The 144179-nt window shown below is 46.0% G+C and overlaps 3 protein-coding genes and 1 pseudogene across 8 annotated transcripts; 1 reads left to right on the forward strand and 3 right to left on the reverse strand.

The window, feature by feature from the left end:
• Positions 1 to 22134: 22134 nt before the first annotated feature.
• On the reverse strand, positions 22135 to 45763 carry ZNF75D (zinc finger protein 75D). Of its 5 annotated transcripts, XM_059680396.1 has the most exons (6): positions 45472 to 45763; positions 43204 to 43730; positions 41788 to 41980; positions 41012 to 41103; positions 40567 to 40693; positions 22135 to 23068 (listed from the first exon to the last, which is right to left on the reverse strand). In XM_059680396.1, exons 2-6 carry the CDS (start codon positions 43648 to 43650, stop codon positions 22359 to 22361), a joined length of 1569 nt encoding a protein of 522 aa, XP_059536379.1. In that variant the 5' UTR covers positions 43651 to 43730; positions 45472 to 45763; the 3' UTR covers positions 22135 to 22358. The 5 variants fall into 5 exon arrangements, with proteins under 5 accessions (XP_059536379.1, XP_059536380.1, XP_059536381.1 ...); XM_059680397.1 differs by lacking the exons at positions 41012 to 41103; positions 41788 to 41980 and having other exon boundaries at positions 45472 to 45762; XM_059680398.1 differs by lacking the exons at positions 41012 to 41103; positions 45472 to 45763 and having other exon boundaries at positions 43204 to 43341.
• A 10736-nt stretch (positions 45764 to 56499) lies between these two features.
• Positions 56500 to 73219, reverse strand: LOC132225131 (zinc finger protein 449-like). Of its 2 annotated transcripts, none has more exons than XM_059680381.1 (4): positions 73108 to 73219; positions 60781 to 60976; positions 58490 to 58588; positions 56500 to 58219 (listed from the first exon to the last, which is right to left on the reverse strand). In XM_059680381.1, the coding sequence occupies exons 2-4, from the start codon at positions 60920 to 60922 to the stop codon at positions 57504 to 57506; spliced, it is 957 nt and encodes a 318-aa protein (XP_059536364.1). In that variant the 5' UTR covers positions 60923 to 60976; positions 73108 to 73219; the 3' UTR covers positions 56500 to 57503. The 2 variants fall into 2 exon arrangements, with proteins under 2 accessions (XP_059536364.1, XP_059536363.1); XM_059680380.1 differs by lacking the exon at positions 73108 to 73219 and adding an exon at positions 71313 to 71444.
• Positions 73220 to 79086: 5867 nt separating this feature from the next.
• On the forward strand, positions 79087 to 82763 carry LOC132223792 (small integral membrane protein 10-like protein 2A). The gene is made up of 3 exons (XM_059678812.1): positions 79087 to 79898; positions 80741 to 80898; positions 81530 to 82763. The coding sequence occupies exon 1, from the start codon at positions 79275 to 79277 to the stop codon at positions 79509 to 79511; it is 237 nt and encodes a 78-aa protein (XP_059534795.1). The 5' UTR covers positions 79087 to 79274; the 3' UTR covers positions 79512 to 79898; positions 80741 to 80898; positions 81530 to 82763.
• A 52182-nt stretch (positions 82764 to 134945) lies between these two features.
• On the reverse strand, positions 134946 to 135845 carry LOC132223306 (probable RNA-binding protein 18; annotated as a pseudogene).
• Positions 135846 to 144179: the final 8334 nt, after the last annotated feature.

Genomic DNA, 144179 nt, shown 5'->3' on the forward strand with positions numbered 1-144179 from the left:
GAAATTCAGCAAATGTAGCAGCATGAATGAACCTTGAAGGCATAATGCTAAGTGAAATATGTCAGTCACAGAAGGACAACTACTGCATCTTTCCACTTACATGAGGAATCAAAAATAGTCACACTGTTTAGAATCAGGGTAGAATGGTGGTTACTAAGGGAGGGGAAAATGGGAAGTTGCTAGTCTGTGGGATTAAAGTTTCAATTATGCAAGCGCAATAAGTTCAGGAGATCTGCTCTACACACTGGGCCTATCTGAACAATACTGCATGCTGCACTTAAAATTTTTAGGAGGGTAGATCATGGTCAGTGTTCCAACCATCATATCATAACTTTGTGTTAATCCTCACCTGAGGTTATTTTTTCCATTAATTTTAGGGAGAGTGAAACAGAGGTGTGTGTGTGTGTGTGTGTGTGTGTGTGTGTGTGTGAGAGAGAGAGAGAGAGAGAGAGAGAGAGAGAGAGAGAGAGAGAGACATTGATTGGTTGCCTCTGCACGTGCCTATACTGGTGTGGGGGATCAAACCTGCAACACAGGCCTATCCCCTTGACCTGAAATCAAACCTTCTGTGAGCAACACCAGACAGGGCAATCCTATTTTTTAAAAATAGAAAATTACCCAAGATTCACATTTACTGAAATAAAATGACATCAAACAAAGAATTATTCTATAAAATAGCATGCCAAACTGTGTTTAAGGAGGGTGGTTGATTGGCTTTTTAAACTTTTTTCATTCTTAATGTGTAATTTTTAAGAATGTCATTCTTCATGGGTAATCAGAACTTCAATTAAACTTAAGACACCCAAGAAAGGTTGCTGTTATTCTGAACACAAGCTACAGTAAAAAGTGTCATGTCAGATCACTGAGGAGAAAGCAGTCTGCTATATGCCAGACGCTATGTCAGGTGGGTGAAAGAGATGTTACATAGATGAGTGAGAGGTAGAGTGGGGCCTTGATTTACGAGTTTAATTCGTTCCGTGACGGAGCTCATAAGTCAAATTACTCATATGTCAAACCATAAAGTGAATGAGTGAGACATGTGATGCTGGGCTGATGTTGTGGCGTTCACTGTGATGTTCGCTGTGCCAACCAGCGGTAGGGTATCTGAAGCTGGCTCGTAACCCGAATTTTAGCTCACAACTCGAAGCAAAATGTCGGCTGAGAGATGGCTTGGCTCCTATCTCGAAAAACTCGTTAGTCAGGACACTCATAAGTCAAGGCCCCACTGTATTCTCTTCCCTCTGGCTGGCTGCAGGGGACATGAAGGGCTGAGGCAAGACTTGATGGGTGGGAACAGGTTTTATCCTTCTGGTGCCTCGAAACGTGGAGTCTAAGGCCCATCCTGACATCAAGATCGCCACACTGCTCTAACAACTGGCACGGAAGTCTGTCTTGCTCTCTACACTTGAAGATCAAACCCTGGCGCAGGGCCTGACATATATGGACACATGTTAAATTGTGTGGCCAACGAAAATACATTGAATGTGGGCAGTTAATACTGCCCAATAATCACACTCTGTTTCTGTAACACACAAACTTTCCCACAATTTGAGACTATATCTCAAAATTATGACTATAACAGTTAATGTTTTAATTACACAGATTTGTGTATCCATTAATTCAAAAATTAATAGGAAACGCTGACAAGCAGGCCAGGCCTCTTATTTCTCTGAGAAAATAAACACCACTGGACAGGAGCTCCTGTGTGAACCCCCTGGCACCTGTCCTGGCTTTCCCTGCCTTTCCTCCTAAAACAATAGAGGGACATCCAAGCCCTCAGCCAAGGCAGACACCTCTGCTGGGCACATGGTACCATTCCCATGAGGACTTTGCTCCTACAGTATTGTTCCTCTTCCTCCTACATCAACAATTTATTTCTCTCTCTCTCTCTCTCTCTCTCTCTCTCTCTCTCTCTCTCTCCAAAAACAAGCACACACCCTGACCTCCCATCTTCTGAAAAAACAACGATTAATAAATCACCCTTGACCTATCTCCCCTTTTTTTCTCATTTCTTCAATACCACAACAGGAAAAAATATTGAAAGAATATTGAAAGAATAACCTACATTCACTTTCTTATCTGTCATTCTATCCTCAACCTTCTCTGCTCAGGCTTTTAACCACAACATCCTCCCGAAATGGCTTTCAGGATTACTCTTAACCACCAGGTCACCAGATACACTGGGCAATTGTCTATGCTCTCGCCACCCAACCTCTTAGCACTCGGCCCACTTGAATTGCTCCATGCTTCTTGACATACTTCCTTGCTTGTCCTCTGTGTGGCCATGTTCTCCTGGAAAGGCTCCTCAGCCTGCTGTGCCAGAGATTCCCCATTGGCTACACACCAGAGTGCTCCCTGGCTCAGTCCCTCAACTTCTTCTCTACTGACACATCAGTCCTGAGTCTGTACAATTCCTATAAATGCTAATGACTCCCATTTTGATAAATAGAATGAGCTACACACATGGATGTCCCATAGGTATCCCGAGCCTAACATTTCTAAAATTTAACATGTCCTGAATTTTCTGCAAACATCTGCTCACTCCCCCAGTCTTCTCCATCTCAGGAAATTGCAACTTTGTTCATCCGATGGCTCAACACAAAACCCCTGTCAGAATGCTTAACTCCCTAATTTTCCACCACATCTTTCATCCAGTCCTTCAGAAAATCTTATCAGTACCTTCAAAACACCCCTGCAATCCCATCATGTCTCACTATCTCCAGTCCCACCACTGCAGCCCAAACCACTTTCATTTAATGCCTTCAATATTACAAAAGTGGTGTAGCTCGCCTGGTTCCTTCCCTCTTTGCTCGCCAGCATCCATCCTCCAAATAGCAGTCATTTTTAAAGTACACGCCATTTGTCTCTCTCTTGCTTAAAACCTAACGTTTTTTCTCGGCACCTCAGAGAGATCCAAACGCCTTGCCCTAGTCTACAAGGCTATCAAACAAAATGTCTTCCTCTGTGCCTTCATCATCTGCTACTCTTCCTGTGTCTCTCCAAGCTCCCACATCTCAGATTTCTTTCTGTCCCTCAAGCACACATTCTCCTCGAGACCCCCTAAAATCTAACTCTGATGTCAAAACTACACCCTGCCTGGATCCAAGAGCACTTCCTACCGTGAGACACTCAGACACAGGGAAGACACCATCCATAAGCACTGAGAAGCAGCAGACCTCTGGGTAGGCAGCTGCAGTGGGACAAACACAGGGAAAGCCTGGGGTAAACTTTCACATTTCTTTTTGTTGCTGTTAACAATCCTCTTGGGAGAATATTGTTTGCCTCGATATTTAAAGAGAGTGGAAGGGCTGGAGGGAGGGAGAGAGAGAGAAACATTTATGTGAGAGGGACACATCCATTGGTTTCCTCCCACTCGGTCCACAACTGGGACCGGGGTTTGAACCTGGAACCCAGGTACATGCCCTTGACCAGGAATGGAACCCTTGATTACTTTGGTATGTGGTCTAATGCTCTAACCACTGAGAATACCGGCCAAGGCAACTTTCACATTTTTTGACATGTGATTTCCAAATACCGGAGCAATCATAGCTTGGGGTTCATGTTGGATAGATGATGGAAAATCAGATGTCAGCAAGATGACAACACATTATTGGAACGGAAGGCAATGGAGACAGATAACTCTTCCCAGATGCTTGCCTTCAGAAGTAAAGAGGGCAACTGAAGGAAAAAGCAATCCTTTCGGTTACAAGTTGTTTACTCTGGGCTAAGATTTGGGGCAATTAAAATACTGATCTATATTAGCCCTTTAATAGAGAGAATCTAAACACATTGGAAGAGAAGAGACAATCAACAGTGTGAAAAAATTTCTGAGAAACAAGGGGCATGGAATCTGAAATACAGGTGTGAAGGGTTGGCCTTAGGAAAAGGCCACTTTCATTCTAAGGAAAGGGGAGGAGAACATGATAGGTGAGGATCTGATATATTTGCAGGTTTTGTTGTTAAAACAAACAAACAAAACCCACAACGTTAATAACAGCTTTGGAAAGAAATGAAAAGCCACCCCACCCATCCAACCTCACCTTCCAAAGAGAGACAGGTCTAAAATGGTTTTTAAGAATTTATAATCTTCATGGAATATATAATTTTCATTTTTTCCATTGATATGTATAGAGCGTGGAAGGGAGGGAGGGGAGAGAGAGAGAGAGAGAGAGAGAGAGAGAGAGAGAGAGAGAGAGAGAGAGAGAAACATCGATGTGAGAGAGACACTTGGATTGGTTGCCTCCCACATGCACTGTGATCTGAACTGGGGATCAAACCTGTAACCGAGGTACTTGCCCTTGACCAGAAATTTAACCCTTGACCCTTCAGTTTATAGGCCAATGCTCTAACCATTGAGCAACTGGCTAGAGCTATAATTCTCATTTTTTTAAAAATACACTTATTGCCCAGTTGGCGTGGCTCAGTGGTTGAGCATCAACCTATGGACCACGCGGTCATGGTTGGATTCCCGGTGGGGGCACATGCCCGGGTGTGGGCTCCATCCTCAGTGTGGCGTGTGCAGGAGGCAACTGATCAATGATTCTCTCTAATCATTGTTTCTCTCTCTCCCTTCCTCTCTGAAATCAATAAAAATATATTTAAAATTAAATAAATAAAAATACACTTTATTTTTTAGAGCAGGTTTAGGTTTATAGCAAAACGGAGCATGGCCCGCACATGCACAGCCTCCCCTGTTGTCAACATCCCCCACCCAAGTGGTACATTTGTTACAACTGAAGAACCTACATTGACATATCATTATCACTCAGATCCCATAGTTTCCATTACTGTTCACTCTTGGTGTTGTAAATCCCATGAGTTTAGACAAAAGTATGACAACACTTATCCACCATTATAGTATCATAAAGAGTAGATTCACAGCCCTGAAAATCCTCCGTGCTCTATAATTATTCTTATTTTAAATTGTGTAGGAGCACAACAAATTAAACTTTCCCAACTCCTTATATAAAGCCAAAGGAAAAGTGATTCCAAAAACTGACAAAATAAGCATAAAGAGAGACAACTGAAGACCAATTCCACTTTTGAAGATGCAAAAAAAATCTGAATAAAAAATCAACAAATCCAGCAATATATTAGAAGAATTATACATCATTTCCTCAAAGTAATAATAGCTCAATATTAAAAAATCAATTTATATTTTCTCCATTTTCATAATTCAAATGCATAAAACGATATAAGAATATTGAGGGTGTTGAAGAAACCCCTGAAAAATCTATCATAGCTTAATTTTTAAAAATCACTTTTTTACCAATCAGCTATTTTAAAACAAATATCAGGGTCATGCATTCCCAATAAAATAAGAACCAAATAAGGACTACAACGAGTCTTTTTATATTTTAAGATGCTCATCTTTTTTACATTTTAGTATTTATGAAATAAAAATTATAAGCACGCATGCTTGAGATTTTCATTATTAAATTAATGGTGTGCACTAAAGTTGATGTTAGTCTTAGAATTGAGGAGATTTTGTTCTGAAAGTGTCAATCAGTGTGAGATAGGCAGAAATACTGTGTTTTGTAGGTTTTAAAATCTGCTTTTAAGATTCTGAAATATTTCTTATTATACCTGTCAAAATTGACCAAAAAGAAGTTGTGGAACATATATGCAATGGAATATTACCCAGCCACAAAAATTAATGAAACCTAACTGCTCTCCTGCCGGTCTGATTGCCCCCAATTGCCCTCCCCTGCAGGCCTGGTTGCCCCAACTACCCTCCCCTGCCAACCCAGTTGCCCCAACTGCCCTCCCCTGCAGGTCCGGTCACCCCCAACTTCCCTCCCCTGGTGGCCTGATCACCCACAACTGCCCTCCCCTGCAGACCAGATCACCCACAACTGCCCTCCCCTGCTGGCCATCTTGTGGCAGCCATATTGTGATGACGTGGGGGTGGCCATCTTGTGATGACATGAGGGCATGACTGTCACCTAGGCTTTTATTAGTATAGATAATTGTCTAACTCTAACAACTGTGCTGTACACCTGAAAATAATACAAAATACTACTGATTGTAAACTGTAATTGAAAATAAATGTTTTAAAAAGATTCTGAAATCATAATATTTCTTATACCTATCAAACTTGAAATTTGTTTATTTTGAAGTTATAAAGAAAATCTATATAAGAATTAAAAATTTATGCTTATACATTAGCACAATCCTGATAAAAGGAAAAGGAAGATAATGCAATTTCACCAAATTCCACATCTTTCATGATGCAAAATCAAGAAATACTTGCTAATATTGCTAAGTCAAGAAGGTGTAAGTATATTATACATGTTGTCCAGGTGTCTATGAGAAGAATTAGAAATAGAAAACATGAAAAGAAACATGACTGAGGAATGTAAATTGGCATGGAAGGTATGAGGGAGATTTTACTTTTTATTTTATATCCTTGTAGAATTTGAATTATTTACATATAATTTTATATATATATATATATATATATATATATATATATAAAGCTCATTAAATGTAAAGAAAGTTGATATTAACTATTTCATTTTCAGTTCATTAATATCTAAATAATATTAATTAAGCACATCTGAACCATTTAAGAAATCCAGCAAGTAGAGTTCAGTAGGTTTGCTATCTACTAAATTAATAAAACAAAAATGAAGTTTTATTATACCGGAAGAAAAACTTGCTTGAAAATGCAGATAAAATTCTGGAAAATTCTTATACAAACTTAGCAAAATGTGCACAGGACCTCTTGTAAGTATACTATGAAACTGTTCAGAAGCACATAAAAGGAGAGACATGCTTTGGGAAAAGACTACCATCAGCATATCAATTTTCCCTAACGGAAATCTATAAAACTAACATCATCCCAATAGAAACAGTTTTTGTTGTTGTTGCTGTTTTTGAGAAGGTGGAGAGGACTTAATGGTGACTCTAAAATCAATCCAGAAAAAAAGCAACATGCTTGCATTCCAAAAATAAATTCAATAACTAACTAAATAACTAAATAAATAATTTTGACAGTAAAACTAAGCTACCAAACACTGAAATAAACTACCATGCTTCAGTAATTCAAACATTTGATCATCTCACCAAGGTAAAATACACAATCAATAGGACACAATCAGAAGTCCCATTTGATTCAAATGCTCATGGTGATACCATTTTAACTAACTAGGGAAAAACTTGATTACTCATTTAATGGTATGGAAACTACTAGATGGCTGTTAGCAAGGTAAGATCTGTATCCTTCTCTCAGTCTTTTCACCTAAGTTAATTCCATGCAGGCCGAATAATCAGCCATAAATAAATAAATATCTTTCTGAGGAAAATCTATGTGCATACTTGTGAAAATTATAAAGGAAAAGAAGCCTCTCTAAGGAATATTATTAAAACCAAAGGCCATATAGACAAGGTGAACATATGTAAAGTTATATAAAAATCACACTCCATAAAACAACTGCCTTGGAGAAAATGTTTACAAAATCTTTATATGATAATTTTCCTAATAAAATTCTAATTAATCTATCAAATAGTTATAATGTCCCTTAAATAGAAGTAGTTCTAAGAAAGGAAAAGTTGCTTTATTTTCAGTAACTTTTAAAGAAATACAAAATAATGTAAGGACGTTTAGGGAGTGTAAAAACAAAACAATAAAAACAAAACAAAAGGTGTATTTAGTACAAAAAAATAATGAAATGCAAAATAAAGTTATGAGACTGCTTTTCACTTCTCAGGCTGGCAAAGATTTCAGATGGATAGTAATCCAGTCCTTGCAAATATTGGTGAACAGTCAGTCCACAGTCTGCTGCTCAGAGTGTCAACTACTACAATATAAATAAAGAATAATTTGATGATACCCATTAAAATGGTATCCCTCTGGGCTGTGGTGATGGTTGCAGGACTCGGTAGACTTATTTAAAAAGTCATTAAATAGTACTCTTAAAATGGGAGGATTTTGTTACATGCCCATATACCTCAATAAAGTTGTTTTAAAAAGTGTTTAAAAGGAACATGCTTTGACCTAGCAATTTCACTTCTGGGAATACAGTCTATAGAATTTAATTTCTTATGTGAGAAAATAACTTTGCAGGATAATAGAATACAGTAATTATCACTGTTAGCCATATTTTTTAAATGATAGAAGAACTGATTCACAATTTATAGTTTTATTAATGGAAAAGACTACAAAATAAGGACAGAAGTGCCCATACTATCAGGCAAGTAGGACTTCAAATACCACTCTATGTTCACTACACTAGATCACATTAAAAAAACAAGCCACAACAAACAAAATGAAGACAAAAAAAGCGAGCCCATAAAGAATAGAAACTGTCCCCAAATTCAAGCAACTCTCTCTTTGATTGATATTAATCTATGTGATGTTTTATCTTCTTCTACAACTATGGTGTCTTTTTGTCCAACTTTCAGAAGCACATTGCCAGACAAAACATCACTGCTTGATAGATTAACTCATTAATCAAGCCATAATTATTACATCATCCTGTCACATGTCCCTGCAATTTTCAACTTAGTGTCACCCATGAGATGGTTAAACAAAAATTTATATTAAGTAACCTCAAAGCAAACACACACTAAAAATAAAAACTCTAAAAGTAGACACTATGCTAGACAAGGATGTGAACCTAGAAATACAATAGTCTGGATTTGAGATACAGATGACACTGACAGTAGAGCTTGGTATTTAAATGCACAGGATTATGGAGGCAGAATGTTCAGGTTCAAATGCTGGTTTGACTATGCCCAAGGCTGTTCAGTTCCAGAAATAATGTGGATCTGTCAAAGTGGCTGTGGATGTTGACAAGATCCACACCTGGGTGGAGATGTCCTTTGTCAAAACATCATGGGACTTACCTGTTTATGACTACCTGTGATTTTTGAAAATGCAGGAAAAAAATGATTTCAAATAACAGACTCCTCCTTTGATCAGCTGTTGAAATAAAACTACATTTCACTCCTTTTAATTTGATGTATTTTTATGCCATACAGCTTTCTTGATTTACACTGAAGGGGAGTCCATTCATTCTCATACTAAGCAACAGCTCTTAGACACTGGGGATGGTGAGATCATGCTGCATGTCAGAGTTCTTCCACCTTTAATGTGAAAAAGCAAGGGAATAGTGATGTTGTACCAGGTCATTCCAGGACCCAGGACTCTTCTCCCTGGGCATTTTATACTTATACAATATCCCAATTTGGACTCGCCACACTTCTAGTACTCAAGACCCACCTTTGGCTGTTGCCTACTATACTGATAATGCAGGATTAGACCACGGGAAGAAAATAGTCTCTTGTAGAAAGCCAAACAAAGAGATACAGAAAGGAAGGGAAACCATAGAGGCAGTTAGGGGCAATCAGGCAGGCAGGCAGAGAGGTTAGGGGTGATCAGGCAGGCAGGAAAGTGAGTGGTTAGGAGTCAGCGGTCCCAGATTGTGAGAGGGGTGTCCAACTGCCGATTTAGGCCCGATCCCCTGAGGGATCCCCGATTAGAGTGGGTGCAGGCTGGACTGAGGGAATGCCCCCTCCATGCATGAATTTCGTGCACTAGGCCCCTAGTCTATACTAATAAAAGAGTAGTATGCTAATTAGACTGGAGAAATTCCGGGAGACTGGACGTCCTTCTGGACAAAGCCATGGTGGCAGGGCTGAGGCAGAGGTGGTTAGGTGTGGGTAGGCCGGCGGCGGGGACAGTTGGGGGTGAGCAGGCTGGCTGGGGGGCAGTTGTGGGCAAGAAGGCCAGCAGAGGGGGGCAGTTGGTGGCGAGCAGGCTGGCAAGGGGGCAGTGGGGACGATCAGGCCAACAAGGGGGGGCAGTTAGGGGCAATCAGGCTGGCAGGCAGAGTTGTTAGGGGCAATCATGCAGTTAGGCAGATGAGTGGTTAGGAGAAAGCAGTTCTGGATTGCAAGAGGGATGTCAGACTGCTGGTTTAGGCCCGGTCCCACAGGGATTAGGCAATAACCGGCAGTCAGACATTCCCTGAGTGGTCCCAGATTGGAGAGGGTGCAGGCTGGACTGAGGGACACCCCCCCCTGCATGAATTTTGTGCACTGGGCCACTAGTTTACTATGTTCTGCTACCCATTTCCCCCTATCCCCATACCTCCTTCCTTCTGGTTACCATTCTTTTCATCTTTGTTTCTATGAGTCTGCTTTTGTTTTGTTTTATTTGTTTTGTTTCCTGACTTATTTCACTTAGCATAGTACCCTCTAGGTCAGTGATGGCAAACCTATGACACGCATGTCAGAGGTGACACACGAACTCACTTTTTTGGTTGATTTTTCTTTGTTAAATGGCATTTAAATATCCTATCTAATAATAGAGAAACATGGTAATTAACCATAACTTCGCTACCCTTCCCATTGGCTAATCAGCGGAATATGCAAATTAATCGCCAACCAAGATGGCGGCTAATTTGCATATGTCAGCACCAAGCGATGGAGCAAAGCCTGTTGGCCCGGGGCAGGAGCAGAGAGCGAAGGCGGGCATGGGGAGCGAGGAGAGCAAAGCCAGCGCGCTGGATCCGCCCCCGGGGGCGAGTGGGGTGGGGGGAGCGGAGAACGAAGTCCGCTGCGAGGGTCCCTATCAGGCTATCAGGCGAAGAGCAAAGGCCTGGGTTCCTGCTGCTGGAGGAAAACTGGTGCCAGCAGCCAGGGGAAGGGCTCCCCCCCCCCCCACTGCAAGAAGGCACAAGTTGGGCTGAGGCGGCCACTTCCCTGCCCCTGCACTTGGCTTCTGCGGTGATCAATCGGTGACCGCAGAAGGCCAGTGTGGTGGCAGGGAAGCGGCCTCCGCCAGCGTCCCTGGCCGGCGCTTCCCTGACCCGCACCCGGCTTCTGAGATGGGTGACGCCTATGTTTGCATGACACATAACTGATTGCCCTCCCTGGAAGCACAGAAGAAGAAGCCGCCAGAAGAAGAAGCTGCCGACCTTTGGTCCAGGCGCCAGCGCCTGCGGCTGGCTGCAGCCCAGGAGATGGACAAGCCACCCGCCCAAGGTCCCAGGCTGCAGCCACCCGGAGAAGCTGCCAGCCCTATGGTCCAGGGCGCCAGTGCCTGTGGCCAGGGAAATAGGTTCCCTCTTCTCCGACTGCAGTCATTACTTCAATATTCCCCTTCAGAATTTCTCTCCTGTGCTGCAACCCAACTCCACTTTTTATCGGAAGGATACGGAACAGAGAGAGCAGTGTTAAAAGCTTACATTTTTAAGCCAGTAAGGTTGGTGCTTAAACATATAAATGGAAAACTAGAGTCCTTAAGGTCACAAAGGCTACAAAGGACTGGGACAGCGCATGACCTATTATATCCAGCAATCCATATGGGGACTGAAAACTTTGCAATGATGACAATTACTGAAGATATGAATCAACTAAAATAGTTGACAGGGACAATTCTTCCATCTTTGAAAATATCTACATCAAATCTGTTTAAATAGATTTTCATCTGCATAATACAAGACCACCACCACCGCCACCAATGTGGTCAGTCAGTGTTGTGCGGATAAATGTTTAATAACTGAGGGGACCCCCCCCCAGTGCACAAATTTTGTGCACTGGGCTACTAGTATAAAATAAGTATAAAAAATATAAATCTTTTTCTTACTATGGTTGCAAATATCAAAAAATTTCTATATGTGACAGGGCACCAGAGTTAAGTTAGGGTTTTTCAAAATGCTGACACACCGAGCTCAAAAGGTTCGTCATCACTGCTCTAGGTCCATCCATATGTTGCAAATGGCAATATTTCATTCTCTTTATTGCTGCACAATATTCCAGTGTGTGTGTGTGTGTGTGTGTGTGTGTGTGTGTGTGTGAGAGAGAGAGAGAGAGAGAGAGAGAGAGAGAGAGAGATTTTCTTCATCCATACATCTATTGATGGACACCTAGGCTGCTTCCATACATTAGCTATTGCAAATAATGCTGCAATGAACATAGAAATATCAAGGGGAGGAATTGCTGGATTGTATGGTATATATATATTTAGATTTTTGAAGAATCTTCATACTGTTTTTCCATAAAGGCTATACAAGTTTGCAGTCACAACAACAGTGCACAAGGGTTTCCTGTGGTGAGCAGCTACAGTGTTTGGACAGGTTCAAGCCTGGGACTAATGAGAAGGCATGATCCTCTCGTGGCAAAGCCACGTGCAAGTCCCAGCACAATTATAGCCAAAGGCTATAGTAAGCTTGACCTTATGGTCTGTACCTGTGGTCCCACGTGGCTGAGCGATATGGGCTGCGGGAGGTGCAGCAAGTAAACAAAGCTTGATCATGTGCATGTAATTGAGTAGATTCAAAACCCGTGAGAACGTTGTAACCATGCCCTTACTTTGCCTCATAGAATCTGGCTATAAAATAAAGACTCGGCTTACAGGCCATGGAGCTGTCTCTCCATCAGAGAGTGCAGTGTCCCACCTAGACCCAGCTTTATTCTATTGTCTGTCTTTTCAAAATCCTTCACCGCCACCCCCCCCACCCCCACCCCCCGCTCAGGTTCACCCATGGCCATGCTGGCTCGGCACAGTTTCCTTTTCTTCATATCCTCAACAGAACATGTCATTTTTTGACTTTTTTATAATAGCCATTCTGACTGGTGTGGGGTGATATCTCATTGTGGTTTGATTTTCATTTTTTTGATGATGAGTTATGCTGAGCATCTTTTCATATGTCTGTTAGCCATCTGTATGTCCTCTTTGGGAATATGTCTTTTTGTGTCTTCTGACCATTTTTTTATTGGAGTGTTTATTTTTGTTATTGAGTTATATTTGCTCCTTATGTATTTTGTATTTCAACCCTTTATTGGATATAACGTTTGTGAATATATTCAGCATGTTGTCTTTTTCTTTTATTGAAGGTTTCTTTCGCAGTCCCATTTGTTTATTTTTGCTTTTGTTTTCCTTATTCGAGGGAACTTACCAAAAAAGTTATTACTCAGACATATGTCAAAGAGTTTATTTCCTATATTTTCCTCTAGAAGTTTAATGGTTTCAGGCCTTACATTTGTCTTTAACCCATTTTGAGTTTGTTTTGGTATATAGTATAATAAATTGGGCCAGTTTCTTTTTTCTTTCTTTCTTCCTTTCTTTCTTTCTTTCTTTCTTTCTTTCTTTCTTTCTTTCTTTCTTTCTTTCTTTCTTCTCTCTCTCTCTCTCTCTCTCTCTCTCTCTCTCTCTCTCTCTCTCTCTCTCTCTTTCTTTCTTTCTTTCTTCTTCTTTCTTTTTTGTATATATCTATCCAGTTTTTCCAACACCACTTGTGGGAGAGGCTGTTGTTAATCCAGTGTACATTTTTATCTCCTTTGTCATAGATTAGTTGACCAGATAGGTGTTGGTTTATTTCTGGGATCTCTATTCTGTTCCATTTATCTATGTGTTTTGATTATTATAACTTTGTAGTAAAGTTTGAGATCAGGGAGTGTGATACTTCCAACTTTGTTCTTTGTCAAGATTGCTTTGGGTATTCAGGTTCTTTTTTAGTTCCAGATAAATTTTAGGATTATTTGTTCTACATCTCAGAAGAATAGCATTCATATTTTTATAGGAATTGCTTTGAACCTGTAAATTACTTTGTGTAGTATGGTCATTACAACAATATTAATCCTTCAAATCCCTGAGCACAGCATATCCTTTTACTTACTTGTGCCCTCTTGAATTTCTTTCTTCAATGTCTATAGTTTTTAGAGTACAGGTCTTTCATCTTCTTGGTTAAGTTTATCCCTGAGTAATTTACTCTTTTTGATGCAATTGCCAACATATCCTGCTTTGACTGGAAAATTCCACTTTCCTCCTGATCATCTCAGATTAATTTATAGGTGCTTTAGATTCTGCTCAGAAGACTTCTCTGGCCTGTTATTAGGAAGTCAGCAGCTTGAAGAGTCCAGTTTTCTGTGTGTAACTTTCATCACATAGTCCTTTGCTCCATATTTTCATTTGCCTCAGGCACCAGAGGTTGGCTGTGAGGCAGCTGCCTTCAGGATCCTTACAGTGCCTGCTGGTCTGCTGAGAGCCCAGTAAAAAATTTCTGATTCAACTTGAGAACTTCACATATCTGCTATTTGTGCTATCAATATGCTTAGGGGCTGATCCATTTTGAGGGAATATACCGGGCTTTGGTGTTATTGTATTAATACAATCCAAGGAACTCGGTATTGAAGTAAATGACAAAAACACAAAAAGATCGTGTCCTCAGTGAAATATAAAATACCTGTGCTATGTTAACAGTAGATAATTCAACCAACGGGAACTCATAGAAAACTTTGATTCCTGCCCAGTCACACACAGGTCTTTGTGTCCATCCAGGCATCAGAACTTTGTAACTGATCAGTAAGAATCCCTGGTAATTAAATAATCAGCATGGCCCATTTTGAGATTTATATATCAGCAGAAAAAAATGACATCCATAGTTATTGACTAATAAAATAATGTTACTTTTCCAGGGAGAAAATATGGATTAATTGTGAACAGAAAAATGGCGCAGGAACGTGATTGACCTGACTTTGAATTCTGGCTCCGCTCAAGTGACTCAATTTTTCTACTCAGGTGTCTGACTGCAATATGGGGATGATAACCTTTTCCTTGCAAGGGAACCACAGAAGTGTTAGGAAGATAACATATACCATGCAAACAGTGCCTGGCATAAGCACTCATGAAAGAGTAGTTGAAAGTTTCAACAACATGTGTAAGATATTCTTGTGCCATGCTGGTTGGGTGGTTTGCAGGGGCGGGGATGAGGGGAATTGAGCCTGTGGGGGAAGTTAGGTGAGGCATGCTAGAGGACCTAGGGCTCTTCAGCTGTGGGCCATAAACTAGCCCTGAGTGAAAAGTCTAATGCACTCTGACTGCAGCTGTGGTATCCAGTTAGGATGCAGTCTGGAGCCAATCTAGCTACTGGAATCCCTGGTAATTAAAGTGAAATGCTCAAGGCTCTTCAGCACAGAGCATGGCTACACCAACCTTGAGTTTAAGAAAAGCCCTTCTAACATCATCAAATTGAAGTTTTTGCAAAGAAAACCATCAACAAAACAAAAAGACTACCTACTGAATGGAAGATATTCCCCAATGATATATCCAATAAGAGGTTAATATCAAAAATCTATTTTTAAAAAACCTCATTAACTGAACAACAACAAAAAGCAAATATTCCATTTTAAAAATATACAGAGGACCTGAATAGACACTTCTCCAAATTCTGCTCTGACCCCCCCGCCCTTGCCAGTTGGCTGATTATATACACATGAGGGAGAAGATAGCTAGCTATGTGCAGCTGTGAACTGCAGGTAACATGGAAAGGGGAGGGTAAAGTCTGCAGTCCGGCCTCCAGGAGCTCAAGTCTAATAACAAGTTGCTAATCTTCTATGATGTTACAAACAGCTCAGCCCATTCCTGGAACCGGAGAATGGTCAGTGTTCCTGAGAAAAACTCCCGAGGGGGTCATGGTCTGGGCACAGCAACCAAATCAAGGCATGTTTTGTCCTTGATCTGTTCTCAAAATGTATTTCTTTTCTGAGTAATGGACCCATCAAGGCATCTTATCTTTTTACAGCCTTGTTTCATCCTCCAGTTTCCCAGGTTCTGTAATAAAACTTATCTATAATTATTAAGGTGAATAATTATTAGACAACTGTGGCTCTATTCTTATTACACGCCTTTCCCTATTATCAAAACCACATTAAAGGAATCCAATTGCCTCCACTGTCTTCAGCAGCAGAAAGAACAGAAACATGGTTGTCTTCTGCCTCACTCCCACTTCACCTCTTGTGAAGTAAACCCACCTCCAGTCCCCATCCCAAGCTTGGAATTTGCATTTCTGGCCTTAGCAATTTACTTTTGGGCATGAAGCCTAACAGTCTGTGTGTTGCTTCTCCTCCCTTTTTCCTCTGTCATTTGGATCCTCTATTCATCCATGGATATAGTTATCTCACTTTTAGGTGGGGATATATCTGTGTTACTTCTTTATAAAATATAACTCCCCTATCATTGCTGTGGACTTTGGGGAGATAGAGTATTTTTTTCCCCATGAAAGATTACCATGCTAATATGCATTGACTTCTTCTTTACTCATGTAACATATCTGAAATTGGGATTTGTATTATGATTGATGACATTTTAGAGAAAATGTGGTATAGACTTATACAATTTAATATTTGCTTTATACTATTACATGAAAAAATTATTGGCCAGATTTGTAATATTCTATCTATTTATAATCTCTTTTGTCTGTTTCAAAGGCAGGAAAATCAGAATTATTGAACAAAGCATTAATCTGATGATACAAAGGTCGGATGGGTAGATGAGTTTCACGAACAAAAATATGTGGCTATCATCATTTCAACTATATGCAACCCTAGTTTTAGTGGGGATAAGCACAGGGTTTTGAAGTCATTTGAATTTTATTGATTGTGTTGTCATTAATTTCAAATATATAAAATAGAGAGTAAATGTAAAATAATAGAAAAAATATATATTGAATTCTGCTCCCAGTTCCTGGCACAAAGCTCCTAAAACCTTTGTAATGTCCTAAGTGATAACACTAGAAGCATCTTTTGTTGTAATAGTTGGTCTTTGGCACCAGGTTTTTGTTTGTTTGTTTGTAATCCTCATCCAAGGAGTGCCGGGAGCCGGTCCATCCTTGCTGTTTCAAGGGACCTGGCATATATGGCATACTTTTCTTAATATGTTTGCTCACCTTCTTGGCACTGTGTTTTATTTTTTATTTTTATTTTTTTAATATATTTTATTGATTTTTTTACAGAGAGGAAGGGAGAAGGATAGAAAGTTAGAAACATCGATGAGAGAGAAACATCGATCAGCTGCCTCCTGCACACCCCCTACTGGGGATGTGCCTGCAACCAAGGTACATGCCCTTGACGGGAATCGAACCTGGGACCTTTCAGTCTGCAGGCCGACGCTCTATCCACTGAGCCAAACCGGTTACGGCGGCACTGTGTTTTAACCAAGGTCACCTCTCCGAGAAAGGTTGAATCCCCAAGGTAGGGATTTTCCCCTGAAGTTAGGGAGGGAATAAAACCCCTTAACTAAGTGCCAGGCGGGTAATTAATCCCTTTAACTACGAACAATCATGCTTAAACTACATAATCTTTTCTCCCTGGAATGGAGATAAGAAACGCCCTAACCTTTGTAATAGAGATTGATAGGATTGAATCAACTGGTATAAATACAGTTGTAACAAGACAGAAACACACAGAACTTCAGACACAGAACTGAGAACACAGGGCTTGGAAGACAGGACCAAGAGAGACAGAGCCTAGGCACAGAACCTACACAGAACGTTCCCTAGGGACAGAAGAACTTCGCTGGCGAGAGCATGCCAGAGGATCCTGGACAGGGACTGGCCTCGGAGCCTGGAGGCGGAGCCTGGCGAGAGAGCATGGCAGGGGATCCTGGACTGAACCTAACTGCAGAGGTTGGCAAGAGAGCCTGACTAGAACCTGGTGACTGAACCTGGCTGGAGAACCTAGCAAGAGAACATGGACACAGAACCTGGCTGGAGATCCAAACCAGAACTTGGCTGGAGATCCTGGCTAGAGATCCTGGCTAGGCTGCTGATCAACTGAACACTGTCTCCGTGTCATTCCTTCTTCGCCGACTCCGTCCACACCTTTGGGGACCCCTGGACCCGCTGGGGTTGGACCCCGGCAAAGGAGGGTATTTTTCCACTGATTTTTAGAGTGGAAGAAAGAGGGAAATACAGAAATATTGATGTGAGAGAAACACATCGATTGGTTGCCTCCTGTACACACCCTGACCAGGGCGCGAGCTGGGGAGGAGCCTGCAACCAAGGTATGAGCCCTTGACCAGAATTGAACCCAGGACTCTTCGGTCCACAGGTTGACGCTCTATCCACTGAGCCAAACCACCTAGGGTGGGACCAGTTTTTGAAACAGAGTTCCTAAATCCCTTGGAATTTCCTGGGTAATAAGAGTGTCTTTTGTTCTATTGAGGTGATTCTAGCTGTGCTTCTGAGTAGCTTCACACTACCTGAAGAGATAACTCCCTCAGACATGAGATCTTGTGCTACCAAATCTGAGTTCTTCTGAGGTGTCTGCAGCCCTTGTGTTGGGAGTCAGTTCCTTCTTGCCACTCCAAGTCTTGCTTAGACAAATCGAGCCTGAGAAGGTGCATGGGAAATCTTTCTTGGTGTTTCCTAGCTCTTCCTTTCTACTTCATCACTAAATCCTAGCCCTAGAGCAGAACTGCTTCCCAAAGGTAGCCTGGCCTCCTTTCCTCCCTCCCTTCGCTGGTTTGTCCAGAAGAGCTGAGATTATATGGAACTCACCATGCTCCACTCAACCATGGCCACTGCCCTCTCCCCTCAAACGTTCATGATTGCTGGTCTGCGGGAATTTCCCTGACTCCTTGACCCTTTTTCCATAGCTGTGTCCCTTGCCTAAATCCACAGAGTAGTAAGGAACAGGCAACAGAGAGAAGGCAAAGACAAGAATAAAAATGGAAGGGCTTAGCAGCAACTGTGTACAGCTGTCCAGCCAGGAACAGGACTTTTTAAGAGAATACCCTCCTTTAAATTAAAAAACTCTCCCCACCCTCAGCCATTCTTGGTTATTGTGTCCATTCCTCTTGGAACAGAGGAACACAATTACCATTATGGGCTCATGTCCCTGGGCACCTTTCCTGTGCTGTGGGAAAGGAATAGGTAGTGTCAGGGAACAGAGCTCACCTGTGGTAGGGGGAGTAAGTCAGTGAAAAGGGACCTGAACAGGATTTGGGTTAGAAGCCATGTCATTTGCTTGGGGGCAGAATGTAAAGACATGGGTCCTGCATGAAATGGCCTGGTGTCAATGGCATGCTCTTGTGCCTCAACCACAGCAAGCAGATTTCTGCTTGCTGAGCCCATGACTTCCTACCACAGGCCTTACAAATGCAGACCTGAGTGGGAAAGGACTGCTGTCCTCTGCTATACCAGCTCCGTTCTCATGCTCTTTGTCCAGCTGATCTTTTCCCTGATGTTGTTCACTTTCTGAGGATAGGAGCTCAGAGACTGGGATGTAAACTCACACCTGGCTCAGGTCAAGCTTTTGTCTCTTGTTGGATCTGAAGTTGGAATACTCCGCCACTTCAGTTCCCTGAAAAAATAATTGGCCTGCTTCTCCAGTCCCTGGGTTTTCATATGCTGTCTTCCTGTTGTCTTTAGAAAGGCAGTGGAGTTCACATCTCTTAGCCATATATTGTGGAGGTAATGGGCAAGTAAAAAGCAGTGACAGCTCTCCCCTTTATTCCATTCTGCCACTTTTCTTAGTGCTCATGTCTTTTTATGGTGAGTGTTGATACAAATGGTCAGGATGCATGGGAAATGGGGCCCTACAAGGCTGTGTCAGAGGGATGAAAGAATAGGTACTGATGTGTCAGCGAAGAACTCCCAACTTCTAGTGTTCCACACCATGAGAACAAGACTGTCCTTTTATCCTGTAGCCATTGTAGTCAAAGAGCAATGCAGTTTGAACTTGGAATCAAGAATCCTCACTTCCCTTCCTGTTTCTGCCCATTCATATCTAAAGGCCTTCCTGACACCTTAAATAACTGATTTCTATAACAGGACCCATATTCCCTGTTGTTTTTTACCTCTCCTGGGAATGCTAGATGAGAATCTGCAAAATGAGTTTTCAAGCTAACAGGTGTTGTATCAGGGATTGGCAGTTATGTGGAAATGGAGTGCCCTTTTGCTCACCTGTTAGGAACTCTGCTGAATCTCTCGAGTAGATAGTAACTGCTGGCTCCATTGATGCAGTACTTCCTTCCATTTTTGAGTCACTGTTCTAAATGTTATACGAAGTGATAATGATAGCAGCTATCCAGGGTGCTACTAAACATGGATTCATGCAGAGAGTACCCTCTGCAAGACGTTTAATGTCCCCTTAGTTCCAAGGACACAATCTCATTAAATTCTGGAAAGGATGGGGGGGGGCAGTCAGCCTCCAAGTTTTAGGAATATAGTGGGATCTTTTCCTTCCAGGCAACTTCTTCCTCTGGGCTTAGCACTTTCATTCTTTTTAGTTACCACTGTACACTCACCTTTTCCTTCTTTCATTAGTTTGAGTATGCACCTAACGGTGTAAATACTATCCACAAAAATTCCAATCCAGCCATCACCTCCCCCTTCCTTTTCCAGGCATCTAGTATATTTTGGTTCTGTCCCTCATTTAAAGTGTAAATAGCTGAATAGGGACACTAGCTAATTGTTTAAAAGCCTAGAGAGAAGCACCTCAGAAAATGTTATACCAGGCTACCATTCAGACCATCACGAACAGGCTTAAACATCCCATTAATTAGGGATGCTTAAAATCTGAACTAAAGTTTATTTTAAAAAAAATAACTGCCCTGACTGGTTTGGCTCAGTGGATAGAGCGTCTGCCTGCGGGCTGGGGGGTCCTGGGTTTGGTTCCGATCACAGGCATGTGCCTTGGTTGTGGGCACATCCCCGGTGGGGGGTGTGCAGGAAGCAGCTGATTAGATGTTTCTAACTCTCCCTCTTCCTTCCTTTCTGTAAAAAAATCAATAAAATATATTTAAAAAAAAATAACTAGTGCCCTGGCTGGGTGGCTCAGTTGGTTAGAGCACTGTCTCATATACCAAAAGGTTGCATGTTCTATTCCTAGTCAGGGCACATATTTAGACTTTGGGCTTGATCCCTGCATGGATGTTTCTTTCTCTTTCTTTCATTCCCTTCCTCTCTATAAAAAAAAATCAATTAAAAAAACCATATACTCAGGTGAGGAATAAAACATCTGAAACTGATACAAAATAATTTAGAATGTAAACTGTAACTGAAAAAAATCAAATAAAATTTTTAAAAATTAAAAAACAACTAGGTGAAAGATGAATGCTCCAAATATTTATGGAACAGTTATGTGACCCATCAGTGTTAGGCATGCTCACATGTCTCATTTAATCCTCACAGCAGCCCTGAGAAGAAGGGATTATCTCCATTTTACAAAACTGAAAATAGGCTTAAAGAAGTTTCTTGATGGAAAAAAAAATCTGGTGAAAAGATATTTACATCAAATATCAAATATCTTGATGAAAAAAATATATATGTATTTCAAAAAAGTGAACATTGGCCATCTCTACATAATTTGGTAACAGTGTTTTGTTTAATGTTCAAATTTAATATGAAACAACATGCCACTTTCATAAAAAGGTACAATTTTATGAATCAATATATAGAAGCCTTGGTCAACATCTTAAACTAGGATTGGACGAAGATATAAATCCATGTCTTCCAACTTCCCTTGACATCACATTACTTTTCAGAAGATAATCACTGAGGCCATTGGGAAGGAAGAGAAACCGCCAATGTCAAAAACCAGTTTCCATCTGACCAAGCTCTCACTGAGGCCATAATTCTAAGCCACAGGCCTTACTTTGCTCTGACACTTCTGGATGTTTTCTCCTGATATGTGCATTGAGGTTAGGTCACAGGGCTCTCCTTGCATTTCACAGTAAAGTAGTTTACAAAATCTCAAGATTTTCATCAGAGCACCCAGGTGTATGGGGTTGTGTTGAACAGCTATAATAATGGGCCTCCCTTTAGGCCCTGGAGCAGTGTGGCACCAATTTGAAAGCCTCCAGTCCACAAACTTAAAGTAAATAAAGACCATTAACCACTGCTTTGTGCTTTCGAAGATAACTGAATGAAGGCCCAGACTGCCTCCTTCACCATTACACTATATACCTCAGTGTTGAAAGGATCAGCAGGAGGAGATATATCAAGTGCTTACAAGGTCAAAAGTTCTGTGTTGATATCAGGCCTTCACATGTGACTTGAAATTCCTTGACAGAAAACATTGCAGTAGTGTTCATGGGAGAAGCAACTAGAATGGATGTACTTCTCCCAGGGCAAACAGTGAATCCTCTCTTACTGTTCCAGAATAAAGTTCCCTGAGCCATGGGCTTGGTTGTTCATCCACAAAGAATAATAGCCCTAGGAAGTCTAACGTAGTAATACTCTCTGAGCTCCCTTCAGAGAACCTGAATATTCTTACTTTCCACCTCTCCTGAGAATGATACATTAGCTGAGGACCTGATACCTACCTGAAGAATTTAAATCACATAGGGTTGGGAAGGTGATAGATAGATAGATAGATAGATAGATAACTATAGACATATGATTGCTATATTTTCATTCTTTTATTTAAAAAGTACCCATTATGTTATCAGTTTTGTGCTAGGCACTAAAGACACAATGCTGAATAAGAGAGACAACTTAGATTCCTTTATGTGAAGCATGACATGTACCCCTCCCAAATTTTCTGTTAATGATAGAATCCTAGGTGCCTCATGACTTTGTAATCTTTTATTGCCTCTAGAGTCGAGCTCCATATGGTGACTTTCTTCAGACTGGAGATTCTGGACATGATTCCCTTCTCCCATGGAGCTTTTGGTGTCTAAGAAGGCTTGACCGCCTGCTGAAGTTTCTCCTACATATGCTACAGGAATAAGGCTGCTCACCTGTGTGGGTTCTTTGGTGTTTAATAAGGTGTGAGTTCTGAATGAATCTCTTTCCACATTCATGACATTTAAAGGGCTTCTCTCCTGTGTGAATTCTTAGGTGTGTGTGTAGATTTGTGTTATGGCTAAAGCTTTTCCCACACCATGAGCATCTATATGGTTTTATTCCTTGATGTGCCATTAAGTGCTTATTTAAATCTGAACTCCATCTAAACCTCTTATCACACTGTTGACATTTATAGGGTTTCTCTTCAGTGTGAATTCTCTGATGCTTAATTAGGTCAGAGCTGACTCTGAAGCCTTTCCCACATTCCTGACATTTAAAAGGTTTCTCTCCTGCATGGCCTTTCCCGTGAAGATCCATATGTTTTGGAAGCTCTTGTTTACAAGTTGAAAGTTTCTTTCTCTTCTTCACCAGACAAGCTCGAGGCCGTTTCCGTACCTTATGTGTACCACCATGATTTTCTTTGTCTGTTGTTTTCTGGGCAACTTTCATTCTGGCCTTTCTTAATACTTTGCATCCTGATGTTTGTATTTCTAATGTAGAAGTAGATATAGGTGGGTCATTTCCAGTGTCATCTTTGAGCTTTAACCCTGTTGGAATAAACAGAAGGATCAGCCATCTGTGTCCCAGAACAACAAAACTAGGAATGGAGCTTAAATAAAATCAATGATTTAAAAAAATACAGGAACAAGTGGTTTTTAGTCCAATCCAGACAATACTGCATAGACCTATTTCTCCCTGATCCTCCCTGCTAGGCCCAACAACAAACCAATTAAAGAATCTAAGACAGAACTGACAGAGAATTTTAATAACATTTAAAAAAGATTTTAAAAAATTGATTTTGAGAGACAAGAAGGAGAGAGAAACACAGATGTGAGAGCTGAACATCAACTGGCTGCCGCCTGCATGCCCCCTACTTGGATTGAGCGTGTAACCAGGGCATGTGCCCTGACCAGGAATCAAACTGGCAACATTTAGTGCATGGGATGACACCCAAACAACTGAGCCATGCCAGCCAGGGACCAACAGAGAATTTTAAAAAGTGGTAAAAAGAAGGGAAAATACTTTGGGACCCCAGGACTAGGAGAATAACATAGCAAGGTTTCTTACATGCCCACACCCAACAGAAGGAAACCCAGATCTAATGTTTTTTAACTCTCAACCTACAAACAGAAGGCTTCCTGAACAGGCTTCTTCCTTCCCCAGTCTTAATGGAAAACCTTCTGACAACATAAGAATCCATTACAAAACATCAAATCGGCAGGCAGAACTAGCAAGATGCCTAGGCACAAGTGGCCTGGCCCAGGAAGCCTATTCATCCCTGTGGATCTGAGACTCCCAATTCCCAATGAGAGATACTCTGGCCTAGGTAAATACCTTCCTTACCCTCAGGGAGCACCAGGAGGGACACATGGGAGCCCTATCAGTGCCACATAAACCAAGGAAATGACAAACAGTCTCTGAAAATTAAAATTGTCACTGGAGCATATCCCATAAAAGTAGGAAAGAACCTATGTGATAAACTAAAACATGGTGACTGCCATTAAATTATTTAAATAGGACCCAGACTCACCTAACATAATAGATAAAATGAGGACACAATAAAAATCACCCATCAGACTGAGAACAAAAAAATTCATAACTTAACAAAAGGCAATATGCCAAAACCGGTTTGGCTCAGTGGATAGAGCGTCGGCCTGCAGACTGAAAGGTCCCAGGTTCGATTCCGGTCAAAGGCATGTACCTGGGTTGCGGGCACATCCCCAGTAGGAGATGTGCAGGAGGGAGCTGATCGATGTTTCTCTCTCATCGATGTTTCTAACTCTCTATCTCTCTCCCTTCCTCTCTGTAAAAAATCAATAAAATATATTAAAAAAAAAGAAAAAAAAAGAAAAGGCAATCTGATAAAAATGAAATCAGACAAGAATTCAAAAAACAAAATCTAAGACCACAAATCTAAAAAATAAATGAAATTAAACAATACTTCTAAATAGTCCATAGTTTAAAGAGAAAGTCTCGAAAGAAATGTAAAAATACATATTTGAGCCCTGGCCAGTATGGTTCAGTGGTTGGAGCATTGGTCCGCACACCGAAGGATCTCAGGTTCGATTCCTGGTCAAGGGTATGTACCTGGGCTGCAGGTTCTATCCCTGGCCTCGTGCAGAAGGCAGCCAATCTATGTGTCTCTCTCACATCAATGTTCTCTTTCTTTTTCTCTCTCTCTTTCTCCCTCTCCCTCTCTCTCTGCCCCCCCCCCCCATTCCACTCTCTCTAGAAAATCAATGGAAAAAATATACTTGGGTGAGGAATAAAAAAAAATACATAGTTGAATGAAAATGAAATTACAACTTATCAAAATATGTGGAATGAAGCTAAAGAAGTGCTTGGAGGAAAATGTACAGCCAAAATGCTTACAATAGAAAAGGGAAAAGGTCTCAAATCAATAATCTAATTTTCTTCCCCAAGAAACTAAAAAAAAAAGCAAAATAAACCCAAATCAAGTTGAAGAAAGCAAATAATAAATATCAGAGCAGAAATCACAATCAAACAAAGTTCTTTCATCATTAAAATGACCATACTACTCAAAGCAATCTATAGATTTAATGCAATCCCCATTAAGATACCAATGGAATATTTCACAGACCAAGAACAAACACTCCAAACATTCATCTGGAATAAAAAAAGACCCCGAATAGCTACAGCAATCTTGAAAAAGAATAACAAAATTGGAGGGATCACAATACCAGAAAGCAAGCTATATTACAAAGCCACTGTCTTCAAAATTGCCTGGTACTGGCACAAGGACAGACATATAGACCAATGGAACAGAACAGAACCCAGAAATTGACCCAGGCCAATATGCTCAATTAATATTTGACAAAGGAGGCAAGAGTATACAATGGAGTCAAGATAGTCTCAAATAAATGGTGTTGGGAAAATTGGACAGATAAATGCAAAAAAAAAAAAATGAAACTAGACCACCAACTTACACCATACACAAAAATAAACTCAATATGGATAAAGGACTTAAACATAAGATGGGAAACCATAAAAATCTTACAAGAAGCAATATCTATACTGATACAACGCCTAAGGCAGTGGTCGGCAAACTGCGGCTCATGAGCCACATGCAGCTCTTTGGCCCATTGAGTGTGGCTCTTCCACAAAATACCACATGCGGGCGCGCACGTACAGTGCGATTGAAACTTCATGGCCCATGCACAGAAGTCGGTTTTCGGCCTGGGCGAGTCTATTTTGAAAAAGTGGCGTTAGAAGAAGTGGAGGGTGTCGGTTGGTTGGGCGACAGGAGACCTGGCGCAGGCGGGCCACAGGATATGCAGCGCGGGGGAGGTGAACGCGATTCATGCATGAGTTGAGTGAGCCAGTCAGTCAGCAGCCTCATTGTGCAGTGGTTAGTGCTGGTCGCGTCCGCAAATCGCGTGCGGGTGACCAAAGTATCTACTCGAAGCATAAAGTTACCTGTATTTTTCCAACCAGCTGCAAATCCTACAGGTATTTTTGTCATCAATTTAAGAATTGTAATTCTTTTGTGTTGGTGGCTTTATTATTATTTTAGCAAAGGCCAGCTTAGGAGTACCCTAATTAAGTTAATAACAATGTACCAAACTATATAGTTTAAGTTTAAAAAATTTGGCTCTCAAAAGAAATTTCAATCGTTGTACTGTTGATATTTGGCTCTGCTGACTAATGACTTTGCCGACCACTCGCCTAAGGCAATGGAAACTAAACTAAGGAGAAAATAGACAAATGGGACTACATCAAAATAAAAAGCTTCTGCACAGCAAAAGAAACCATCAACAAAACAACAAGAAAGCCCACTGCATGGGAGAACCTATTTGCCAATGTTATCTCCAATAAGGGTTTAATCTCTAAAATTTACAGGGAACTCATACAACTTAACAAAAGATAAACAATCCAATCAAAAAATGAGCACAGGAACTCAATACACACTTTTATAAAAAATATATATTTTATTGATTTTTTACAGAGAAGAAGGGAGAGGGGTAGAGAGTTAGAAACATCGATGAGAGAGAAACATCAATCAGCTGCCTCCTGCACACCCCCCACGGGGGATGTGCCCGCAACCAAGGTACATGCCCTTGACCAGAATCGAACCTGGGACCCTTCAATCCGCAGGCCGATATTCTATCCACTGAGCCAAACCGGCAATACATACTTTCTGAAAGAGGACCTACAGAAGGGCAAGAGACATATGAAAACACTACTGGCCTGGTGCAAGAATTTGTGCACATTGAAAGGAAATTAATTAGAAGAAATATTTTAATATTGCTATTTGCTCATTCTCTAAAATAGAAGTGTCAACCAAATTCACAATCATCAATGACAGATCAAAATAAAATACATATAATAAATTAAAAAAAATAAAAATAAGGCCAGTATTACCCTGATAGAAAAATCATATAAGAACAGTACACTAAAAAAAGACTATAGACTAACTAAATCTCCCATGAACTTAAATGCAATATTTGGTGAGGACCAAAATATTGGTAGACTGAATATAACAATATTTAAGCATTATATACTATAATCAAGCCAGATTTACTGCAGCTATGCTAAGCTGGTTCAATATATGAAATTGATCAATACAACTCACCAAATCAATGAGCTTTGAAAGATCATAACCCTATCAACTTACACAGAAAAGTATTTGATAAATTCCACATCCATTCTATATAATAAAGAGGTAATATGCAAATTCACACCCCCACACAAGATGGCCACCACAAGATGGCCGGCAGGGGAGGACAGTTGGAGGCAACCAGGCCTGCAGGGGGGGGGACCAGGCCAGTAGGGGAGGGCAGTTGGGGGGGGACCAGGCCTGCAGGGGAGGGCAATTAGGGGCAACCAGGCCAGCACAGGAGGGCAGTTGGGGGCGACTGGGCTGGCAGGGGAGGGTAGTTGGGGGGGACCAGGCCGGCAAAGGAGGGCATTTGGGAGCATCCAGGATGGCAGGGGAGGGCAGTTAGGGGTGACCAGGCCAGCAGGAGAGGGAAGTTGGGGGCAACCAGACCAGCAAGGGAGGGCACTTGGGGGGGGGGGAACCAGGCCTGTAGGGGAGGGCAGTTGGGGGCGATCAGGTCAGCAGAGGAGCAGTTAGGCATCAATCAGGCTGGCAGGGAGAAGTGGTTAGGGGCAGTCAGGCAGGTGAGCGGTTGGGAGCCAGCAGTCCCGGACTGTGAGAGGGATGTCTGACTGCCGGCAGTCGGACATCCCCTTGCCGGCAGTCGGACATCCCCTGAGAGGTCCCAGAGTGGAGGGGGTGCAGGCTGGGCTGAGGGATACCACCCCAGTGCATGAATTTCGTGCACCGGGCTTCTAGTTTATTATAAAATAGTAAGAAACATAGAAGTTATACTGGTATAGACTTGATAAAGACTATCACCAAATATCCCTATACTAACACATTGTTTGCGGGTAGTTTTTATCGCGCACTAACAGGTGGCGCGGGCCATTTTTGCTAATTTTTTGCACAAATGGCAACGTTCAGTAAAATTACGATAACTTTATTTTACGTATGTATACATTACCCGCATTCTACCGCTAGTCTATAAAAAACGTATTAATACATGTCCCGCGCTCTACTACCAGTCAACCTAAAACGTATAAGTAAAACGTATAAATACGTTTCCCACATACAATGTGCTAACTTCAAAGATAATGGTGAAAGACAATGTTTTCATGGAGATTGGAAACAAGGCAAGGATGTGTACTCTTATCACTCTTATTCAGCATAGTATTGGAAGTTGGGACTACTACAATAAGAATAAAAGGTGACTTCTGGGCAAGATGGCCTTTAGGTAAATGCAGTACTCGCCTCATCGCACAAACACATAAAAGATATAACTAAACTACAGAACAACCATCATTCATCACCACCAAACAAGCATTATATGAAATTAGAGGCCTGGTGCACGAAATTGGTGCACAGGTAGGGTCTGTAGGCCTGGCCAGTGATCAGGGTTGATCAGGTTCCCCAATTCCTCCTTCCCTCACCACCCACACGTCGCCACCGCATGGTTCCCTCGCCTCCCTGCCTCCTTCCCTCGCCACCCGCACGGTTCCCTCGCCTCCCTGCCTCCTTCCCTCGCCACCTGCACGCCGCCACTGGGCAGTTCCCCCCACCTCCCTGCCTCCTCCTTCCTTCACTCCTCCAGTGCCCCGCTGCTGCCCCCTGGTGGTCAGCACATAGTGAATGATCAAACTCCCGGTCGCACAGTTAAACTCCCGAGGGGACACTTTGCATATTACACACACACACACACACACACACACACACACACACACACACACACACACACACTAGAGGCCTGGACATGACATTCATACACTGGGGAGGGGGGGAGTCTCTCAGCCTGGCCTGTGCCGTCTTGCAGTCGGGGATCCCTTGGGGGATGTCTGACTGCCGGCTTAGGCCCACTCACCACAGAACAGGCCTAAGCTGGTAGTCAGACATCTCCCAAGGGTCCTTAGTGCTGCCACGGAGGCAAGAGAGGCTGCTGCGCTCGCCAGCTATGAGCCCGGCTTCTGGCTAAGCGGCGCTCCTGCTGTGGGAGTGCACTGACCACAAGGGGGCAACTCCTGCATTGAGCGTCCGCCCCCTGGTGGTGAGTGTGCATCATAGCGACTGGTCATTCCACTGTTTGGTCGATTTGCATATTAGCCTTTTATTATATAGGATAGATGGTAAAGGATCTTCTTTAAGAATAAGAAAGAAAGAAAAAATATGAACAATAAAACGGCAATATGTATCTATGATGAATCTAAAAAACAAAATAAATGAAGAAACAGAACAGAAACAGACTCATAGATAGAGAACATTTTGATGGTTGTCAGATGGGAGGAGGGTTGAGAGATGGGTAAAAAAGGTGAAGGGATTAAGAAGTACAAATTGGGTCCTAACCAGTTTGGCTCAGTGGATAAAGCATCAGCCTGAAGACTGAAAGGTCCCAGGTTCAATTCCGGTCAAGGGCACATGCCCAGGTTGAGGGCTTGATCCCCAGTGGAGGGCATGCAGGAGGCAACTGATCAATGATTCTCTCTCATCATTGATGTTTCTATCTCTCTCCCTCTCCCTTCCTCTTTGAAACCAATCCTATCTAATAAAAGAGAAACATGGTAATTAGCGTACATCCGCTACCCTTCCCATTGGCTAATCAGCGAGATATGCAAATTAACTGCCAGCCAAGATGGCGGCCGGCAGCCAGGCAGCTTGAAACTAACATGAGGCTTGCTTGCTTCAGTGACGGAGGAAACCAACGTTCCCCACATGCCTTGCCGGCCTCTGAGCTTGCAGTTTGAAACATTGTTACAAATATAGAAGCTAAACAAAACCCCAGAAACCTGCTTTCAGCTGGCCGGGACCTCAGAGCTGGAGTTGATACAGAGTTTCGATTATAGAACCCAAACAAACCAGATACCAGCTTTCAGCAGCAGAGGCCAAAGAGCTGGAGCCAGAGCTAAAGCTGGCCCAGAATAAAAAAAAGAAAAAAAGGAGCAGTTGGGAGCTTCAGTCACCCGCCAGCCTGAAAACAGCCCTCAGCCCCTCACCCAGCCTGGCCAGGCACCCCAGTGGGGACCCCCACCCTGAAGGGTGTGTGACCAGCTACAAACAGCCATCATCCCCTCACCCAGGCTGGCCAGGCACCCCAGTGGGGACCCCCACCCTGATACAGGACACCCTTCAGGGCAAACCAGCCGGCCCCCACCCGTGCAACAGGCCTCTATCCTATATAGTAAAAGGGTAATATGCCTCCCAGCACCAGGATCAGCGGAGCTGAGAGGCCTCCCGGCACCGGGATCAGTGTGACAGGGGGCAGCGCCCAAACCCCCTGATTGCCCTGTGGCTCTGTGTGTGACAGGGGGCGGGGCCACAACCTCCCTATCCGCCCTGCTCTGTTTGTGACTGGGGAAGGCGCCCCAACCCCCTGATCAGCCCTGCTCTGTGCCTGATAGGGGGGAGCTCCCCAACCCCCTGATCGGCCCTGCTCTGTGTGTGACAGGGTGCGGCGCCCCAACCCCCCCACCCCACGGGCCCTGCTCTGTGTGTGACGGTGTAGAGCCATAACCTCCCCATCGGCCCTGCCCTGAGTGTGAGAGTGGCGGCACCCCAAACCCCCCTCCACGGGCCCTGCTCTGTGTGTGATAGGGTAGAGCCATAACCTCCCCATCGGCCCTGCCCTGAGTGTGACAGTGGCAGCACCTCAACCCCCTGATCCGCCCTGCTCTGTGCATGACAGGGGGCAGCGCCTCAACTCCCCAATCGGCCCTGCTCTGAGACCGACCAGGGGCTGCACCTAGAGATTGGGCCTGCCCTCTGCCACCCGGGAGCAGGCCTAAGCCAGCAGGTTGTTATCTCCCGAGGGGTCCCAGACTGCGAGAGGGCACAGGCTGGGCTGAGGTACCCCCCCGAGTGCACAAATTTTTGTGCACCGGGCCTCTAGTAAAAATATATTTAAAAAATAAAGTAGTACAAATTGGTTGTTACGGAATAGTCATGGAGATGTAAAGTACAGCACAGGGAATATAGTCAATAATCTATACTAATAATAGAGGAATATGCAAACTGTCCAGGACGCCGTCACAGTAACAGTAACGACCATCAAGTTGCCTGGGGCAACAAGGCCAGCAGGGGGGTTAGTGAGGGACGACCAAACAACTGAACAGCAGGATGCTTGGAACAACCAGGCCAGCACGGGGGTTAGTGAGGGACGACCAAATGACTGAACAGCAGGTTGAATGGGGCAACCAGGCCGGCAGGGGAATTAGTGAGGGTTGACCAAATGACTGAACAGCAGGCTGTGTGGGGCGACCAGGCCAGTGGGGGGGGGGAGGGTAGTTGGGGGTGACCAGCCTGGCAGGGGAACCCAGTTGGGGGCAACCAGGCTGTCGAGGGGGGGCAGTTGGGGGCAACCAGGCCAGCAGGGGGGACAGGGAGGGGTGACCAGGCCGGCAGGGAGGGGACAGTGAGGGACAACCAGGCTGGCAGTGGGGGGAAGTTGGGGGTGACCAGGCCAGCGGGGGGGGGGGAGGGGCAGTAAGGGGCAACTAGGCCAGCAGAGGGGGCAGTTAGGGGTGATCAGGATGGCAGTTGGGGGCAACCAGGCCTGCAGAGGGGGCAGTTAGGGGCAACAAGGCTAGCAGAGGGGGGCAGTTGGGGGTGACCAGCCTGGCAAGGGGGTCAGTAAGGGACAACTAGGCCGGCAGGGGGTGCAGTTGGGGGCAACCAGGCCAGCAGGGGGACAGTAAGGGGCAAACAGGCTGGCGGGGGGGGGGGGGCAGTTGGCAGCGACCAGGCCACCGGGGGGGTGCAGTTAGGGGTGACAAGGCCAGCAGAGGGGGCAGTTAGGGGCAATCAGGACATCAAGCAGAGGCAGTTAGGGGTGATCAGGCTGGCAGGGGGGCAGTTAGGGGCGATCAGGCAGGCAGGCGAGCAGTTAGAAGCCAGTGGTCTCAGATTGTGAGAGGGTTATCTCACTGCCGGTTTAGGCCCAATCCCTGGGATTGGGCCTAAACCAGCAGTTGGACATTCCCTGAGGGGTCACTGACTGGAGAGGGTGCAGGCTTGGCTAAGGGGAGCCTCCCCACTTTCACAAATGTTGTGTACCAGGCCTCTAGTCCTATCTAATAATAGACAAACATGGTAATTGACCATACCTTCACTATGCCTCCCATTGGCTAATCAGCATGATATGCAAATTAACTGCCAACAAAGATGGCGGCTAATTTGCATACTGCAGGCAGGCGGGGAAGCGCCATCCCGCCTGCCCTGCCACCATCCGGGCCTGCTATCTGCAACCCGGGGTGGCGGGCATCTGTGTGTGACCCAACCGAGGGCAGCCAGGTGGGGCAGCAGTGATCCGATGGCCCACCCAGGGGTCCCGTGTGCAACCCGACCTGGGGTGGCGCCCCAATTCCCGGATCAGCCCTGCTGTGTGTGTGACCCGGGGAGGCAGGGCAGACACCGAGGGATCGGGCCTGCCATCTGCCACCCAGGGAGTGGGCCTAAACCAGTAGGTGGTTATCTCCCGAGGGGCCCAAGACTGTGAGAGGGCACAAGTGGGGCTGAGGGACACCCCCCTACACCCTTCTCCCACCAGTGCACAAATTTTTGTGCACCGGGCCTCTAGTCTATATTAATAATAGCAGAATATGGAAATTGTCCGGGATGCTGTCACAGTAACAGTAATGACCGAACAGCAGGCTGCTTGGTGTGACCTGGCCGGCAGGGGGCTTAGGGAGGGACAACCAAATGACTGAACAGCAGGCTGCATGGGGCAACTAGGCCAGCAGGGGGGGCAATTGGGGGCGACTAGGTTGGCATGGGAGTGCAGTTAGGGGCGATCAGGCAGGCGAGCAGTTAGGAACCATGGTCCCAGATTGTGAAAGGGATCTCTGACTGCTGGTTTAGTCCCGATCTGGGATCGGGCCAAAATTGGCTGTTGGACATCCCCCGAGGGGTCCTGGATTGGAGAGGGTACAGGCTGGGCTGAGGGGAGCCCCGCACCGCCACCCCACCCCCTGTGCCTGAATTTTGTGCACTGGGCCTCTAGTATTCTAATAAAAATGCATGGTAACAGATTGGTACTATATTTATTGGGATGATCACTTAGTTAGTTATGTAATGTCTAATCCCTGAGGAGTATACCTGAAACTAATATAACAATGTATGTCAATTGTAATTGAAAAATAAAAATTATCAAAAAATGGAAAAGACAAGAAAGTAATAAAAGGAATTGCATATTATGTGATTGTCTACATGGAAAAATCTCAAGGAATCAAAATCTCTCTCCCTTCCTCTCTGTGAAAAATCAATAAAATATATTTAAAAAACAAAACAAAACAAAAAAAAACCAAACAAACAAACCCCTCCTAGAACTAGGAAGTGATTTCAGTAGGGTCACAGGATACATGACCAAAACAAAATCAATGGCATTATTAAATAAAAACATTGACCATGTTGAAGCCAAAATTAAAAGTATTACCATTTATAATTGCTCCAATGAAAATGAAATGCTTTCACATATACTTAACAAAACATGTAGAGGATATTTATAGTGAAAATTACAAAAAGTTGAAAGAAATCACAGAAGACCTATATAGAAAGACATACTTTGTTGGCTGATTGGAAAGATCACCATAGTAAAGATATCTATCTTCTTCAAAGTAATATATAAGTTTAATGTGATTTCTAGCAAAATCTCAACATAGTTTCTTATAGACATAGAGCCTCAGTGCACAAAATTCATGCATTGGTAGGGTCCCCAGGCCTGGCCAGAGCCTTCCTTCCTAGGTTGCCAGCTGCCTGCCGGGGCCTTCCTTCATTCTGTGCCACCCCCCATGGTGGTTAGCGCACATCATAGGAAGTGGTCGAACTCCCAAGGGGACAATTTGCATATTAGCCTTTTATATATATAGACTAGAGGCCCGGTGCACAAAAATTTGTGCATTGGGGGGGGGGAGGGTCCCTCAGCCCAGCCCATGCCTTCTTGCAGTCTGGGACCCCTCAGAGGATGTCCACCTGCTGGCTTAGGCCCACTCCCTAGGGGATCAGGCCCATGCTGGCAGTCAGACATCCCTTTGGCAGCCTGGAAGCCCTCGGGGGATGTCCACTTGTCAGTGGGGAGCAGGCCTAAGCTGCAGTTGGACATCCTTAGCGCTGCTGAGGAGGCGGGAGAAGCTCACGCCACCACCGCTGTACTGGAAGCCATCAGCCTGGCTTGTGGCTGAGCAGAGCTCCCCCTGTGGAAGCACACTGACCACCAGGGGGCAGCTCCTGCATTGAGCGTCTGCCCCCTGGTGGTCAGTGTGTGTCATAACGACCAGTCATTCCCAGTTGTTCTGCTGTTAGGGTCAGTTTTCATATTACCCTTTTATTATATAGGATAGAGACCTGGTGCATGGTGGGGGCCGGCTGGCTTGCCCTGAAGGGTGTCCCGGATCAGGGTGGGGGTCCCCACTGGGGTGCCTGGCCAGCCTGGGTGAGGGGATGATGGCTGTTTGCAGGCTGGTCATACCACCTTCAGGGTGGGGGTCTCCACTAGGGTGCCTGGCCAGCCTGGGTGAGGGGCTGATGGCTATTTGCAGACTGGTCAAGCCCCCCCCCCCGTGGGGACCCTCACTCCATGGAGGTTTGGCCAGCCTGGGTGACTGGCTGATGGCTGTTTTCAGGCTGGTCACACGCCCTTTAGGGTGGGGTGTCCCCACTGGGGTTCCTGGCCAGTCTGGGTGAGGGGCTGAGGGCCGTTTTCAGGCTGGCCAAGCCCTGTGATGAAAGCTCCCAGCCTCTCCTTCTTCTTCTTTTTTTTTAATTCTGGGATTTATTTACCTTCTATAATTAAAACTTTGTAGATTTGAGAGGAGCTCAGAGCAGGCCAGGGCGGGCGGGAGGGAAACCTCCTGCTTGCTCCAGCTCCGTGGCCATGGCCGGCTAAAAGTAGGTATCTGGGATTTATTTATCTTCTATAATTGAAACTGTGTTGCTTTGAGTGAAGCTCAGAGCCAGGCCGCGGCAAGCAGGAAGCTTGGCTTCCTCCATCATTGGGGCAACCAAGCCTCCTGCTTGCTCCAGCACTGTGGCTGCCAGCTGCCATCTTGGTTGGGTTAATTTGCATATAGTCGCTCTGATTGGCTGGGGGTGTGGCTTAAGGCGTAGCAAAGGTACAGTAAATTTGCATGTTTGTCTTTTATTAGTGTAGATAAGCTTACTCCAAAATTTATGTGGAAAGGCACAGGTCCTAGAATATCTAAAATAAAATTTTATCTTGACAAAAAAGTATAAAGTGGGAAGAATCACTTATACTTGATAGATATTAAGGCTTATATAGTATACTAGAGGCCCGGTGCAAAAAATTTGTGCACCCAGGGGGAATGGGGGGTCCCTCAGCCCGGCCTGTGCCCTCTCGCAGTCTGGGACCCCTCAGGGGATGACCACCTGCTGGCTTAGGCCCGCTCCCCAGGGGATTGGGCCTAAGCTGGCAATCAGACATCCCTCTGGCATCCCGGCAGCCCTTGGGGGATGTCCACTTGCCAGCGGGGAGCAGGCCTAAACTGCAGTCGGACATCCTTAGCGCTGCTGAGGAGGCAGGAGAGGCTCCCACCACCACTGCTGTACTGGCAGCCATCAGCCTGGCTTGTGGCTGAGCAGAACTCCTCCCACATGAGAGCACCCTGACCACCAGAGGGCAGCTTCTGCATTGAGCGTCTGCCCCCTGGTGGTCAGTGTGTGTCATAGTGATCAGTCATTCCCAGTCCTTCTGCTGTTAGGGTCAGTTTCCATATTACCTGTTTACTATATAGGATAGAGGCCTGGTGCATGTGTGGGGGCCGGCTGGTTTGCCCTGAAGGGTGTCCCGGATCAGGGTGAGGGTCCCGCTTGGGTGTCTGGCCAGTCTGGATGAGGGGATGATGGCTGTTTGCAGCTGGTCACACCCCCTTCAGGGTGGGGGTCCCCACTGGGGTGCCTGGCCAGCCTGGATGATGGGATGATGGCTGTTTGCAGCTGGTCACACCCCCTTCAGGGTGGGGGTCCCCACTGGGGTGCCTGGCCAGTCTGAGTGAGGGGCTGAGGGCTGTTTTCAGGCTGGTGGGCGACTGAAGCTCCCAGCCTCTCCTTTTTTCTTTTTTCTTTTTTATTCTGGGATTTATTTACCTTCTATAGCTGTCACTGGAGCTGAGAGCCCGCTCCAGCTCTGAGGCCGTTGCCAGCTGAAAGCAGGGACCTGGGTTTGTTTAGATTCTATAATTGAAACTCTGTTGCCATCACTGGCCGCTCTAAGCTCTGAGGCCTTGCTGGCTGAAAGCAGGTTTCTGGGGTTTGTTTAGGTTCTATAATTGCAACATTGTTTCATCCGGAGCTCAGAGCTGAGCTGCAGCAGGCGGGGAACGTTGGCTTCCTCCATCACTGGAGTAAGCAATCCTCATGTTCATGTTCACTTCAGCTGCCTGGCTGCCAGCCGCCATCTTGGCCGACAGTTAATTTGCATATCTTGCTGATTAGCCAATGGGAAGGGTAGCGAAGTTACGGTTAATTACCATGTTTCTCTATTATTAGATAGGATAGCTCCTAGAGGCCCAGTGCATGAAAATTCACATAGCTCAATGGAACAGAACAGATGCATAAAAATATGCCCAACTGATCTTTGCCAAAAGTACAAAATCAATTCAATGGTAAAGGATAGCCTTTTCAACAAATGGGGCTGCATCAATTAGACCACCAAAGGAAAAAAAATGAGCCTTGACCTAAAAGTCACACTTTATATAGTAACTAAAAATGGATCATGGTCTTGAGTCTAAAAATCATAAAACTTTTAAGAAAAAACATAAGAGAAAATTTTAGGGATCTAGGGTTATTCAGAGTTCTAGCCTTGATACCAAAAACACAATCTATTAAAGCAGCGGTTCTCAACCTGTGGGTCGCAACCCCTTTGGGGGTCGAACGACCCTTTCACAGGGGTCGCCTAGGACCATTGGAAAACACATATATAATTACATATTGTTTTTGTGATTAATCACTATGCTTTAATTATGTTCAATTTGTAGCAATGAAATTGGGGGTCACCACAACATGAGGAACTGTATTAAAGGGTCGTGGCATTAGGAAGGTTGAGAACCACTGTATTAAAGGAAAAATGGGAGCCGGCTGCAGAGGGCCCAGGGCCCGGGCCCCGCATGAGGTCTGGCAGCGGCAACATGGGGTTCCTAGTTATGGAGTGTGCTGCGTGGTCCACGGTGCCAACCCGATGAACAAGTGAACTAGCGCCCTAACTGGTTTGGCTCAGTGGATAGAGCGTCGGCCTGCAGACAAAAGGGTCCCAAGTTCGATTCCAGTCAAGGGCATGTACCTTGGTTGCAGGCACATACCCAGTAGGGGGTGTGCAGGAGGCAGCTGATCAATGTTTCTCTCTCATTGATGTTTCTGGCTCTCTATCCCTATCTCTTCCTCTCTGTAAAAAAATCAATAAAATATATATATTTTTTTAAAAGTGGACTAGCAAGTGGGGCCCTGTGCACCTTCTACAAGAGCCACATTCAAAGAGCACCGGCTGGTCAAGGAGAAAGTGCCCGAGCTGGCCAGCTTCAAGCTCAAGCCCTATGTGAACTACCTCACCCCAGTGGGCACCGGGCACTCACAGGCCCCTGACGGCTGGCAGAGCAGCTCTTTCATGAGGTGGTGGCCGCCATCGAGAAGGACTTTAGGGACAATACCTAGTGCCTGGAGAAGCACAGCTTCGAGCCCACGCAGGAGGCCAAGCTCTTCCAGCTGTATCCCACAAGAACTTCCTATGCTAGCCGCCAGTGATGCAAGTCTGGACCGCACATTGCCCCCTGCACGACCCCAGCATCTCTGTCCCTTTACCTGGCTTCTATTAAAGACCATGGCTACCTTAAACAAATGAAAAACAATTGGTTCTCATCAAAATTAAAAGGTTTCACTCTGTGGAAGCCCATGGGAAGAGGATGAAGACAATATAGAGACGTGAAGAAACCATTTACCAACCATATTATCTGACAAAGCACTAGAATCTACAACATATACAGAACTCTCAAAACTCAACAGTTGAAAACAATTAAGTTAAAATATGTGCAAAAGACATTTCACTAAAGAAAATATAGAGATGGCAAATCAGCACATGAAAAAGATAAAACATCATTAGCCATTAGGGAAATGCAAATCCAAACCACAAGGAGATAACACTACATGCCTAACAGAATGGCAAAAAATAAATTAAAAAGATGTCAATACTAAACACTGGCAAGGATGTGGGGAAGCTGAATCACTCACCCATTGCTGGTGAGAAGGTAAAATTTTACAGCCATTATGAAAAACAATTTGGTAAGTTCTTATAAAATTAAACATGCAATTACCAAATGAACCAGCAAATGCACTCTTAAGGCATTTATCCCAGAGAAAAGAAAATTTATCTCTACATAAAATCACATACATAAATGTTCATGGCAGCTTTATTTCCAATAGCCAAAAACTGAAGACAGCAAAGATATCTTTCAGTAGGTGAATGGTTAAACAAAGCATTCACCTAGTACTATGGTTGGCAAACTGCGGCTCACGAGCCACATGCGGCTCTTTGGCCCCTTGAGTGTGGCTCTTCCTAAGCCTTAGGAGTACCCTAATTAAGTTAGTAACAGTGTACCTACCTATATAGTTTAAATTTAAAAAATTTGGCTCTCAAAAGAAATTTCAATCGTTGTACTGTTGATATTTGGCTCTGTTGACTAATGAGTTTGCTGACCACTGACTAGTATATCAATGTTATGGAATATAATTCAGCAGTAAAAAGTAGTAAACTGTTGAAACATGCAACAACTTGATGAACTTCCAGAAAATAATTCTGAATAGAATAATTCTGAATGAAAAAGTGAATCCCAAAAGTTTACACAGTTTGCATTCCATTCATATATTATTGAAATTGCAAAATTTTAGAAATGTAGAACAGGTTAGTGGTTGGCGTGGGTTGGTGATGGGGTGGGGTGTGGGAGGGACGTGTGTGTGGTTATAAAGGGGTAACAGGAGGAATCCTTGTGTTAATACAACTGTTTAGTATCTTGATTGTGGTAGTAAATACACAAACCTATACATATAATAAACCTCTGAAGAACTAAATATACACACATAAACAAATACAAGTAAAACAGGAAATATGAATAAGGTCAGTGAATTATATCAGCATCAATATTCTAGTTGTGATATGATACTTTTGCAAAAGGTATCACTGAGGGAAACTGGGAAAAGTGTACATGGATATCCTCTGTATTACATTCTAAATCTGCATGTGAATCTATAATAATCTCAATAAAAAGTTCAATAAAAAATACAGGAGCATAATCTTAAAAATCCCTGTAAAGGCTCCTATCAAGGAACATTTCTCCTCTTTCCATGTATATAGTTATCTGTAGAAAACTGTCCTTGAACTATAGGGGCCTTAGATCTATGGTTCTTCCACTTGTTCCACTTTAAATTTAGAATGCAATAATGTTCTGAAAATAAAACCTTGAGATCACGAACTACCATCTTAATTCTAGATTACTGTCAGGAAGAGTGAAGGATTCTTTTATACTTTCATGTACTTCAAATGTTTAAATGGGCAGAATCTTAAATTCAATATCTTCTTTATACTCTACTGTGGTTAAGGATGAATATGCAATGAGGAAGCTAAGAACTAAACCTAAGGAGGTTCGATCAAAACAATATGGGGAATGAGAACTCAGTGCTATTGAAGTAGACTTGGTTAGAGATGATGGTGGCTTACACTAGGATGATAAGAGTGGAAGAGGGTTGAGAATATCATACTAAGTGAAATATGTAAGTCAGAGAAAGCTAAGAACCATATGATTTCACTCATATGTTGATATAAAACTGAAACTCACAGACAACAGGTTACCAGAGGGAAGAGGGTGGGGTGGGTAGTAAAAGGTAAAGGGGGCCAAATATATGATGCCCTTTCCTGACATGGAAAAGATATGAGAGTAACAGATTTGCAGAGTGGGGCGGAAGTATGATATGATGGGTTAAGATTTCTATTTAGAATAAAGAAGTGGGATCTGTATTTGTAAAAAGTTCTCTAGGTCAGCAATTTTCAACAGGTGTGCCACAGGAGGCATACTAGTGTGCCACAAAAATTTTTTAAAACATTCAGTACCTGACTATGTAGTCAGGAGCACTGACCTCTTTTCCCTTAGATTTTCAAATTAAAAAAAAAAATACAACAGCCAACACAACAATAGCTGTCCGGTGTGAGTGAATCAAACTTAAACCTATTTTTTTTGTCAGATTGGCAAAAAATATAATAGATATTTTTGGTGTACCGAAGAATTTTAGTAATTAATTAGTTTATGTGTGCCATGAGATGAAAAAGATTGAAAACCGCTGCTCTAGGTGATTTGGATATGCCTTTCTTTTTCCCCACATCACCAAATTGAGAACCAACCATCTATTGGAACATAGGGACTCTCTCATAGGAATGCATTTTCCATAAACTGAGGACATAACAGATTATTCAACTTCTATACAAAGGAAAGGAAGAATTTTTACCTAGAGAGATGACAGTCTCATAATTTTCCTGCATTACTTCATTGTAGAGGGTCTTCTGAGTAGGGGCCAGTAATTTCCACTCTTCTTCAGAAAAATGCACAGCCACATCTTCAAATGTCAACAAACTCTAAAGAAGAGAATGGGTTTTAGTTCAGTATTTGCCACTACAGAAGTTGTACTCTCACTTATTTCTGAATTCAGTCACTGAAATTAAGTGTATAAAATTTAGGGAGGAAAAGTGAGTGGCAGAAAAGAAAGAAAAGAGATCAGTAAACAAGCTTGGGAGGTGCCCAATTCCCACTGTCCCAAGCCTAGCTGTGTAAAGGACATCTGAGGCTAACTAGGCTCAGGGTACCTGCTGGGCACTGTGGGTCTTGGGCAGCAGAGAAAAGCATAGATAAGGTCACATTCAGGCTGCCTGAAAAATCTGGAATGCACAGCTCACCTGGGATTCAGACAAGACGAGCTCAGTTGCCATCTTCCAGTTTGGGGTGCTTTTCTGCTCAGAAAAGGCTAGAATCTGTTGAGCAGGCACGGCTGTGGGTGGAAAGGAGCCAGAAAATTTCTCTTTTCTGTTTATGAATATCCTGAGCTGATTTGTAAAATATAGAATATCAGGACACCTTCAGTAAAGATAGTTCACCTTCATGTGTATGACTGTGTGTGTCATGCCAAAAGTGGCCTTTTCATGGTAAATAAGAAACAAATATCCACCACTCCATAGAACCGGTTCCCCAGATTTCACGAGATAAATTATTAAAGGAAATTCACTATTTTTTCCTGTCATAAAATAGTTTGTTCATTGGGCCAGGCAAGAATTAGAGGTGTTTGAAAATGAAGGACTCAAGTCCTCCAGTGTATGGCAGGAAATGTGAAATGTTTTTGTCTATTAGTATTTTTTCCTTGTGCACAATTCTCTTCCTCTTTTGCTCATTTCTGATCTAATTTCTCCTCTAACTTACAAGGGTCAGATGACCCCACCAATCCCTATTCCATATTCTCTCAAATTTCTCAGGAACAAGGTCCATGATATGAATACCAGGGTTCCATGGATTGGATATTACTGCTCCTCACCTTCACCCACCATTGACCTATTATAGTCCCATATGAGAGACATCCTAACTGCTAGCATGGCTGGGCATCTGGAAAATTCCCATGATATTCTAGCTGAATCGATTACTATCACAGCTCCCAGAAGAGAATTTTTATGAAGCTCCTCACCTCTTTCATATACAGGCTGTGTTTCTGTGTGAGTTTTCGAGCCCAGCTGTTCTTGTAGTACCTGGTATGCATTCCAACATTCTTTCTGGAACACACCCATTGCTTGGGGCTCGGCTGGCTTCCACTTAAAGCCTGGGACCTCTGCTGTTCCTCCCAAGAGCACTGCCTCCTTTCCCAGGTCATGGACTGTGACCTAGAAATAATCCCCATCCTCATTAGCACAGAACTTACTTGCAGTTTTAGGGTGTGGTGGAGGGATGAACAAGAATAGAGCCCAGATTTAGGGAGTGTGTGACATCAAAGGACGTACTAAAAAACTGTAAAGGGATTGTGCTACCCTTTTCTCACAAAGAACTATATACATCACCTGGGAAATAAAAAAAGCTGTGGCTGCTGCTAACCTCCACCCCTCCACATACAGCCACAGCTCAGGCTACTAGCAGACTGGGTGCAGGCTGCCTGTTCTCATGCTGCCTTCACTGGCTTGTTTCCTAGACTTAAAGCCTTGCCTGAGTGGATTTCTATATTTTAGTCTTATCTAAGGCATTAAATAAAAAAGGGGTTTCCTCTTTGTCAGATTTTCTAATCCCCTCGTGGCTAGGAAAGGATTTTGTGGAGAAAGGGGATGGAATGGGGGGGGGGGAACTGGGGAAAGTTCAACTCTAACCTCCCTCTTCAGGATTCAGTTGTAGTAAGACACAATAATATATCCTGCCCTGTGTTCCTCAAGGTGGGCTCCTGAGGAAAGGAAGTGTGCTGCCATCTCCCCAGGGCATACCTTGGTCCTCCACTCACCAGCAAAGCCAAGGCTAGATCACTAAGGCAGGGTACCGGGGGCTCTTTTCCTAGCCCAGAGATGTGTATTCCCACTACAGAGGGCCTACCCTTCAGCATCTTGATTCTCTCCATTCCTCTTTTGGCATTTTTCTTCTTTCCATGTCCTTGCTTCCCATTTATTCTACTTTTTTCTCCTCCTCTGCAGTCTCCCTAGAGTTGTTTGATTTATACTTCTGTTTGCTACCCTCGCTCTCCTTTGATCTGTAAGTTCTGTCTGCTCCTCCCCCGCCCCCCGATTTGCTCTCCTTTCCCAATTTGTTCTTGCCTTTTATTTCTGTTTCTAGGAAATCAAGTCCTATCTCCTTCGCCATGCCAGACTAGGCTCACCACACTCAATTTGCACTGGCCCTAAATAGGGCAAAATGCATTTCTTTTTGCTAAGGCCAGCAAAGACTGCCAGGAGCTCTGAAACCTGTAGACTATTGCTGCATATATGTGATTTCAGATCTCACCTAATTGTCCTAAAGGAACAACGGAAGAGTGACCTAACCAAAATCATTCCCCCATTAATCTCCCAACCCATAAACATACCCACTCTTATCCTATTTCATTGTATGTGTGAGGAATCTTTTTTCTCACCTCATTACTTATTCCACCAGGTTCTCTCTGAAAGCGTTCCACTAGGGCCACAGCCTCTTTGATGCTCTGTGGATGATACTTCTGTACCCAGTTCTGAATATCTCTGGGCAGAATGATTAGGAACTGCTCTAGCACCAGCAGTTCCAAGATCTGTTCTTTTGAGTGGATCTCTGGCTTTAGCCACTGATGGCATAATTCCTGAAGTTGGTTGACAGCCTCGAGGGGTCCAGGTGCTTCATGGTAACCGAAACTCCGGAATTTCTGGCGAGCACTCTCAAGACCAAGACTGTCCATGTGTGGGCTGAATTTCTTACTCTGACTGGAGCTCTCTTTCACAGACTCCTTAGTCTCCCACAAAGACTCCACGTGTGGGTATGAGCATGCGTTCACTTTCAGATGTCTCATCATCATTTGCTCTTGGAACAGTTTTTCTCCTATTTGTGACATCCTCCTGGTGCCACCTTTGACAACTGAGGCCTTGTCAGGTTTGGTACAAAACCAATGAATGGATCTTCTCCCCAAGGACACTGAGGGAGGAGAGGAAAAAGTGGAAGTCAAGATAAAAGCCACATGATATATATTTATTTGCTATTTATAATTATCTGAGAAGAATGAACAGAAAAGTTCTGTCCTGCTTCCTCCTTAAAATCAACTGCCAAGAATTAGGACACTCATGATGGCAGATTACTTCAGAGTAACATGTTTCTGTCCTTTTCTGTTACTCAACTTTGAAACAAAGAACAGCTCAGAGGATACAGATGTCAATTGAAAACCTTTTGCTCAAAGGAACAAATTGGTAGGTGAATAAAACTGGCACCCACTTGCTAAAAGGAGCTTTAAGACTATTGAATACTTAATATGTGTGCTTCCTATCCCATCTTCACAAATAGGGCATATTTGAGTTTTTCTAAATTTTAACAGATCATTCCAATCTTTTGTCTTTAGTCAGGGGGAAAATAACTTCTATGCCCCTTCATTCTCTTATGAACACTGAAATCTTTACTTCATGAAACATTTGATAGTCTTCTTTCCATTACATTAACACTGGCAGGAGAACTGAGACAGGAAGATAAGAAAGTATTCAGGAAAAAAGTAACCTTATTCCTCTCAGCAAATATCCCTCGACTAAGCAACCAGATGCCCGCAACATTTTTTGTGGGTACTTTTGGGGAAAACTTATAAAGGACTCTGTGCAAATTGTGTACCTGTGTACTCAATATCTTGTTTACTTACTGGAAAAACTTCCATTTGTTTATAAGATATCTAAATGGCAGATGTTAAAGAAGGAAAGAAATGGTGATGGTTAAATTTCTTGAGACAGGAAGGGTCTGGTAAAGGTACCCCTTCTCCTGACTTTCCATTTCCTTAGGGTCATTACAGATCTCTAAAAAAGGCTGAGGATAGCCTGGAAAGTCTGATTTTCCCTGACGTGATCCAGCAAAAAGAGCAACAAATTTATTTCAAGGATACCACCGGTATTCAAAGAAATGGTTGGGTCTTTGCTGCCTATACAGGCTGAGGAGGTACAGGGACACCTCCTATATATTTCATTTGTTTGTGGATTTTTTGGGTTTTTACATTTATGTATGTATGTATTAAATTTTATTGGGGTGACATTAGTCAACATGAACATATAGGTTTCATGTGTCAATTACTAAGTTACAAAATCTGTATATAGGACCATATGCCCACCACCCAAAGTCAAATCTCCTGTCACCTTATAATAGGACCCCTCTCCCCCCCCACTTCCTCCTTCTGGCAACCTCCTATATTTTTTAGCAGCAGAAGCTGTAATGACCCTTCTTCCAGGGATATGACCATAAGCCAGCAGAAACCTGAAAGTTTCGCTGGGTGCAGTGGTAGACATCACTGCCCCATCCCCCACCACTAATTCACTACACCTTCCGCGTCGACCACTAGGGTGACAATAAGCCCTGTGCACGTGGGCAGCCTCCGAGTGTGCTCCAGCAGCACCCCGGGGTGATATTTGCACATAGAGTACAAAGAGATCGCTTCCGGAGGTTAGATGTGGAAATAGGAGCCTGAATATGGGCTTCACAGAGAAAAGGTCCCGCCTGAACTCAGGTTGATCGCCGCTTGGCAAAGATGCCACCACGAACTGGGGGCGGCTACATCCCCCATCCCCCACCTCACCACTCCGCACCCCCCACCCCCTCACCACCATGCAGGCTGCAACTGGCACGTGCGGCCCTTATCTCTCGAGCTGTCTAGACCGAATACAAAGGGAAAATCGGGCTTCTCGATTACCTTCACGCGGCTCTGGCCTCCGCGGACACCACTTCCCTCTTCCTCACTAGACTCAGAAGTCGCCACGCCTCCGGGCTACTCTGGGAAGAAAGCTCTCCGCGCCTGCGCCACTGCAGAGGCCGGGTCCGGAGTGTGTGACGCCTGGCGAGAGGAGCGCCAAGACTCAGAAGCGCTGGGAACTTGGAAGATCAGTCTCCCATCCGATGCCTCTATCTCCCGGAGACTGTACCCCGACTCGCCATTTTAAGGTCGCGGTATGTGGACCGGGCCCCAACCGGAAAAGGAAGACTCATTTCCGGTGGCTTTGTGACAACCACGCCCAGCCATCTATCTTCCTTCCTTCACCTGTGCAATCTCAACCCAGCCTGCTAGAAACAATCCCTGGGATCCTTTCCAACCTCCAACCTTGAGGGATGGCCTTTCTGTTCCTGTTCAGCCCCTGATGCAAAAACAAGTTAATGCCATCGAGTCTCCAGACCAGCTGACAAAGGGTGCCACAATCTCTCTCTCTCTCTCTCTCTCTCTCTCTCTCTCTCTCTCTCTCTCCCCCCAAGAATATTTTTTTCATTTTTAATGCATTTTATTTTATTTTAAATTTTTATTGTTGAAAGTATTACATATGTCCCTTTCCGCCCCATTGACCCCTTTTAGCCCGCAACACCCCCCACCACCACCCTATTGTCTATGTCCATAGGTTATGTATATATGCATACAAGTTCTTTGGTTGATCTCTTCTCACCCCACCCCCCTGCCTTCCCTCAGATTCAACAGTCTGTTCCATGCTTCCATGTCTCTGGATCTGTTTTGTTCATCAGTTTATTTTGTTCATTAGATTCCACATATGAGTGAGATCATATGGTATTTGTCTTTCTCTTCCTGGCTTATTTCACTTAACATAATACTCTCCAGGTCCCTCCATGCTGTCTCAAAGGGTGAGAGTTCCTTTTTTACTGCTGCATAGTATTCCATGGTATAAATGTACCACAGTTTTTTAATCCACTCATCTACTGATGGGCACTTGGGCTGTTTCCAGATCTTAGCTGTTGTAACTTGTATTGCTATGAACATAGGGGTGCATACATTCTTTCTTATTGGTGTTTTGGGTTTCTTAGGGTATGTTCCTAGGAGTGGGATCACTGGGTCATATTTAATTTTGTGAAGAAACTCCATACTGTTTTCCATAATGGCTGCACTAGTCCATTGATTATAAAAAGAGTTGAAGGGAGGATGGGGGAGCGGGAGGGAGGGAGAGGGGGGGGCATCAATTGGTTGCCTCCCAAATGCAGCCCTGGTCTGGGGCCTGGATCAACCTGCAACCCAGGTACATGCCCTTTCCCGGGAATGAACCCGAGACCAGTGCACAGGCTAACGCTTTAACTACTGTCCAGGGCTCAGTCTCTCTATGACTTGAGTGAAGTGTTGCTAGTCCAGATTATTCCTACATTGCTTTCCAGCTGCTGGCTGCTCTTTCTACAGGGAACCTCCCCCAGTGAGGGCCACCACCCCAAAAGTTGTCACTAGGCTTGTCCAGAGCATCCTTTAGTAAGAGGCAGTTTGGTTCTGGTCAGGCTCCTCCCTAGATTAGGAACCACAGTCCTTTATGGGGTTTTTTGTTTGTTTGTTTTTTGTCCATTATGTTTTTAAAAACCTTTTCTGGTTCACTGGCACGTTCTTCTCAACTATTATTACTTTTATTATTGTTAGGTAGGTTTTAACCTCATGATATAAGTTCCTTTTATATTTCTCTTTGGCATGTAAAGACTGTGTATGAGATGTAAGACGTGACTTCATGAGGGTCACATAGATTACCAGTGGCAAATGTTGTTGTTGTTGTTAATTCTCACCCAAGGATATGTTTCCATTGAATTTTAGATAGAGTGGAAGGAAAGGAGAGAGACAGAGAGAGAAACATTGATGTGTCGCCTCCTGTACATGCCCCAGGAGCCTGTAACCAAGGTATGTTGCCTTGACCGGAATCAAAGTCAAGACCCTTCAGTCCTCGGGCCAATGCTTTATCTACTGAGTCAAACTGGCTAGGGTACTAGTAGAAGGTTTTAGACAGGAATTTAGGTCTCCTGATGTCATACCCTGTGCTGTGTTTCTATTACATTATGCTTCCCTGGAGGACAAGGCCCTTCTTTCATCTTATATCTCCTGTAATGGTTAGCATAATCCTCTGGATAAGTTATCTTTCTAAGAACTTGAGTACCTCCAGTTGTCAGTGTCTCCAAATTATCAGTGTTTACCTAGTGTTGAGCCATTTGGTCAAAAATTGTTTATATTGTTGTGTATAGGTTTAGTATTATTTCTAACTCACTTGTTTATGACTTGAACTAGTTTAAATCTACTTGTTTAAGACAAAGAAAGAAAGCTGCTTTCCTAAAGCATGAAGTAAGTAATGTTGGATATCAATGAGAAGCAGTCAGCAGCCCAGCAGCTGAGAGGCCCTGCTGGGGGCTCATCAGTAAGAACATGTGGAGAAGTGACTATAGCAATGGGACATTTAAATTGTAAATACTGAGAGTGTGTGAGGACTATTCGAGAATTTCAGTTTGGGCAGCAACTCTCAATAACCTAAAAATTCTTCTAAAACCCCAGAAATTTATTTAGCACAAATTTGCTGTGGGAATTTCACAAGCCAAAAGCATAGAGGATAATATTGCTTAAAAAGACAAATAAAGATTATAGCAGCACAATTTACAATAGCTAAGATTTGGAAACAGCCTAAGTGCCCATCAGCAGATGAGTGGATTAAAAAACTGTGGTACATCAACACAATGAAATACTACACTATAAAAAAGAAGGAACTTTTACCGCTTGCAACAGCATAGATGGACCTGGAGAGCATTATGCTAAGTGAAATAAGCCAGTCAGAGAAAGATAAATTTCACATGATCTCACTCATTTGTGGAATAAAATGAAAAACATAAACTGATCAACTAAAATAGATCCAGAGACAGAGAAACATCGAACAGACCATCAGACCTCAGAGGGAATGCAGGGGAGGGTTGAGGGGAGGAGGAGAGATCAACCAATGAACTCATATGCATATATGCATAACCCATAGACACAGACAATAGGGTGGTGAAGGTTTGGGGGGTAAAGGGGGTTGGAGAGGGCAATATACAGAGAAAGGGAAATATGTAATAATTTCAACAATAAAGATTTTTTTAACTGAATGTTGTCCTGTTTGGTTTTTTTCAGTGGTTAGGGCATTGGACTGCATAACAAAGTATCAAGGGTTCCATTCCTGGTCAAGGGCATGTACCTGGGTTCCAGGTTCAAACCCCGGTCCCAGTTGTGGACCGAGTGGGAGGAAACCAATGGATGTGTCCCTCTCACATAAATGTTTCTCTCTCTCTCCCTCCCTCCAGCCCTTCCACTCTCTTTAAATATCGAGGCAAACAATATTCTCCCAAGAGGATTGTTAACAGCAACAAAAAGAAATGTGAAAGTTTACCCCAGGCTTTCCCTGTGTTTGTCCCACTGCAGCTGCCTACCCAGAGGTCTGCTGCTTCTCAGTGCTTATGGATGGTGTCTTCCCTGTGTCTGAGTGTCTCACGGTAGGAAGTGCTCTTGGATCCAGGCAGGGTGTAGTTTTGACATCAGAGTTAGATTTTAGGGGGTCTCGAGGAGAATGTGTGCTTGAGGGACAGAAAGAAATCTGAGATGTGGGAGCTTGGAGAGACACAGGAAGAGTAGCAGATGATGAAGGCACAGAGGAAGACATTTTGTTTGATAGCCTTGTAGACTAGGGCAAGGCGTTTGGATCTCTCTGAGGTGCCGAGAAAAAACGTTAGGTTTTAAGCAAGAGAGAGACAAATGGCGTGTACTTTAAAAATGACTGCTATTTGGAGGATGGATGCTGGCGAGCAAAGAGGGAAGGAACCAGGCGAGCTACATCACTTTTGTAATATTGAAGGCATTAAATGAAAGTGGTTTGGGCTGCAGTGGTGGGACTGGAGATAGTGAGACATGATGGGATTGCAGGGGTGTTTTGAAGGTACTGATAAGATTTTCTGAAGGACAGGATGAAAGATGTGGTGGAAAATTAGGGAGTTAAGCATTCTGACAGGGGTTTTGTGTTGAGCCATCGGATGAACAAAGTTGCAATTTCCTGAGATGGAGAAGACTGGGGGAGTGAGCAGATGTTTGCAGAAAATTCAGGACATGTTAAATTTTAGAAATGTTAGGCTCGGGATACCTATGGGACATCCATGTGTGTAGCTCATTCTATTTATCAAAATGGGAGTCATTAGCATTTATAGGAATTGTACAGACTCAGGACTGATGTGTCAGTAGAGAAGAAGTTGAGGGACTGAGCCAGGGAGCACTCTGGTGTGTAGCCAATGGGGAATCTCTGGCACAGCAGGCTGAGGAGCCTTTCCAGGAGAACATGGCCACACAGAGGACAAGCAAGGAAGTATGTCAAGAAGCATGGAGCAATTCAAGTGGGCCGAGTGCTAAGAGGTTGGGTGGCGAGAGCATAGACAATTGCCCAGTGTATCTGGTGACCTGGTGGTTAAGAGTAATCCTGAAAGCCATTTCGGGAGGATGTTGTGGTTAAAAGCCTGAGCAGAGAAGGTTGAGGATAGAATGACAGATAAGAAAGTGAATGTAGGTTATTCTTTCAATATTCTTTCAATATTTTTTCCTGTTGTGGTATTGAAGAAATGAGAAAAAAAGGGGAGATAGGTCAAGGGTGATTTATTAATCGTTGTTTTTTCAGAAGATGGGAGGTCAGGGTGTGTGCTTGTTTTTGGAGAGAGAGAGAGAGAGAGAGAGAGAGAGAGAGAGAGAGAGAGAGAGAAATAAATTGTTGATGTAGGAGGAAGAGGAACAATACTGTAGGAGCAAAGTCCTCATGGGAATGGTACCATGTGCCCAGCAGAGGTGTCTGCCTTGGCTGAGGGCTTGGATGTCCCTCTATTGTTTTAGGAGGAAAGGCAGGGAAAGCCAGGACAGGTGCCAGGGGGTTCACACAGGAGCTCCTGTCCAGTGGTGTTTATTTTCTCAGAGAAATAAGAGGCCTGGCCTGCTTGTCAGCGTTTCCTATTAATTTTTGAATTAATGGATACACAAATCTGTGTAATTAAAACATTAACTGTTATAGTCATAATTTTGAGATATAGTCTCAAATTGTGGGAAAGTTTGTGTGTTACAGAAACAGAGTGTGATTATTGGGCAGTATTAACTGCCCACATTCAATGTATTTTCGTTGGCCACACAATTTAACATGTGTCCATATATGTCAGGCCCTGCGCCAGGGTTTGATCTTCAAGTGTAGAGAGCAAGACAGACTTCCGTGCCAGTTGTTAGAGCAGTGTGGCGATCTTGATGTCAGGATGGGCCTTAGACTCCACGTTTCGAGGCACCAGAAGGATAAAACCTGTTCCCACCCATCAAGTCTTGCCTCAGCCCTTCATGTCCCCTGCAGCCAGCCAGAGGGAAGAGAATACAGTGGGGCCTTGACTTATGAGTGTCCTGACTAACGAGTTTTTCGAGATAGGAGCCAAGCCATCTCTCAGCCGACATTTTGCTTCGAGTTGTGAGCTAAAATTCGGGTTACGAGCCAGCTTCAGATACCCTACCGCTGGTTGGCACAGCGAACATCACAGTGAACGCCACAACATCAGCCCAGCATCACATGTCTCACTCATTCACTTTATGGTTTGACATATGAGTAATTTGACTTATGAGCTCCGTCACGGAACGAATTAAACTCGTAAATCAAGGCCCCACTCTACCTCTCACTCATCTATGTAACATCTCTTTCACCCACCTGACATAGCGTCTGGCATATAGCAGACTGCTTTCTCCTCAGTGATCTGACATGACACTTTTTACTGTAGCTTGTGTTCAGAATAACAGCAACCTTTCTTGGGTGTCTTAAGTTTAATTGAAGTTCTGATTACCCATGAAGAATGACATTCTTAAAAATTACACATTAAGAATGAAAAAAGTTTAAAAAGCCAATCAACCACCCTCCTTAAACACAGTTTGGCATGCTATTTTATAGAATAATTCTTTGTTTGATGTCATTTTATTTCAGTAAATGTGAATCTTGGGTAATTTTCTATTTTTAAAAAATAGGATTGCCCTGTCTGGTGTTGCTCACAGAAGGTTTGATTTCAGGTCAAGGGGATAGGCCTGTGTTGCAGGTTTGATCCCCCACACCAGTATAGGCACGTGCAGAGGCAACCAATCAATGTCTCTCTCTCTCTCTCTCTCTCTCTCTCTCTCTCTCTCTCTCTCTCACACACACACACACACACACACACACACACACACACACACCTCTGTTTCACTCTCCCTAAAATTAATGGAAAAAATAACCTCAGGTGAGGATTAACACAAAGTTATGATATGATGGTTGGAACACTGACCATGATCTACCCTCCTAAAAATTTTAAGTGCAGCGTGCAGTATTGTTCAGATAGGCCCAGTGTGTAGAGCAGATCTCCTGAACTTATTGCGCTTGCATAATTGAAACTTTAATCCCACAGACTAGCAACTTCCCATTTTCCCCTCCCTTAGTAACCACCATTCTACCCTGATTCTAAACAGTGTGACTATTTTTGATTCCTCATGTAAGTGGAAAGATGCAGTAGTTGTCCTTCTGTGACTGACATATTTCACTTAGCATTATGCCTTCAAGGTTCATTCATGCTGCTACATTTGCTGAATTTCCTTGTCTTTTAAGGCTGAATAATATCCCATTGACAGAACACCCTGCGTTTTCTTTATTCATTCATCTGTTGAGCTTTCTAAAATGCACATCTCACCAGTACTTCTCAACTGGTGGTTTCCACATCTCGCTTCTTGTGAATCGTGCTACCATGAACATTGTGGTGCTAATATCTCCTGAAGATGCTGTTTTCAATTCTTCTGGATAACTAGCTAGAGGGGGCACTCCTGTACCACAGGGCAATGAGTAATTTAAAACATTTTAAGTTTCTCTTGCTTTCTATTTTCCAGTTTTATTGAGAAATAATTGACATACGTCACTGTCTAAGTTTAAGGTGTACAGGATGATGGTTTGATTTACATATATTGTGAAATGATTACCACAATAGGTTCAGCTAACATCCATTCTCTCATATAGATACAATGAAAAGAAAGAAGATAAGGAAAAGAAAAAGGTTTTTCTTGCGATGACAACTCTGAGGATATACTCTTTCAACAACTTTCCTATACATCACACAGCAGTGTTAACTATGGCCATCATGTTGTACATTACCTCCCTAGTACTTAGTTATCTTACAACTGGACATTTGTACCTTTCTCCAATATTAACTTATACATATTAGTTTATTACTGGACTTACTACCTTGATGAAGAATTTTCTGCTTGCCGAAACCGGTTTGGCTCAGTGGATAGAGCATCGGCCTGCAGACTGAGGGGTCCCAGGTTCGATTCCGGTTAAGGGCATGTACCTGGGTTGCAGGCACTTCCCCAGTGGGGGATGTGCAGGAGGCAGCTGATCGATGTTTCTCTCTCATCGATGTTTCTGGCTCTCTATCTCTCTCCCTTCCTCTCTGTAAAAAAAAAAAAAAAAAAAAAAAAAAAAAAAAAAAAAAAAAGAATTTTCTGCTTAACTTTTAGTCTTGTCTTCCTAACCTGTGACTTTCCTGAAGCCTGATACCCTGCCATCCTCAGTACCTATGATGTTATCTAGAACATACTGGGCACCCAAAGACTGTTAAAGGAATGAAACACTGTGGGCAGGAGACAGTCTCCAAGAGAGCAAACAGGGTGACAGGATTGAAACGTCTATGAGTTTAAATGGGTGCCCTTGGTCTTATAGGCTAAGAGGGCCCTCATTCCCTTTTTCCTGAGCTGTTCCTCCAGTCTCCCAACTCCAGATGCTCAGGACACAGAGCTGGCTGTCACACACCTCCCCACCCCATATACCGTCAATCATCAGAGACTGTGGATTCAGCCTCTTAATTCCTCCGGAATTCTTACCTTCTGTTTCATCTGCACACCACTGCCCTCAGCTCAGCCCACTTTCTCATCTGCAGCAGCCTCCTCACTAGTCTTTCTGTCTCCTATCTTGTCTCTCCTACTCCCCATCCAGGAGCCAGAGTGAGCTTTCTAAAATGCGCATGTCACCAGTACTTCTCAACTGGAGTCCATGATTTTTTCTGGACTGCCGGATGAGGTTCCAAATGCATCAGGTAGATTACTAGACCCTCCATTACCTGGCCTCTGCCTAGCACTCTAGCTTTCCCTCCAGCCACTCTGTGCTCTTCTCGTCAGGTCTTTGTATGAGACATCCCTTCACCTGGACTGCTGTTCATAACACACTTGCTCAAATCCATGTACAGGCTGGTAAAAGCATTCTCTTAGCATCTCAATTTTTGCTAAGGCCCAAAGGCCGAGGACAAAATCTCAAGTGGTAAGGACCTTCCATTCTGAAGTTATCTTGAACCTTACCTCACAACATTTGTAAAAGAAACCAACTCCAGGTAAAATGCAATCTCAATGTGTAAGGTAAACAAATACAACTTCAAAATGAAAATGTAGAAACAGCCGAAACCGGTTTGGCTCAGTGGATAGAGCGTTGGCCTGCGGACTGAAAGGTCCCAGGTTCGATTCCGGTCATGGGCATGTACCTGGGTTGCGGGCACAATCCCCAGTGGGAGATGTGCAGGAGGCAGCTGATCGATGTTTCTCTCTCATCGATGTTTCTGACTCTCTGTCTCTCTCCCTTCCTCTCTGCGGAAAATCAGTGAAATATATTAAAAAAAAATGTAGGAGAACCAAGATGGCAGCATAGGTTAACGCTGGAGTTTGCTGCCTTGAACAACTACTTCAAAAGTGAAACTAAAAAACGGAACAGACATCACCCAGAACCACAGGAATGCTGGCTGAGTGGAAGTCCTACAACTAGGAGGAAAGAGAAACACATACAGACACTCAGAGGAGGCGCAGTGCTGAAGTCAAATTCTGAGGTGCGGAGTGCGCGGAGCAGGCTGGCGGAGGAGGGCGCGGTTGGCATTTTCAATCGGGAGGGAGTCGCAGACTCTGAGCTCCAGATACAGGCGAGTCTTTAGGGACCCAGACTCAAACGAGAGAAGCGGGACTGTCTGGCTTCGGTCAGAGCGAGTGCAGCTTTCTCTCCGAGCTTTGCAGCGGGTGCTGGGACTCAGAGAGGCAGAGCCCCTGGGGACAGGACTGAGAGCCGCCATAACTGCTCTCTCCGGCCCACCCTGTTGATCCTGTGCGACCCGCCCCGCCCAAGCCCTGCACAGAGGCATTTGCTGGATAGCTTCAGGCAAAGGCTAGATTAGCACCTCCCTAGAGTACAGAAGTTCTCTCTCTGCAGACACAGCTGATTCTCATAGCCACTTGGCCTGGAGGTCAAACCCTCCCTGGTATTAGCTACAACAATCAAGGTTTAACTATAAGACTGCCCACAAAGACCACTAGGGGGTGCACCAAGGAAACATAACAAAATGCGGAGACAAAGAAACAGGACAAAATTGTCAATGGAAGATATAGAGTTTAGAACCACACTTTTAAGGTCTCTCAAGAACTGTTTAGAAGCAGCTGATAGACTTAATGAGGTCTACAAGAAAACTAATGAGACCCTCGATGTTATATTGGGGAACCAACTAGAAATTAAGCGTACACGGACTGAAATAACGAATATTATACAGACTTCCAACAGCAGACCAGAGGAGCACAAGAATCAAGTCAATGATTTGAAATGCGAGGAAGCAAAAAACACCCAACCGGAAAAGCAAAATGAAAAAAGAATCCAAAAATGCGAGGATAGTGTAAGGAGCCTCTGGGACAGCTTCAAGCGTACCAACATCAGAATTATAGGGGTGCCAGAAGAAGAGAGACAGCAAGATATTGAAAACCTATTTGAAGAAATAATGACAGAAAACTTCCCCCACCTGGTGAAAGAAATGGACTTACAGGTCCAAGAAGCGCGGAGAACCCCAAACAAAAGGAATCCAAAGAGGACCACACCAAGACACATCATAATTAAAATGCCAAGAGCAAAAGATAAAGAGAGAATCTTAAAAACAGCAAGAGAAAGAAACTCAGTTACCTACAAGGGAATACCCATACGACTGTCAGCTGATTTCTCAACAGAAACTTTGCAGGCCAGAAGGGAGTGGCAAGAAATATTCAAAGTGATGAATACCAAGAACCTACAACCAAGATTACTTTATCCAGCAAAGCTATCATTCAGAATTGAAGGTCAGATAAAGAGCTTCACAGATAAGGAAAAGCTAAAGGAGTTCATCACCACCAAACCAGTATTATATGAAATGCTGAAAGGTATCCTTTAAGAAGAGGAAGAGGAAGAAAAAGGTAAAGATACAAATTATGAACAACAAATATGCATCTATCAACAAGTGAATCTAAGAACCAAGTGAATAAATAATCTGACGAACAGAATGAACTGGTTATTATAATAGAATCAGGGACATAGAAAGGGAATGGACTGACTATTCTCGGGGGGGAAAGGGGTGTGGGAGATGCGGGAAGAGACTGGTCAAAAATCGTGCAACTATGGATGAGGACAGTGGGTGGGGAGTGCGGGTGGAGGGTGGGGCGGGAACTGGGAGGAGGGGAGTTATGGGGGGGAAAAAGAGGAACAAATGTAATAATCTGAACAATAAAGATTTAATTAAAAAAATGTAGAAATAGGTTGATGATCTTGGGGTAGACAAAAGGTTTCTTCACCAGAATTCAAACAGCACTAATAATAAAGGGGCAAAATATTAAGTTGAACTATGTAACACTTGGGCTAGTATCTTCATCAAGGGACACCAGTAGGTGAGTGAAACCAGAAGCCAAGGAGTGGGAAGGGATATGTGTTGTACATTTTGGCAGTATTTAGAGAAGGTGAATAGCTATACACCAATGGCACAACCATTCCTCTCCTAGGAAGTACCCTACAAATGGAGCCCTTAATCTCTGCAGTCATGAGACACGCGTCTTCAAGAAAACCTAATAAACTTTAAAACAGAAGTAGAATGAACCAAGTTTATTAAGAACTTGCATTGTAACCAAAAATTCACAGGAAATTAACAACGTTTAACTCTTGGGACAGAAAGGAAATAAAAGGAAAACTGTAATAACAAATAATTGTAAAATCACAAACAGAACATTAAACAAGTTTTGTGGCATGTGATCCTAGCTAGGCTTAAAGTTTGTAGCATTCAATGCTCTCATCATTCCAAAGAGCAAAGAAAGGAAACACAGATTTACAGGTAGTTCGTCCCAGGTAGGGTCTCCACCCTTCTATAAGCCGCTCAATATTCCTAGTACTTGTGTGGTGGGTACTGTTCTCTGCCCTTCCCAGTACTGTAGGAGTTGGACATCTTTCCTTCCCCTATCCTTTGAAAGTGCTCCATATTTCAGAAATGGACTGTGTTCAAGGCTCAAATGATGCATACACATAGCAGTGGCTGCACAGGAGATTCTGACATGTGGTGTAAGTGAGAGTCAAGGGAAGTGCTTGTTGGCACTGTCAGGGAAGCATCCGCATGGTGCTCCAACTACTAGTCAGTGGCAATCATAAAGAAACAGCATAGCCATTTCCACGTGACTAAAATATTGCACAGATACAGGTCAATTGGGCACATCCCCATCTATTGGAATACTGACCCTAGATCGAAAAGGAATGCCAGCATTTATATGTTCCCTACTCATACCGATATCGTGGTTGGCTTGGCACAAAGACATTTCATCATAAAGATTAAGAAAGACTTGCCTAGACAGAAAAAAAATCATGTCTAGAACAGTGGCAAGAATGAGTGAATACTCTAGAATTTATGTGCCTTGGAAGATAAGTTTTAAACACAGCAAAATACAAAGCTGTTCTAATGCATAAGCTCAAACAAAATTGTTCTTCCAAGACAGCCTAGTGCAAGTTAAAGCTTTGGTAGCTTATTGTCACTTTGTTTAGGAACTTTTTCCCTCAACAAATTTTCAAAGAGTTCTTCTCTAAAGTGCATATTAAAGTGGGCTTTCTTAAGGACGCTTGTAGAACAATTGGTGCACTTCTATGGCTTCTCCCCTGAATGTTTTTTTGAATGATAAATAAGGCTGGATCTCTGCCTATAGCTTTTCCCACAATACTCACATGTAAATGGTCTCTCTGCAGTGTGTGACGCATAGTGCAAATTAAGGTCTGTTTTGCGTCTAAATGTTTTTTCACAACTCTGGCATTTGTGGGGTCTTCCACCTGTGTGGATTTTTACGTGTTGCATAAATTGTTTTCTATTACAAAATCGCAACTTACACTCAGGGCAAGTGGACACTCCTTGACTAGAAGAGGTTTTCTGGTGTTCTGTGAGGTGTGACATCTGAGTGAATCGCTTCTCACACACGCTGCATTTAAAGGGTGCCTCCTTTGTGTGAACTCGAAGATGCCTTTGCAGGTTTGACCTACGAAGGAATCTTTTCCCACACTCAGGGCACCCATGAGGGAGCTTTCCTGAATGAATTGTCAGGTGCCCCTTAAAGACCTTTATGGAAAGAAAATCTTTCCCACACTGAATACATTGGTATAGCTTCTTTGGGGCACTGTTTTGTGCATAGCCCATGGGGTTGAGAGGTTCTTCCTGGTTGGAGCTCTCAGTGCGCTCTCCTGCAGAAGGATTCTGATCATAGAGAGGCAGTGTGTGGTCTCTGAGTAGCTGCTCTGCGGGATTTCCCAATAGGTAGCTTAGCTCTTCGAAGTCATCTGGAAAATTGGTATCAAGAAGTACATTTTCATCTAAAGAAACAGAAAATAGATACATACTCTCCAGTTTTTTCCACTTTGACACATTTTCTCTCCCAATATCAAAATGAAGACTGTGAACAGAAATTACAGATGTCACCATGTTCCAAGAGGAATGGAGAGCTAGTGACTGAGAAGAGTTATACTCAATGCTACTGGGAAGATACAAACTTCTTCCAAGTGCCATCCCAAAGCTTGTTACCCTGGGAGTAAAGATTAATTTTCTCTCGTATCTTCCTGAGCATTCCATGAACACTCACTTACCTAGGTTGAAGTCCAAAAAGTCCAGTTTTTCTAGTTCCTTGCAATCCAGTAATTCCTGCCCGCAAGGCTCTTCAGCTGCAAGCTTTGGTGATGGGTATTCTGGCCATGGGAGAGATGGGAGGAAGGATAGTTTGAGTCAACACAGGTTTTTCCAGAGTCCAGTTCTCTTCTTGGACACATGGCCTCTCAAGATCACCCTACTACATTCTCAGCATTGCTTCACCAGGAGCCTCTGACAAGTCCTTTGTGTTGTGCTTGTTTGTTTTTTAGGATAAGAACAAGACCCAAATGGCGGGGTGGAGGTAGGTGTGTTGGGGGGGAGATCTTCTACTCTGCTCAGTTCAAAGATATTTTCCTCCAGTCTATGGAAGGGAAGTGAATCAATTCTGGTGTGAAGTCAATGCACTGAATGAGTTCCACATCTGTTTTGAGAATGGAATTATGTAGGTGAGGGCCAGAACATGAATTCAATCTTCCTAAAGTGTTACCCTATTAAAACTGACAAACACTGTCTTATTGACTGCCAAGCAAAGAGAGAGAGACAGAGAGAGATAGAGAGAGAGAGAGAGAGAGAGAGAGAGAGAGAGAGAGAGAGGCAAAAGTGCGAGGGTTAGGAATGGTTACTGGAATAATTTTAGTAAGAAATAGTCAAATTAAGATAGCAACTGAGGTAGGTCAGCAACAGCAATAATAAGCTGTATATGTCTGCTTCAGCAGAAGTCTAGAAGTTGATTCTCTGGAAACTAACCAAAATAATCATCAAAAAGTGGTTCTCACTGTCAATCTAAGGACAACCAGAAGTTGTTTCCACACTCACTCTCCTCCTAGGTCTTACCACTGCCCCCTCAGTCAGAGTCACTGTTGCTCCTGCCTCTTTCCACACACCTTCCTCAGCTCTGTTCAAGTTTACTGCTCTGCAATAAAGTGTGGGTTGGAAATGGCTCATTTCAGATTGAAATACAAGGCAATGTTTCAATATTAGGGTTTATGACATGACATGAGCAAGTTAGTTTGGCTAATGTTAATGTGAAAGAAAATTTAACTTTCAGGACATCGACTAAAATACCTTATTTCTACTTCCACAATGAAAAGGCCATATATTTCAAACAAAGATAATTTAAAATACAACTCTTTATTTTGTTTATGCTGTGTCTCAAAGATAATGGTGGGGTGAGGGGGTAGGAGCACAGGTCAACTAAAACTGGAGGTCGTGCATCAGAGGAGAGCTGCTGTCAAGTGAAAGTGTGAGGGATCTCAAAAGTGGGGGGTGGACAGAAGCAGAGCCTAGGGTGCCAGAAACTTGTTGGCCCAGAATATACCCAGTAAGAGAGACTTGAAAACCAGTTCAGGATGGCAGGATGTGTTCACATGGTGGTTCCCATCCTGTACGTAGAGCATAGAGTTGATACTTTTGAGGCTATAGATTTCATCACAGGTAACCATGAAACCAACTCAGACACCTGTCCCTCAGGTGAAAGGCAGTCAAAGACGAGACTAGTCAAGGGCTAAAGCAGCCCTGGAGGCAGACTCTAGCACCCATGAGAACAAGGCCAGGAGTATCATATCACCAGGCAGCTGTGTCTCATGGACTTACCATTAGTCCTGCTGCCCCTTTCTGTGCAGCACCCAACCAAAGAGGACTGAGAGCTGCCACCTTACTTCCTCTCCCCAGTATAGTACTCCCAGGAGACAGTTTTCAAAGAGGCTGGCCCAAATTGAGCTCCTTGGTAGTTGTTAACCTCATGCACTTTTTCACTGTCTGCCAACCTCACCCCACCCACATCCCTCCTCTCTAACACTCAGATCTTTGAGGACCAGGTGCCCTCAACCTCCACTGTCTGGACTCTCAAAGCCCTGCTCCCGACACTATCACTAGTTTACATTCCCCAACCTATGCTCACAGCCCATGCCAGCTAAGGGCACTAACCATCCCCCTTTCACACATCTCACACCGTTCTGACCACAGATTCCAGTAATAAAAATTGGCTGGGAAAATTAATCTTTATTCATATCACATATGAATTCATATTCATACTCCCAATTTCCTTTATAATATTCTTGGTGAAAGACTCCTTGCTGAGCAGACTCATTATCTTAAGAGCTTTTGAATCCTGTTCGATCTAATAATGGACATTGTGGGCAGCTATTCCCCAAGGGATGTTTCCTCCCCCTATTTATAAAAGCTATCCATTTTCATCCATTATTCAGTGTTTCTAACCAACCCCACCCCTGGAGAGCTCCTGAGCTCTCAGAAGAGAAATCAAGGAAAAGAAGTAAAATCTTTGCCTTACCAGGAGTTTCCAGAAAGGGCAGGTCTTCCCAAGCAGCACCATAGCATGGCTCCTGTGGGATCCACACATCTTCCAGTGGGGCCTCGGAGTCAGTTTCCATTGCTTGGAATGGGGGTACCTCCAGGTGGATATTTGGTATCATGTCTGCTAATCCGACTACTGCTGGATCTTCCAAGAGCTTTTCCTGGCTATCAATCTGGAGGAAATGCCAGAACCCATCACTCTAAAATCTATCTAGACCAGCAGTGCCCAGTAGCAATATAATGCAAGCCACCCAAATCATTAAAAAGTTTCCTGTGGTCATATGAAAAATAAAGTAAATAGATAAAGTCAATCTTAATAATAAGCATTATTTAAACCAGAATATCTAAAATATCATCTACACTAATAAAAGACAAAGATGCTAATTGACTATACCTTCGCTACACCCACCAGCCAATCAGAGCAACTATATGCAAATTAACCCAGCCAAGATGGCAGTTAATTTGCATATACCGGCTGGGAGCGAAGACTGAAGACAAGTAGAAGGAAGCCAAGTGCTGCAGAAGGGAGCAAAGTAGAGGTGGCAGAGACAGGAATGGAGCCAAGGTGGCGGAGGCGGGAGGCGGGAGCGGAACCGGGCGTAGTGGCTGGGGCAGGGAGGGCGGCAGGAGCATGGCGGGGGTGGGGGGGGAGGTGGCGGCGGCAGCTGCGGGCAGCAGCGGGAGGCAGTGGTAGGAGGCGGTGGGAGCGAGCCGAGGCGACAGAGGCGGGAGCGAAGCCCTATTCTTGCAGGAATTTTCCTGCAATGGGCCTCTAGTAATTTCATAATGTAATCAGTATAAAGAATTATTAATGAGGTATTTTACCTACTTTATTGTTCACCCTAAGTCTTCTGAATGGGGTGTGCATTTTATACTTATACCATATCCCAATTTGGACTCGCCTCACTTCTAGTACTCAAGACTCACCTATGGCTGTTGCCTACCATACTAATAATGCAGGATTAGACCACAGGAAGAAAATAGTCTCTTGTAGAAAGCCAAACAAGGAGACACAGAAAGGAAGGGAAACCATAAACGCATTCCAGCCTGGAGGCAGGAAACTTCGGAAGAATCCTTCATACAGGCTAACTGCAGAGCCCCAACTATACCCAAGACTCCAATGCCCCTAATGCCCAACAAGAAGTACTCCCTCCCATCTCCAAAATGCTGCCCTGTGCTCAGCTATCATATGTCCCAAAAACGTTTTACTGGGTGGTTCTGTTCAGAGGACAGGGTCACCATTCCCAGGAGGTGTTTTGGAAATGATGGCAGGTGGTGGCTATCAGAATTAGTGGGCAGAGACGCAAGTATAGATAATGCACAGTGCAGAATTGCTCCTGTGCCCCACCTACCTTCAAATATTCATGTAGGTAAAAAGAATCTGTCAAGAACCTCACACTGCTGGTCATATAATCACAAAATATTTTTGCAAATGTTAGCATGACTTGAATTTTCTGGGAAAGCACTCCTTTGGAAATCAAAGTCATGGTGATGTAAAGTACAGCAAAGGAAATGTGGTCAATAATACTGTAGTAACTATGTACGGTGCTACGTAGGTACTGGAAATAGCAGGAGAAACACTTTGTAAAGTATATGACTGTCTAACCATTATGCTGTACATCTGAAACTAATACAAAATAATATTGAATACAAGATTTGACTTTGGGTGATGGCAACACAATGCAATATACTTGTCATGCATGTTATCATAGAAATGTATACTTGAAACCTATATGACTCTATTGACCAATCATACAATAAATACAATTTTTAAAAAAAGAAAAATAAATAAGTTTTTTAAAATAAGACTATACCACTATTTAGTCAGAGTCATTCATTTTTTTCTCCTTTGGAAAATCATACAATCATCAGCAGCACTGTTCATAGTGTTTAAGCTATATTCATCTTAATAATTGCCTGTCACCTTTACAGTGAGTCTGTGCAGAGAGGCAAGCATCTGACAACTTCATCAGATATTCTGATGTGCTCAAGCCCAGTCATGTGCACACTGGAAAGTTTTTAGTTTATAATAAACTACCTACCTATTCCTTTATATTTCTTCTGGATTCCACTTGACTCAGATTTGGCCAACTTGGTTTGCAAAGATCATATAGTAAATATGATTGTATAGTAAATATTTTAGGCTTTGTGTGCCACATTCCTTCTTCCTCTTTTTTTGAACAATGCTTTAACAGCTCAAATCCATTATTAGCTTAGGGGTATACAAAACATGCTGTGGGTGGATCTGGTCTGCAGACCCTAAAGCATAACACCAGTGTTTTTTGATGAATGACTATAGGTAGGTTATGTTACCTATGAATTTCATTTAAGTATATTTACTGGGACATTAGACAATATTTGTTACAGAGGAGAATTGGCTAAGATGAGGTTGGAAACCACTCACCCATATGTTTTCTCCAGTAGAAGAGAGATGTGAAAAGGACTGTGCAGAAATTTTGGGCTGAAGAATGACACAGAGACAAATGTCAGATCCAATCCCACCTGCCTCTGATACCCTTTTGGTCTAGTTCCCCAGATCCCAAACTCTTTTCTCACCTTTGTCTCTGTTGTCTCAGGTTTCAACTGTATTTCTTCTAAGAGTGACAGAATTCTTTCTGTACTCTCCTGGCATTGTTCTGTCACCCAGGTCTCTAGCTCCTGGGGCATAATTGTTAGGTATTGTTCCAAACTTAGAAGCTTCACCATTTGTTCCTTAGAATGAGTCTTTGGCTTCAGCCATTCAGAGCAAAGCTCCAGGAGTTTGTTGAAAACATCAGTAGCCCTGACTCCTTCTTTGTAATGGAACTGCCTGAAGTGCTGATGGAAGACTTCAGAGTCATTATCATCCTCCTGAAGCACTGAGCCCAGATTCAGGGAGGCCTGGGTTGCAGAACCCAAGACAGTCATCATTGCTGCCTTCCAGCAATGTACAATTTACCTGCTGTCTAAATTCCCAGGTTCCAATGTGTTTCTTTGTGTATTTCCTGGGGGGTAACACCTACTGCTGAGGAAAGGGCAAATGAGAGAAACAGCAGTGGTTACCAGAGGGAATTCTAATGTCCCTTAACTGCTTGCTTTTTAGCAAAGCCCTTAAGAAGCAGATTATATTATTTTGGGTAGTTTTAAGAATCTGACAAAAATGTTAAAAGGACCCCTTGGCGTGGTTCAGTGGTTGAAGTGGCTCAGTGGTTGAGCATCAACTTATGAACTAGGAGGTCACGGTTCAATTACCAGTCAGGGCACATGCCCAGACTGTGGGCTTGATGTTGGAAAAATTGGAGCGATACATACAATAAAAATGAAACTAGTCCACCTTATTACACCATGTACAAGAATAAATTCCAAATGGATTAAAGATTTAAATGTAAGACTTGGAACCTTAAAACTACTACAAGAAAACATAGGCAGTAAAATCTTGGACATTTCTCTTAGGAATATATTTTCTAATATAGTTCCTAGGACAAGGAAACCCAAAGAAAAAATAAACAAATGGGACTACATCAAACTAAGAAGTGTTTACACGGCAAAGAAAACCTTCAACAAAATGAAGACTGTCTACTGAACATGGAAAGATATTTCCCAGTGATACATTTAATAAAGGGTTAATATTCAAAATTAATTTAAAAAAAAACACACATACAACTCAACAACAAAAAATAACGATTCATCCAATTAAAAATATAGAGAATCTGAAAAGAGAAACCAAGATGGCGGCATAGGTAAACACCGGAGTTTGCTGCCTCGAACAACCACTTTAAAAATACAACTAAAAGATGGAACGGACATCATCCAGAACCACAGGAAGGCTGGCTGAGTGGAAATTCTACAACTAGAAAGAAAGAGAAAAGCATACCGAGACTCAGAGGAGGCGCAGTGCGGAAGTAAAATACTAAGGTACAGAGGCCCACGCGGAGCGGGCTGGCGGCTGGGGGTGCGGTTGTCGTTTTCAATCGGGAGGGAGTCTCAGGCTCTGAGCTCCAGTTCCGGGTGAGTCTCTGGGGACCCAGACTCATACGGGAGAAGCGGGACTGTCTGGCATCGGTCGAGGGCAGCTTTCTCTCAGAGGGGTTTGCAGCGATTACCAGGACACTGAGGAGCAGAGCCTCTGAGGGTAGGACTCAGAGCAGCCATAACTGCTCACTCCACCCTGTTGATCCCGTGAGACCCGTCCCGCCCAAGCCCTGCAGGGAGGCTTTTGCTGGATAGCCTAAGGCAGAGGCTAGATTAGCACCTCCCTAGAGATCCAGGAGCCAGTGCACCCAGAGGTCAGAGTGGGACCATCCAGTTTGCAGCTCCGTGGAACCATAAAAGACACACTCAGGGGGCAGACTCAGTGAGCACCAAAGCCCCATTGAAGCAAGTCTTGCCCTGGAGGGGTGTCTCCAGCATAGAAGTTCTCCCACTGCAGACACAGCTGATTCTCATAGCCAATTGGCCTGGAGGTCAATTCCTCCCAGTGATACCTAAAACAATCAAGGCTTAACTACAACAAGACTGTGCACAAAGACTACAAGGGGGTGCACCAAGAGTGTCCTCCTCAGGTAATTGGGGAGGCTGAACCACTGGGACCTAGAGGACCCTTAGCACAGAAAACCACTTTATCAACACAGGGAAGCATAAAAAATGAGGAGACAAAGAAAAAGGACACAAATGACAGAAATGGAGGAAAGCAAACTACTGGATATAGAGTTCAAAACCACACTTTTAAGGTTTTTCAAGAATTTTCTAGAAACTGCCGATGAACTTAATGAGACCTACAAGAAATCTAATGAGACCCTCGAGGTTGTGATAAAAGACCAACTAGAAATTAAGCATACACTGACTGAAATAAAGAATATTACACAGAATCCCAACAGCAGACTAGAGGATCGCAAGAATCAAGTCAACGATTTGAAATACGAAGAAGCAAAAAACACCCAACCAGAAAAGCAAAATGAAAAAAGAATCCGAAAATACGAAGATAGTGTAAGGAGCCTCTGGGACAACTTCAAGCGTACCAACATCTGAATTATAGGGGTGCCAGAAGAAGAGAGACAGCAAGATATTGAAAACCTATTTGAAGAAATAATGACAGAAAACTTCCCCTACCTGGTGAAAGAAATAGACTTACAAGTCCAGGAAGCACAGAGAACCCCAAACAAAAGGAATCCAAAGAGGGCCACACCAAGACACATCATAATTAAAATGCCAAGAGCAAAAGACAAAAAGAGAATCTTAAAAGCAGCAAGAGAAAGAAACTCAGTTACCTACAAGGGAGTACCCATACGAATGTCAGCTGATTTCTCAACAGAAACTTTGCAGGCCAGAAGGGAGTGGCAAGAAATATTCAAAGTGATGAATGCCAAGAATCTACAACCAAGATTACTTTATCCAGCAAAGCTATCATTCAGAATTGAAGGTCAGATAAAGAGCTTCACAGATAAGAAAAAGCTAAAGGAGTTCATCACCACCAAACCAGTATTATATGAAATGCTGAAAGGTATCCTTTAAGAAGAGGAAGAAGAAAAAGGTAAAGATACAAATTATGAACAACAAATACACATCTATCAACAAGTGAATCTAAAAATCAAGTGAATAAATAATCTGATGAACAGAATGAACTGGTGATTATAATAGAATCAAGGTCATAGAAAGGGAGTGGACTGACTATTCTTGGGGGTGGGGGGAAGGGGTGAGGGGAATGCGGGAAGAGACTGGACAAAAATGGTGCACCTATGGATGAGGACAGTGGGTGGGGAGTGAGGGAGGAGGGTGGGGTGGTAACTGGGTGGAGGGGAGTTATGGGGGGGGAAAAAAGAGGAACAACTGTAATAATCTGAACAATAAAGATTTCATTAATCAAAAACAAACAAACAAAAACAAACAAACAAACACACACAAAAACCTTGTATTTGGAAAGTCTGGGTGTCATGCAAAACAATAGCACCAGGGCCCCCCAGTTCTGCCAGGCCTCAGGCCAGATGGGGCTTCATGGTTCAACTTCACCGGTAGCAGCCTAGAAGTCCTAATAAACCTATGTCTTTCACAGCCAAAAAAATATATATACAGAGAATCTTAATAGAGACTTCTCCAAAGAGGACATACAGATGATAAACAGACATATGAAAAAGTGCTCAATGTCACTAATCACCAGAGAAAAGCAAATTAAAACCTCAATGAGATATTACCTCACACCTGTCAGAATGGCTATTATCAATAAATCAACAAACAATACACGTTGGTTAGGATATGGAGAAAAGGGAAGCCTTGTGCACTGTTGGTGCAAATGCAGATTGGTGCACACACTATGGAAGAGCAACATCGAACAGACTGTCAAACTACAGCAGGAAGGCCAGGGAGGGTTGGGGGGGTGGGTAGGAGATCAACCGAAGGACTTGTATGCATGCATATAAGCATAACCAATGGACACAAGACACTGGGAGGTATGGGAGGCTAGGGGAAGATCAAGGGGGGGAAAAAAGGAGACATATATAATACTCTTTGTAATACTTTAAGCAATAAAACAATTAAAAAAACAGTATGGGAATTGCTCAAAAAGTTAAAAATGGAATTGCCTTATGAGACAGCAGTTCCACATACGGGTATATATCCGAAGAAATCCAAAACACTCATTTGAAAGACTGTATGCACCCCTATGTTCATTGCAGCATCCTATCTAATAAAAGAGAAAAATGGTAATTGGCGTACGACGATACCCTTTTCATTGGCTAATCAGGGCTATATGCAAATTAACTGCCAACTATGATTGGCAGTTAACTGCCAACTATGATTGACAGTTAACTGCCAACTATGATTGGCAGTTAACTGCCAACTATGATTGACAGTTAACTGCCAACTATGATTGGCAGTTAACTGCCAACTATGATTGACAGTTAACTGCCAACTAAGATTGGCAGTTAACTGCCAACAAGATGGCGGTTAATTTGCATATGTAGGCACAATGCAGGGAGGCAAAAGGGAAAGCAGGAAGAAGCCCCCTGCCACTGACAGTGATCGGAAACCCAGGGGGGAGCTAAGAGCTGGGGGGCAGGGCAAAGGCGGCCCTGGGGCCGCCTTTGCCCTGCCCCCCAGCCATGATCGGAGAATCAGGCGCCTTTTCCGCCCTGGCCAGTGATAGCAGGAAGTAGGGGTGGAGCCAGCGATGGGAGCTGGGCACGGTCGAAGCTGGCAGTCCCGGGAGCTAGGGGTCCCTTGCCTGGGCCTAAAGCGGAGCCCACGATCGCGGGGCCGCTGCAGCTGCGGGTCCCCGCTGCCCGGGCCGGACACCTAGGCCAGAGGCCTCAGGCCTGGTCAAGGGGCCGATCCGGTGATTGGTGATCGGAGGGTGATGAGGGTCAACTCCTCTGGCCGAGGCATCAGGCCTGGGCGGGGGGCGGAGCCGGGGATTGGGGGGATATGATGGTCCCCTTGCCCAGGCCTGAAGCCTGGGTCAGAGGCGTCAGGCTTGGGCGGGGGGTGGAGCAAGCGATCAGAGGGAGATGGGGGTCCCCTGCCCAGGCATGATTCCTGGGCCAGAGGCCTCAGGCCTGGGCGGGGGCCAGAGCCAGTGATCAGGGGGAGATGGGGGTCCCCTGTCCAAGCCTGACACCTCTGGCGGAGGCGTCAGGCCTGGGCAAGGGGCCGATCAGGCGATCGGAGGGTGATGGGGGTCTACGCCTCTGGCCGAGGCATCAGGCCTGGGCAAGGGGCCGATCCTGCGATTGGAGGGTGATGGGGGTCAACGCCTGAGGGCTCCCAGTATGTGAGAGGGGGCAGGCTGGGCTGAGGGACACTCCCCCCACACACACCCAGTGCACGAATTTCGTGCACCGGGCCCCTAGTTATTTATAATTGTCAAGATATAGAAGGCACCCATGTGCACATCAATAGAAGAATGGATACAAAAATTGGTGGTTCACCCTGGCTGGTGTGGCTCAGTTGGTAGGGTGTCATCCTGAATACCAAAAGGTTGCTTGTTCAATTCCACATCAGGGCACATGCCAGGGTTGTGGGCTCGATCCCAGGTAGGGGGAGGGGTGCAGGAGGCAGTCTATCAATGTTGTGCGCTCCCATCCATGTTCCTATCTACTCCCTTCCTCTCTCTAAAAAAAAAAATCAGTGAACTATTCTTTAAAAAAAGTGGTGGTACCTATATATATAATGGAATATCATTCAGCCATAAAAAGAAGGAAATGTTACCATTTGCATGGATGAACCTAGAGGGTATCATGCTAAGTGAAATAAGTCAGTAAGAGAAAGACAAATACCATATGATTTTACTTATATGTGACATCAAAAGAACAATATAAACAAACAAACTACAAACTCATAGAAACAGAGATCAGACTCATGTTTTCCAGACAGGAGGCAGTTTGTGGGGCTGGGTGAAAACTGTGAAGGGATTAAGAAGTACAGGTGGTAGTTACAAAATAATCACAGAGGATTGAACCACAGCATAAGAAATATAGTCAATAATATTGCAATAACTATGTATGGTGCTAAATGGGTACTAGAAATTTGAGGAAGGGACACTTTCTAAAATATATGATTGTCTAATTACTATGCTCTGCAATTGAAAGTAATACAAAACTATGTTGAATATAAACTGTAAAAAGGAAAATGAACGTATGTTAAAAATGTAGATGCAACGATTTAAATAAAAGTGATCTTGGCAAAAAAAAAGATTTATTTGGATGAAAATGTTAGACATATTGTTTAAAAATCACTCACATTCCCAGAAATATACTTATTTATATGTAGGAAAAGTTTTGACATATTGTGAGACATCTTACAATATAAAGCAACAACAACAAAATCTGATGAAAGCCATGGACTCACTTGCTAGAAAATTACACACATTTCCAATTCTGAATCCAATTTCCAAAAAGTTTATAAAATGTCCAAACCCATCCATAAAACCTCTAGAACTGCTATCCAATATGGTAGGCACTAGAGCCAGTGGATATTTACGTTGAAATTTATTAAAATAGCACATCACCTGGATGGTGTGGCTCAGTGGTTGAGTGTTGACCTATGAGCCAGGTGGTCACAATTTGATTCCTGGTCAGAGCACATGCCCGGGTTGCAGGCTCAATGCCCAGTGTGGGGCGTGGAGGAGGCAGCTGATCAATGATTCTATCTCATCATTGATATTTCTACCTCCATCTCCCTTCCTCTCTGAAATCAATTATCTATCTATCTATCTATCTATCTATCTATCTATCTATCTATCTATCTATGACCCTAATATGCAAATAGACCGAATGGCAGAACAACCGGTCGCTACGATGTGCACTGATCACCAGGGACTGGGAACGGAGCATGGCGGGCGTAGGCAGCAGGCAGCAGAACACGGAACATGGTGGGCATTCGCTGCAGTGGGATGGTGGACAGGTGAGCAGGGGTGCCAAACCAAAGCGGGGCACTGGTCCCTGTCATGGGGGTGAGTCCCTGGTGGTTACTGAAAGTTCTTTGCTCTCACTTGCTGCAGTCCTGCCTGGCACTCGCATCTGCTGCCGGCACTGGAGCTGCTGCTTGCATCTGCTGCCAGCGACGACCCAGCTTGAACCTGCTGCCGGCGCCAGAGCTGCCACTCACACCCACTGCTGGCACCGGCCCCACTCGCATCTGCAGCTGATGCCAGAGCCACCGCTCACACCTGCTGCCAGTGCCCAGCACCTGTCCCAGTCGCTCGGCACCATCAGCAGGTGCGAGTGGCGGCTGCTGGCCCCCATTGCCCCTGAGGGCTTCTCCACCTCCCCCTGCTCCTGAGCGGCAATTGGGGCAACAGCCATCACTCACACCCACTGACGGCACCGGTCCCCACTTGCACTGGCTGATGTCACAGAACAATTGGGGCCAGTGCTGGCAGCGGGTATGAGCAGGGGTGGTGCTGTCAGCACATGGCAGGAATGGGGCTGCTTGCCGACAGGGGACCAGGAGGCCATGGTGGGAGGGGCCAGGCGGGGGTGCAGAGGATGGGCTGAGACCCACCTCTGTGCCCACTGTAGCCTCGTGGCCCACAGTTTCTTTCAAGGTGCACAAATTCATGCACTGGGCCCTTAGTCTCTTACATAAAAGGCTTGTGGTCATCACACTGTAACGCCGTCACAACCAAACAAGCAGCGGTTCTTGCGGCGGGTGGGGCAGAGTGCGAGCTAGGAGTGGCAATGGTGGGGGTGGCCCGCTGAGGCAAGCAGAAGCAAGTTACTCGTGCATGATTTCGTGCACGCTGGGCCTCTAGTAAAACATATATTAAAAAATAAAATAAAATACCGTATCATCTCCTAGCTCAGTGGTTGGCAAACTGCGGCCCCTTGAGTGTGACTCTTCCACAAAATACCAAGTGCAGGCGCGCGCACGTACAGTGGGATTGAAACTTCGTGGCCACACTCAAGGGGCCAAAGAGCCGCATGTGGCTCGCGAGCCGCAGTTTGCTGACCACTGTCCTAGGTACATTGCCAGAGTAATACTTATTATACTAGTGAGGAAACCTGAAAGTTCACATAGCCTTTAGTAACCCTCAGTCACCTGCAGTTATGGGCATCTTAGCAAGAGCCATGCCCTGCAAAGGCCGCAACTTATCACTCTCTCATTTTTCTCCACTTCAGGTATGTATAGTTGAGCCAACATCATCAGGAACCTCATATGCATTGGCATTCCCAGGGTCTTTCTCATGACAAAAACACACTGCCCAAAGTAGGCCATCAGGATCTGGTCTGCATTAATAACAAAAGACAGCTATCATGTTCAGCACGCTAAGTACCAGGTGCTATTCCAAGCCATATATATATACACACACACACACACACACACACACACACACACACACACGGGGTGGCCAGATTATTATGACCACCTGACGTTTGTAGGCAAATTAGCTATAATTTCACGCTGAAGTTGCTAGAGGGCCAGACCATTATAAATAGGGAAGCAGGTTGTTTACCATGACAGTAGAAGTGATTTTTTTTTTCTGAAGATATGGGTACACAACGCGATTTAACAGCCTTTGAACATTATATATATATATATATATATATATATATATATATATATATATATATATATATATATAATCTCCAGATTATTATGACCACCCCATCAGTACTTCATTGGGCCACCTTTTGCCTTCAATACTGCGGCGATTCTTCCTGGCATTGACTCCACGAGATGTTGAAAGGTGATGCGAGGAATCTGACACCATGCCTGATGAATAGCACTGTCCAGTTCTGTGAGATTTTATGGTTGTGGAACCAGCTGCCTGATGGCTCTTTTAACTTCGTCCCACAAATGCTCAATTGGATTGAGATCTGGTGATTGTGGGGGCCACCTAAGCAAGGTAAAGTCTCCCTCATGTTCTTAAAAACACCCCTGCACAATACGAGCACCGTGGCATGGCGCATTGTCTTGTTGGAAGAAGCCATCTCCATTGGGATACGCCAGCAGCATGATAGGGTGAACTTGATCAGCCACGATACTTAGGTATGTTGTGCTATTCAGACATTTATAATGGTCTGGCCCTCTAGCAACTTCAGCGTGAAATTATAGCTAATTTGCCTACACACGTTAGATGGTCATAATAATCTGGCCACTCAGTGTATATTGTTGTAGCTCTAAACCAGCCGTGGGCAAACTACGGCCCGCGGGCCGAATCCGGCCCCTTTGAAATGAATAAAACTATTGAAAAAAAAGACCGTACCCTTTTATGTAATGATGTTTACTTTGAATTTATATTAGTTCACACAAACACTCCATCCATGCTTTTGTTCCGGCCCTCCAGTCCAGTTTAAGAACCCATTGTGGCCCTCCAGTCAAAAAGTTTGCCCACCCCTGCTAAACAGTGCCCCGGACCACCCCCCCTTCATTTCCAGCCCCCGTTTGGGGTCTGGGACATGTGCCCGCCCCTCCCCCCTTTCCACACCCCCAGCCCGCGAAAGGACGGTAATTCGGCATGGCCGCCACCCTCCTTCACGTCCTGCTCCCGGTTGGGGGTGGGGTGCCCCCCACTGTCGCCACACGCCCCCGACTGTGAAAGGGACCAAAGCCCATTTGCTCGCAGCCCGCCCCCGCCGTTCCTGGCCTTCCGTGGAGGGACCGCACCGGCACCGGGCGCCTCCGCGCCTTCCATCCCCGCGCCCGTGTTGGGACGGGACGCGCCCCCACTTACATTCCCACGCGCGGTGAGGAGCAGCCGCCCGCGCCGCGCCCGCTCCCAGGCCCGGGGCCAGGACGGTGCCCCCGGCGAGCCGTCGGAAGGAGCGTCCGGAGCCCGCTCCGCGCGCCCACCGGAGGCCCCCTCCCCCCACCGCCGTCCCTAGGGACTCACTTCCTGACCGCGCGCTCGCGGGGCTGGTCCTGGGGCTGCGGTCCCGGGCCCTAGGCGTCCATCAGCCTAGGCTCCGCCGGGCCGACTGCGTGCCACCCGCGGGCAGACCCGCGTTCTCCTCCGAGTGGCTCGGGGGGCGGGGCCAACAGGGTCTTAGAGCTGCGAGTGGCGGGCGGGCCCGGGGCGACAGGAGCGGTGGGGGTGGGAACTCCTGGGTTTCCGGAGGCCCCGGCTGTGCCCTCGGGGGCAGGAGATTCCTGGAGAGCGGGTTCAGAACGCAGGCTTCGGCCCTGGCCGGTTTCGCTCAGTCGATAGAGCGTCGGCCCGAGTACCGAAGGGTCCCGGGTTCGATTCCATTCCGGTCAAGGGCACAGGCCTCAGTTGCAGGCTCGACCCCCACCCAGTAGGGGGCGGGCCGGAGGCAGCCAATCAGTGGTTCTCTCTCATCACTGATGTTTCTGTCTCTCTCTCCCTCTCCCTTCCTCTCTGAAATCAATAAAAATATTTAAGAACAAACGAACAAACTCAGATTTCTCACCTGCACCCCCAAACCCTGAGCTCCTGACACTCGCATTAAGAGCATTTTAATAAGTGTTCCTGCGATTTGACTCGCCCGTTGTTGCTCTAAAATTTGCGTTTTGACCCTTTTGGAGTTTATGAAACACGAGAGCCCTCAAACTTGAAAGAAATAATGAACCAGGTAGAATTATTAAATTATTAGAATTATTAAATTATTAGATGTTTAAATGTCTCTAAAAATGTAGGGACCACGTGAATCAGCAATTTCACTCCCTAGTACATATATATCCAAGACAGCTCAAAGTATGTCCACGCAAGCAAGCGTCCACAAATACGCATGTCAACTTTATTAATAAGAGCCAACCAGAGCCTTACTTGGTTTGGCTCAGAGGTTAGAGCGTCAACCCGAGAAATGAAGGTTCTTGGTTTGATCCGGGTCAAGGGCACATACCTCCACTACAGGCAGGATTCCTGGTAGCCAGTGGCAGGCAGCCAATCAATGTGTCTCTCTCATATCAATGTTTCTCTCTTTCTGTCTCTCCCCACCCCCACCCCCCAACTCTCTCTCTAAAAAGAAAATCAAGGGCAAGGATTAACACACACACACACACACACACACACACACACACACACACACCAGAGGAAACAACACAAATGTCCATCCATTGATTATTGGATAAACAAAGTGGCATATCTATGCAATGGGGGAATATTTAGCCACGTAAGAGAATGAAGAAAAGAAAGATACTAATTCAAAAAGACATATGTACTTTTATGTTCATTGCAGCATTATTTACAACAGCCAACATATGGAAGCAGACTAGGTATCCATCAACAGATGAATGGATACAGAAAATGTAGGTGTGTGCACACACACACACACACACCACAGGAATATTATGCACCAATAAAAAACCACATGTATTTTGAAAACAGTGTGCTAAGTGAAAGAAAATAGTCACAAAGTACTGTACATCGTAGGACTCCATGTGTAGGAAATGTACGAAATAAGCAAACCCATAGAACCAAACCTGAGATTTGTGGTTGCCAGGGCTCGTGGTGTTGGGGATGATAGTGATGATTGCTGATGGGTGTCTGTTTTCTTCTGGAATAGGTAGTGATGTTACATGGTTGCAGAGCTTTATGAATATACTAATATCACAAAATTTTACATTTTAGAGAGTAATATTTATAGTATGCTGATTTTGTCTCAATGAATAAATTAAATCGCCTGGAGATTAGTTGGTCCTCTTTCTAAAAGTACCTCTGCTATTTCAACATATCCTGTTCTAAATTTAATTTTATTTTTTTCTAAATATAGCTGTATACAGTCTTATATTGGTTTTATTAGTTTCAGGTGTACAATATAGTACAACATATTTATACCTTACAATGTCATCACCACACTAATTCTAGTAATCATGTCACTGTGTACACTAATCAAAATATTATAGACTATATTCCCCTACCTCTTTCCTCCCTTCCCCATACCTCCTTGCTTCTAGTTACCATTCTTTTGGTCTGTTTTTCTATGAGGCTATTTTTGTTTTATTTTCTTTGCTTGTTTTAGTTCTTTAGATTCCACATGTAAGTGGAACCATAAGGTATTTGTCTTTGCCTGCCAGGCTTATTTCACTTAGCATAGTGCCCTCCAGGTCTGTCTGAGTTGTTGCAAATGGCAAGATTTCATTCTTTTTTATTGCTGCATAATATTCCTGTGTGTGTGTGTGTGTGTGCACGCACGTACATTTTCTGTATCCATTCATCTGTTGATGGACACCTAGTCTGCTTCCATATGTTGGCTGTTGTAAATAATGCTGCAATGAACATAAAAGTACATATGTCTTTTTGAATATTCAAAAAAATCACTTCTATTGTCGTGGTAAACAACCTGCTTCCCTATTTATAATGGTCTGGCCCTCTAGCAACTTCAGCGCAAAATTATAGCTAATTTGCCTACAAACGTCAGGTGGTCATAATAATCTGGCAACTCAGTGTGTGTATAATATATATATATATATATATATATATATATATATATATATATATATAATTGATTTCAGAGAAGAAGTGAGAAGATGAGATAGAATCATTGATCAGCTGCCTCCTGCACGCCCAAACTGAGGATTGAGTCTGCAACCTGAGCATATGCCCTGACCAGTAATTGAACCATGACCTCCTGTTCATAGTTCGATGTTTAACCACTGAGCCATGCCGGCCGGGCATTACTACCATGTTTGAGTGCTTACATCATTATGCTAGCCAGTTACTCTGCCAAATACATTTCTATTTATTCATTCATTTAATTAATGTCTGTTGAGTGCTGACTAATATATTCTCCTGAGCACTTGGAATAAATCAGTGAACAGAAAGACAAAAACTTTGGTCCATGTAGAAATAGCATTCTTGTGGCTAGAGGAAATGGTAGATGCTAAAGCAATAAATAAGTAAAACATATGGTATGTTGGAAATTTGGAAAAATATACCAGGAAAAAAAGTTCTGGAGTGCTGGGGAAGGGTGGCAAGTTGTATGTTAGAATAGTCAGAATAAGCTTCATTAGAAAATTAATAATTTAACAAGGACTTGAAGGAAGTTAGAGAGTTAGTGAGATAGATATTTGGAATAAGAACTATCCTGGGTAAGACTCTAAGCAAAAAAAATATGTAATGCAAAAAAAAATCAATATAAGGTTAGGGAAAAAAACGTAGAAAACTGTCATTCTTTACAGATTATAGGATTTTCTACTTAGAAAGCACAAAGAATCAGATATTTTTTAAAACATATTTTATTGTTGAGAGTATTACAGATATTTCTCATTTCTCCCCTTCTAACTCCTTCCTCCCAGCCTCTACCCTCTCCAGGTTTTTATTACGCTATTGCCCATGTCCATGGGCTATGCATATAAGTTATTCGGTTTATCTTTCCTCATCCCCCCAAACCCACATAGAGGTATGTTAGTCTGTTCCATGCCTCCATGCTTCAGGTCTTATTTTGATGTTCAATTTCAGATATTTTTAATGTTTATTTTTTATTAAATCTTTATTGTTGAAAGTATTACATATGTCCTCCTTATTTGCCCCTTTGACCCCTTGTAGCCGACCCCCGCCCTCTGCCCCAGGCCTTCACTACACTATTGTCTGTGTCCATGAGTTATGCATGTATGCTTACAAATTCTTTGATTAATCTCTTCCTACTCACCCCCCCACCCCCGCCTTCCCTCTGAGAGATTCACATATTAATCATTCAAATTATTAAGAAAGTTTAGCAAGCATGCTAGATATAAAATCAATCTAAAAATCATTTTTATTTCTACCAAACAGTCCAATAGAAAAGTGGACAGAAAAAAAAAGTGGCCAGAATATTTGAAAGAAGCAGTTCTTAGAGAAGGAAACCAAATTGCCAATAGACATTGAAAAGATAATCGGCATGCGGGACCGCTGTGGTTCAGTGGTTGAGCATTGACCTATGGACTACTAGGAGGTCATGGTTTGATTCCCACTCAGGGTGCATGTCCGGGTTGTGGGCTCGAGCCCCAGTCGGGGAGTGTGCAGGAGGCAGCTAATCAATGATTCTCTCTCATCATTGATGTATCTATGTCTCTCTCCCTCTCCCTTCCTCTCTGAAAGCAATGAAAATATATGTTTAAAAAAATACAAGATGCTTGGCTTCATCAGTAACTGGATAAATAAATGTAGATTAAATGCACAATGACATGCCAATTCACATCTCTCAGACTGGCAAAAGTTTTAATTGGTTATATAGAGAATAGGACAGGACAGGTGGTGCAACTTTTATCCACTGATGGAAGGCATATGATTGCTGCCGACACTTTGGAAAACGGGATTAGCTAATAAGTGTTCAAGATGCACACATTTTGGCTCACATTATGACTCCTGAGTGTATATCATAGGAAAACCCTTGCCCATTGGCAGGCAAACACTACAAATAACCTTGGCACATAATAAGCACCAATAACTCTAGGAAAAGGGGCTGCATAGATACATAAATTATGACTGATTCATAACATGACAGACTATTCAGCCTTTGACTCCAAGTGTGGTCCAGCACCACAGGGTTCATTCTTACCTTCTTGCTTATTTGTAACTTATTTTGGGGACAGTGAAAACCTGACTTCTAATGTCCTGTGCACCTACTTTCATTTTATCAAAATGGTGCTTTACTATATAGATTTCATCCTCTTTCTTACTTTCTTCATCTGTAGATTTGCTGTGTGGATATCTAATCTTTTACTTCCAAGTATAGCATACGATTTCATCATGTGTATCCACTTATCTTATTGACCTGCTTTCTTTGCAGAAAAAAAAAATATTACCTCTAAAAAGAGCTTAGGCAAAGACTTCATCAACAGTGCCTAAGCAGAATGAACCTCACTGCCTCTGCAATTGATGTTCTCTCAACCTGGATGGCTCTTCCTCTAGCTTTTTCACAGTTATTTCCTTCCCATAGTCCCTCGGATTGCAGCTAAAATGTAACCTCCTTAGAGTTGCTTTCCCTGACCAAATTCTATGAAAGAGTTCTCTTCTAGTGTGAAATACTCTATTACACACTCCTGCTATACTGTATTTCCCTGGTTACTAGCTGAAAAATCTTATCTATTGATTTACTTACAAATGTATTGTCTGTCTCACCCCCTCCCCCCCCCCCCCCACACACACCTTACTCCCCAATTAGATATTACTAGTAGCTTCTTGGGAGCAAGGATTTTATTGCCTTTCTCTACTATGCTTCCAGCACATAGAACAACGCCTGGAGGATAATCAGTGTTTAATAAATACTTGAAGAAGTATTGAATGAGAGAAGGGTGATATCCTGGGCAATTCAAGGCAACCTATGGAGAGGATCTGGTTTCAAGATGACTCAGACCAAATCAGAATATTTCACTTTCCCACTTGTCTCTTTCTTAACAGTATTCCTTCTTACTCCTGTTAATGTTATACAGTTAGTTGTAAAGAGAAGGAGTATTGCTCCGAAGATCTGAGATCCAGATCTGAGATCCAGTCCTAGCTAGGTCTCTTTGGGTTTTGTGCTCACACGGCTCGGGCTACAATTTGTAGGTGAAATTGTCCAGTAACTTGGAATTTCTGTGATATTGGTTAACTCCCTGGTGTAGATGAGTTGCAGTCTGTAGTAAAATGATGTTGCTAACGCTACAAAAGCTCTGTAAAAGACATTGGGGAGGGTCCTGAACAGGAGGGGGCCTTCTGATGGGCCTACTGTACAGAATCAGCACAGCCGTCCCTACACTCCAACCCGCCACCCCCCAGGGGAGCAGCGCCTTTCAATTAGCTCAGGGCCTCTAACTCTGCTCTTAGGAGTTTGGGTTAGCAGGCCCAGTGGCATCTCCTATGAGGCTTGTTTGCGGAGCTGGTGCGATGGGCGGGGCTACATCTGCAGCCGCAGCTTTGTGGCTCCCAATAAGGGGTGTGGCTAGTATAGGGGCGGAGCTACGCTGGCAAGATGGCGGAGCAGTTCTAGGGCAGCAGAGGAGGAGCGGTAGCTACTGCTGCTGAGGAGAGCCGCGCCAGGGAGGAGACCGAGGGCGGGGCTTGAGGGTGCCCCCGCCTCAAGTCCACCTGCCCTTGGCTCCTGCTCCTGCTGGTCAGCGAGGCCTGAGACTGCTCGGCCCATGGCGGTGTCAGCGGCTCTGTCGGTGGCGGCGGCGGCAGCGGCCCTATCCGGTCTGGCGGTGCGACTGTCGCGCTTGGCCGTGGCCCCCGGCTCCTATGGCGCCTTCTGCAAGGGGCTCACGCGCACGCTGCTCACCTTCTTTGACCTGGCCTGGCGGCTGCGCATGAACTTCCCCTACTTCTACATCGTGGCCTCCGTGATGTTCAACGTCCGCCTGCAGGTGAGGATCGAGTGAGCGCCTGTGGCCACAGCGGCCGCGGGAGGGTGCCGCCCCCGCCCGCCCGCCCGCCCGCCCACATGGAGGACAGCCGGGCCGCCCAGGTCGCGGGGACGCGGCGCGGAAAGGAGGAGGGGTGGCCCGGGCCCCTGGACCCAAGAGCTGCCCGAGAGGACGCTGGCCACCGAGCCCCCAGGGCCACGGAACCCCGGACCCAGGCGTGACCTGCGCACCCGCGTGGCGGCCAGTGCCGCGTTGCACAGAAACGGACAAAACGGGCCCTTTCCGTGGGGCTCCAGAAAATTCTCCGAGTACAGCCGACCTGTTGCCTCACATTGGGCCGAAGTGGGAAACCAGGAGGAAATGCTGCTGCAGGGACTTGCTTTGACTGGTCTCAGCCAAAAGGTGGGCTGCCAGAGAGAGGTTGCACCTGCGGGCTGGAGGGAGGCGGTTGCCATGGCATCTAGACGTCTAGGCCCCTGGGGTTTGGGTGGCGGGGATGGATATGGAAGGACCCAAGGAAGCCAGCCCAGAGAGCTGCGGAGCGGAGGCAGACAGGGAGTCACAGGCTCTTGGAGTCCCTTGCCATGATTCCAAACTGGGGGTGAGGGGCGGCTGTAGCTTAGGCATCTTGCATCTCAGAGAGAGGTTCAGCCCACCACCCACGGAGACCTGGGTGTCCCTTCCTGGGTGCCCCCTCCCGCCCACAGCCAGCCGCCCCCCCATCCCCAGAGGCCCAGGAAGTGTCACCTGAGCCAGAGGCAATGGAGGGGGATGGGCTGGGGTGGCCCACAGGAAGGCCCTAGAGGAGAAAAGATGGTACCCACTTCACCCTCCCGGACAGGGAGCCTGGAACCCCAGGTCTGTCCCCTTTTCAGCACTCAGGCCCCCGGACTCTCTGCAGCCCCCTGAATCCTGCCCCTGCTCTCCCTTTTGCTCTCCTCCTTCCTCTTTCGGGAAGAGTGGAGAGATGCCTTCCTCCCTAGCACTCCCCCCGGTTTTCCTCTTCTGCCACCCCCAGCCCTCCCCTGGCCACAGCATGCCGCCCTTTGGCCCAGACAATGTCCAGGGGTGCCCTGTGAACCCAAAGCACCTGGGAAAATGTGGATTTCCTTGAGCAGAGGCAGGTGTCAGGCTGGGGTGGGGAAAGCAGATGGAGAAGGGGCTTGTGGAGAAGGCAACACTTGGAGAAGGGGGGGCCTCTCTGGGTAGGGAGGCAACTCTCAAGTCTCATTTCTTTGTTTCAGAAGCCAGTGTTTGTAGCCAGTGACTCACCCCTTCTCCGGCCTCATCAAGAGTCAAATCTGTGCCCCAGGACCCCCTGCCCCTAGAGCTTCCTGCTAGCAGCTGAGTGAAGGGCCTGGCTGAGGAGGAGATGAAGGGCGTGCCTGGCAGAGGCCACGAGGTATGGGGCAGCCCAGAGGTCCGGCTCTGGCGTGGGCAAGGACAGGACGACGTCACCTGGGCACTGAAATCTCCTAGCACACCATGAGGGTGTTCTCTTCTCTCTCCCTGCTGACATGGGAAACGCGTTCTGGGAGGGGGGCTCACCTTTGCCCTTGCCACACAGATAAGGAGTGGTGGAGCTAAATCTTCCCTAAGGCCTGCACTCCCCCACCCGCACCCCAGGCTTCTGGAAGACCTGGCCCAGCGGGATGGGGCAGGGGCTCCCAAGGCTCCAGGGGAGCTCGGGAGAGAGGTTCAGGGTGGGGAATGTGGGGAACCAGCTTTCCTTGGAGTGGTATGGGTGGTCACAGGAAACACAGGAGGACAGTCTGAGCTGAGATAGATGGGCATAAGAGAGATGAGTGCAAGGATCCCCTGGGCAGCTAAGGTCCTCACCCACAGAGCCAGGTCTTCCCACCCCCACCCCAGGCTTAACCAAGGGCTCCTGCACAATTGGGCACAAGCCTCTCAGTTTGGGTCGGGGAGGTGGGGGTAGCTCCCGCGGACATGATGTGACCAGAGGGTAAAGGGTGACCTGGGGAGGGGAGTGGAGACAGGGAACCATGCATGACCCACCTCTCTGTCCCCAGGCTCGGATCCCCCACACCCAGGATCACACGGGAGACTCTCCTCCAGATGGGCTTGGACTGGTCCTGGAGGCCCGGGCTGTGCTGCTGACTGGTGCACCAGCACGGCCAGAAACAGCCCAGAGGGGAGCCAGGAGAGACCTGGCCCTCACCACCCACCCTCGGTCCCACATCTGCTCTGACACTGGTTGCTGTCAGCCCAAGTTCTCAGAGCCCCTGAGACTGAAAACCACAGTAGTGTGGTCAGCCCAAGGGACGGTGTGGCCCAGTCTCACAACATCTGCCCTACTCAGCTGCCCAGCTGGAGCCTGGGGCCTGGGTGACGTGCTCCTCCTGCCTCACCATAGGACTGGGGACCAAGGCTCCCACGTGCCCCCTGCAGTTTCCCACTAACAGGGCCTGATGGCTTCCTTCCTTGTGCCAAGTCACCTGGGAGCCCCTGGTCCTGGTGGCCCCTCCACCCCAGCCCTGTCCAACCAGGACCACTTTTGGGAGCCTGCCAGCCTGCCTGCCAACTCCATCCATAGCTCTCTGGGGACAGCCGCAGAAAAAGGAGAGCAACACGGCTGTATAAGATGGGAGGAGGACCAGGGGCCTCCTTGGGGCTGAGACACAGATGTGCCCCTTTCAGGCCCAGGTCTTACCCTCTGGGTGACTCCATCCTCAGCTCCAGCCTCTTCCTGGGCTGGCCAGGGAGGAAGAAGACCTGGGAATGGCATGAGGGAGGCTCCTCACTGAATGTGTGCTGGTGTCCCACAGGGAGAAATATGTCTCTGAACCTCAGGGTCCCCTGGCCTCATAGACCTGCTCCCCTGCCAGGAAGCTCTTCCCCATCCAGGGGGACACGGAAGTCCGCTGTGGCTCTGGCTGTGGCTGCCTCTGCTCAAAGGGAATGGCTGGGGGAGGGGCCAGCCACCAGTCCTTAGCCTGTTCCTGCGCTGCTTTTCTTACCATTTTGGCCTTGAGTAGTGTGAGCTGCTTCTGCTCTCCCACCTCCCTCCAACCCCACTGGGCCCTGGCTGCTTGACTGGCTCTCAGTGCACTTTACTTAGTCATCCGTTTTCCAGGCAGCGGAAATTCTACGCAATCAGAGACACCAACCTGAATAGGATAACTCAGTTTTCTGTGTGTGTGCACTCTGTACTGGTCAGAAGTGTTCTTGTTTCTGGTGTTGTCAAAACTTGTTGTCTAAGTTATTAAAAAGTCCTCAAGTTCAATAAAATAAATAAAACTGGAAGGCTCCTGTTTCTGGTGTGGTGCAATAGCCCTGGAGGACAGAGGGGCCAGTGGTGAGATCACTGATGCCCAGGAGCTGGGGAAGGGAGCGCCCTCAGAGGGCTACAGGTGGGCAGGGCCTCCTCAGGAGGCACTGGGGACCCCACTGGCCCTGGACCACTGCCCCCATGAGGGGAAGGCGGCAGCATAGGCCTGGCCCCGCAGGTGGCAATTGTCCCACTCACAACCTTGTTTGAAGAAACTAATACCTAAGTCTCAGCTTCATTTTAGAGCCTGGTGTTACAAAGTGCTTCAGTTGAAACCCAAGGGTGGGATGAGGGAAGTGAGGTGAAATTGTCTGTCTGCAGATCATTGTGTTTCACCAGAAGCCCCTCTGCAGCAGCAGGTGGCAAGGTCCCTGTCGCCTTCCTGCCGGCCACGTGGGTGCAGAGGTTTGGAGGAGATAAAGCACAGGGAAAGAAGCGTCCCTTCCCCCCACCTTAGATCCCAAGTCCCATCGGAGCTCCACTCCCAGTGCCTCCCCAGAGAAGACAGGCCAGGGGTGCTGCCTTCTGAGGCTGCTGCAGGGGAGAGGGTGGCAGGTGGGCAGAGGTCTGAGTCAGGAGGCCTGGGGAGCAGCGCAGTGGCCAGGAGAGAGAAAAGCAGGTCCACAGGCCCCAGGAGAGAGCCGTCTCGAGGACGCAGGATTTGGGTAACAAGGAGGAGCACAGCCTGGGGAAGGGCCCTGGGTGCACTCCTCATCTGTCGCCAAGATCTCCCCAGGGGTCAAAGCACCCTGACAGCACAGACCCTTTCAACATCTGCCACCACAGGAAGGAGGGACCCAAGTGCCCTGAGCTTCCCACTCTTTGTCCAGATGGTCCTGTTCAGTCCCTGATGGTCTCACACCCACTCCAGGGATCATGTGGCCTGGCACAGCAAGATGGGAGAGGATCAGAACAGACCTCCAAGGCCCTCTGAAGAGGGAGGGCCACCGTTCCCGGCTAGGCACACCCTGTTCTGGTTAAGACCCGTGCCCTGGCCCAGCTGGCATTGGCTACCTATGAACCAGGAGGTCACAATTTGATTCCCAGTCAGGGCACATGCCCAGGTTGCAGGCTCGATACCCAGTGGGAGGTGTGCAGGAAACAGCTGACCGGTGATTCTCTTTCATCATTAATGTTTTTATCTCCCTCTCCCTCTCCCTCTCCCTCTCTGAAATTCATAAAAATATATTTTTTTAAAAAAGACCCATGCTCTGAGCCCAGCTCCTCCTGTGTGGGCATTCAAGGGGATGTTGTCTAGTCAACATTTGTCCTCAGGCCTTATCACTCTGAGGAGAGAAAACCAGATGAAGGGAACTGGCATGTAATGCGAACCTACCAAACTCCTGGCACTGTGATGGGTGGTTTGCTGCCATCATCCTATATAATAAAAGGCTAATATGCAAATTGACCAAATGCTGGAATGACCAATCGCTATAATGCACACTGACCAACAGGGGGCAGATGCTCAATACAGGAGCTGCCCCCTGGTGATCAGTGTGCTCCCACAGGGGGAGCACTGCTCAGCCAGAAGCCAGGCTCACAGCTGGCGAGCACAGTGGCGGTGGCGGGAGCCTCTCCCACCTCCACAGCAGCACTAAGGATGTCCCCAGGGAGCAGGCCTAGGCTGTCAGTTGGACATCCCCCGAGGGCTCCTGGACTATGAGAGGGCGCAGTCCAGGCTGAGGGACCCCACCCCACGAGTGCATGATTTTCGTGCACTGAGCTTCTAGTCTCTCTCTCTCTCTCTCTCTCTCTCTCTCTATATATATATATATATATATATATATATATATATATATATATATATATATATATACCTAAGTGACTGGATGACCAGACATCCAGCCGGTAGCTATGATGCACACTGACCACCAGGGGGCAGACGCTCAACTCAGGAACTGCCTCCTGGTGGTCAGTGGGCTCCCACAGCAGGAGTGCTGCTCAGCTGATAGACAGGAGCCTGATGCCGGGAATGACTGCTGGTGAGCCCCTCCTGGGGACACTCCCCCTGAGCACCCGAGCTGCGAGCTGTGGTGACAGGCCCAGCAGGTCTGGGATGAACAGGAGCAGTGGGCACGCCCTACCCAGGCTTGGGCTCCTCCCAGGTCGCCTGCCGATACTCGGTGCTGTGCAGGATTGATGCGGACAGCGGGCTGGAGCCCGATGAGTGGGTAAGGCTGGGCTGCGGCAGCGTGGAGGTCCACTGATCCCCACAGGCCAGGCCAAGGGACCCCACCGGTGCACGACCTGGCCTCTAGTTTTATTGTAATTCCACAGCCATCTGCTAGAGGAGGTCATCGAGAGGATGTGACCACCAGTTGACCCTTGAGCTGGACCTGGGCAATTAGCCCCTTTACCCTCACCCTTGTCCTTGGATTGTACATTCTGCGCACCATCCCCATAGGCAGAGCTGTTTCAAAGGCAGAGCCTTGAGAGAGTAAAGCGTTGAGACCATCTGGACAATAGAATGACTGAACCAGTTAGGGCACCTGTACAAGCTTTAAGATTCTTGCAATCACCCGACAAGCTGTGAATGTTAGTTCAGTAGCTAATTTAACCTGTCCCCCACCAATCTGACTGGTCTGTCCCCATTCCCTCTCTCCTTGTCTTCCATATTCATTGAGGTTGGGAGAATGCATAAAATTTTGACTATATATCTTCCTAATAGATATATTTTATCAGTATAAACAGCCCCTCATTGACATGCTTCCTGCATGATTCTTTGATTCGTTTCGTTGGAAATTGAAAATGCTACTTACTCAGCCATTTCTCCAAGTATTCTGGTCCTTATTATTGGAGAACATCCTGTTTAGAATGAAAATTTTATTTCTGTATCTGTCAAAACCCTGACCAAATCCAACACCCATCCGTGAAAAAATATTTGCAACACATTTGGAATAGAAGGGAATTTCTTCAACCCAATAGTGTCTCCATAAACTCACAGTGCACATAATACTTACTGGTGAAAGAATGAATGTTTTCCTTAATATTGGCAATAATAAAAGATGTCTACTTTTGCCTATTCATTTCAAAATTGTACTGGAGGGTCAAGCCAGTGGGACAAACGCCCCCACCCCCCATCACACCAAAATAAACTACACTGATTGGAAAGAAAGAATTAAAACTGTCTTTATTCACAGGTGACGTGATCCTATATGGAGAAATTCCCAAGAAATGACAAACTTCTTTTGTGATGTATGCAGGGAAGAGTGGATACAGGCTCTCAGTGTCTGCTCATACTCAGTTATATCCCCTTGGAAAGCACCCTGTGTCCACCCCAATATCAGAAACATTGGTCAACAGAGACCCATCCGAGGTCACTTTACCAGGCCAACACTGCGGGAGGAGGAGAAGGCACTTTGTGTCCCCTATTGGGAAAGCAGGCCAATGTCAACAGCATAAGTGCCCTGTGTCTGTGTGGAGGAGCAAGTGTCCTGGGCTGGAGGGAGTTCCCCAAAGAGTAGGGGGCGGAGGAAGGGAAGAAAACCATTGTGCCCGCAGGAGTTCTACATTCATTGACCCATCTATTTAGTTTTAGGCATTAGCAAAAAGAAAGGTGAGGACATCCCAGCAACCAGAGGACGGAAAAGCAGGAAACAGTGTCTAACTTAACCCCCTTGGGAAGCCCAGCTGAGCAAACAAATCATAAACTGGAATTGCTAGGGCCAGCCTTTTAGAGGAGCATACATAAGCTCAGGGGACAGAAGTTATGTCTCCCAGAGGTAGCTGTGACAGTGGAGCAAGTGGGCCTCCGCTCAGTGCGGAGCGGGCAGGGTCACTGATGCAAGGATACACAATGACTCCCCAGGCCCCCCATCCCACTGCAGCACCATACACAGGAGAGAGCAGATTTTCTCTCTCTGGTGTGATGAGCCCCTCAGAGGCCCCAGCAGGACCCACACAGCTCCTGTAAGAGCAGAGCTAAGGAGGCCCCCGGAAACGAGAGTGACTGAAAGCAAAAAGGGGGAGCAAAGACAACAAGACAGGGGAGGAGTATTCATGACAAAACATGTGGCCCCAAAACTGTGATGGCAGCAGGGCAGCCAAGTGAATATTCAAGAACAGAGTAGAGGGGAGGTTTCGAACATCGACTCCAGAGAAGAGTATAAGGCACTGCTCCATATCGTCAAGCAGAGAACAGAGTGGACAGCAGTCCTCTCCAGTACAGAGAGAAGATCAGCAGCATGAAACAGAGGATTCCAGCCGTGTTTCTGTCCTTTGAGGGTACTGCTGTAGCAGAGATTAACAGGATGTGTAGAAAGCAGAGCATTATGCTTCACCTTTGATCTGATATTCAGTTGGAGACAGGGGCAAGTGTTCATCTCTGCATCGGGATTTTTCTCAGCACCACCGCCAGGCACACACCTTTCATGGGGCCAGTGGGAATAGACACAAAACTCTCCTGATGGCAATTTTCTGCGGTGGGTCAGGCCTTTTTGCTTTATATATATAATTGATTTCAGAGAGCAAGGGAGAGGGAGAGGTAGAAACATCAATGATGAGAGAGAACCATTGATCGGCTGCCTCCTGATCGCCCCACACTGGGGATCCAGCCCCCAACCCGGGCATGTGCCCTGTCTTGGAATTGAACCGTGACCTCCTGGTTCATAGGTTGATGCTCAACCACTGAGCATTGCAGGCCGGGCCTGACTTATATTTTTGACTCACCAGTGGGCCTCTTCCACAGTTGAACTTCTCCCCTGGCCTTACAACCCTTGCCCCACCCCTGTGATATTGGAAGCTCAAAAAGGTAGCCACACCCCCATCCCATTAGTTCCAGAACAACCATAGGTCTTGGTTCTTTCCCCACTGGCTGGATCAGACAGAGAGCAGGGATCTCTAGTGAACGGTTGGGTCATCTAGGACTGGTCTGCCACTCTCTCAGTGCCTGCCTAGTGGGAAATAGGAGTGACAGCACTCTTTAGGAAACGAACAAGAGAGCTTTTGTGTCCCCCCACCCCCCACGGCAAGAAGGCTTGTTCACACTACCCTTGGGCTTGACTCTGAGTTCTGACCCTGGAGCCTTCTCCTTGGACATGGGATGTCCTGGGCTTCTGGACTCATCAGTGCTACCCCTACATAAACACCTGCTCCCCCTGGACCCAACCCTATACCGTCCCACATTCCCAGCAGTCCCAGCAGGCTTCCCCCAGCTCCTCCCAGGAAGAGCAGAATGGGCAAGTAGGACCAAGACATTGGAAAGAGAGCCCTGAGGGGACCACAGTCACTCCACTGGACATTCCAGCTATTACCTGGATGTGGAGCAGCGATTGAGTCCCTCCAGCAGGGCGATCAGAACCTCAGCAAACACTGGGCCTGGCCTCCACAGCCCAGAGTCCTGCTCAAGTACAGGTTTCACCAACCCAGACGCTGATGTTTCTCTGAGCAGAAGAGGGTGCTACTGGCCCAGCCCTGTCTCCACAGGCCCTACACCTCAAAGACGCCCTTGTTTTTGGTTGGCCATGATGCACCAGGCTTTTCCTGGCATCTGGGTGTTTGGCGCACAGCCTTAGGATCTCAGCCCTCGGGGCCTGCACCCCCAAACGATGCCTATGTGCTGCTCTCCCTGGCTGTCTCCTGGCTCCGCCCACCCTTAGAGCAGGATCAAGGTCCGTCTCCACAGACCTCACCCCAGTATCTGCACCCATCCATCCTTCTATGAGCAGCCCCCAGCCCCAAGAGAGCTGGCTGCATCTGCTGTCCCTCCCTCAGACTCATCCTCTGGTCTCAACCTGGCCTCTTCCACTGCCCAACCCCTCCTCCTGCCTCCTGCTCTGCTCCCCCATTTCCATAACCCTGAGCTCAGGGCTCACTCAACATCCCAGCATCTGGGCCCAGGAGCAGTCTGTTTCCTCCCCTCTAGTGTTTCCGGTGCCTCAAGGCCTCCTGCTTAGCATCCACATTTGTCCTGGGCCTGAGGCTGCCTGTGAGTCTGTGTACTGAACCCCACTCAGCTCCCTCTTCTCTGAGTCCTCTTCCCCAGCCCTCCATGGAGGCCCATTCTGGCCCCTTAGCTGCCCTTCCCACCCACCCAGTCAGGAACAGGATGCCAAGAGAGTGTCTACCCATAGAGGCCAGCACAACAGGTCCCTCTCTCTCTGGCCAGACAGCCCAGGGGGGCCCATGACTGAGCTGTTTCATCTCCCCAAACAGTAGGCCACTATGGCCCATAGCCTGCCCAAGGCAGTGAGACTACCAGTCAGGACTGCCCAGGGCTTGCTGCTTGCCCCCCGCCCGCCCCCCCCACACACACACACAGGCATAATGCACCAGATTGGCTGCCTGGCTGACAAGGGCAGATGCCCCTGACCACACACCAGTCACTGTTGCCATCTCCAGGCTCTGGCCCACCTAAGCCACCTGCACCTGGAACCATGCTGGACCTGGGGCCCTCTGCCACTTCTGCAGAGCAGTCCCCAAGGCCATGCCAGTCCAGCTTTTCCCTTGTCCTGCCACCAAGCCTTCCTCAGAAACCTCCCCCTGTGACCACAAAGACAACTCTCCCTGACTCTGGCCGCCACAGTGTCCAGCTACAACAACCGCTACTGCTCTTCCACCAACAACACTCCCTTCCACAGAAACCAGGAGTCTAGCCCATGAACCCCCCCTCCCCCCACTTCCCCACTTACTAATGCATGACACAGTCCCCGGGTGGCTCATTAAAGTTTAAACAGGCTCCATGCTCCCAGGAGAGGCCTGCAGGACACCCTACAAATGGGCTCACGGTGACAACCACAGGGCCTCAGTGGAGGCAAACACCCTTGGCTGTTCACTTGGTAACATGCATTTCCTGGACACCTCTCCAGGCCCGACCCATGGTGGGCCCTGGGCACAGAACCGCCCTCCCCGCAGTGGACCAGTTTGAGAATCCCACAGAGAATATATGAGTGCTCAGCAGTTTTGAGGATTGTAGGAGGGCTCAGCCAGGAGGAATGTACCCCCAAACCCAGGAAGTAACCTGGGGTGTGGGTTAACTCAGAACAACCAAACTGCCCAAACCAACAGAACCAGAAGTGGGCTTCACAGTTCCCAGAGATTGGAACCCAGAGCTTTTAAAAATTGCGTGATATTTTTTGTTTTGTTGTTTTGTTTTAAATAGCGGGGGGGGGGGGTGGCAAATGTGACAAGAATGCCAGTGGATGCACCTGACACAATGGGAAGGTAATCCCATTGAAATTCCAAAAGTGCACTCAGAGTAATTTTTCTGCAAGGCTTTTTCTAAAGCACTTTCCAGGTGAAGCCCATAGCCCAGCGGTTCTCAACCTGTGGGTCGCGACCCCTTTGGCGGTGGAAGGACCCTTTCACAGGGGTCGCCTAAGACCATCCTGCATATCAGAAATTTACACTACGATTCATAACAGGAGCAACATTACAGTTATGAAGTAGCAACGAAAACAATTTTATGGTCGGGTCACAACATGAGGAGCTGTATTTAAAGGGCCAGAAGGTTGAGAACCACTGCCCTAGCCGATCTGAGCGCTTTGTGAAGCACATTTTATCCCAATGTGATGCAAAGCCATGATCCAGACGCTGTGTGGTGTTTCCATCCTCCACTTCCTACTTCCCTTTTGCCCCCAGGACTGCAGAGGACAGAGTGCCAGCCTGAGAGGTCCAGCTCCATGGCTCACCAGCTATGGGGACGTGGGCCTGTCACAGTGACCCTCTGCACCTGTTTCCCCCTGTGCCCACAGACACAGTGATGCAGGCCCCAGGGCAGTAACCTCACAGTTCGAGTAAATGTTTTGAGAAGAGTGTATTCATTTCTCTTTTCTGTTTCTAGTTTCTCATGTTCTATGACCTCACCATCACAGCAACTTTCCATATACATGCCACCTGCGAGTTACTGCAGTTCAAACATGTGCTGCTGGCCCAGCTTTTCCCCAATGACAAATTTAATTAAAAAATCAGACCGTATCACCCTGAGAATCAAATGAAATTGCTAAAGCGGAGGCTCTACAACCACACGCTGACTTCACCCCCCACACCCCTCTTCCTGTGCTCAAGAACCTTCCTTCTCATTCTTCTCTTCCCTTTACCAACACCTGCTGTGGCCTTAGCAACACCCACCTGGGCTTTCTGATGTAGTCCAAGGGAACAGCCAGTAGGTGGCGCCGCTCCACTGGCGCAGGCCAGACTGGGGCTGCGGGAAGGGTCATTTCACCTCTCTTAGTCAGCTTCCTGTAATTGACCAAAGCAGGAGAAGGAGAGATATAGGTCTTCCAAAGTTCTACGTGGTGCGAGCTCTTGAACAAATAAGAACCTCTGAACTCCTATGTGTTTCTGTGCGTTACGGCAGTGGTTTGCAGATACAACCTGGGAGAAAGGCCCCTCCATAAGTCAGGGTCCTTTCAGAACACCAGTAATACTGGGACAGGGCCAGTCCCTCTTTAAACTTGGGAAAGTGCGGTTTCAGCGGGCTTGGGCGAGGGAAACAGCTGTGGTTGAACCCTGGCTCTCCAGATCCCGAGCAGGGTGACTATGGCCAGGTCCCAGACTGTCTGAGCTTCACTGTCTTCACATGCACAGTGATTAGTACTTGAGCGGTCCTGTGAGGAATGGGTGAAATAGTGCACATCGCTCAGTGAACACAGAGCACGGTGCCTGACACGTGGGAGCTGTCAGTGAAGGAGGGCTAGTCTTTGTTAGCTATTAGCCTTATTCATCATGGGAGCTGTTCAGTCGCAGGGACGCCCAAAGACAGCACGGGGTCCGTGTCAAGGGTCAGGGGCACAAACTTCGTCGTCAGATACGGCAGCTGTACCACTTGACAAGGACTGTGGGGACACCCCTCGGCCTCTCTGAGCCCCAGCTTCCTGACTGGTAAAATTAGCATGTGCACCACCCACCTCAAGGGCTGTCATGGCCATCAAATGCCACTCTGTACGTGTGGAAGTGCCTGGCACTTGGAAGGGCTCCATTGGTGGCAGCTGCTGAGGCACTCTGCCAAACAGGAGCACCGACAGCCTGAGCTCCCCGCCCCCACCACCACCCCCACTCCGTGGAAACAGCTCATTCCTTCTGCCTTTGCCTTTGCCTTCTCTGAGCCTTGTTCATCTACTTATCACAAGCTCTCACCCTCAGTTGCACCGATCAGGTAGCAGATATGGGGCGGGGAGAGATGGGACAGTGACATAAAAGGAGACATTCTATCCATCAACATTTTTCTCAATTTGGAAAAGACAGTCACTCCATGACTTTGATGATTGTACTACAGCTTAAATCCGATTGAGCCTCCCTGAAGCTCCCAGCCTTCCTCTGCTGGCCCCCAGCTTTGCTGGAAAACACACAGCGCCTTAGTGTGCCTGCACCTTTGGCCTCCCACAGCCACAGAGCAAGCTTCTTGGTACTGACTCTCCAGGAGGGTGCCTCTGGGAAGAAAAGTGAAGGACAAGAGCCAGGCCACATTCCTGCCCCTCACCCTGTTCTGTCCTCTGCCTCCACCCACCCTTCTCTGTGCTTTTCCATCACTTGTGTCTTCCAAGGAGCATAAGGATTTGCTCAGCCTCTCAGGCCGCAGAGGGCTTAAAACTGCACAGGCGGCCACCTTTTCTCCCCCTCTGGAATCCTCATGGAACTTCACACTATTATGACTCCAGAGGTCTTTGTATCCCCAGGACCCTGTTAAAATGCACCTATCCTGGGATCCCTTTCCCTTAAGAATGCTTCTGCTCTCTAATTCATATTGGTGGTTTATTTTGACCACTATAGTTCTCAGTCATGAAAGTTGATTGGCACCCTAGTTTGTAGCTCGGTTTCTGGTGAGTTTGCCTCAATTCTTGACTTTTGCAAGAATGGGATTTTTACCTTGCAAGGCCGAGGTCTAGCCCTTCAACACGGTAACCAAGCAGGTTTTGATCATCGATCTAACTGCCCATGGCAGTCTCGAATGTTCAAACTTGAAATGTTCCAACCTGAACCTGCCTTTTTTAAAAACCACAAATACCCTTCTTTTCTTCCTTGGCTCCCTACCTTGGGTGGAGTCCCCTGCCCCCCTCAAATCAGCAGTCATCTCTGAGACGGCTATGTCCTCTCTCCCACGTTATATCCAGTTAGTAACACTCCACTTCCTGTGTTTTCTGGAATCCATCCCCTGCTTTCCATACATACCAGCCTTGCCTTGGTTTAAATACAAATGTTTCAGTGTGTGTTGGGGGTGGGGAGCAGGGGTTGGGAGGGGGAGGGGATAAAGGGAAGGGAAATGGGAGATATCTGTAATGCTACCAACAGTAAAAAATATATTTAAAAATGAAAAAATAATACAAATGGTCTTCCCCTTGGCTCTCTACAAGATTCCTACCTGTTCCCAGGATTTTAGCCCCACTCCCCCACCAATGCCAAATTCATCCTCCTCACGGGGATAGTGTGATCTACGGAAAACATAAATATGGCCAGAACACTCACCTCCCAAACATCTTCCAACAAATCTCAAAGTTTAGGATTGGGCTACATATCCAGAGCCCCTGACTCTTTTTCTCTGGACCCAGTTTCCAGTGCGCAGTGTGTACTGTGAGGCTTGTGTTTTCCTGCCCTCCAGAGAGAATCACAAGCTCAATAAAGCACTTCATGTCAGGAGGACCTGAATTTGCGGTTGCTCTCCAAGGCAGATTGCATTTCACAAACATCACAGAAACGTTCAAACGCATGGAAGTGAATAGATCATGCAGGGAAACTGAAACTGCATGCCCCATCATATATCTACATTGATAGTTCAATTGGGCTTGATTTCTGCCTCCTCGTCTTTCCTACCAGCACGGGTTTATTTTAAAATCAATCCCACACAGAACCTAGACACAGAACCTACACAGAACCTAGAGACAGAAGAACTTCGCTGGAGAGAACATGGCAAAAGATCCTGAACAGAAGCTGGCCTCAGAACCTAGAGACAGAACCTAGAGTCAGAACCTAGAGACAAAACCTAGAGACAGAACCTAGCGAGAGAACATGGCAAAAGATCCTGGACTGAACCTGACTACAGAAATTGGCAAGAGAACCTGACTAGAACCTGGTGACTGGACCTGGCTGGAGAACCTGGACAGAACCTGGCTGGAGAACCTAGCAAGAGAACATGGACACAGAACCTGGCTGGAGATCCTAAGCAGAACTTGGCTGGACATCCTGGCTAGAGATCCTGGCTAGGCTGCTGACCAACTGAACGCTGTCTCCGTGTCATTCCTTCTTCACCGACTCCGTCCACACCTTTGGGGACCCCTGGACCTGCTGGGGTTGGACCCCAGCAAATGGTGAGTCTATCTCTGTTGAAGCAAAGCAAGCACAACAGTGCTCACCGTGACAACGAAGAGCCCATGAGGTGCACTGCAGCTCCTTTCAACAGCCGCCTGCGATCTCAAACCCAACCTCAGCTCCACACGCACCGTTAACACACGGAGACAGACGGCCGCCCTGCAAGCAGCAGGCCCGACAGTGACTCATCGTCCCCAGGTCCGCCTCCCGACCTGGGCGAGCAGATGGCCCCTGGGAGAGCACAGCCTATTTATAGGTCACGCAGAGACGGTCCTGCAAGGAGGAGAGGGCTCACCTTTCTCTCTAAGGTCAGAGGGCCGTGCAGGAGACCCCGAACATCCTCTTCCAACACTCAAGCCCCACTAAGTCAGGTCAGAGCCTGCGACACTGCGGCAGAGAGGAACCAAGTACAAGGAGAGGATGGGGAGGAGGGGCGCCCCCGAGGCTCCGCAAGCTTATCCTGTTCTACTTCAGTCCCAGGGAGTCTCGCGGATATCCCCCACCCAGAGCCTCGAAGGAGACAGAGCGGGGCCAACGGCTTCATTAAAGTCTACATTACAACCCAAACCTTCAGAAACCAGCCCCAGTTCCCATGTCAGCTCAGTGCTGTCCATTCGTGGTAAAGATGGACAGGAATTAACATTCACCGTTGGGGTTTGTTAGTACCTGGGAAACCCTATATAATAGAAGTAAAACATCCGATTGATTTTTATTATTACACAGTCAGTAGGAGCTCAGAATTTAAGGAAACCAAAGGCTGTTTAAAAATAAAGTTTCTCTTCTAGAGTTCTATTAATAAAAATATTCATTTCAAAATGCCATAAAAAAAATCAATCCCATACATGCTGATGAGTATGTATAGGAGATTGTGTTTAAAAAAAAAAAAAAAAAAGACAAACGGAAAGCCTTACACATGGCTCTCAGATCTGTTGTATTCACCCATTCTGTTGGCTTGTGAAATACTTCAGGCATCCCCAAAGCCAGGACTGGGCTGCTGGGCTGGCTGATTGCAGGGATGATTTTTTGAGTTTCTAGGTAGATGAAAGTTATCCAGCCCTGTGGGAGAAGAAACCTTTGCAGGTGACTCCAGGCTTGAGGCAAGGACGTGTACCAGGCAGTGTGATGCCCTGCAGCGCATATCAGGTCACTGTATGCAGCCTATGGCAATTCACAAGATGAGCTTCCTCCAGATGTGTATACTGGTGTGCTAGAGGAAGCCCATACTCTCTTCGCCTTTTCACCACTTCCCTTGGATATCTGATACTAGGCCCTGATACTTGGAGACTGCATGCCCCACCATGAGATACCAGTTCCGCCAAGCTGCCCTCCCCAACTGATGATTCCTGAGGTTTAACCCTTTGTTAAGGAAAGAAAGGGAATCGGTAAATAAATAACTCCCTATGAGAAGTGACACTTTGTGCCACTACATGAAAGCCACAGATACACCTTTGAGGGTTGTAGGTGTGTTCAGGGAAACCTCCTGACCCTGCTAAGGGTACAGCAGAGGTAGGGTGGCTGGTATGGTCTTACAGAAGACCGCAGAAGTCGAGGACCAGAACTGGAAACAGTGGGCACATGGCTAAATGCTGTTTATACTGATACCAGAAACTTAGTCCCTTAACTCTTAAGTTTTTCATTATATCACAGTGCCTGGTTTTATAAAATCTTTGTAAAGGCAGAATCAAAATAGGTCAGTCAGCCCTGGCTAGGTGGCTCAGTTGGTTGGAGCATCATCTCATACACCAAAAGTTTGTAGGTTCCATCCCCAGTAGGGCACATACCTAGGTTGCTAGGGCCCATACCAGAGGCAACCAATCCATATTTCTCCTCTCTCTCTCTCTCTCTCTCTCTCTCTCTCTCTCTCTCTCTCTCCCAAATCAAAACACATATCCTTGGGTGAGGATAAAAATCAAATAGGTAAGTCACAGGGCTACTTCTGACATGGCAAGGAAGGTAAGTCACAGGGCTACTTCTGACATGGCAAGGAGCAGAGATTCACAGACCCACTTCTACTCCCGAGTGAAACTGATGAAAATTATTTCAAAATCAGCCATTTAAAGTCTCTGTAATGATGCCAAGGGAATAAGTACAGTAAGCAAAGAAACATTTATTTAAGAAAGCTTACTCTGGAGAGCAATTTTAAGAATCTATCAAAGTAAAACTCAGCCTTTGCATGACTCCCCCCCAAAGAGAAGGCCTACTAAAACACCAGTTCTTGATGGATTTGACCTGATTTGCATTTGGAGGGCTGTGACTTTGGGTTTGCCTTTGCCTTTTGGTTGTTTTCCTTGATTACAATGTGTGCATTTGTGCTTACACAAAGGTCTTGGAATCTTATATGTGGAAAGATAGGAAAACGTATATGCCCTGTATTTGTATCCTACGGGGTGAAGGCAGTAGTCACAGGCTGACTGGTTTGTCTAGCAGGCACCTTTTCTCTGAGAACTTCCCTCTGCACTGACACCCTTCTGTTGCTTGTGTGACTGAGTTCCCTGCTGTAGCTACTTGGTTTGGTACTTGTGGCTTCACCCTAGTTGAGCCAATATTAGTCTTTGTTCTATTAATTTTTGAGTATTGAACTAGACCCCAAGACTGACTGACTTCCTGCTAAATCTCTCTAAAGCTATTGCTTCAGGTATTTTTACTCCAGAGACCTGCTGTTGATTTCTCTCTAAAGCCATTTCTTTAGGTAGTTTTACTTGAGAGACCTGCTGTTGATTTCACCCTTGTTCCTGCCCTATGACACTTGTTCGCTGCTTTGGTTTCTTGGATTTTGTAAAGTACTCGTGGTCTTGTAATCAAATTGGCTTGTTGGAGAAGCTCCCACTTGTAGATTTTTATTATTTGCCTTGTATACAACAAGTGTAATCAAGGAAGCTGGTGGTTCTGCCATCAAGGGTGTACCAGGGCGGAGCTCTGAACTCTGTAATCTGGGGCATTGCTGTCAGGGGCTTGGTGGCAGGGTGAGTGATCGCCAGGCCTGGATTGAAGATCTTCCCTTGCTCAGGTATGAAAGGCAGGAGATAGTCTGATACTTTCCTATGTGAAGTGATCCTTTTAGCCGCTACATGAAGACGACAAACACATACCTGGATATTGTGGTGGGGCATCTTCTGTAGCTGCTAGAGTAAGGCCAGCATGGTTCTGCAGAACGTCGTTCCAGAAGTCATGAGAAGCAAAACTGAAAGCAGTGAGCATGCAGTTAATTCCTAGCCAAGCCTGCATTAGAATCTTGGTCCCTTAAGTCTGAAGTGTTTCTCATTGTACAACACTTCCTGGTCTTATAAAGCCTTAGCAAGGGCAGAATCCAGAAAGGCCGGTCAGTGAACGATTATTTGTCGCATTGACTCTTAAATATATCAATACAGTAGGCCTCAAAAAAAAAGATTCTATAAAAACAAAATACAGTAGGCTTTATCCACGGGGGATATGTTCCAAGACTCCCAGTGGATGCCTAAAACTATGGATAGCACTATATATATATATATATATAATGTCCCCCCACACACAAACATGCACTTTATAACTTCTATTTGGCATACCCGAATTGCTAACTAAAATTAATGCTTCATGAACACAAGCACTGTGATACCCTGACAGTTGCTCTGATAACTGAGAGGGCTACTAAGTGACTAATGGTGTGGGGAAGTGTAGCATTTCCAGCATAGATCAGCTGGACAAAGGGGTGATTAATATTCTGGGAGAGATGGAGTGGAACATGATTATTTATTTTTGAAGTTTAGCATGTCCCATTTAACATGTTTAGACCACAGTTGACCGTGGATAACTGAAATGGCAGAATGGGATAACTCAGTTAAAGGTGGACTACTGTTTTCCACTACTTGTATTGTTACCGAAAAACCGGAGAAGAACCAAGCAACGCTTAGAGAGATGGAGTTACATTTATTATGTGCGGGCCCAGAGGAAAATGTCTCTCAAATTCTGGGTGAAATCACACACGAAGTTTCCCATATTTATACTATTTTACCTTCTTTGTCTCCCAAATATGGGTGCTTTTTTTCCCGGTTCCCTTCGCAAGTTCTTAAAGGGCCCTATGTGCTGGCGCTCTGAGACCGCAACCAAAGGCTTGGCCTGGTGCCAGCACTGATAGCTTCGTCTGGAGAAGGTTTAATGGCCTCTCTGAAATGGGCATAGTCTCCTTTTCCTTATTATTTAAGCCAGCAAGCATTTACAGAAGCCAAAAATAGCAGGGTTAAAATTTCAAACAGCAGTGTTTATATAAGATGGATGCTTCCGTATAAAATTTCCAATTGACTAAAATTGTAGTCCTCTGTACAGCTTAGCATGGTTTAAACACGCATCAAATTAGCTTATCGCTGTGGTCATGAAAATCTCCCCCACGAGAAACGAGAACAATACTGTGATAGTCTGTCCTGCCTGAAGGTGTGCCACGCTGGGTGGTTGGGCATGCGTCTCTCCCTGAGCCCTCTTCATGAAGATCCTGGGCCGCAGGTGTCAGCAACTCTGTTGTTGCCATCCAGTCTCGAGGGGCCCAAGTTTAGAGGGGTTCCTCAGAATGCAGAGTTCAAAGAACCTCCTATGGCCCCCATAACAGTTGGAACTTTATCTATACCCCTATTATTAAGCTCTGTGCCTTAAGAATTAGTTGCCATTAGGCCACGAGCTACTCCCACCCAGCTATATAGCTCACCCTCCCACCCAACCAGTATACTGTCCCCTCAGTGTGTGTCCCTCTCTCTCTAGTGATTGTCAGAAATGCTGTTCTGGGTGCTGAGCAGTTTGTAAGGGATTGGAGGGTTAGGTGAGCAGACGGTCAGTGACATTTAGGGTGTTATTACTCACCAGACTGTATTTCAGCACTGGCACCGTCACAGGTGTCAACAGATGGCCTTCCCAAGCTTGTGATTAGAATCCAGTAATGAATTTTTGTCACAACTCAGATGTGACTTGGATGCCTGGCTCCACTGGCTGCCCAGCCAAGTGTATGGTGTCTTCCCTCAGCTGTTGTAGATTCTCTGGGCTGTCACCATCCACAGGCCAGGGAGTACTTAGGGCTGCTTTACCTGCCACCCTAATGCCCCCAGAGAGATTTTAAGTGGCAGCCTGGTTAGAGGGGTCTGGGGAAAGAGACATTGCAGGGTTGTGTGTATGTGTGTGGGGGCGGGCGAGGGCTGGGGGGGGGGGAGGGTTAGGAGGGAGTGTTGTACACCCTCAAAGGAAAGTTAGGACCTGCAGTGCAAGAACTGAAAGAAAGGCCTTGGGAGGCTCAGGAGACTCCCATCTGTTTTCTGATTTTGGATCAGCAAGTACAAACAAACCGACACACATACATGAACACACAAACAAGCAAATAAAACAGGGAGGTTGGATGTTGGCTCGCAACAGTAAGCTGAGACAATCATAGGGGTCACCTCATGTGTGTTTGTTTTCCTTCACTCTTAAGGAACACTACCCTGACTGCTTGATGTCCAATGTCAGAAAACTGTTGTTCCATATATGTGGAATGTTTTGTTTAACTTGTGAACAATTCAGGTAGGTGCACAAGAGATATTTTGCACTTGAAAGGTCATGGGGACACCAGGCACTGTTGCAACTTGAGGAAGTGGAGGCAAATTTGCTGTCACCGTATTGGTATGGGGCAGAAGCTGGCTCTGTAGCTCATCTAACTCCAGCTGCATCTCCTCCATCAGCTTCTCCAACTCGGGAGGAAGCATGCGCACCCCCTGGGGCAGTGCCTCCATCCATACCTCCTCTATGTGCCCACAGAGGGGAAATGAGCATCTTTAAGATGTTGTGACATCCTGTCTCAGACCTGTGTATGCATTTCTGTTTGCCCGAGTCTTCTTTAGCATTTAAAAATGGTTTTTTTTTAAAAGTGGCTTTTGCAGTTTTTCCAAATATATTCCTATTTCTTTTTACTTGCTTTTCTGAGTTGAGTCAGTAACACCATTATGTATTATAACTGCCTGTTTTCTGCACATATAAAAGCTTGTGAAGGATTTGTATTAATTTTGTACTCAGCCAACAAATGAATTCAGGTATAACCTTTAATAGTTAGATTCCCCTCCTTCAATTGGTCAGTCCCCTAGTTGTTCCTTTCCTTTATCCTTCAATGTGGAAATTAGCAATGTCATGGTTGGAAAGCATCCAACAACTCTTACTTTTGACTTTCCGTTTCGACGCCAAGAAAGAAGATACCCGCTAAGAAGGGCTCCTGGTGGCTAACTGGGCTCAAATTAAAAACAAAAACAGAGACCAGCAGCCATTTCTACACAGGGGCCTGTCAGGAAAACTGCACTTCAGGGAGAAACCTACATTGAACTGCCAGCTTGCACTGTGTTCCTGCCATCTGAGCCAACCCTTATAAAGTAGTGCTGGAATTGTATTTCAACCAATAGGACTGAGACTTTCCCCTTCTAATCCGGAGCTGCCGCAGCTATATCCCTCATCAGCATCTTCACCAACCAATCAGTGGTTCCACTAGGACCAATCAAACTGGGAGGATTTGGCATCCTCATTTGCATGAGGACAGACTGATTGGGGACCAGGGGTGGGGACTTCTGTCTATATACTGGTAAGTCAGCTCCCCTCTGCCTGGGAGAGAACACTTTCCTTTTTTGACTGAACATTTGGTGTTTCCCTGGCTGCAGGTGAAACACCAAAGATGAAACACAGACAGAGCAGAGCAGGGCAGGGCAGAGCAGTCTAGCTGGAGAGGGGCTTTGCCCCAGGGCCTCCTCAGAGCCCTGCTGTTTCATAATTGAGCTGTAATACTACTGAGCTATTCCACAGCCCTGGTGTCACAGCCATGTTGTATCCCAGTTGAGCTGTTTGCACTGAATAAATGTTCCTTCTTCAGCGCACCCCAAATTGGGGATTCCTGATGGTGTTGAATTGGTGCCAAGGACCATTGGTTGACAATCCTCTTTGGCCTCTTAATATAGCACATTAAATGATGAGATTTCTTATTATTTAACCCTCTTTACATTAATTGGTCATGGTGCATTATTTTAATAGCCTGCTCTGGATTATGTTGGCTAACCTTTGGGGCTTTTCAATTTTGGTGCAAGACCACCAAATCTACAACCAGCAGTGCAATAGTTCTCTGGCTGAGAGAGACATCCATAAGCAGGGAAATGTGTTCACAGAGTCCAAGGTCAGCAAAGGATATGCTGGGTCTGAGGGACTGAAGGGGTGAAAAGGCAGGACGCCATCCCTCTCCTCCTCCTCCTCCTCCTCCTCCTCCTCCTCCTCCCCCTCCCCCTGGCCCTGCCCACGCTCCCAGCCCAATCTCTCAGGCCTCCTTGTAGGCGGGGCCGCGCATGCGCCTTGTGCGACTCGTGCTCCCGCCCACCGCGGGCCTGGGCCCGCCTCTGCACACACGCAATTCGCGCTTCCCCGCCTCCCCGCCTCCCCGCCTCCCCGCCTCCCCGCCTCCCCGGTTCCCGCCTCCCCGCCTCCCCGCCTCCCCGCCTCCCCGCCTCCCCGCCTCCCCGCCTCCCCGCCTCCCCTGTTCCCGCCTCCCCGCCTCCCCGCCTCCCCGCCTCCCCACCTCCCCGCCTCCCCGCCTCCCCGGTTCCCGCCTCCCCGCCTCCCCGCCTCCCCTGTTCCCGCCTCCCCGCCTCCCCGCCTCCCCGCCTCCCCACCTCCCCGCCTCCCCGCCTCCCCGCCTCCCCGCCTCCCCGCCTCCCCGCCTCCCCGCCTCCCCGCCTCCCCACCTCCCCGGTTCCCGCCTCCCCGCCTCCCCGCCTCCCCGATTCCCGCCTCCCCACCTCCCCGCCTCCCCGGTTCCCGCCTCCCCGCCTCCCCGCCTCCCAGCCTCCCCGCCTCCCCGCCTCCCCGCCTCCCCGCCTCCCCGCCTCCCCCTCCCCCCCCCCCCCCGGCTCAGCCCCGCCCAGCGCAGACCAGCCAGCGGGGTGCGATGGACGGCCGAGTGCAGCTGATTAAGGCCCTCCTGGCCCTGCCCATCAGGCCCCAGACGCGTCGGTGGAGGAACCCGATTCCCTTCCCCGAGACGTTTGCCGGCGACACCGACCGGCTCCCGGAGTTTATCGTGCAGACGGGCGCCTACATGTTGGTGGACGACACCCTGTTCTCCAGCGATGCCCTGAAGGTGACGTTCCTCATCACCCGCCTCACGGGGCCTGCCCTGCAGTGGGTGATCCCCTACATCAGGAAGGAGAGCCCCCTGCTCAATGATTACCGGGGCTTCCTGGCCGAGATGAAGCGGGTCTTTGGATGGGTGGAGGACGAGGACTTCTAGGCCAGGAGACCCTCGGGCCTGGGGACAGGTGCTCTCGGGGGAGGGTCCCCGCGCCGGTGGCTGCCGCCCAGACCGCCACAGGCGTCCTCCCACCGCGCCTCCCCGTCCCCGTGTTCCAGTGGCGGTGATCTCCCCCGCGCTCCTGTTCCCTCCCGCGTAGTGCTTGCCTTTGTTCCAGGAATAGCGCCCCAGGTTCCTGCTGCAGCTGGGCCTGGCTCCGGAGCGCGCCGCCGCCCTCTCCCGCCAGCCCGGCCCCTCCCGCGCGGACTTGGACTCTGTCCTGGGCTCCAGCTGCGAGCTGGGCTCCCGTTACACACTGGACAGACCCCCACAGACCAGCCGTTGCCAACCTCTCCCTGCCAGGCTAGCAGGCCTGCGTGGATGTGCCCAGGGACCAGCGCTGTGGCTGCCATCACCATCCACCACCTCCCACCGACAGGCTGCAGCCTCCAGCGATCTCGTCTCACCCAGGAGGTATCTGAGCTGGCCACAGCCCCTGGACAGTGATTCCAACAGCTCGCCAACCCCTTGGAGGGGCCGGCCAGCCTTTCACCTTCAGCGGGGGGGGGGGGGGGGGGGCATTACCTCCCTACTCCCCCAGACACCTTCTATTCCTGCCAGATGGCTGCCAGGCCCCAGGGTGCCCCGCAGCCAAATGGAGTCACTCGTTTTCTCCTGTGGCCTGTTAGTTTTGCTCAGCACCCAGTTCTCTTCTGAATTTGCAGCTGTCTCTCTGATGTGTGCCTTTTGTTCAACACAGTGACCCTGCACTCTGCCCAGCTCTTCTACACTACCTAGACAAAAGTCTTTTCCTTATTTTCAATAAATGTCAGATGCTATTAAAAAAGAAATTGAGTCTCAATTAATGTGGGGCCTCTCCCTCCCTGGTCCAGTACATGGGGTCTATGTCTTGTTCAGCAGGTATGCCCCCTGCCATTCTGTGGCTGACGTTGAATCTTGCCCTATAAAATAGCAGCGGTAGTCCTCTGGTGGTCCTGGAGATGGAGACCCCTCTGCTGATCATGCAATCCCAGATGCTGACTCTTCCAAACCAGTCAGTTCCATGCCCCTTAGGAAGTGGGCCTTGATCTGATTTTGGCCAACGTGATGTAAGGAGAAGCCAGCCAGGAGGCTTTTCAGAGAAGGTCTCTTTCCAAAAAGCTGCTTGAAAGCACAACACCTGATTGTTACAAACCATGAGTCCCACACCTTTGTTGGTGAACACCTATCAAAGTGTTATTTGACCCATTATTCAGGGAACCAGTAGAATGATAGAGGTGCTTAGAAAATGCATTAACCTTTTTGGAGCCTTGATCCTCGAAGTACTGGGGAAAGGATTGCAGAACTGCCCTTAATTTAGGTACAAACCTGGCTATGCAGGACCATAAAATTATAACTTTTTCTAACAGGCAGAAAATTAAAAAGGAAAAACGCATTACCCTCTGCATGCTAACTTCTTACGTCCACAGTGCTTGCTGATAAAAAGCCTCTGTTACCTCATGAGTGGCCGGGAAAACTTGTATCCCAATAGTCAGATAAAGGTGGGCTTGTAAGACAACACTCAATCAACTCTGCCACATTTCTAATTTAGGTGATTTTTCCGGAACGTATGAAAGAAAAATCAATCACAGCAGTGATTTTTATTGTCTTTCCTCTCTTCTTATGAACAAGTAAATCGTTGCCCTTCATGTTTAGTTGTTCATAAGGCTGTACATGGATCTAGATGTGCATTATCTTTGTTATGTATATGACAGTGCACATTAACTTCCAACTTGGCATGTAATAGATCAAACTCTTCTTGAAATTACAGGGAACATTTGAGTTAATACAATGTGGTTGTTATGGTTCACAGGTTTCTTAAGACAATTGAAAGCAGCTAATTATATTGTTCTAGTTGAACATGCTGGCAGTCTGCCTTCCTGGATGAGGTGGAAGGATGGTCGTGTTAAGCATAATCACTGTTTGGTTTTAAACATAGATTCTGTTAAAGTGGTTTGAAAATTGTTTAGAAGCAGATAGCCACTTGGCCTGGAGGTCAAACCCTCCCTGGGATTAACTACAACAATCAAGATTTAACTATAAGACTGTGAACAAAGACCACTAGGGGGTGCACCAAGGAAGCATAACAAAATGCGGAGACAAAGAAACAGGACAAAATTGTCAAAGGAAGATATAGAGTTCAGAACCACACTTTTAAGGTCTCTCAAGAACTGTTTAGAAGCTGCCGATAAACTTAATGAGCTCTACACGAAAACTAATAAGACCCTCGATCTTATATTGGGGAACCAACTAGAAATTAAGCATACACGGACTGAAATAACGAATATTATACAGACGCCCAACAGCAGACCAGAGGAGCGCAAGAATCAAGTCAATGATTTGAAATGCGAGGAAGCAAAAAACATCCAACCGGAAAAGCAAAATGAAAAAAGAATCCAAAAATGCGAGGATAGTGTAAGGAGCCTCTGGGACAGCTTTAAGCGTACCAACATCAGAATTATAGGGGTGCCAGAAGATGAGAGAGAGCAAGATATTGAAAACCTATTTGAAGAAATAATGACAGAAAACTTCCCCCACCTGGTGAAAGAAATGGACTTACAGGTCCAAGAAGCGCGGAGAACCCCAAACAAAAGGAATCCAAAGAGGACCACACCAAGACACATCATAATTAAAATGCCAAGAGCAAAAGATAAAGAGAGAATCTTAAAAACAGCAAGAGAAAGAAACTCAGTTACCTACAAGGGAATACCCATACGACTGTCAGCTGATTTCTCAACAGAAACCATGCAGGCCAGAAGAGAGTGGCAAGAAATATTCAAAGTGATGAATACCAAGAACCTACAACCAAGATTACTTTATCCAGCAAAGCTATCATTCAGAATTGAAGGTCAGATAAAGAGCTTCACAGATAAGGAAAAGCTAAAGGAGTTCATCACCACCAAACCAGGATTATATGAAATGCTGAAAGGTATCCTTTAAGAAGAGGAAGAGGAAGAAAAAGGTAAAGATACAAATTATGAACAACAAATATGCATCTATCAACAAGTGAATCTAAGAATCAAGTGAATAAATAATCTGATGAACAGAATGAGCTGTTGATTATAATAGAATCAGGGGCATAGAAAGGGAATGGACTGACTATTCTTGGGGGGGAAAGGGGTATGGGAGATGTGGGAAGAGACTGGACAAAAAACGTGCACCTATGGATGAGGACAGTGGGTGGGGAGTGAGGGCGGAGGGTGGGGCGGGAACTGGGAGAAGGGGAGTTATGGGGGGGAAAAAAAGAGGAACAAATGTAATAATCTGAACAATAAAGATTTAATTAAAAAAATAAATAAATTAAGACTTAAAGTGTAGGAAAGAAAAAAAAAAAAAAAGAAAGAAAATTGTTTAGAAGCAGTTTACTTAGTGAGTAGGTCCCTACGAATAGTCCCTACGAATATTCCCTACGACCCGCGTCCACTTGGCTCTAGAGGTTGGTAGCATGGGTATCCTTTGAACAATGTCGGTAACACCCTACCTCGCTCCACAAAAATTCCCCTGCGATTTTCTTCCTCCTGCCAGAATGGCTCTCTTAGGGATTGTTCCTTGGACTACACTGATTGCATCATTCCAACTAATCTTTCATGCCGAAAATGTCTTTGGAGACTTGATGGTGTAAGTAGTGTGGTAAGGAATGCAGAACTGTGGTTAAGTTAGGTACAAACCTGTTTGATGACATGCAGGACCATACGATTATAACTTTCTTAGGCAGAAAAGGCAAAAAAATCAAGACTCCTTACAGGGACAAAGGAATGACATTTGCTAGCGAGAAGGGAGTTTCTTTCTTACTATTTTGCAAGCTCACCCCTTCCAATTGTCATTTTTGGCTTGTTTCCCTCAACTTATTCTAGCAATCTACACAATACCCAACCAAGAAGCCTTAGCTCAGAAGAAGGAAGAAATATAAAGATTGACAAAATGGAAGATGGATGTAAGAGGGACATATAAAAATTCAATTAACCTTTTTTTTTTGGTGGTGGGGTCCCAGAATCACTTGAAAGCTATAATTAAGATACCATTACACAAATTTTCATTACCCCGAAAGGAAGACCTCTGCCTCCCTTTCCTCCCCTCCCCCAAGCTCTGCCAACCACAAATTGACTCTTTGCATCAATATTTTTGCCTATTCTGAACACTTCCTATGGACGCATACAATATGTGGTCTTTGTGCCTGGCTTCTTTCACTTCCCATTATGTTTTCTATGTTCATCCATGATGTAGCATGTGTCAATCCTTCATTCCTTTTTATGGTTGAATATTATTCCATTGTATAGATATAGCACTTTTGTTTCATTCTTCAGCAATTGAAGGTCATTCACTCCCCACTTTCTCTGACTCTTTGGATAGAGTGTACATACCTGTTCCTCTGAATCTAGGCTTGGTCATATACTTGCTTTTGTTAATTGAATATATGAGCAGACATTATGTGCATAAAAGATGTCAATATGCTTGGGTGCTTTTAATAGTCTTTTTGGTCTCCTGTGATTGTCATGAGAAGAGCATGCTCCACATAGTTGTTGATCCTTCATATTAGAGTACCCAGTGATTTATCTGGTGCAGATTTAAACACAATCTGTATCCTAGAGATAAGCCTTCCCTAACTGTATCCTGAAGCAAAATAGCCCCAGATGGCCCAGAGCATGTGAGCATGGAGAAAAAATGACTGTTATAAGTTTTGGGGAAATTTCTTATGAAGCATTATTGTATCGATAGCTGACTAATACTGAAACCAACAAAGGATTTTGATATATCCTTGGCTAGCAATAGTGGGGATCTATTACCTCTGACCACAACATTAAATGGTAAGGGAAGGGAATGGTTACTGGAACACAAGAGCTATAGAAGAGAAAACTTGACAGGATTTGCAACCTTTGGTAGAAGAACTCAGCTACAGTCACTTCTCAGTCTGGTAGATGTGGTTGGCCAAACTCAACCAGAAGCCAGAGAGCAAGGGAGCCATTTATGCAATCCATAAAGGTCAGACTCCTGGGCACAGATCAGGGTGGAAGAGAATGGATAGTGGTTAAAAAGAGCATGGAAGATATAGAAAAGATATATGAACAATCAATTTCAAGTGAGGAACATTTGAAGAGATGCACAGTCACATTAGTAATCAGAGAGATTTTAAATAGAGCAACAAAAATGGGATCCTATTTCAAAACTATTAGATTGGCAAATGTAAAAATAATGACAATATCAAGTGTAGAAGGGATATGGAGAAATGAGAATTTTCATATACTACTTATGATAGCGTAAGCAAAATTGAAATTGTACAAAAAATGAATGCGACAATGCCTCAATAAATTAAGACATACATATCCTACAAAGGAGCAAATTCAATAAGGATGTTGACTTCAGCATTAAAAAAAAATGTGTGTTTGATTAGAACCTCTATATGGCACCTTTGTCTAGAATAGATTAATAAGAGGTGACCCCTTGTGGTGAAAGCAGCCTCATCTGTGCATAGCCTGGCAGCAGGTAGTATTTTTGTGCCAAAAAAAAAAAAAGAAAAAGAAAAAGCAACCCTTAGTAAGTGTGGACGCAGTTCCATTGTTTGGCTTGGTGGGTTGGGTGGGGTGGATTGTAGCCTGTGTAATTGCTTAGAAAGGGCCACTTCAGAAATGTATAACCTAGAACATAAGCAGCAGTACTGTTTGTAGTAAATGAAAAATGGAAACAACCTATGTATTATCAGTAGGAAAATGCATACACACAGGTATTTACATTTGTTTTGTCCTCTTTTTATTTTTTTAAAAACTTGATTTGAGAGAGAGAGAGAGAGAGAGAGAGAGAGAGAGAGAGAGACAGACAGACATCAATTGGTTGCCTGCCCCATGCACCTGAGCCAGGGAATGAGGGACCGAACCCAAAACAAGGGTACGCTCCCTGACCTGTAATCAAACCAGTGATCTTCCCATGCATGGGATAATGCTCAACCAACTGCGCCATACCAGCCAGGGTGTTTTTGTCCCCTTTTGAAAATGTGAAAAATAATTTTAAATTTCAGAAAAGTTATTAAAATAGTTCATGCAACTCCCATTGTACTTTACCATATATGCTATTTCTCTCCCTATCTACTTATCTATTTACTGATAAAATATACATAGGCATATTTTCTGAGTCATATCCATCATTATATACACACTAGAGGCCCAGTGCATGAGTTCGTGCACAGGTGGGGTCCCTCAGCCTGGCCAGCAATTGGGGCTGATCAAGGCTGTGGGAGGTTGGCTGGCCTGGGAGGAGGGACCACAGGAGGTTGGCCAGCCCAGGAGGTTGGCTTTGGGAGTGCACTGACCACCAGGGGGCAGCTCCCGCATTAAGCGTCTGCTCCCTGGTGGTCAGTGCACATCATAGCGACTGGTGGACTGGTCATTCGGTCACTTAGGCTTTTATATATATAGATATAAACATTTACAAACATATTACTATGTAAATATAATTTTTTAAATAAATTTTATTGATTTTTTACAGAAAGGAGGGAGAGGGATAGAGAGTTAGAAACATAGATTGGTTGCCTCCTGCACACCCCCTACTGGGGATGTGCACGCAGCCAAGGTACATGCCCTTGACTGGAATCGAACCTGGGACCCTTCAGTCTGCAGGCCAATGCTCTATCCACTGAGCCAAACCGGTTAGGGCTATAAATATAATTTTTATGAATAATTTGACAGTAAGCTCTTGAGAATGACTAAGTATATCTAGAAAAAAGCTACAACTATGATAATATTTAGTGGTTAAATATCAAATGCTTTCCTCTGAGGTCATGAACTAGACAGAATTGTCCACCATCACCATTTTATTTTATTTTTAATTAATTAATTACTTTATTTATTTATTTATTAATACTCACCCAAGAATATTTTTCCATTGATTTTTAGAGAGAGTGGAAGAGAGAGGGAAAGACAGAGAGAAACATCTATGTGAGAGAAACACATAAAATGGTTGTCTCCTGCACACGCCCTGACCATGGCCTGGGCCAAGGAGGAGCCTGCAACTGAGCTGCATACCCTTGTCAGGAATTGAACCCAGGACTCTTCATTTCACAGGCCGGTGCTCTATCCACTGAGACAAACTGGCTAGGGCCACTATTACCATTTTAATTCACAATGTTGTAGAGGTCTTAGCCAGCACAACTAGAAAATAAAATGAAATAAAGGATATTAAGATTGGAAAAGAAATAAAAGCCATTATTTAAAGATATGACTGTGTACATACAAAATCCAAACAAATCTAAAAACAATTAGAAATACTAAATAAAATTTTACAGTTTTACTGAATAGAAGGTCATTATAAAAAACTAAAAAAAGAAATAACTGCTGTGAGGATGTGGGGACACTAAAGACCTCATACATTGCTAGTAAAATGGTGCAAGTACTGTGTAAAACAGTCTGGCAGTTCCTCAAAATATTCATTTGTAGCATACAGTTACCATATCAGCCACCCAGTAATTCTACTCCTAGGTATATACTCAAGGTAACTGAAAATATACATCCTCACAAAAGCTTGTATGTGAATATTTATAACATACAATGAATAAATACCAAAAAATGGAAACAATCTGAAAGTCTACAACATATTATGTTTAGAAGATTAATTAAATTTTTATATGTCCCTCTTACATCCATCTTCCATTTTGTCAATCTTTATATTTCTTCCTTCTTCTGAGCTAAGGCTTCTTGGTTGGGTATTGTGTAGATTGCTAGAATAAGTTGAGGGAAACAAGCCAAAAATGACAATTGGAAGGGGTGAGCTTGCAAAATAGTAAGAAAGAAACTCCCTTCTCGCTAGCAAATGTCATTCCTTTGTCCCTGTAAGGAGTCTTGATTTTTTTGCCTTTTCTGCCTAAGAAAGTTATAATCGTATGGTCCTGCATGTCATCAAACAGGTTTGTACCTAACTTAACCACAGTTCTGCATTCCTTACCACACTACTTACACCATCAAGTCTCCAAAGACATTTTCGGCATGAAAGATTAGTTGGAATGATGCAATCAGTGTAGTCCAAGGAACAATCCCTAAGAGAGCCATTCTGGCAGGAGGAAGAAAATCGCAGGGGAATTTTTGTGGAGCGAGGTAGGGTGTTACCGACATTGTTCAAAGGATACCCATGCTACCAACCTCTAGAGCCAAGTGGACGCGGGTCGTAGGGAATATTCGTAGGGACTATTCGTAGGGACCTACTCACTAAGTAAACTGCTTCTAAACAATTTTCTTTCTTTTTTTTTTTTTTTTCTTTCCTACACTTTAAGTCTTAATTTATTTATTTTTTTAATTAAATCTTTATTGTTCAGATTATTACATTTGTTCCTCTTTTTTTCCCCCCCATAACTCCCCTCCTCCCAGTTCCCGCCCCACCCTCCGCCCTCACTCCCCACCCACTGTCCTCATCCATAGGTGCACGTTTTTTGTCCAGTCTCTTCCCACATCTCCCATACCCCTTTCCCCCCCAAGAATAGTCAGTCCATTCCCTTTCTATGCCCCTGATTCTATTATAATCAACAGCTCATTCTGTTCATCAGATTATTTATTCACTTGATTCTTAGATTCACTTGTTGATAGATGCATATTTGTTGTTCATAATTTGTATCTTTACCTTTTTCTTCCTCTTCCTCTTCTTAAAGGATACCTTTCAGCATTTCATATAATCCTGGTTTGGTGGTGATGAACTCCTTTAGCTTTTCCTTATCTGTGAAGCTCTTTATCTGACCTTCAATTCTGAATGATAGCTTTGCTGGATAAAGTAATCTTGGTTGTAGGTTCTTGGTATTCATCACTTTGAATATTTCTTGCCACTCTCTTCTGGCCTGCATGGTTTCTGTTGAGAAATCAGCTGACAGTCGTATGGGTATTCCCTTGTAGGTAACTGAGTTTCTTTCTCTTGCTGTTTTTAAGATTCTCTCTTTATCTTTTGCTCTTGGCATTTTAATTATGATGTGTCTTGGTGTGGTCCTCTTTGGATTCCTTTTGTTTGGGGTTCTCCGCGCTTCTTGGACCTGTAAGTCCATTTCTTTCACCAGGTGGGGGAAGTTTTCTGTCATTATTTCTTCAAATAGGTTTTCAATATCTTGCTCTCTCTCATCTTCTGGCACCCCTATAATTCTGATGTTGGTACGCTTAAAGCTGTCCCAGAGGCTCCTTACACTATCCTCGCATTTTTGGATTCTTTTTTCATTTTGCTTTTCCGGTTGGATGTTTTTTGCTTCCTCGCATTTCAAATCATTGACTTGATTCTTGCGCTCCTCTGGTCTGCTGTTGGGCGTCTGTATAATATTCGTTATTTCAGTCCGTGTATGCTTAATTTCTAGTTGGTTCCCCAATATAAGATCGAGGGTCTTATTAGTTTTCGTGTAGAGCTCATTAAGTTTATCGGCAGCTTCTAAACAGTTCTTGAGAGACCTTAAAAGTGTGGTTCTGAACTCTATATCTTCCTTTGACAATTTTGTCCTGTTTCTTTGTCTCCGCATTTTGTTATGCTTCCTTGGTGCACCCCCTAGTGGTCTTTGTTCACAGTCTTATAGTTAAATCTTGATTGTTGTAGTTAATCCCAGGGAGGGTTTGACCTCCAGGCCAAGTGGCTATCTGCTTCTAAACAATTTTCAAACCACTTTAACAGAATCTATGTTTAAAACCAAACAGTGATTATGCTTAACACGACCATCCTTCCACCTCATCCAGGAAGGCAGACTGCCAGCATGTTCAACTAGAACAATATAATTAGCTGCTTTCAATTGTCTTAAGAAACCTGTGAACCATAACAACCACATTGTATTAACTCAAATGTTCCCTGTAATTTCAAGAAGAGTTTGATCTATTACATGCCAAGTTGGAAGTTAATGTGCACTGTCATATACATAACAAAGATAATGCACATCTAGATCCATGTACAGCCTTATGAACAACTAAACATGAAGGGCAACGATTTACTTGTTCATAAGAAGAGAGGAAAGACAATAAAAATCACTGCTGTGATTGATTTTTCTTTCATACGTTCCGGAAAAATCACCTAAATTAGAAATGTGGCAGAGTTGATTGAGTGTTGTCTTACAAGCCCACCTTTATCTGACTATTGGGATACAAGTTTTCCCGGCCACTCATGAGGTAACAGAGGCTTTTTATCAGCAAGCACTGTGGACGTAAGAAGTTAGCATGCAGAGGGTAATGCGTTTTTCCTTTTTAATTTTCTGCCTGTTAGAAAAAGTTATAATTTTATGGTCCTGCATAGCCAGGTTTGTACCTAAATTAAGGGCAGTTCTGCAATCCTTTCCCCAGTACTTCGAGGATCAAGGCTCCAAAAAGGTTAATGCATTTTCTAAGCACCTCTATCATTCTACTGGTTCCCTGAATAATGGGTCAAATAACACTTTGATAGGTGTTCACCAACAAAGGTGTGGGACTCATGGTTTGTAACAATCAGGTGTTGTGCTTTCAAGCAGCTTTTTGGAAAGAGACCTTCTCTGAAAAGCCTCCTGGCTGGCTTCTCCTTACATCACGTTGGCCAAAATCAGATCAAGGCCCACTTCCTAAGGGGCATGGAACTGACTGGTTTGGAAGAGTCAGCATCTGGGATTGCATGATCAGCAGAGGGGTCTCCATCTCCAGGACCACCAGAGGACTACCGCTGCTATTTTATAGGGCAAGATTCAACGTCAGCCACAGAATGGCAGGGGGCATACCTGCTGAACAAGACATAGACCCCATGTACTGGACCAGGGAGGGAGAGGCCCCACATTAATTGAGACTCAATTTCTTTTTTAATAGCATCTGACATTTATTGAAAATAAGGAAAAGACTTTTGTCTAGGTAGTGTAGAAGAGCTGGGCAGAGTGCAGGGTCACTGTGTTGAACAAAAGGCACACATCAGAGAGACAGCTGCAAATTCAGAAGAGAACTGGGTGCTGAGCAAAACTAACAGGCCACAGGAGAAAACGAGTGACTCCATTTGGCTGCGGGGCACCCTGGGGCCTGGCAGCCATCTGGCAGGAATAGAAGGTGTCTGGGGGAGTAGGGAGGTAATGCCCCCCCCCCCCCCCCCCGCTGAAGGTGAAAGGCTGGCCGGCCCCTCCAAGGGGTTGGCGAGCTGTTGGAATCACTGTCCAGGGGCTGTGGCCAGCTCAGATACCTCCTGGGTGAGACGAGATCGCTGGAGGCTGCAGCCTGTCGGTGGGAGGTGGTGGATGGTGATGGCAGCCACAGCGCTGGTCCCTGGGCACATCCACGCAGGCCTGCTAGCCTGGCAGGGAGAGGTTGGCAACGGCTGGTCTGTGGGGGTCTGTCCAGTGTGTAACGGGAGCCCAGCTCGCAGCTGGAGCCCAGGACAGAGTCCAAGTCCGCGCGGGAGGGGCCGGGCTGGCGGGAGAGGGCGGCGGCGCGCTCCGGAGCCAGGCCCAGCTGCAGCAGGAACCTGGGGCGCTATTCCTGGAACAAAGGCAAGCACTACGCGGGAGGGAACAGGAGCGCGGGGGAGATCACCGCCACTGGAACACGGGGACGGGGAGGCGCGGTGGGAGGACGCCTGTGGCGGTCTGGGCGGCAGCCACCGGCGCGGGGACCCTCCCCCGAGAGCACCTGTCCCCAGGCCCGAGGGTCTCCTGGCCTAGAAGTCCTCGTCCTCCACCCATCCAAAGACCCGCTTCATCTCGGCCAGGAAGCCCCGGTAATCATTGAGCAGGGGGCTCTCCTTCCTGATGTAGGGGATCACCCACTGCAGGGCAGGCCCCGTGAGGCGGGTGATGAGGAACGTCACCTTCAGGGCATCGCTGGAGAACAGGGTGTCGTCCACCAACATGTAGGCGCCCGTCTGCACGATAAACTCCGGGAGCCGGTCGGTGTCGCCGGCAAACGTCTCGGGGAAGGGAATCGGGTTCCTCCACCGACGCGTCTGGGGCCTGATGGGCAGGGCCAGGAGGGCCTTAATCAGCTGCACTCGGCCGTCCATCGCACCCCGCTGGCTGGTCTGCGCTGGGCGGGGCTGAGCCGGGGGGGGGGGGGGGGAGGGGGAGGCGGGGAGGCGGGGAGGCGGGGAGGCGGGGAGGCGGGGAGGCGGGGAGGCGGGGAGGCGGGAACCGGGGAGGCGGGGAGGTGGGGAGGCGGGAATCGGGGAGGCGGGGAGGCGGGGAGGCGGGAACCGGGGAGGTGGGGAGGCGGGGAGGCGGGGAGGCGGGGAGGCGGGGAGGCGGGGAGGCGGGGAGGTGGGGAGGCGGGGAGGCGGGGAGGCGGGGAGGCGGGAACAGGGGAGGCGGGGAGGCGGGGAGGCGGGAACCGGGGAGGCGGGGAGGCGGGGAGGTGGGGAGGCGGGGAGGCGGGGAGGCGGGGAGGCGGGGAGGCGGGAACAGGGGAGGCGGGGAGGCGGGGAGGCGGGGAGGCGGGGAGGCGGGGAGGCGGGAACCGGGGAGGCGGGGAGGCGGGGAGGCGGGGAGGCGGGGAAGCGCGAATTGCGTGTGTGCAGAGGCGGGCCCAGGCCCGCGGTGGGCGGGAGCACGAGTCGCACAAGGCGCATGCGCGGCCCCGCCTACAAGGAGGCCTGAGAGATTGGGCTGGGAGCGTGGGCAGGGCCAGGGGGAGGGGGAGGAGGAGGAGGAGGAGGAGGAGGAGGAGGAGGAGAGGGATGGCGTCCTGCCTTTTCACCCCTTCAGTCCCTCAGACCCAGCATATCCTTTGCTGACCTTGGACTCTGTGAACACATTTCCCTGCTTATGGATGTCTCTCTCAGCCAGAGAACTATTGCACTGCTGGTTGTAGATTTGGTGGTCTTGCACCAAAATTGAAAAGCCCCAAAGGTTAGCCAACATAATCCAGAGCAGGCTATTAAAATAATGCACCATGACCAATTAATGTAAAGAGGGTTAAATAATAAGAAATCTCATCATTTAATGTGCTATATTAAGAGGCCAAAGAGGATTGTCAACCAATGGTCCTTGGCACCAATTCAACACCATCAGGAATCCCCAATTTGGGGTGCGCTGAAGAAGGAACATTTATTCAGTGCAAACAGCTCAACTGGGATACAACATGGCTGTGACACCAGGGCTGTGGAATAGCTCAGTAGTATTACAGCTCAATTATGAAACAGCAGGGCTCTGAGGAGGCCCTGGGGCAAAGCCCCTCTCCAGCTAGACTGCTCTGCCCTGCCCTGCTCTGCTCTGTCTGTGTTTCATCTTTGGTGTTTCACCTGCAGCCAGGGAAACACCAAATGTTCAGTCAAAAAAGGAAAGTGTTCTCTCCCAGGCAGAGGGGAGCTGACTTACCAGTATATAGACAGAAGTCCCCACCCCTGGTCCCCAATCAGTCTGTCCTCATGCAAATGAGGATGCCAAATCCTCCCAGTTTGATTGGTCCTAGTGGAACCACTGATTGGTTGGTGAAGATGCTGATGAGGGATATAGCTGCGGCAGCTCCGGATTAGAAGGGGAAAGTCTCAGTCCTATTGGTTGAAATACAATTCCAGCACTACTTTATAAGGGTTGGCTCAGATGGCAGGAACACAGTGCAAGCTGGCAGTTCAATGTAGGTTTCTCCCTGAAGTGCAGTTTTCCTGACAGGCCCCTGTGTAGAAATGGCTGCTGGTCTCTGTTTTTGTTTTTAATTTGAGCCCAGTTAGCCACCAGGAGCCCTTCTTAGCGGGTATCTTCTTTCTTGGCGTCGAAACGGAAAGTCAAAAGTAAGAGTTGTTGGATGCTTTCCAACCATGACATTGCTAATTTCCACATTGAAGGATAAAGGAAAGGAACAACTAGGGGACTGACCAATTGAAGGAGGGGAATCTAACTATTAAAGGTTATACCTGAATTCATTTGTTGGCTGAGTACAAAATTAATACAAATCCTTCACAAGCTTTTATATGTGCAGAAAACAGGCAGTTATAATACATAATGGTGTTACTGACTCAACTCAGAAAAGCAAGTAAAAAGAAATAGGAATATATTTGGAAAAACTGCAAAAGCCACTTTTAAAAAAAAACCATTTTTAAATGCTAAAGAAGACTCGGGCAAACAGAAATGCATACACAGGTCTGAGACAGGATGTCACAACATCTTAAAGATGCTCATTTCCCCTCTGTGGGCACATAGAGGAGGTATGGATGGAGGCACTGCCCCAGGGGGTGCGCATGCTTCCTCCCGAGTTGGAGAAGCTGATGGAGGAGATGCAGCTGGAGTTAGATGAGCTACAGAGCCAGCTTCTGCCCCATACCAATACGGTGACAGCAAATTTGCCTCCACTTCCTCAAGTTGCAACAGTGCCTGGTGTCCCCATGACCTTTCAAGTGCAAAATATCTCTTGTGCACCTACCTGAATTGTTCACAAGTTAAACAAAACATTCCACATATATGGAACAACAGTTTTCTGACATTGGACATCAAGCAGTCAGGGTAGTGTTCCTTAAGAGTGAAGGAAAACAAACACACATGAGGTGACCCCTATGATTGTCTCAGCTTACTGTTGCGAGCCAACATCCAACCTCCCTGTTTTATTTGCTTGTTTGTGTGTTCATGTATGTGTGTCGGTTTGTTTGTACTTGCTGATCCAAAATCAGAAAACAGATGGGAGTCTCCTGAGCCTCCCAAGGCCTTTCTTTCAGTTCTTGCACTGCAGGTCCTAACTTTCCTTTGAGGGTGTACAACACTCCCTCCTAACCCTCCCCCCCCCCCAGCCCTCGCCCGCCCCCACACACATACACACAACCCTGCAATGTCTCTTTCCCCAGACCCCTCTAACCAGGCTGCCACTTAAAATCTCTCTGGGGGCATTAGGGTGGCAGGTAAAGCAGCCCTAAGTACTCCCTGGCCTGTGGATGGTGACAGCCCAGAGAATCTACAACAGCTGAGGGAAGACACCATACACTTGGCTGGGCAGCCAGTGGAGCCAGGCATCCAAGTCACATCTGAGTTGTGACAAAAATTCATTACTGGATTCTAATCACAAGCTTGGGAAGGCCATCTGTTGACACCTGTGACGGTGCCAGTGCTGAAATACAGTCTGGTGAGTAATAACACCCTAAATGTCACTGACCGTCTGCTCACCTAACCCTCCAATCCCTTACAAACTGCTCAGCACCCAGAACAGCATTTCTGACAATCACTAGAGAGAGAGGGACACACACTGAGGGGACAGTATACTGGTTGGGTGGGAGGGTGAGCTATATAGCTGGGTGGGAGTAGCTCGTGGCCTAATGGCAACTAATTCTTAAGGCACAGAGCTTAATAATAGGGGTATAGATAAAGTTCCAACTGTTATGGGGGCCATAGGAGGTTCTTTGAACTCTGCATTCTGAGGAACCCCTCTAAACTTGGGCCCCTCGAGACTGGATGGCAACAACAGAGTTGCTGACACCTGCGGCCCAGGATCTTCATGAAGAGGGCTCAGGGAGAGACGCATGCCCAACCACCCAGCGTGGCACACCTTCAGGCAGGACAGACTATCACAGTATTGTTCTCGTTTCTCGTGGGGGAGATTTTCATGACCACAGCGATAAGCTAATTTGATGCGTGTTTAAACCATGCTAAGCTGTACAGAGGACTACAATTTTAGTCAATTGGAAATTTTATACGGAAGCATCCATCTTATATAAACACTGCTGTTTGAAATTTTAACCCTGCTATTTTTGGCTTCTGTAAATGCTTGCTGGCTTAAATAATAAGGAAAAGGAGACTATGCCCATTTCAGAGAGGCCATTAAACCTTCTCCAGACGAAGCTATCAGTGCTGGCACCAGGCCAAGCCTTTGGTTGCGGTCTCAGAGCGCCAGCACATAGGGCCCTTTAAGAACTTGCGAAGGGAACCGGGAAAAAAAGCACCCATATTTGGGAGACAAAGAAGGTAAAATCGTATAAATATGGGAAACTTCGTGTGTGATTTCACCCAGAATTTGAGAGACATTTTCCTCTGGGCCCGCACATAATAAATGTAACTCCATCTCTCTAAGCGTTGCTTGGTTCTTCTCCGGTTTTTCGGTAACAATACAAGTAGTGGAAAACAGTAGTCCACCTTTAACTGAGTTATCCCATTCTGCCATTTCAGTTATCCACGGTCAACTGTGGTCTAAACATGTTAAATGGGACATGCTAAACTTCAAAAATAAATAATCATGTTCCACTCCATCTCTCCCAGAATATTAATCACCCCTTTGTCCAGCTGATCTATGCTGGAAATGCTACACTTCCCCACACCATTAGTCACTTAGTAGCCCTCTCAGTTATCAGAGCAACTGTCAGGGTATCACAGTGCTTGTGTTCATGAAGCATTAATTTTAGTTAGCAATTCGGGTATGCCAAATAGAAGTTATAAAGTGCATGTTTGTGTGTGGGGGGACATTATATATATATATATATATATATATATATATATATATATATATATATATATATATAGTGCTATCCATAGTTTTAGGCATCCACTGGGAGTCTTGGAACATATCCCCCGTGGATAAAGCCTACTGTATTTTGTTTTTATAGAATCTTTTTTTTTGAGGCCTACTGTATTGATATATTTAAGAGTCAATGCGACAAATAATCGTTCACTGACCGGCCTTTCTGGATTCTGCCCTTGCTAAGGCTTTATAAGACCAGGAAGTGTTGTACAATGAGAAACACTTCAGACTTAAGGGACCAAGATTCTAATGCAGGCTTGGCTAGGAATTAACTGCATGCTCACTGCTTTCAGTTTTGCTTCTCATGACTTCTGGAACGACGTTCTGCAGAACCATGCTGGCCTTACTCTAGCAGCTACAGAAGATGCCCCACCACAATATCCAGGTATGTGTTTGTCGTCTTCATGTAGCGGCTAAAAGGATCACTTCACATAGGAAAGTATCAGACTATCTCCTGCCTTTCATACCTGAGCAAGGGAAGATCTTCAATCCAGGCCTGGCGATCACTCACCCTGCCACCAAGCCCCTGACAGCAATGCCCCAGATTACAGAGTTCAGAGCTCCGCCCTGGTACACCCTTGATGGCAGAACCACCAGCTTCCTTGATTACACTTGTTGTATACAAGGCAAATAATAAAAATCTACAAGTGGGAGCTTCTCCAACAAGCCAATTTGATTACAAGACCACGAGTACTTTACAAAATCCAAGAAACCAAAGCAGCGAACAAGTGTCATAGGGCAGGAACAAGGGTGAAATCAACAGCAGGTCTCTCAAGTAAAACTACCTAAAGAAATGGCTTTAGAGAGAAATCAACAGCAGGTCTCTGGAGTAAAAATACCTGAAGCAATAGCTTTAGAGAGATTTAGCAGGAAGTCAGTCAGTCTTGGGGTCTAGTTCAATACTCAAAAATTAATAGAACAAAGACTAATATTGGCTCAACTAGGGTGAAGCCACAAGTACCAAACCAAGTAGCTACAGCAGGGAACTCAGTCACACAAGCAACAGAAGGGTGTCAGTGCAGAGGGAAGTTCTCAGAGAAAAGGTGCCTGCTAGACAAACCAGTCAGCCTGTGACTACTGCCTTCACCCCGTAGGATACAAATACAGGGCATATACGTTTTCCTATCTTTCCACATATAAGATTCCAAGACCTTTGTGTAAGCACAAATGCACACATTGTAATCAAGGAAAACAACCAAAAGGCAAAGGCAAACCCAAAGTCACAGCCCTCCAAATGCAAATCAGGTCAAATCCATCAAGAACTGGTGTTTTAGTAGGCCTTCTCTTTAGGGGGGGAGTCATGCAAAGGCTGAGTTTTACTTTGATAGATTCTTAAAATTGCTCTCCAGAGTAAGCTTTCTTAAATAAATGTTTCTTTGCTTACTGTACTTATTCCCTTGGCATCATTACAGAGACTTTAAATGGCTGATTTTGAAATAATTTTCATCAGTTTCACTCGGGAGTAGAAGTGGGTCTGTGAATCTCTGCTTCTTGCCATGTCAGAAGTAGCCCTGTGACTTACCTTCCTTGCCATGTCAGAAGTAGCCCTGTGACTTACCTATTTGATTTTTATCCTCACCCAAGGATATGTGTTTTGATTTGGGAGAGAGAGAGAGAGAGAGAGAGAGAGAGAGAGAGAGAGAGAGGAGAAATATGGATTGGTTGCCTCTGGTATGGGCCCTAGCAACCTAGGTATGTGCCCTACTGGGGATGGAACCTACAAACTTTTGGTGTATGAGATGATGCTCCAACCAACTGAGCCACCTGGCCAGGGCTGACTGACCTATTTTGATTCTGCCTTTACAAAGATTTTATAAAACCAGGCACTGTGATATAATGAAAAACTTAAGAGTTAAGGGACTAAGTTTCTGGTATCAGTATAAACAGCATTTAGCCATGTGCCCACTGTTTCCAGTTCTGGTCCTCGACTTCTGCGGTCTTCTGTAAGACCATACCAGCCACCCTACCTCTGCTGTACCCTTAGCAGGGTCAGGAGGTTTCCCTGAACACACCTACAACCCTCAAAGGTGTATCTGTGGCTTTCATGTAGTGGCACAAAGTGTCATGTCTCATAGGGAGTTATTTATTTACTGATTCCCTTTCTTTCCTTAACAAAGGGTTAAACCTCAGGAATCATCAGTTGGGGAGGGCAGCTTGGGGGAACTGGTATCTCATGGTGGGGCATGCAGTCTCCAAGTATCAGGGCCTAGTATCAGATATCCAAGGGAGGTGATGAAAAGGTGAAGAGAGTATGGGCTTCCTCTAGCACACCAGTATACACATCTGGAGGAAGCTCATCTTGTGAATTGCCATAGGCTGCATACAGTGACCTGATATGCGCTGCAGGGCATCACACTGCCTGGTACACGTCCTTGCCTCAAGCCTGGAGTCACCTGCAAAGGTTTCTTCTCCCACAGGGCTGGATAACTTTCATCTACCTAGAAACTCAAAAAATCATCCCTGCAATCAGCCAGCCCAGCAGCCCAGTCCTGGCTTTGGGGATGCCTGAAGTATTTCACAAGCCAACAGAATGGGTGAATACAACAGATCTGAGAGCCATGTGTAAGGCTTTCCGTTTGTCTTTTTTTTTTTTTTTAACACAATCTCCTATACATGCTCATATAGCATGTATGGGATTGATTTTTTTTTATGAGATTTTGAAATGAATATTTTTATTAATAGAACTCTAGAAGAGAAACTTTATTTTTAAACAGCCTTTGGTTTCCTTAAATTCTGAGCTCCTACTGACTGTGTAATAATAAAAATCGGATGTTTTACTTCTATTATATAGGGTTTCCCAGGTACTAACAAACCCCAACGGTGAATGTTAATTCCTGTCCATCTTTACCACGAATGGACAGCACTGAGCTGACATGGGAACTGGGGCTGGTTTCTGAAGGTTTGGGTTGTAATGTAGACTTTAATGAAGCCGTTGGCCCCGCTCTGTCTCCTTCGAGGCTCTGGGTGGGGGATATCCGCGAGACTCCCTGGGACTGAAGTAGAACAGGATAAGCTTGCGGAGCCTCGGGGGCGCCCCTCCTCCCCATCCTCTCCTTGTACTTGGTTCCTCTCTGCCGCAGTGTCGCAGGCTCTGACCTGACTTAGTGGGGCTTGAGTGTTGGAAGAGGATGTTCGGGGTCTCCTGCACGGCCCTCTGACCTTAGAGAGAAAGGTGAGCCCTCTCCTCCTTGCAGGACCGTCTCTGCGTGACCTATAAATAGGCTGTGCTCTCCCAGGGGCCATCTGCTCGCCCAGGTCGGGAGGCGGACCTGGGGACGATGAGTCACTGTCGGGCCTGCTGCTTGCAGGGCGGCCGTCTGTCTCCGTGTGTTAACGGTGCGTGTGGAGCTGAGGTTGGGTTTGAGATCGCAGGCGGCTGTTGAAAGGAGCTGCAGTGCACCTCATGGGCTCTTCGTTGTCACGGTGAGCACTGTTGTGCTTGCTTTGCTTCAACAGAGATAGACTCACCATTTGCTGGGGTCCAACCCCAGCAGGTCCAGGGGTCCCCAAAGGTGTGGACGGAGTCGGTGAAGAAGGAATGACACGGAGACAGCGTTCAGTTGGTCAGCAGCCTAGCCAGGATCTCTAGCCAGGATGTCCAGCCAAGTTCTGCTTAGGATCTCCAGCCAGGTTCTGTGTCCATGTTCTCTTGCTAGGTTCTCCAGCCAGGTTCTGTCCAGGTTCTCCAGCCAGGTCCAGTCACCAGGTTCTAGTCAGGTTCTCTTGCCAATTTCTGTAGTCAAGTTCAGTCCAGGATCTTTTGCCATGTTCTCTCGCTAGGTTCTGTCTCTAGGTTCTGTCTCTAGGTTCTGAGGCCAGCTTCTGTCCAGGATCTTTTGCCATGTTCTCTCCAGCGAAGTTCTTCTGTCTCTAGGTTCTGTGTAGGTTCTGTGTCTAGGTTCTGTGTGGGATTGATTTTAAAATAAACCCGTGCTGGTAGGAAAGACGAGGAGGCAGAAATCAAGCCCAATTGAACTATCAATGTAGATATATGATGGGGCATGCAGTTTCAGTTTCCCTGCATGATCTATTCACTTCCATGCGTTTGAACGTTTCTGTGATGTTTGTGAAATGCAATCTGCCTTGGAGAGCAACCGCAAATTCAGGTCCTCCTGACATGAAGTGCTTTATTGAGCTTGTGATTCTCTCTGGAGGGCAGGAAAACACAAGCCTCACAGTACACACTGCGCACTGGAAACTGGGTCCAGAGAAAAAGAGTCAGGGGCTCTGGAGATGTAGCCCAATCCTAAACTTTGAGATTTGTTGGAAGATGTTTGGGAGGTGAGTGTTCTGGCCATATTTATGTTTTCCGTAGATCACACTATCCCCGTGAGGAGGATGAATTTGGCATTGGTGGGGGAGTGGGGCTAAAATCCTGGGAACAGATAGGAATCTTGTAGAGAGCCAAGGGGAAGACCATTTGTATTATTTTTTCATTTTTAAATATATTTTTTACTGTTGGTAGCATTACAGATATCTCCCATTTCCCCTCCCTTTATCCCCTCCCCCTCCCAACCCCTGCTCCCCACCCCCAACACACACTGAAACATTTGTATTTAAACCAAGGCAAGGCTGGTATGTATGGAAAGCAGGGGATGGATTCCAGAAAACACAGGAAGTGGAGTGTTACTAACTGGATACAACGTGGGAGAGAAGGACATAGCCGTCTCAGAGATGACTGCTGATTTGAGGGGGGCAGGGGACTCCACCCAAGGTAGGGAGCCAAGGAAGAAAAGAAGGGTATTTGTGGTTTTTAAAAAAGGCAGGTTCAGGTTGGAACATTTCAAGTTTGAACATTTGAGACTGCCATGGGCAGTTAGATCGATGATCAAAACCTGCTTGGTTACCGTGTTGAAGGGCTAGACCTCGGCCTTGCAAGGTAAAAATCCCATTCTTGCAAAAGTCAAGAATTGAGGCAAACTCACCAGAAACCGAGCTACAAACTAGGGTGCCAATCAACTTTCATGACTGAGAACTATAGTGGTCAAAATAAACCACCAATATGAATTAGAGAGCAGAAGCATTCTTAAGGGAAAGGGATCCCAGGATAGGTGCATTTTAACAGGGTCCTGGGGATACAAAGACCTCTGGAGTCATAATAGTGTGAAGTTCCATGAGGATTCCAGAGGGGGAGAAAAGGTGGCCGCCTGTGCAGTTTTAAGCCCTCTGCGGCCTGAGAGGCTGAGCAAATCCTTATGCTCCTTGGAAGACACAAGTGATGGAAAAGCACAGAGAAGGGTGGGTGGAGGCAGAGGACAGAACAGGGTGAGGGGCAGGAATGTGGCCTGGCTCTTGTCCTTCACTTTTCTTCCCAGAGGCACCCTCCTGGAGAGTCAGTACCAAGAAGCTTGCTCTGTGGCTGTGGGAGGCCAAAGGTGCAGGCACACTAAGGCGCTGTGTGTTTTCCAGCAAAGCTGGGGGCCAGCAGAGGAAGGCTGGGAGCTTCAGGGAGGCTCAATCGGATTTAAGCTGTAGTACAATCATCAAAGTCATGGAGTGACTGTCTTTTCCAAATTGAGAAAAATGTTGGTGGATAGAATGTCTCCTTTTATGTCACTGTCCCATCTCTCCCCGCCCCATATCTGCTACCTGATCGGTGCAACTGAGGGTGAGAGCTTGTGATAAGTAGATGAACAAGGCTCAGAGAAGGCAAAGGCAAAGGCAGAAGGAATGAGCTGTTTCCACGGAGTGGGGGTGGTGGTGGGGGCGGGGAGCTCAGGCTGTCGGTGCTCCTGTTTGGCAGAGTGCCTCAGCAGCTGCCACCAATGGAGCCCTTCCAAGTGCCAGGCACTTCCACACGTACAGAGTGGCATTTGATGGCCATGACAGCCCTTGAGGTGGGTGGTGCACATGCTAATTTTACCAGTCAGGAAGCTGGGGCTCAGAGAGGCCGAGGGGTGTCCCCACAGTCCTTGTCAAGTGGTACAGCTGCCATATCTGATGACGAAGTTTGTGCCCTTGACCCTTGACACGGACCCCGTGCTGTCTTTGGGCGTCCCTGCGACTGAACAGCTCCCATGATGAATAAGGCTAATAGCTAACAAAGACTAGCCCTCCTTCACTGACAGCTCCCACGTGTCAGGCACCGTGCTCTGTGTTCACTGAGCGATGTGCACTATTTCACCCATTCCTCACAGGACCGCTCAAGTACTAATCACTGTGCATGTGAAGACAGTGAAGCTCAGACAGTCTGGGACCTGGCCATAGTCACCCTGCTCGGGACCTGGAGAGCCAGGGTTCAACCACAGCTGTTTCCCTCGCCCAAGCCCGCTGAAACCGCACTTTCCCAAGTTTAAAGAGGGACTGGCCCTGTCCCAGTATTACTGGTGTTCTGAAAGGACCCTGACTTATGGAGGGGCCTTTCTCCCAGGTTGTATCTGCCAACCACTGCCGTAACGCACAGAAACACATATCAGTTCAGAGGTTCTTATTTGTTCAAGAGCTCGCACCACGTAGAACTTTGGAAGACCTATATCTCTCCTTCTCCTGCTTTGGTCAATTACAGGAAGCTGACTAAGAGAGGTGAAATGACCCTTCCCGCAGCCCCAGTCTGGCCTGCGCCAGTGGAGCGGCGCCACCTACTGGCTGTTCCCTTGGACTACATCAGAAAGCCCAGGTGGGTGTTGCTAAGGGCACAGCAGGTGTTGGTAAAGGGAAGAGAAGAATGAGAAGGAAGGTTCTTGAGCACAGGAAGAGGGGTGTGGGGGGTGAAGTCAGCGTGTGGTTGTAGAGCCTCCGCTTTAGCAATTTCATTTGATTCTCGGGGTGATACGGTCTGATTTTTTTTTATTAAATTTGTCATTGGGGAAAAGCTGGCCCAGCAGCACAGGTTTGAACTGCAGTAACTCGCAGGTGGCGTGTATATGGAAACTTGCTGTGATGTTGAGGTCATAGAACATGAGAAACTAGAAACAGAAAAGAGAAATGAGTACACTCTTCTCAAAACATTGACTCGAACTGTGACGTTACTTCCCTGGGGCCTGCATCACTGTGTCTGTGGGCACAGGGGGAAACAGGTGCAGAGGATCACCGTGACAGGCCCACGTCCCCATAGCTGGTGAGCCATGGAGCTGGACCTCTCAGGCTGGCACTCTGTCCTCTGCAGTCCTGGGGGCAAAAGGGAAGTAGGAAGTGGAGGATGGAAACACCACACAGCGTCTGGATCATGGCTTTGCATCACATTGGGATAAAATGTGCTTCACAAAGCGCTCAGATCGGCTAGGGCAGTGGTTCTCAACCTTCTGGCCCTTTAGATACAGCTCCTCATGTTGTGACCCGACCATAAAATTGTTTTCGTTGCTACTTCATAACTGTAATGTTGCTCCTGTTATGAATCGTAGTGTAAATATCTGATATGCAGGATGGTCTTAGGCGACCCCTGTGAAAGGGTCCTTCCACCGCCAAAGGGGTCGCGACCCACAGGTTGAGAACCGCTGGGCTATGGGCTTCACCTGGAAAGTGCTTTAGAAAAAGCCTTGCAGAAAAATTACTCTGAGTGCACTTTTGGAATTTCAATGGGATTACCTTCCCATTGTGTCAGGTGCATCCACTGGCATTCTTGTCACATTTGCCACCCCCCCCCCCCCCGCTATTTAAAACAAAACAACAAAACAAAAAATATCACGCAATTTTTAAAAGCTCTGGGTTCCAATCTCTGGGAACTGTGAAGCCCACTTCTGGTTCTGTTGGTTTGGGCAGTTTGGTTGTTCTGAGTTAACCCACACCCCAGGTTACTTCCTGGGTTTGGGGGTACATTCCTCCTGGCTGAGCCCTCCTACAATCCTCAAAACTGCTGAGCACTCATATATTCTCTGTGGGATTCTCAAACTGGTCCACTGCGGGGAGGGCGGTTCTGTGCCCAGGGCCCACCATGGGTCGGGCCTGGAGAGGTGTCCAGGAAATGCATGTTACCAAGTGAACAGCCAAGGGTGTTTGCCTCCACTGAGGCCCTGTGGTTGTCACCGTGAGCCCATTTGTAGGGTGTCCTGCAGGCCTCTCCTGGGAGCATGGAGCCTGTTTAAACTTTAATGAGCCACCCGGGGACTGTGTCATGCATTAGTAAGTGGGGAAGTGGGGGGAGGGGGGGTTCATGGGCTAGACTCCTGGTTTCTGTGGAAGGGAGTGTTGTTGGTGGAAGAGCAGTAGCGGTTGTTGTAGCTGGACACTGTGGCGGCCAGAGTCAGGGAGAGTTGTCTTTGTGGTCACAGGGGGAGGTTTCTGAGGAAGGCTTGGTGGCAGGACAAGGGAAAAGCTGGACTGGCATGGCCTTGGGGACTGCTCTGCAGAAGTGGCAGAGGGCCCCAGGTCCAGCATGGTTCCAGGTGCAGGTGGCTTAGGTGGGCCAGAGCCTGGAGATGGCAACAGTGACTGGTGTGTGGTCAGGGGCATCTGCCCTTGTCAGCCAGGCAGCCAATCTGGTGCATTATGCCTGTGTGTGTGTGGGGGGGGGGGGGCGGGCGGGGGGCAAGCAGCAAGCCCTGGGCAGTCCTGACTGGTAGTCTCACTGCCTTGGGCAGGCTATGGGCCATAGTGGCCTACTGTTTGGGGAGATGAAACAGCTCAGTCATGGGCCCCCCTGGGCTGTCTGGCCAGAGAGAGAGGGACCTGTTGTGCTGGCCTCTATGGGTAGACACTCTCTTGGCATCCTGTTCCTGACTGGGTGGGTGGGAAGGGCAGCTAAGGGGCCAGAATGGGCCTCCATGGAGGGCTGGGGAAGAGGACTCAGAGAAGAGGGAGCTGAGTGGGGTTCAGTACACAGACTCACAGGCAGCCTCAGGCCCAGGACAAATGTGGATGCTAAGCAGGAGGCCTTGAGGCACCGGAAACACTAGAGGGGAGGAAACAGACTGCTCCTGGGCCCAGATGCTGGGATGTTGAGTGAGCCCTGAGCTCAGGGTTATGGAAATGGGGGAGCAGAGCAGGAGGCAGGAGGAGGGGTTGGGCAGTGGAAGAGGCCAGGTTGAGACCAGAGGATGAGTCTGAGGGAGGGACAGCAGATGCAGCCAGCTCTCTTGGGGCTGGGGGCTGCTCATAGAAGGATGGATGGGTGCAGATACTGGGGTGAGGTCTGTGGAGACGGACCTTGATCCTGCTCTAAGGGTGGGCGGAGCCAGGAGACAGCCAGGGAGAGCAGCACATAGGCATCGTTTGGGGGTGCAGGCCCCGAGGGCTGAGATCCTAAGGCTGTGCGCCAAACACCCAGATGCCAGGAAAAGCCTGGTGCATCATGGCCAACCAAAAACAAGGGCGTCTTTGAGGTGTAGGGCCTGTGGAGACAGGGCTGGGCCAGTAGCACCCTCTTCTGCTCAGAGAAACATCAGCGTCTGGGTTGGTGAAACCTGTACTTGAGCAGGACTCTGGGCTGTGGAGGCCAGGCCCAGTGTTTGCTGAGGTTCTGATCGCCCTGCTGGAGGGACTCAATCGCTGCTCCACATCCAGGTAATAGCTGGAATGTCCAGTGGAGTGACTGTGGTCCCCTCAGGGCTCTCTTTCCAATGTCTTGGTCCTACTTGCCCATTCTGCTCTTCCTGGGAGGAGCTGGGGGAAGCCTGCTGGGACTGCTGGGAATGTGGGACGGTATAGGGTTGGGTCCAGGGGGAGCAGGTGTTTATGTAGGGGTAGCACTGATGAGTCCAGAAGCCCAGGACATCCCATGTCCAAGGAGAAGGCTCCAGGGTCAGAACTCAGAGTCAAGCCCAAGGGTAGTGTGAACAAGCCTTCTTGCCGTGGGGGGTGGGGGGGACACAAAAGCTCTCTTGTTCGTTTCCTAAAGAGTGCTGTCACTCCTATTTCCCACTAGGCAGGCACTGAGAGAGTGGCAGACCAGTCCTAGATGACCCAACCGTTCACTAGAGATCCCTGCTCTCTGTCTGATCCAGCCAGTGGGAAAAGAACCAAGACCTATGGTTGTTCTGGAACTAATGGGATGGGGGTGTGGCTACCTTTTTGAGCTTCCAATATCACAGGGGTGGGGCAAGGGTTGTAAGGCCAGGGGAGAAGTTCAACTGTGGAAGAGGCCCACTGGTGAGTCAAAAATATAAGTCAGGCCCGGCCTGCAATGCTCAGTGGTTGAGCATCAACCTATGAACCAGGAGGTCACGGTTCAATTCCAAGACAGGGCACATGCCCGGGTTGGGGGCTGGATCCCCAGTGTGGGGCGATCAGGAGGCAGCCGATCAATGGTTCTCTCTCATCATTGATGTTTCTACCTCTCCCTCTCCCTTGCTCTCTGAAATCAATTATATATATAAAGCAAAAAGGCCTGACCCACCGCAGAAAATTGCCATCAGGAGAGTTTTGTGTCTATTCCCACTGGCCCCATGAAAGGTGTGTGCCTGGCGGTGGTGCTGAGAAAAATCCCGATGCAGAGATGAACACTTGCCCCTGTCTCCAACTGAATATCAGATCAAAGGTGAAGCATAATGCTCTGCTTTCTACACATCCTGTTAATCTCTGCTACAGCAGTACCCTCAAAGGACAGAAACACGGCTGGAATCCTCTGTTTCATGCTGCTGATCTTCTCTCTGTACTGGAGAGGACTGCTGTCCACTCTGTTCTCTGCTTGACGATATGGAGCAGTGCCTTATACTCTTCTCTGGAGTCGATGTTCGAAACCTCCCCTCTACTCTGTTCTTGAATATTCACTTGGCTGCCCTGCTGCCATCACAGTTTTGGGGCCACATGTTTTGTCATGAATACTCCTCCCCTGTCTTGTTGTCTTTGCTCCCCCTTTTTGCTTTCAGTCACTCTCGTTTCCGGGGGCCTCCTTAGCTCTGCTCTTACAGGAGCTGTGTGGGTCCTGCTGGGGCCTCTGAGGGGCTCATCACACCAGAGAGAGAAAATCTGCTCTCTCCTGTATATGGTGCTGCAGTGGGATGGGGGGCCTGGGGAGTCATTGTGTATCCTTGCATCAGTGACCCTGCCCGCTCCGCACTGAGCGGAGGCCCACTTGCTCCACTGTCACAGCTACCTCTGGGAGACATAACTTCTGTCCCCTGAGCTTATGTATGCTCCTCTAAAAGGCTGGCCCTAGCAATTCCAGTTTATGATTTGTTTGCTCAGCTGGGCTTCCCAAGGGGGTTAAGTTAGACACTGTTTCCTGCTTTTCCGTCCTCTGGTTTCTGGGATGTCCTCACCTTTCTTTTTGCTAATGCCTAAAACTAAATAGATGGGTCAATGAATGTAGAACTCCTGCGGGCACAATGGTTTTCTCCCCTTCCTCCGCCCCCTACTCTTTGGGGAACTCCCTCCAGCCCAGGACACTTGCTCCTCCACACAGACACAGGGCACTTATGCTGTTGACATTGGCCTGCTTTCCCAATAGGGGACACAAAGTGCCTTCTCCTCCTCCCGCAGTGTTGGCCTGGTAAAGTGACCTCGGATGGGTCTCTGTTGACCAATGTTTCTGATATTGGGGTGGACACAGGGTGCTTTCCAAGGGGATATAACTGAGTATGAGCAGACACTGAGAGCCTGTATCCACCCTTCCCTGCATACATCACAAAAGAAGTTTGTCATTTCTTGGGAATTTCTCCATATAGGATCAAGTCATCTGTGAATAAAGACAGTTTTAGTTCTTTCTTTCCAATCAGCGTGGTTTTATTTTGGTGTGATGGGGGGTGGGGGCGTTTGTCCCACTGGCTTGACTTTCCAGTACCATTTTGAAATGAATAGGCAAAAGTAGACATCTTTTATTATTGCCAATATTAAGGAAAACATTCATTCTTTCACCAGTAAGTATTATGTGCATTGTGAGTTATGGAGACACTATTGGGTTGAGGAAATTCCCTTCTATTCCAAATGTGTTGCAAATTTTTTTTATCACAGATGTGTATTGGATTTTATCAGGCCCTTCTTGGGTAGCGGGGGCATCCATTGCAATGCTCATCTTCCCCACCTCCCACCTTGTACTATCAATATGGAGTATAACAATTGATTTTCAGATTTTAAACCAACTTTGCATTCCTGGGACACATTCAGTCCTTCATGGCATGTATATAGGGTGTTTGCACCAGGCCTTGCCTGGTCTCCCTACTTTGCATTTGAGAATTCTGTCCATGTGGCAGGAAAAATGGAATCCTAGTGTTGGTAGTGTGGAGCGAAAGCCTCTTCTAGGGTTGCCGCCCTGCTCAAAGAGCCACACCTCCCATCCTACCAGCGACCTCACAGAGGAGTCCCTCTATCCCCTGAAGCACACACAGGGTCCAGACCCCAGCCCACTGGCCACAATATTTGTGCCTTTCCCAATGATGGGAGGAGCCAAGACAGCCCTGGCCACTACCCATTAGTGGCCCAGGATCCCACCCTCCTGCTGCACCCTCATTGGCCAGACCTTGATGTGCACAGACCCTGCAGGAGAGGTACCAAGGGGTAGGGAGTCTGCAGCCCTGGTGGGCTAGCTCCTGTGATGGCAGCAGGTCCCAGCAGGGCAGAAGGGTGGGGAGACCTAGAGGCTGAGTAACCAAGTGAAGTAAGAGGTGGGGACCCTGAGAGGCCTCTGTCACCACAGTGAGTCAGGAGGCAGCCTTGTGCTTTTTCTTCTGTGGTGAGTGGCCAGGCCATGGTCAAGCTTCTGACCACGGCTGTGGTCTTCTTCTGCGGGAGGGCAGACTCCATGGAGTGACAGTTCCTGAGGCAGCCAGGCCCTGTTAGTTACTCTTTGAGTCCCTTCATTTCCCCATACAGTGACCCTCCCCTGAAGGGCTCCCCCACCCTTGGTCAGGTTGGTGATGGGTGGGTGGGGAGCCAGTGGGGAGGTGGCTCCAACTCCTGAGAGCATAAGGGCGTCCCCAAGTCCTAGAGTCCTAGTGTCCCCCAAGCTGGGCCGGCATCCACCCCAAGCCCCAGACTCTCCTGTCCATCCAAAGTGGCAAAGATGGAGGCAGAGAAGGCCCTTGGGGGTGCTGCCCTCCCCTGCATTTCCTTCAGCAGATTCTTTTCTGTATTTCCAGCACAGTGTGCCGCCCTCATTAGAGGGTGCGTTTGGTTTTGTTTCACAAGCACGCATGTATTTGACGCCAGGTGGACAGTCATATATCTGTCCTAGAAGGGATTTTTCTCTTTGTAATAGGTTTCTCTTACTGTCTTAACAAATTATCACAAATTTACAACATAAATTTATCATCTCACAGTTCTGTAGGCCAGAAATTTGGTACAGGTCTTCCCAGACCAGAATCATGGTACTGGAAGGCTACATTCCTTTCTGGAGAGTCTATGGCAGGGGTGGGCAAACTTTTTGACTGGAGGGCCACAATGGGTTCTTAAACTGGACCGGAGAGCCGGAACAAAAGCATGGATGGAGTGTTTGTGTGAACTAATATAAATTCAAAGTAAACATCATTACATAAAAGGGTATGGTTTTTTTTTTTTTTTTTTTTTTTAGTTTTATTCATTTCAAACGGGCTGGATCCGGCCCGCGGGCCATAGTTTGCCCACGGCTGGTCTATGGGATGATCCTTTTCCTGTTAATTTGGCTGTTGGCAGAATTCAGTTCTTTGTGGTTGCAGGATCCAAGTCCCATTGTCTTGCTGTCTGGGGGCCATTCCCAGCTCCTGAAGCCACCATATTTCTTGGCTCCTGGTCCCTTCCTCCATCTTCAAAGTCAACAGTGGTGGTTTGAGTCTTTCTCACATGGCATTTCTCTAACCCACTCTTCTCTTTCTTCCACTTTTATCCGTTTATGTGATGAGATAATCCAGGACAATCTATTTATTTTAAGGTCAATTGATTAGAAACCATATAGTGTCATCCCCGCCTTTAATTCCTTGTAGCAAAGTATTCTCAAATTCGGGGGATTAAGACACAGGCAGCTTTGATGGACCATTATTCTCTCTCCCACACTCTCCTTTCTTGTTAGTATGTATGGCATGTCACATGTTTGATTTTTAATTGATAAAATAATTTTGCTTTCCTGGAGTAAACTTCATTTAGTTGCAGTGTGTTATCTTTTCAGTACTGCTGCTAGATTAGGCAAATGAAAAAATAATTTGTGCCTTACTGATTCAATGGAATGCTAGAATCTTTTAAAGTGACTACTAGTACTCTGTGAAATATGGATGAGTGCCACATATAATACATTCACAAAAATAGGTAACAAAATAGTATATACTTTAAAGATTTCATTTTATTTCAATGTCAATAATAGGAAAAACTAAATATTTGTAGAATTCAGAATGGTGGTTATCTAAGGGGAGGAAGAATTATAGTCTACAGAGTCACATAAAGATGGTAAAAATATTTTCCACTAGTTTTCTACTATTCTGTATCTCCATGAGTAATGTATTATTCATTTGCTCTTCAAACTTAGGGGCCTTTAGTATTGTTAGGTTTTGTTCTGTTCTGTTTTTTATTTTATTTTCTTTGTTTTGTTTTTATTTTAGCCTTTCAAATACTTTTAGTTTCCAATTTCCTAATTATTAATGATGTTGAGCATCTTTTTGTTTCCTTATTTGCCACTCATATATCTTCTTTTGGGAAGTGTGTGTCCAAATATTTACACAGTTTTAATTGATCTGTTTACTTTTAATTGCTGAGTTTTGAGATACATACTTATCTATAGATATAGATATAGATATAGATATAGATATAGATACAGATATAGATATAAATATATCCTATATTTAAGTCTTAGTCAGATATTTGATTTAAAAATATTTCCCCCCAGGCTGTCCCATTTATTTTCAGTCTTTTTTCCCCCACTGTCTTCCATTTATTCAGAGGACTAAGAATTGGTACAAATAATAAACATTGCTTTAAATACAAATAAATAATTCTGGTTTCTAAAGGAAACAGCTCTAGATAATTCAAAGTTAAGTATTTTCTAAGTTCCTATTAAAAATAGAAGACTATTTTGCATTAAGTGAGTTCTACATCACCACAACCCTTTGAGGACTTAAGGATAAAATAGTGAATTCTATACTCTAAGAAGTCACCAGAAAACTGGGAGATGATTCTCCCACCTCTGTAAACTATCCCCCAAATGGAAGGAGAGTTACGTGCATCATAGACAGAGCTAATGAATGCAGAAAGTATTTAATACCTAAAGATATCTAGAAAGATTTACCTTGGGAAAGGTGGTAAGAACTTCCCTGAACCAGCTCTGTGAATTCTGAAACCCCACTATGCTGACGTTTTGGTTTAAGTGTCTTAAATTCACTTATGCTCATAGGAAGACTTAAGTTCCTATAGTGAAAGTTTCCTCTCGCTATGAATGACAATGGTAAAAAGTCTGTAATCACTAAGAATGGCACCCTAAGGTGAAATAATGATTTATCTGGTGAAGAGACAACGGTGCTGCCCAATGACACAGTCTGTCCACCTGGCACCAGGATAACCACACCACTGAGAAAAACACACTACCTAACCACACTACCAAATAAACACGATTTATTTTTCTCTCCCTATTGTTATAAGTCATGCAGTCTTCAAACCTTTAAAAAGCACATAAAACATGAGGCCATTACCATCTTGGTGCCAGAGTAGTGCCTGCTCCACTGTGTCCACTGCTTGTCCCGACCTCACCCCACACAGGCAATCCAATTTCTTCTACTAGACCCCTAGGCAATTACTAATAAGTAATGTTTGATAGAGATCAATATAGAAACATTCAGGTTTTCAAATAAATTTTGTTTTCTATTTTGATTGATCATGATACAATTCCAAATAGAACATTCTCATGCCATAAAAATAATCTCATGCAATAAGTGCATTTTAAAAGCCCCATGTTAATAACCAGATTTGTATTATAGAAGGCAGGATTATTTAGATTAAAAAAATGATGATCACTATAGAATAAAAGCTGGATTTCCAAAGAGAACTTCTGTTGTGGTACAGTATGCTAAATTTGATTCTATAGTTTTGTTGATGCAAACAATTTTAAGATATATGGCATATTTTGCTAATTGGGATTTTGAAACAAAAAGCATAATTGTTAAGCAGATTACCACAACATTTGCTCAAAGAACCAGCTCCCTTTTGCCAAGAACTTTTCCTTTTCAGTCCACTTGGAGGGATTTCCATAGTAAATTCTAGAACAACAATTCTCAACATGATTCAAAATCTCCCACTTCCCTCCCTGTCTCTTTTATGTTGTAAAGACACTTGAGCCCAGAAAAATGCCCTCTTTTTTTTTTTTAAGACAGACGATAATAAATTTAGTTTCCTGATTTAAATAATAACATATTTTGTTTGCCTTTCTCTCTGGCACACTATATAGTGTTTCTGGAGTTACAAATCCAAACAAACCAGCCAACTAGAGCATCCCAGTGTTCAAATCACAATTTTGGAAAGAATCCTATTTATTCTGGATGATGCTCAATTCCACACATACTTCAGGGTAGAAACATCCATAGGAACAGCCAAAAATGTCATTTTACCAAACTCTAACATGGGATTATGCTCTGCTGGGGAGTACCAGTCACATCTACAAAGTACAAAGGCAGAGGGTTTCAGGTGTGGAGACCAGTTTGCTTTTGCTGCTACAGTGATTCATAACCATCATCTTCGAGATTTCCATGCTGTTCTAGAATAAGGAGTAGTCCTTTTTTTATCTGGTGGCTTAAAGTAGGAATAAACAGGTGCTGCTGGGTACTCTGCATCGGGATTTTCTGCCATCATTTTCAGCTTTGCTTCAATGGCTTTTATCTTTGCAGTGATGCTTAGGTTAGATTGAGTGGGCTCAGTGCTAGAGGATGGCTCAAGGCTGATTGGAAGGATCTCATCATTCTTGTTATGACCATACCTCTTGACTTGAGCATGGGCCCATCGCACCACCAGCTTCTTAGACAGAGCCAGCTTGCCATTGAGACACTGGATGGCTTGTTCTGCTTCCTGCTCGGTTTCAAAGTTAACGAAACAGTACCCTCTGGGCTGTCCCTCCAAAGCACGTGACTTGTGGAAAAGGTTACCGTGCCAAACTTCTGGAGGAGCTTCAGGATGTGGTATTCTGTGATTTTGGGGTCCAGGTTGCCAATCCATAACCGGTGCCCTTTCTGTAGGGAACCCTCTGACAGGATGGATGTGTTCTCCAGGGGAAGAGTTTTGGTTTCTGCTTCCATCAATCTCTATTAAATACTCCTGGCTTCGGCGTCTTCCCCTCGGCTCATGCCCCTAGAGCAGGTCCCCACCCCGCGGCCCACCGCGCTCCAGACGCCTCCGTCTCGACGTTACCTGCCCTATTTTCGGTCTTTAAACAGTGTTTTTTGAAGAGCACAAGCTGTGTAATTTGTTGAAGTCCAACTTAATTAATTTAATTAATTTTCCTTTTATGAATTATGCTTTTGCTGTTATAGGTTAAAATCTTTGCCCAATGAAAGGTTGAACAGGTGGTTTGTTTGTTTTTCAAGGCTTTTATTTTTTTAATCCTCACCCGAAGATTTTTTTCCCCATTGATTTTTAGAGAGAGTGGGAGAGGGAAAGAGAAAAATATCAATTTGTTTCCGATTGGTTGCCTCCTGCACACGTGGCCCCGCCCACCCTGGCCCCGGGCCCCGGATCCTAACCCCGCCCCGTGAGTGCCTGTGCTCTAGCGACAAACCCCTGATAGGCAGAACCCACGCACGTGCCAGACGCCAGCCTTGGCCCCGCCCACCGCGGGCCTGGGCCCGCCTCTGCACAGTGGCACTTCCTGCCTCGCTCCCTGCCCACCTCCGCTCAGCCCCGCCCAGCGCAGACCAGCGAGCCGGGTGAGATGGAGGGCCGAGTGCAGCTGATTAAGGCCCTCTTGGCCTTACCCCTCAGGCACCGGAGGCGTCGGTGGAGGAACCCGATTCCCTTCCCCGAGACGTTTGACGGCGACACCGACCGGCTCCCGGAGTTTATCGTGCAGACGGGCGCCTACATGTTGGTGGACGACACCCTGTTCTCCAGCGATGCCCTGAAGGTGACGTTCCTCATCACCCGCCTCACGGGGCCTGCCCTGCAGTGGGTGATCCCCTACATCAGGAAGGAGAGCCCCCTGCTCAATGATTACCGGGGCTTCCTGGCCGAGATGAAGCGGGTCTTTGGATGGGTGGAGGACGAGGACTTCTAGGCCAGGAGACCCTCGGGCCTGGGGACAGGTGCTCTCGGGGGAGGGTCCCCGCGCCGGTGGCTGCCGCCCAGACCGCCACAGGCGTCCTCCCACCGCGCCTCCCCGTCCCCGTGTTCCAGTGGCGGTGATCTCCCCCGCGCTCCTGTTCCCTCCCGCGTAGTGCTTGCCTTTGTTCCAGGAATAGCGCCCCAGGTTCCTGCTGCAGCTGGGCCTGGCTCCGGAGCGCGCCGCCGCCCTCTCCCGCCAGCCCGGCCCCTCCCGCGCGGACTTGGACTCTGTCCTGGGCTCCAGCTGCGAGCTGGGCTCCCGTTACACACTGGACAGACCCCCACAGACCAGCCGTTGCCAACCTCTCCCTGCCAGGCTAGCAGGCCTGCGTGGATGTGCCCAGGGACCAGCGCTGTGGCTGCCATCACCATCCACCACCTCCCACCGACAGGCTGCAGCCTCCAGCGATCTCGTCTCACCCAGGAGGTATCTGAGCTGGCCACAGCCCCTGGACAGTGATTCCAACAGCTCGCCAACCCCTTGGAGGGGCCGGCCAGCCTTTCACCTTCAGCGGGGGGGGGCGGGGGGGGGCATTACCTCCCTACTCCCCCAGACACCTTCTATTCCTGCCAGATGGCTGCCAGGCCCCAGGGTGCCCCGCAGCCAAATGGAGTCACTCGTTTTCTCCTGTGGCCTGTTAGTTTTGCTCAGCACCCAGTTCTCTTCTGAATTTGCAGCTGTCTCTCTGATGTGTGCCTTTTGTTCAACACAGTGACCCTGCACTCTGCCCAGCTCTTCTACACTACCTAGACAAAAGTCTTTCCCCCCCCCCAATAAACATCACATATTATTAAAAATAAATGAAATGTGAATGAATATGGTGCCTCTTCTTTCCTGGTTCATTACATAGGGTCCGTGTTTTGTTCAGCAGTTATGCCTTCTCTCATTCTGTGGCTGGTGTAGGGTCTTGCATTATTAAAGATATTAAAGAGTAAAGGTGTTGATCTGGAGATGGAGACCCCTCTGGTGATCATGCAATCCCAGATGCTGACTCTTCCAATCCAGTCAGTTCCATGTCCCTTAGGAAGTGGACCTTGATCTGACTTTTCAAAGGTGATTTAAAGAGAAGCTAGCTAGGAGGCTTTTCAGAGAAGGTTTCTTCCTTTCCAAAAAAATCTGCTTGAAATCACACCTAATTGTTACAAACCATGAATCCCATACATTTGTTAGTATCTGTCAAAGTTGTTTTTTTTTTAACCCATTATTCAGGGAACCAGCAGAATGACAAAGGGGCTTTAGAAAATGCATTTACATTTACAAGGTCTTGGATTGTGTAAGTAGAAGGGAAAGGAATACAGAATTGTGGTTAATTTTGGTAAAATCCTGGTAGATGATCTGTAGGACAAAAAATTATAACCTTCTCTAACAGGCAGAAAATAAAATAAAACCACGTTACTCTGCATGCTCACCCCTTAAATGCACAGTGCTGGGGGGGAAAAAACTACTACCTCATGTACGGCTGGGATAATTAAAATATCTCTACAGTCAAATAATAGGTGGGCTTATAAATCAATATGCAATCAAATCTGCCTCACTTTCAAATTAGGTGATTTTCCAGAACATAGGAAAGAGGAGTCAATCACAACAGTAATTTTGATTACTTTTCCTCTCTCTCCATATGAAAGGTAAATACTTGCCCTACATGTTTAATTGTTCGTAAGGCTGTATGTGGAAGTAGAGGTGCATTTTCTGCATTATGTATCTGATAATGTTTTGTTCCCAGAAATAGTGGAAGCATTAACTTGCAATTTGTCATGTAATAGGTCTAAGTCTTCCTGAAAGCAGGGGGAACTTTTGAGTTAATACAATAAACTTATGGTTCACAGGATTCTCAAAACAATTGAAAGTATCTAATTATGAGGTTCCAGTTGAAGGCCCTGGCAGTCTGCCTTCCCAGATGGGGTGGAAGAATGATCATGCAAGGGTGGGAGGAAAAAAAAGGACACATATATAATACCCTTTGTAATACTTTAAGCAATTAAAAAAATTAAAAAAAAGAATGATCATGTTAAGCATATTCACTGTTTGGTTTTATATTTTTTAAACTTTATTTATTTTTTAAATATATTTTTATTGATTTCAGAGAGGAAGGGAGAGGGAGAAAGAGATAGAAACATCAATGATGAGAGAGAATCATTGATCAGCTGCCTCCTGCACACCCCCTACTGGGGATCGAGCCTGCAACCCCTGCATGTGCCCTTGACCACAGTCGAACCCAGGACCCTCGAGTCTGAAGACCGACGCTCTATTCACTGAGCCAAACCGGCTAGAGCTTTATATGGGTTCTTTTTTATACTCATAGTTGTAGGGCTTCCATTCAGCTACATTTCAGGCAGTTATGAATGATGGTTGTTCTGTAGTTGTAATTTTGATATGGTTGTGGGAGGATGGGAGTACCACATTTATCTACACTACCATCTTGACCAGAAGCCCTATTCTCATGTATTTTTTTTAATCTTATATAAAGGGCCTGTTCAAGTCACGGGGCCATTTTAAAACATCACTTTTTAATTATTGAGTAATAGTGGTTCTTTATTATATTCTGGATAAAAATCCTTTGTAATATATATGCATCCCAAATGTATTCTCTAGGTATATGCACCATACTTTTCAGTTTTCTGAAAATAATCTTCTAAAGTATGATGTTTTCCATAATTTATATGAAGTCCAATTTATAATTTTTGTCTTTTATTTTAGTGTTTTAAATATATTTTTATTAATTTCTGAGAGGAAAGGAGAGGGAGAAACATTAGTGATGAGAGAGAATCATTGATCAGCTGCCTCCTTCATGCCCCACATGGGGATTGAGCCCACAACCTGGGCATATACCCTAATGGGGAATCAAACTGGTTCATAGGTGAGCTACTGGTTCATAGGTCAACGCTCAACCACTGAGCCATGTGGGCCAGGCAGTCTTTTATTGTTTGAGTTCCTCCAAAAAACAGATGCCAAGACAGAAGTAGACATTCATGAAGTTTATTGGGGGAAACACTGGTAGAGGGTAAAGAAGAGAGGGAGAAGGGACAGGTGAGGGAAGCCTTCAGTCTATGAAAGGAAAGAGAGAAGGAAGGAAGAGCCTACATTTACAGTTGAAGTTTTCAAAAAAAATCTCATTTGGACAAATTGGGAACTCAGAACAAATACTGTTGCTACTGGAGTTGTGTGTCAGACAGGAATGGCCTGGTTCTAGTAACCCTCAACTGCTCAGTCATTGACCAATAGCAGCCTGAAGAGAGCTTGACCTCAATGTGAATATTGCATTGAGTCCAAAAGTGCATGCCCTGGCTGGTTGCTCAGTGGTTAGAGTGTCGGTCTGCTGGCTGAGGGGTCTCGGGTTCGATTCCCGGTCAAGGTCACGTACCTCAGTTACAGGTTCCCCAGCGCCAGTAAGGATGTGTGTGGGAGGCAACCAATTGATGTGTCTCCCTCACTTTGATGTTTCTCTCTCTCTCTTCTCCTCTTCCCTCCCTTCCACTCTCTCTAGCAATGAATGGAAAAAATACCCACAGGTAAGGACTTAAAAGAAAAAAAAACAAAAGTGCAGTAGCTGAAAGGTGACTGCTCACTACTATCATGATAGAAGGTTGTCTTGAAGGGAAGTCCAAGTGGCACACTTCCATGGCTACCTCAGTGTAACACTGCAGCACAGATCTACTTCTTAAGTTATAAGAACATCTACTTCATGGTTGATATGGCCTCTCTTCCTGAAAGAAAACTTAAAGATGTAGATTAGTGTAATGAACTACAGTCCCATCACTGTAATTGCTCTCCAGACTACAACTGTGATTCATCCTCTTCCTGCTCCACCATTTAAAATTCCATAGTTTTTATTTATTTAAAAATTTGTAATTGATGAGAGAGAAAGAGAGAGAGAGAGAGAGATCAATCGGCTGCCTTCCACATGTGTCCTGACTGGGGATCAAATCCACCACCTTTTGCTGTATGGACCAATGCTCTAACCAACTGAGCCCCACCCATCAGGACTCCATCATTTCTATTTTTAAAAATATATTTTTATTGATTTCAGAGAGGAAGGAGAGGGAGAGAGAGATAGAAACATCAGTGATGAGAATCATTGATCTGCTGCTTCCTGCATGCCCCACACTGTGGATCGAGCCCCACAACTGGGGCATGTGCCTTAACAGGGAATCCAACTGCGACCTCCTGGTTCATAGGTCTATGCTGACCACGTGCTGGGCTAACTATGGTTTTGATTTGCATTTTCCTAATGATTAGTGATGTTGTGCTCTTTATCATACACCTGTTGGTCATTTGCATGTCTTCTTTGGGGAAATGTATATCCAGGTCCTTTCCACAATTTTAATTGATTTTTTGGGGGGGTGCTGTTGAGTTGTAGGAGTTTATTATATATTTTGTATATCAGCTCCTTATCAGGTATATGGTTTGCAAATATTTTCCCCCTTACATAGTTTGACTTTTTGTTTTGTTGATCATTTCCTTTGCTGTTCAGAAGCTTTTAAATTTTATGAAATTTCACTTTTTTTTTCTCTTGTTGCTGATGCTTTTGCTGCCATATCAAAAAAATCATTGCCAGCACCAATATCAAGGAGCTTTTCCCTGTGTTTTCTTCTAACAGATCTTATGTCAAGTGTTCTGGTAGATATTATGTTATGTTCTTACACCACACACGTATGCACACACATACAAATAATATTAAAGGGGGTGGGAGGAAACATTAGGAGGTGATTAATAATCTATTATCTTGATGGTGGTGACGGTTTCACCAGTGTATACTTATCTCCAAACTCATCATTTTACACATGGGTGGGCAAAAGTAGGTTTACAGTTGTTTGTATGGAAAAAAAACATGCAGGTTATTATTATTAAAATAGCTTTATTAACTCTGTTTCACATACAACTGTGAACCTACTTTTGCCCACCCATATATTTAACATGAAAGCTTTATACATATTAATAACACCTCGATAATTTTTTTAAATGAGAGACCAAAGAGCTTCCCTCCCCCAAACAAAGAAGTGTGCCCTCATCAGACACAAAATCTGCCAACCCCTTGATCTAGGATTTTCCAGCCTCCAGAAATGTGAGAAATAAATGCTTCTTAAGCCATCCAGTCTATGCTATTTGTTATAGAAGCCTGAACTAAGACTGGGAGTAACTGATAATAGATATGAGGTTTGTTTTTGGAGTGATGAAGATATTTGAAAATTAGATTTTGGTGACATTGTAGAACTCTGTAAATAAACTAAAAGCCATTGACTTGTACACTTTAAATGGATGAATTTTATAGTATGCAGATTATATCTCAGTAAAGCTGTTAAAAATGAAAAGAGCCCACCAGGTTGGTGTGGCTCTGTGGTTGAGTGTGGACCCATGAATCAGGAGGTCATGGTTCAATTCCTGGTCAGTGCACATGCCCAAGTTGTGGGCTCTATCCCCAGTAGGGAGCATGGAGATGGCAGTCAATCAATAATTCTCTCTCATCATTGATGTTTCTATATCTGTCTTGCTCTCCCTTCCTCTTTCTGAAGTCAATAAAAACATATATATATATATACACGCCAAGCAACTGGAATGCCAGAATGACCGGAACGATTGGAACAACCAGTTGCTTTGATGTGCACTGCGGCCAAGATCACCCCCAGACCTCGATCAGGGCTGGGGCTGGCCAGGCAACCTCCCGCATCCTCTCCCCACAGCGGGCCCGGCCCTGATCGGCCCCAATTCGTGTATCAGGCATCTGGTATTTTTATAAAAAATCCTTGAAGGTCTTTATCTCTTTCTTTAAAAAAAAAAAAAAAGAAAAGAGCTCTAGGACAAATAGCATACTGGTTAAGAGTGCAGGGCTTCTGGTATTTTCAATGTTTGTCCCAGGTCTGCCAGCTCTTAGCCATAGGACCTTACTAAGCTTCTGTTTCCTCAAATGTAAATGGTGCTTACCTCATGAGGGGTGTTGAAGATTAAACATGAACATCTGTGTAAGTTTCCTGGAACACTGGGTGTGCTAAAAATATCTTCAGCCATTTTGTTATTATATAGGTCTTCATCTCTAATTCCAGGACATCCTTTAAATAGAATAAAATAAACCGTATGAAAATTGAAAAAAAAATACTGTATATTTGAGAGCTTAATTTGCAGAAATATAGTAATAACTAATATTTTTTTCTGGACATCGAGCAGGTTTATACATAAATTAACTATTATTACTGTATTCCTTTCCTCACAATCTTTAAATGATTCTATGAATTAGCTCTACCATTCTTTTGGTTTCCTGAATAATGAGTTAAATAAAACTTTTACAGGTGTTCATCAAGAAGCTATGTGAAAATTATGGTTATAATATTTTGAGAATTGTGCTTTCAAGTCACTTATTATATAAGTTCTCTCTACCAATATTGCCCTGGAACCCAAGATCTCAGAACATTAAACCACTCAAAGGCCACTTGTCCCCTCCATGCCTGCATTTTCTATATTAATTTTTTGTACATGTTGTCACAAAATTTGTGAAATTATATCTTAACTAGAGGACGGGTGCACGAAATTCGTGCATGGGGGGGTGTCCCTCAGCCTGGCCTGCACCCTCTCCAATCCGGGACCCCTCAGGGGATGTCTGACTGCTTCTCGCAATCTGAGACCGCTGGCTCCTAACCACTCTGTCTGCCTGCCTGATCATCCCTAACTGTCTCTGCCTCGCCCTGCACCCAGGACCCAGGATTCTTTCCTCTAGCCAGTTGCAAGCACCTGGGACCCAGGCTTCCCTCCCTCTGGCCGGCTGTAGGCACCCAGGCTGGCTTCACCTAGGCCAGCCACAGCCATAGGGGGCCGTGGGTGGCGGCTTCGCCTGGGCTGCAGCCACAGGCGCCAAGGACTGCAGGGCGGGTGTCTTGTCCCTCTCCTGGGCTGCAGGCGCAGGCGCTGGCACCCAGGACCACAGGGCAGGTGTCTTATCCCTTTCCGGGGCTGCAGCCCCAACCACTGGCATCCGGGACCGTGGGGCCGGCGGCTTGTCTCTCTCCCAGGCCGCAGCCCCAGCCGCTGGCACCCGGGACTGTGGGGTGTGAGGCTTGTCCCTCTCCCGGGATGGGCTGCAGTTGCAGGTGAGCCATTATGGAGTGACAGCATGAGGGCATGATGACCATTTGCATATTAGCTCTTTATTATATAGGATTATAGACTTCAAGTCAATATTGGCCCCAATTACCCTTTCCCAAAAATTTAGTTTAATTTCATTTTCTCTCTCATGACTCATATTTATCTATGTTTTATGAATCTTATGTTTATTCCTTCATCGATGCTCACTTGAGTGGTGCTTCATGATGGGAGATAGAATAGTTTGCTGAGAATGAAGTGAGTGAAACAAACAGAGAATGACAACTGTAACAGGTGAGATGATCAATGTAACTTCTATGGACTGTATGTTTGTGTCCCCCACCCCATTCTAAAC

Source organism: Myotis daubentonii, chromosome X (genome assembly GCF_963259705.1).
Source record: "Myotis daubentonii chromosome X, mMyoDau2.1, whole genome shotgun sequence".
NCBI lineage: Eukaryota > Metazoa > Chordata > Mammalia > Chiroptera > Vespertilionidae > Myotis > Myotis daubentonii.

Coding starts and splice junctions, on each gene's coding strand:
- ZNF75D (XM_059680396.1), bottom strand. CDS start 43,650: ATGTCACAAATAGGAGAAAAACTGTTCCAAGAGCAAATGATGATGAGA. Junction 41,981..43,203: donor CTGGTGGAATAAGTAATGAG/GTGAGAAAAAAG, acceptor GATTATTTCTAG/GTCACAGTCCATGACCTGGG. Junction 23,069..40,566: donor TGAGACTGTCATCTCTCTAG/GTAAAAATTCTT, acceptor TTATTCCAACAG/GGTTAAAGCTCAAAGATGAC.
- LOC132225131 (XM_059680381.1), bottom strand. CDS start 60,922: ATGATACCAAATATCCACCTGGAGGTACCCCCATTCCAAGCAATGGAA. Junction 58,589..60,780: donor GCCCTTTCTGGAAACTCCTG/GTAAGGCAAAGA, acceptor TCCCATGGCCAG/AATACCCATCACCAAAGCTT. Junction 58,220..58,489: donor CTTTTTGGACTTCAACCTAG/GTAAGTGAGTGT, acceptor CTGTTTCTTTAG/ATGAAAATGTACTTCTTGAT.
- LOC132223792 (XM_059678812.1), top strand. CDS start 79,275: ATGGCGGTGTCAGCGGCTCTGTCGGTGGCGGCGGCGGCAGCGGCCCTA.